This window comes from Triticum urartu, chromosome 5A (assembly GCF_056163025.1).
Source record: "Triticum urartu cultivar PI428250 chromosome 5A, HENAU_Tu73, whole genome shotgun sequence".
In the NCBI taxonomy this organism is placed as follows: domain Eukaryota; kingdom Viridiplantae; phylum Streptophyta; class Magnoliopsida; order Poales; family Poaceae; genus Triticum; species Triticum urartu.
In genome coordinates this window covers 116,418,294-116,562,472 of record NC_141877.1, presented here as the reverse complement: position 1 = coordinate 116,562,472, position 144,179 = coordinate 116,418,294, and positions in this window count along the sequence as shown.

The following is a 144,179-nucleotide window of genomic DNA, read 5'->3' as shown; positions in this document are numbered from 1 at the left end:
TTAAGAAATGACAGCTTAGGTTTCTCTAAACCATAGTTCATACGGTGTCATCTCATCGGAATTACGTGGTGCCCTATTTAAAGCGAATGTGGTTGTCTCTAATGCCTAACCCATAAACTATTATGGTAATTCGATAAGAGACATCATGGTATGCATCATATCCAATAGGGTGCAGTTATGATGTTCAGGCACACCATCACACTATGGTGTTCCAGGCTGTATTAGTTGTGAAATAGTTTCCACAATGTCTTAATTCTGTGCCAAACTCGTAATTCAGATATTTATCTCTATGATCATATCATAGATATTTTATCCTCTTGTCACGACGATCTTTCAACTTCACCCTGAAATTACTTGAACCTTTCAATAATTCAGACTCGTGATTCATCAAGTAAATATACTCAACATCTACTCAAATCATCTGTGAAGTAAGAACATAACGATATCCACTACATGCCTCAGCACTCATTGGACTGCACACATCAAAATGTATTTCTTCCAACAAGTTGCTTTCTAGTTCCATTTTACTGAAAAACGAGGCTTTCAGTCATCTTGCCGATGTGGTATAATTTGCATGTCTCAAGTGATTCAAAATCAAGTGAGTCCAAACGGTCCATTTGCATGGAGTTTCTTCATGCATATACACCAATAGACATGGTTCGCATGTCTCAAACTTTTCAAAACGAGTGAGCCCAAAGATCCATCAACATGGAGCTTCTTCATGCGTTTTATAACGATATGACTTAAGTGGCAGTGCCACAAGTAGGTGGTACTATCATTACTATCTTTTGGCATGAACATGTGTATCACTACGATCGAGATTCAATAAACTATTCATTTTAGGTGTAAGACCATTGAAGGTATTATTCAAATAAACAGAGTAACCATTATTCTCCTTAAATGAATAACCGTATTGCGATAGACATAATCCAATCATGTCTATGCTCAACGCAAACACCAATCTCGATGGTAGAGGGAGCTTGCGATGCTTGATCATATCAACATTGGAAACACTTCCAACACATATCGTCAGGTCACCTTTAGCTAGTCTCCGTTTTATTCCGTAGCTTTTATTTCGAGTTACTAACACTTAGCAACCGAACCGGTATCTAATACCCTGGTGCTACTAGGAGTACTAGTAAAGTAGACATTAACATAATGTATATCCAATATACTTCTATCGACCTTGCCAGCCTTCTAATCTACCAAGTATCTAGGGTAATTCTGCTCCAGTGGTTGTTCCCTTTATTACAGAAGCACTTAGTCTCGGGTTTGGGTTCAACCTTGGGTTTCTTCACTAGAGCAGCAGCTGAATTGCCATTTTATGAAGTATCCCTTCGTGCCCTTGCCCTTCTTGAAACTAGTGGTTTCACCAACCATCAACAATTGATGCTCCTTCTTGATTTCTACTTTTGTGGTGTCAAACATCACGAACATCTCAAGGATCATCATACATGTCCCCGATATATTATAGTTCATCACGAAGCTCTAGCAGCTTGGTGGTAATGACTTCGGAGAAACATCACTATCTTATCTGGAAGATCAACTCCCACTTGATTCAAATGATTGTTGTACTCAGACAATCCGAGCACAAGCTCAACAATTGAGCTTTTCTCCTTAGTTTGCAGGTTAAGAAAATCGTCGGAGGTCTTATACCTCTTGACGTGGGCACGAGCCTGAAATTCCAATTTCAGCCCTCAAAACATCTCATATGTTTCGTGACGTTTCAAAAACGTCTTTGGTGCCTCAACTCTAAACCGTTTAACTGAACTATCATGTAGTTATCAAAACGTGTATGTCAGATGTTCGCAACATCCACACACAATGTTCGAGGTTTAGCACACTGAGCGGTGCATTAAGGACATAAGCCTTCTAAGAAGCAATGAGGACAATCCTCAGTTTACGGACCTAGTCCGCATAATTGCTACTATCAACTTTCAACTAATTTGTCTCTAGGAACATATCTAAACAGTAGAACTGAAACGCGAGCTACAACATAATTTGCAAAATCCTTTTTGACTATGTTCAGGATAATTAAGTTCATCTTATGAACTCCCACTCAGATAGACATCCCTCTAGCCATCTAAGTGATTACATGATCCGAGTCAACTAGGCCGTGTCCGATCATCACGTGAGACGGACTAGTCATCATCGGTGAACATCTTCATGTTGATCGTATCTACCATACGACTCATGCTTGACCTTTCGGTCTCTTGTGTTCCGAGGCCATGTCTTTCCATGCTAGGCTCGTCAAGTTAACCCTAAGTGTTTTGCATGTGTAAAACTGTCTTACACCCGTTGTATGTGAACGTAAGGATCTATCACACCCGATCATCACGGCGTGCTTCGAAACGACAAACTGTAGCAACGGTGCGCAGTTAGGGGAGAACACTTCTTGAAATTTTAATGAGGGATCATCTTATTTACTACCGTCGTTCTAAGAAAATAAGATGTATAAACATGATAAACATCACATGTAATCAAATAATTGTGACATGATATGGCCAATATCATATAGCACCTTTGATCTCCATCTTGGGGCTCCATGATCATCTTGTCACCGGCATGACACCATGATCTCCATCATCATGATCTCCATCATCGTGTCTCCATGAAGTTGTCATACTCATCGACATGCAAGTCGTGATTCCCTTGACAAGAACATGATCAATCTCATACATCACATATATCATTCATCACATCCTTTTGGCCATATCACATCACATAGCATACCCTGCAAAAACAAGTTAGACGTCCTCTAATTGTTGTTTGCATGTTTTACGTGGCTGCTATGGGTTTCTAGCAAGAACGTTTCTTACCTACGCAAAACCACAACGTGATATGCCAATTGCTATTTACCCTTCATAAGGACCCTTTTCATCGAATCCGATCCGACTAAAATGGGAGAGACAGACACCCGCCAGCCACCTTATGCAACTACTGCATATTTGTCGGTGGAACCGGTCTCACGTAAGAGTACGTGTAAGGTTGGTCCGGGCCGCTTCATCCCACGATGCCGCCGAATCAAGATAAGACTAGGAACGGCAAACATATTGAACAAAATCAACGCCCACAACTACTTTGTGTTCTACTCGTGCATAGTAACTACACATAGACCTAGCTCATGATGCCACTGTTGGGGAACGTAGCAGAAATTCAAAATTTTCCTACGTATCACCAAGATCGATCTATGGAGAGACTAGCAACGAGGGGAAGGAGAGTGCATCTACATACCCTTGTAGATAGCTAAGCAGAAGCGTTCAAGTGAACGGGGTTGATGGAGTCGTACTCGTCGTGATTCAGATCACCGATGATCCTAGTGCCGAACGGACGGCACCTCCGCGTTCAACACACGTACAGCCCGATGACGTCTCCCATGCCTTGATCCAGCAAGGAGAGAGGGAGAGGTTGAGGAAGAATCCATCCAGCAGCAGCACAACGGCGTGGTGGTGGTGGAGGAGCGTGGCAATCCTGCAGGGCTTCGCCAAGCACCACGGGAGAGGAGAAGGACTTAGGAGAGAGGGAGGGGCTGCACCAAAGGCATAAGGGGTGTGTATTAAGAGGCCCTCCTACCCTCACTATATATAGGGAGCCCAGGGGGGTTGCGCCAGCCCTAGGAGATCCAATCTCCTAGGGGGCGGCGGCCAGGGGAGGTTTCTCTCCCCCCCAAGGCACCTAGGAGGTGCCTTCCCTCCTTGGGACTCCTCCTTAGGGTTCCCCCTTCACCCTAGGCGCATGGGCCTTAAGGGAAGTGGCGCCCAGCCCACTTTGGGCTGGATCCCTTCCCACTTCAGCCCATGGGACCCTCCGGGATAGGTGGCCCCACCCGGTGGGCCCCCGGGACCCTTCCGGTGGTCCCGGTACAATACCGATGACCCCCAAACTTGTCCCGATGGCCGAAATAGGACTTCCTATATATATATCTTTACCTCCGAACCATTCCGGAACTCCTCGTAACGTCCGGGATCTCATCCGGGACTCTGAACAACATTCGTTAAGCACATACAAGCTTCCTTTATAACCCTAGCGTCATCGAACCTTAAGTGTGTAGACCCTACGGGTTCGGGAGACATGCAGACATGACCGAGACGTTCTCCGGTCAATAACCAACAGCGGGATCTGGATACCCATGTTGGCTCCCACATGTTCCACGATGATCTCATCGGATGAACCACGATGTCAAGGACTTAATCAATCCCGTATACAATTCCCTTTGTCTAGCGGTATTGTACTTGCCTGAGATTCGATCGTCGGTATCCTTATACCTTGTTCAATCTCGTTACCGGAAAGTCTCTTTACTCGTTCCGTAACACATCATCCCATGATCAACTCCTTGGTCACATTGCGCATATGATGATGTCCTACCGAGTGGGCCCAGAGATACCTCTCCGTTAACACGGAGTGACAAATCCCAGTCTCGATTCGTGCCAACCCAACAGACACTTTTGGAGATACCTGTAGTGCACCTTTATAGTCACCCAGTTACGTTGTGACGTTTGATACACCCAAAGCATTCCTACGGTATCTGGGAGTTGCACAATCTCATGGTCTAAGGAAATGATACTTGACATTAGAAAAGCTTTAGCATACGAACTACACGATCTTTGTGCTAGGCTTAGGATTGGGTCTTGTCCATCACATCGTTCTCCTAATGATGTGATCCCGTTATCAACGACATCCAATGTCCATGGTCAGGAAACCGTAACCATCTATTGATCAACGAGCTAGTCAACTAGAGGCTTACTAGGGGCATGGTGTTGTCTATGTATCCACACATGTATCTGAGATTCCTATCAATACAATTATAGCATGGATAATAAACGATTATCATGAACAAGGAAATATAATAACAACCAATTTATTATTGCCTCTAGGGCATATTTCCAACAGAATCGACCACGGAGGGCTTCTACATCAACACCATAGCCTATCCGATGAAGCGTGACTAGTTTACCACAGACCTTCGGGTCCATAGTTATTAGATAGATGGCTTCTTCTGTCTCTTTGATTCTCAATACAAAGTTCTCCTTGATGTTCTTCGAGATCTATTCGATGTAATACTCTTTTGCGATGTGTTTGCCAAGATCTGATGAATTGTGGGTTTATGAACAAGATTATCTATGAATATTATTTGGTTCTTCTCTGAATTCTTATATGCATGATTTGATATCTTTGCAAGTCTCTTCAAATTATCAGTTTAGTTTGGCCTACTAGATTGATCTTTCTTGCAATGGGAGAAGTGCTAAGCTTTGGGTTCAATCTTGCGGTGTCCTTTCCCAGTGACAGTAGGGGCAGCAAGGCACATATTGTATTGTTGCCATCGAGGATAAAAAGATGGGGTTTATATCATATTGTTTGAGTTTATCCCTCTACATCATGTCATCTTGCTTACGGCGTTACTCTGTTCTTATGAACTTAATATTCTAGATGCATGCTGGATAGCGGTAGATGTGTGGAGTAATAGTAGTAGATGCAGAATCGTTTCGATCTACTTGACACGGACGTGATGCCTATATTCATGATCATTGCCTTAGATATTCTCATAACTATGCGTTTTTCTATCAATTGCTCGGCAGTAATTTGTTCACCCACCGTAATACATGCTATCTTGAGAGAAGCCACTAGTCAAACCTATGGCCCCGGGGTCTCTTTCTTATTATATTGCATCTATTTTATTTAGATCGCATCTCATTTACTATTATGCAACCTTTACTTTCCAATCTATAAAACAAAATACCAAAAATATTACTTTATTATGTTTATCAGATCTCACTTTTGCGAGTGACTGTGAAGGGATTGACAACCCCTTTATCACGTTGGTTGCAAGGTTCTTGATTCTTTGTGCAGGTACTAGGTGACTTGTGCATTGTCTCCTACTGGATTGATACCTTTGTGCTCAAAAACTGAGGGAAATACTTATGCTACTTTGCTACATCACCCTTTCCTCTTCAAGGGAAAACCAACACATGCTCAAGAGGTAGCATAGTGCTTGAAATTTGTGTTCCAGGAAACTCATCAAGAGCCATTTCGGGCCTCAAAACCAAAAATATCAATTAATCTTTAACTTGTTCACATCACATTCCAAAGTGTATAGTATAATTAAGTGCAAACCTGCTTACACCTAGTAGTACGTATCAAACCAGTACGTGTTCCCACTATGCAGGTTTTAGTACTAGTGCTAGTACTATGTTATAGAAAGGGGAACTAGTACCTAGCCGAAAATCACTCTACCTCTTCCTCCTCATAAGTCTTTCTTGTTCGTCTGTCCTTGCCATGGACGGTGTGCAGAGCTCTAGGTCGAGAACTACTCGTCAGAAGGGAGCGGCAACCAAGGCCACGGAAAAAAGAGGGCTCGCCGCCTGGCAGAGACCTCGAAAGATCTTTCACATGCAGGCGAGGGCTCTTAGGAGCGCCCTAGCTGGAGTCGTTATCCCTCGACGACATGCCCGACCAGCTCAATAAGCAAGAGGAGTTCATTGACGGCTTGGTGGAGCTGCTCAAGGAGAGACTCGGCGACATGCCCGCTGAGCTCAATGAGCCGGGGGAGTTGACCGCTGGCTTGGTGATGCTGCTAAAGAAGAGCATTGCCTCGGATAAGTAGGCAACTGGTGAAATCCTGCAACTTCAGGAGGACAAGGCGAAGCTCCACCACGAGCTCGACCCACTTAAGGAGGAGAATGCCGGCTGAAAGAATCTGCATGAGAAGAGTAGTTCCTCGATGAAGATGCTGCAGGCCCTCGTCATGGAACAGAAGGAGGAGTTGGCAAAGCTCCGCATCTAGCACCCGACTGCTGTCAAGGTACGTAATCCGGCCATGGAACAGATGATGAATGCTCGCGACAAGAAATCCCATGTCATGGACAGAATGAAGAAGATGGCGGAGGAGATGCGCGAGGAGATGGAGGTCGTGGAGGCGATGAAGAAGGAGTTGCGGCTCCACGGCTAGCAACCCTTCAAGTAGTAGATAGCAGTGCCCTAGACTTGTGTGTGCATCTTCCTTCTTTTTGGGGTGGGGGGGGGGGGTAATCTTCCTTCTTCTTTTGCTCATGTGTTTCTTCTTTTGCTTCAGGTGTTTCTCCCATGTGTCACGTTCTCTGCAAGGCATGAATAGAACAATGCTAACGATGAGCGACGCCGTGGGATTGATGACTAGCAAATTAGATCATTTTTTATCGCCATATTGCACTAGGTTGTCGTGTTTCATGCTCCTCCTTTGTAGTAGTACTCTAGTGGAAAACTTGATTATACCGCATGGTTCTTTGCTCCTCCTCAGGCCATCAGCAAAATTTATACGAGCAGTCAAATAACAAGGCCCCTGAGGGAGTCCTGGATTAAGGGGTCCTCGGGCATCCGACCTGTGTCACATGGGCTGGACTAATGGGCTATGAAGATACAAGACAGAAGACTCTCTCCCATGTCCGGATGGGACTCTTCTTGGTGTGGATGGCAAGCCTGGTGTTCGTATATGAAGATTCCTTTCTCTATAACTGACTTTGTACACCCTAGCCCCCTCCGGTGTCTATATAAACCGGAGGGTTTAGTCCATAGAGGCAATCATAATCTGACAGGCTAGACTTCTTGGGTTTAGCTATTACGATCTCGTGGTAGATCAACTCTTGTAACCCTCATACTCATCAATCTCAATCAAGCAGGACGTAGGGTATTACCTCCATCGAGAGGGCCCGAACCTGGGTAAAACTTTTTGTCCCCTGTCTCTTGTTACTATCAACCTTAGATGCACAGTTTGGGACCCCCTATCCGAGATCCGCCGGTTTTAACACCGAAATTGGTGCTTTCATTGAGAGTTCCACTCTGTCGCCGCCAAAAGGTTCGATGGCTCCATGCATCATCTACAATGATACTGCCCTAGGGGAGGTTTTCTCCCCGGCCAGATCTTCATATTCGGCGGCTTCGCACTGCGGGCCAACTCGCTTGGCCATCTGGAGCAGATCGACAGCTACGCCCCGGGTCACCAAATTAGTTTTGGGAACTTGGATTATGTTGCCGATATCCGAGGAGACTTGATCTTCCAAGTATTCACGACCCCAACCTCCACTCTGGCCTTAGAGCCGGAGTGCCTCGCCAGGACCGAAGAAGGGATTTCTAAACCCACCAGACTATCTGTGGCCACTAGGCCCAGTACGGGAGAGCCGACAACCATCACCAAGGCGGACTCTTCCCCGAATGCTGGCTCCGAACCCTCGGAGTCAGCATCGTGTGAGCTCGGCTAAGGAATTCCATTCCCGCCATACTCCATGGATTCTTTTCTTCCTCGACAAACCTCGCCTTTAAGTGAGGCTCTGGACTTGATGCGATCCCTCATGATTACGGAGGAGCAACGTCCGAACTATGCCTAGCCCGGACTAGGGGCTGAGAGCGGGGAATTTTATGTCCCACGCACCACCCACTTCACCGCCACAGTAGAGGACTTAACTGACATGCTCGATTACGGCTCCGAAGACATCGACGGCATGGACGAAGATGTCGGAGAGGAGCAAGCCGAAAACCTGGCGTTCACCGGACGCTGGACGGCCTCCTCTTCATATGACGTGTACATGGTGGATACACCCAAGGAGGGTGAGGGAGTCCTGGACTAAGGGGTCCTCGGGCGTCCGGCCTGTTATCTATTGGCCGGACTAATGCGCTGTGAAGACATGAAGGCCGAAGACTGCATCGTGTCCGGATTGGACCCTACTTGGTGTGGAAGGCAAACTTGGCGACCGAAGATTCCTTCTTATGTAACCGACTCCATGTAAACCCTAGATCCCTTCGGTGTCTATATAAACCGAAGGGGATAGTTTGGAAAGGACATCACATATACTCATTATCATACCTACATAGGCTAGACTTCTAGGGTTTAGCCATTACGATCTCGTGGTAGATCCACTCTTGTAACATTCATATTCATCAATATCAATCAAGCAGGACATAGTGTTTTACCTCCATAGAGAAGGCCCGAACCTAGGCAAACATTTGTCCCCCGTCTCCTATTGTCGGATTTCGGGTTCCGCCAGACCCTTGAGGTTCGAACACTGGGGTGCGTGTGGAGATTTTGCCTCCTACCTACCTGCACCCCTCCGCCTCGCTAAGATCTAAGCTGTGGAAAGAACAACACGAATGACACAGGGTTTATACTGGTTCGGGCCACCGTTGTGGTGTAATACCCTACTCCAGTGTGTGGTGTGGTGGATTGCCTCTTGGGCTGATGATGATGAACAATACAAGGAAGAACAGCCTCGCGAGGGTCTACTCTTGGCTGGGGCGATGAACTGCTGGGAGGAGTTCAGTCACCCTTCTCTCTCTCTCTCTCTGTCTGATTCTCTGATCTCCACTCCTCTCTCTCTCTCCGATTGTTTTTCCTCTCTTTCTTTCTTCTCTACCTTTCTTCTCTACCTTTCTTCTGGGGGTGGCTAGTCCTATTTATAGAGGCCCTGGTCCTCTTCCCAAATATCGAGCGGGAAGGGAGCCAACAATGGCAGGCTAATTTGAAGGGGGACAGCTAGTACCAGTTATCCTGACAAAAGTAGTCTTCGCCTGCACAAAGCTCTTGTGGTGACACCATCTTGGGCTCCACGATGACCTCCGTCTTGCAGTCCTCCTGGTCTTGGTCTTGTTGCACCGAAATGGCAACCTTCACCTGATGCCTCGGTACTCCGCGGCTGCGCTTGCTCCCTTTGCACCAAAGAGGAAAGGAGGACGCTGCACGGGCTGGCACCCGCCTGGCGCCTTTGGTCGTCATGGCTTGCGTCACGGGCACCTCGTGAGGTACCCCGCCTTGATATCTCCGCCTCCTCGCGAGCAAGCCTGATGAGGCCGTGCCTGAGGAAGCTCCGCGTCGTCCGCCCCGTGAGGCTTGGCCCCTCGCGAGGGTCTTGGGTCTGTGTTGGTGAAGATGGGCCATGCTGGCCCCCCCTTTGAGCCACGCCGCAGGCCGCTGGCAGGCAAGTCTAGGGACCCCAGTTCCCAGAACGCTGACAGTAGCCCCCGGGCCCGAGGCGCGCCCGGACTTGGCCGTGCAGGGAGGCAGAAGGGCAAGAGCGAAGCGCCGCGGGCCCTAACAGCCTACGGCCTTGGGCGCCGCGTGGCGGTTGATTGGACGTGGGCGTCTCCACTTCCCCATGGCGCCTCGGCAACTGCACGGATTGGACAAGTCCCTGCATGCAAAGCGGGTCATGATTACCTGCGATCATGGGGGTCGACGGTTGGCCTTCGCCGGCCATAAGTACGGAACGGCGCGCGCCCTTCCAGTTCATCCCCCCTTGCTTCTCCTTCTTCCCGGTCCTTGCTCCGTCTTGCTGCGATGGCTCCGATCCGCCAGTTCTTGACGGCAGAGAAGGGAAAGGCTCCCCGAGAGGAACCTGACCCGCTCCCGCCGAAGAATCGGCTCGTCCTCCGTGGCCCGGACGAGGGGGCCCATCAGGTGGTGCCGAGGCCTTGGTGCGTGCGTGCACCGCCAGGGTTCCCGCTTCCCTTGTATGCCCACATCAAGGGCCCTGAAGGAGCTGATGCTGATCGCCATGGGCGGCGCCGCCGTCGGCGCCGACGGGTCACGAAGGTGTGGGTCGTCCCCCCTGGGGTCCATACCGAGGGCTACTCCCGAGAGCTAGTGCTCCACATCGCCATGCCTCCTCAGTCTTGGGTTCGCCTTCCTCCCTTCTTCGCCTCCATCGTCCCACAGGGAGAGCCCCTGGACCTTTGGCTGCAGCACGCCGGCTGCAGCACCCTCGCGGCCGAGGCAGAGGTCGCGGTCGTTACCCGGGGCGAGGTCTTCATGACTCGAGGCTGGAGCAAAATCGCCCGGATTTGCAGGACAAGAGGCGCCTTCGCGATTCACTTGGAGTACGACGGTGCTTCGGTGATGTTCTTCAAGGTCTTCGATGCGAACGGGCGCCGGCTGGAGTGCTGCCCCGGGAGAGGTGGCCGGGACCCTGCTGCGGCGAGGACTGGGCCCGCCCACCGCTCCCTTGGCGGCCCCTCAGGCGGTGGAGGTGTCGGATGTTCCAGCGACTCCGGCGAGCTCTTCGTGACTCCAGAGACGAGCGACGACAGCTACGAGCCCCCGAGCTGGCGCCGCTCCTGGAGCAGGGCGGGCTCGTCAGGCCGCCGCCGACTCTGATCTGGATGGGGTTGGCGCCGGTGCTTGACGGCCCACTGTTGATGAATGCGTCTTCTGCAGGGGCGCGCGTAGTTAGCGTCCCTTTAGGATCTGTTCCCTGCGAGGAATCAAAGACGCGTCCCGTGGGGGCTTGTAAGGTGCCTGTGATCCTGTTTTGTTAATACAATCCTTGTCGTAGAACTATGCGAGTTGCTCATTCCGTCTTAGCTCAGTCCTCCCTTTCGAACCTCACGAGGGCTTGGTACTCTGCGCCGACAGGTCCCAGTCCCAAGGCGGCTTCAGCCGTCGCTGGTATGCCAGGTCGCGATGCCGTGGTCAAGGCCAGGAGGTGAGCGACCCGGGGTCCGGTAAGAGCCCCTGAGTCGCGATGCTCAAGAGGTCCCATTTGGCGCTCAAGCAGCCATTGTTCGGTGAGAAAGGAGAGCGGCGTCGCTAACACGGGATTGCATTAGGTGCGGGGATGGTGCCACGGTAGCTGGTGCTTCCGGGTGGTGACTTATCTCGAGAATCAGGGGTCGCTCTCTGGTGTGTCACCGGGTCCGTGCATCGGTAGGCGCGAGGTTGCTCGGCGAGGTCCTCGCGTGTCCCTCCCCCCTCGCCTTTGCTCCCCTTTCTGCTCTACGTCCTCGGGTCCCGGCCCTCGAGCGAGTCTCAGCCATCGCTGGTATGCTAGGTCGCGATGCCGTGGACAAGGCCAGAGGGTGAGGGCTGGAGAGCCAGTAGGAGCCCTGAGTCGCGATGCTCAGGCACCCCCCTTTAACAAGCAAGCGGTTCGCGCGGGTGAGAGCGAAGGAGACACCACAAGGGCCTCTCCTGACGCAGCTCCTTCTGGAGATCCTGTAGACCCATCATAGAAAAAACGAGGGATTGCCGTGACAATTGACAGTCAGCCGTTGGTTGCTTCCGAGGGGTACGAGGCACTGAAGGCTTGACGAGGTGGCGCCATGCGGGGCTGCCGCGGCCAGAGCTCAGCCATTCAGGTTTTTCGGTGTTGCAGGGATGGACCCATGCGCAAGCGTCGTGCCGTTTGAGAGCAGTTCCGTCAGTTGGCGTCAGTTGAGCGGGCAGCTAGGTCAAACACATTAGCCGCGAAGGAGTGGATTCATTCAAATAGATGCTGGGAAGGCGGACGTCACTGGGTCTGGCCCGAGCGACTTGGGGATCATGCAGCCCGAGGGGCGCCCCCAACAAGGTAAGCTAACAACATGAAATAAAAGGGGTACATGCCGCATGGACGGACCCACGCGGCCTGGGAATAATGCAGTGTAACACCCCGGATATAACTTACCCAATATGTACTCCAACTCTTGCCGTTTCCGGCTTTAAGTTATTTTATTTTCTCGGGTTCGGGTTTTTGTCTCCGTGTGTTGTTATCGTTGTCATGCATCTCATATCATGTCATCATGTGCATTGCATTTGCATACGTGTTCGTCTCATGCATTCGAGCATTTTCCCCGTTGTCCGTTTTGCATTCCGGCGCTTCGTTCTCCTCCTGTGGTCATTTCTACCTTTCTTTCGTGTGTGGGGATTAATCATTTCCGGACTTGCCAAGCAGCCTTGGTTTACTACTGGTAGACCGCCTGTCAAGTTTCGTGTCATTTGGACTTCGTTTGATGCTCCAACGGTTAACCGAGGGACCAAAAAGGCCTCGTGTGTGTTGCAGCCCAACACCCCTCTAAGTTGGCCAAAACCCATAAAAACCTACTCCATCATCTAGAGCGTTCGATCACGATCGCGTGGCCGAAAACCGCACCTCATTTGGACTCTCCTAGCTCCCTCTATGTCTATATAAAGCCCCCCTCCGATTTCTTCTTCTTCTTCCCCCTGAAACCCTAGATTCGCCACCTCGCGCGCGCCGGACACAAGTTGCACCGACGGACGTGTCCGCCCGCCGTCTCCGCCGCCAAGTGGCAGCCGCCAATTGGCCCCGCGCCTCAGCCCCACTTCGTCGCCGCCGCCTGCCCGTGAGGCCCGGGACGGGCCCTCCCGGCCCACGCGCGCCCCGCACCTCCCCCGAGCCGCAGCGCCCCGCCCGCCGCCTCCTTCTACAACTCCGGCGGCCGAGCCGCCGCGCCGCACCGCGCTCCTCGCCGGCGGCCACCGCGCTCCTTGCCGGCCCGCCCGCGCCTCCTCTGCCGCGCCTCCCCCGCCGCCACTCCGGCTCCCCGCCGGCCGGATCCAGCGAGATCCGGCCGAGGAGCGACTCACCGCCTCCTCCATGCTGAACTCCGACGACTCCGAGATCCGTCCGGCGAACTTCATTTTGCGTGCTCCCAGATCTGGATTCGGTTGCTACAGTAAACCCTAGGTTGCCTCCTCTTTTTTTCCCAAGTCTGCAGTCCAAGTGCTCCTGTTCGTCATGCTACAACTCCTCATCCGTAACTCCGTTTTTGGCATATAGCATATCAAAATGTTCATCTCAGAGAGTATATCATTTCATTCCACTACATTATTTTCATATGAGTTCATCTTGATGCCCGAAATGCTGTTAGAAGAGGGCTACTTGAGATACTTGTCAGATCTGCTACTCCATTTAGATATTTGTCATTTTTGCCATGATTATTGTGTGCATGTTATGCCCATGAGCTCTACATATGTTTTGTTAAGGGTTTTGCCATCTTTCCAGAGGTGAACCCATGTATTTTTGTGATGTGTATGGTGACTAGCACAAGCTTGCAAAGTGAGGCACTTGGTAATGCTGATTTCAGGCACTTACCATTTCCACTAAGTCCTTGACCTGTTTATCTCATATGGCCATATGTTCATGTTGTTTCCTAGTGATCCGTGCCTCTTTTGGGGATGGTCAGTAAGGATGTTTTGTTAATCCTGTAGTGCTCTATCCATCCATGTCTTTGTTTGCAATTATGGAGCAACCTAGCTTGAGTCAATCGAGCTCAACTTTTGCTACTTCGTGAATCTGGGCAGATTGTCTACTTGTTAGCAATTTTGCCGGGGATGTTGTAGTTGATCCGTGTATGCTATGCTATTGTTCTTGCCATGTCTAGCTTGAATTTTGTATATTCTTGATGGATGTATGCTTAGTTGGTCATGACTTGCTCGGTGGTGAGTGCATCGAGCTCGTAAACATGCCTACTTGATATCTTTTTTCAGCTTGCTCCAGTTTTCGCTAAGTCTGAGAACTGATTATGTTTTTGCCATGTTCACATGCTTGCAATTGTATTTTCTGATCCCTTTTGGCTCAAGGTCACTAAGGGACTTTTGTTAATCTCTTTGAGTAACTCCATTCCATGCTTTACTTTTCCATGTCCATGTCTTGTAGAATGTAGTTTTGTTGCTCCGAAGTGTGCTACCTGATCTGAAATTTCAAACAAGTGTTAATTTCACTAAGTCTGAGATCTGTTTACCATATGTATTGTTGCCATGCTTGTTTGAACCTGTTAATGGATGAATTGGCCGTAGCTCAGTGCTAGACTTTTGTTAAGCATCATGAATGCATCCCTGCCATGTATTTTGTTGTCATGTTTGGGTGCTGTAGCATGTTCATCTCATTGCATTTAGATGGCTACTTGCTGTAAATCGCAGACCGTGGTCATATTTGAATCGCTTGCCATTTCCAAACCGTAACTCCGATTCCGGTGTTCTTTATATCGTTTTCAAGCAATTTCATCTCATCTTTCCAGTGGAACACTTGGATTCCCAAGTTGAGGCCAGGTTCATGCATCCATTGTCAAATCTTGCATATGCATCCCGCATCGCATCCCGCATAGTATACCATCCTTGCATCATATTGTTTGATCCTTGCACGTGGTTGATTGTTTCCTTTGTTGCTTGTTTGTCTTGTTTGGGTAGAGCCGGGAGACGAGTTCACTAACGAGGAGCCCATTGAGTTTGCTTTCGAGGATCCAGCCAACTCTGACAACTTTGCAGGCAAGATGATCATACCCTCAAAATCACTACTATCTTTGCTATGCTAGATTGCTCGCTCTTTTGCTATGACAATGCTACGATGCCTACCACTTGCTTTCAAGCCTCCCAAATTTCCATGTCGAACCTCTAACCCACCATGTCCTAGCAAACCGTTGATTGGCTATGTTACCGCTTTGCTTAGCCCCTCTTATAGCATTGCTAGTTGCAGGTGAAGATTGGAGACCGTTCCTTGTTGGAACTTTTATTTACTTGTTGGGATATCATTATATTATCTTGTTATCTTAATGCATCTATATACTGGGTAAAGGGTGGAAGGCTCGGCCTCTCGCCTAGTGTTTTGTTCCACTCTTGCCGCCCTAGTTTCCGTCATATCGGTGTTATGTACCCGGATTTTGCGTTCCTTACGCAGTTGGGTTATAATGGGAACCCCTTGATAGTTTCGCCTTGATTAAAGCTTTTCCAGCAATGCCCAACCTTGGTCTTACCATTTGCCACCTAGCCTCTTTTTCCCTTGGGTTTCCAGAGCCCGAGGGTCATCTTATTTTAAACCCCCCCGGGCCAGTGCTCCTCTGAGTGTTGGTCCAACCGAGCGATGTCCGGGGCTACCAGGGGCAAATCTGGGCTGGCCTACCCGACATCTGGCTCCTCTGAGTGTGCCCTGACAACGAGATATGTGCAGCTCCTATCGAGATTTGTCGGCACATTCGGGCGGTGTTGCTGGTCTTGTTTTAACCTGTCGAAGTGTCTTGAAGAACCGAGGTACCGAGCCTGATCGGAACGTCTCGGGAGGAGGTCTATTCCTTCGTTGACCGTGAGAGCTTGTCATGGGCTAAGTTGGGACTCCCCTGCAGGGATTTGAACTTTCAAAAGCCGTGCCCACGATTATGGGCAGATGGGAATTTGTTAATGTCCGGTTGTAGATAACTTGAACCTTAATTTAATTAAAATGAATCAACTGAGTGTGTTAGCGTGATGGCCTCTTCTCGGTGGAGTCCGGGAAGTGGACACGGTGTTGGAGTAATGCTTGCGCAGGTTGCTCTCTACTTTCTCGCTCGCGCTTTGCCTCCTCTTCTCGCTCTCTTTTGCGAACAGGATAGCCACCATTTTTGCTAGTCGCTTGCTGCAGCTCCAGATATACTTTTACCTTGCCTTACCTATAAGCTTAAATAGTCTTGATCGCGAGGGTGCGAGATTGCTGAGTCCATGTGGCTCACAGATTACTATTACACCAGATGCAGGGCCTGCTGACTCTTCTCCAAGTGACGCGCTCGAGCTCAATTGGGAGTTCGACGAAGACTCTCAACGATACTATGTTTCCTTTCCTGATGATCTGTAGTGGTGCTCAGTTGGGGGTGATCGGGACCGTAGTCGGGCCGTGAGTGTTTGGATGATGTAATGTTATTTACGTACCAATATTGACGTGACGAGTGTAAGCCAACTATGTTATCTCCCCTTTTATTATCTATATTACATGGGATGTTGTGAAGATTGCCTAACTTGCGACATATGCCTTCAATGCGATTATGCCTCTAAGTCGTGCCTCGACACGTGGGAGTTATAGTCGCATCGAGGGTGTTACAAGTTGGTATCAGAGCCTTCCCCGACCTTATGAGCCCCATTGCTTGATCGTTATTAGCAGCCGAGTTGTGTCTAGAAAAATGTTTTGAGTCATTTAGGAATTATATATCGGAGATTTTAGGAATTCTTTTTACTTCCCAGTCTCCTCATCGCTCTGGTAAGGCATCCTGACGTAGAGTTTTGACTCTTCCCTTCTCAAATTTCACTAAAAAAATTTTAGGATCACGCGGGTATCTTGGAATCGTTCCGATGGTTTTATGATGAGAACATTGTCTTGGTGCCTCCTGTCAGGGGTTTTGTGGAAGTGTCCCGGGGAGTTGAGCTCTGAGGTGTTGTCATCATAATTTTATCGTTGCAGTTCTGGAATACCTGATTCTAGTACGCCGACATCGAAAATCTGTTTTATGCAGTTCATTGGTGAGATAACCTCGACGCCACCCAGTACTGGGGTGGTAGTTCGGGAGTATCGCCATAACTTGTATAACGGATGCTTTTCGAAGGTTGATGTAGATGGTTTCCGAAGTTTTTCTCGGTTATGTGTTGAAGGATGGATACAGCTGGATGTAGGATTTGCTAGATTTGGGTGAGATATTATGCTTCCCTTGTATCCCCAACACCTGATTGCATAACCGGAAAGGTTCGGGAGTTTCATAGGTGGGAATTCTTGTAGCTCTAGTTCTTCTTCCACCGATATTTGGATTGAGATTGGGATTTCTTACCGGGTATTCAAGAGGAATGCATTCGTTCATTTTGTTCAGATGTGAAGACTATATGTTGCAATTTTCATTCCGTTGGATTCGGCTTCATTTTATCTGTTTATGTGCTAACGGTGGTCAACCTCTTCAGGATGGCTCCTCCAACACGCACAACTCCGAATCCTGATCCGCCACCACCTCCACCTCCTCCGGAGGCATGGCAAGCTGTGATGGCTGCAACCAATGCAAACACATAGTTGATCATGCAAATTCTTCAAGAGCGCAATCAAGGCAACCAAGGGAACCAAGGCAACAATCAGAATCACTTTGCTACACTCAACCAGTTCCTTGCTAACGGGCCAAAGACTTTCAGCAATTGTGTTGAGGCAACCGATGCTGACGATTGGCTTGTGGATCTGTGCAAGCATTTCGAGTGCAGTAACGTCAGGCCTGAGGACTTCGTCAAGTTTGCTTCCTTCCAACTCAAAGATCAAGCTACAGAATGGTTCCAACAGTACAAGGATTCTAGAAGTGGACGTGTAATTACCTGGGATGAATTCCGTCAAGATTTCAGAGCTCACCATATTCCTCAGAGCGTGGTTGACAGCAAGCGTGAGGAATTCCGCAACCTGAAGCAAGGCTCTTTGTCTGTCTATGACTACAACAAGTTGTTTCAGAAGCTCGCCCGCTTTGCCAAGCAGGACGTCCCTGATGAGAAGAGCATGATATACCATTTCAGGGGTGGTATCAGAGAAGAAATTCAGCTAGCTCTTGTTCTCTTTGAGCCCTTGAGGTACGATGAGTTCTACAACATGGCATTGAAGCAAGAGGCCGCTCAACTGAGGTGTGGTGCTTCCAAGAAGTGAGTCAGAGATGTTACTCCTTCTTCCTCTACTCAAGTGGCCAAGCAGCAGAAGTATTGGCTTCCTCCTCCTATGTTCCGTCAGCCGTATTAGCAGAAGAGCAAAGGTGGCAGTTGATCTTCCCACCCACCCAACCCTGGCTTTCAGAACAAGACTTCGTCTCAAGCTCCAAGATCAAGTGCTCCGTACCACCGTCCGCTTTCAGAGGTCACGTGCAACAAGTGCCAACAGAAGGGTCACTATGCCAACAAGTGTTTCAACCAGAGGCGTCTTCCTCCTCCTCCTCCTGTCAGATCAGCAAGTACAGCTGTGGTCAAGCATAACCCCAAGTCCGCCAAGGTCCACTTGATGAACGCAGCTCAGGCAGAGGATTCATCAGATGTCATTATGGGTAACCTTCCTGTTAACGATATTCCTGCAAAAGTTCTTTTTTACACGGGTGCATCGCATTGTTTCATCTCGAGACCATTTGTTTCTAAGCATGAGTTGCCTTTACAAGATTTGCCTAGACAGTTATCTGTTGTTTCTCCTGGTAAATTCATGAATGCAAGCGCTATGGCCACGGATGTTACTATCACGTTGGGCGATTACAAGTTTCTCTCTTCTCCAGTGGTTCTTGGTAACTCGGATATTGATCTTATTCTCGGAATGGATTGGCTTTCTAAGCACAAGGCTCAGCTTGATTGTGCAGCCAGGCAGATTCAATTGACTCCTTCGTCTGAGGATGTAATTGTCTTTGCCGCTCGTGATGATACCATCCGTCTGTTTTCTCTCAATGAGAAGGGTGAACTGGATGCTATCTCGCAAATTCCAGTCGTTTGAGAATATCAAGACGTCTTTCCAGAAGAGCTTCCAGGAATGCCTCCGCACCGGCCAGTTGAAGTCGTCATTGATCTTGAGCCCGGTACGGAACCTGTGTGCAAGCATCCTTACAAGCTCGGACCTGAAGAGTTGAAGGAGCTGAAGAAGCAACTCGATATTCAAGAGAGAATGGGTCTCATCCGGCCTAGTTCTTCTCCGTGGGGTCGTGGTGTTCTTTTTGTGAAGAAGAAGGATGGAACGGACCGATTTTGTGTTGATTACCGTCCATTGAACAAGAAGACCATCAAGAACAAATACCCACTTCCCAACATCAACGAGATGTTCGAACAACTCAAAGGAGCCCAAGTATTCTCCAAGCTTGATCTCCGTATGGGTTATCATTAGATTCGTATCCGTGAGCAAGATATTCCCAATACGACTTTTAGGACAAGCTATGGTTCATACGAATACACTGTCATGTCTTTTGGCCTCGTCAACGCTCCTCCGACATTCTCTCGCATGATGAACTTCATCTTAAATGCCTACACCAATGACTTCGTTTTGGTCTATCTCGACGACATTCTGGTTTTCTCGAAGAACAAGGAAGATCATGCAAAGCACTTGCGTTTGGTGCTCGATAAGCTGAGGGAACACCAGTTCTATGCCAAGTTCTCCAAGTGCGAATTTTGGCTTGATGAGGTTCTTTATCTTGGTCATATCATCTCTGCCAAGGGCATTGCGGTGAATCCTGAGAAGGTGTCTGCAATTGTGAATTGGGAACCTCCTCAGAACGTGAAGCAACTCCATAGCTTCCTCGGTCTCGCAAGCTACTGTCGAAGATTCGTTGAAAACTTTTCCAAGATCGTGAAGCCCCTCCCAAATCTTCTCCAGAAGCACGTCAAGTACGTTTGGTCTCCGGAGTGTGACATTGCTTTCAACACTTTGAAAGAGAAATTGATCACTGCTCCAGTTCTGACTCCGCCTGATGAATCCAAGCCGTACGAGGTCTTTTGTGATGCCTCTCTCCAAGGTCTTGGCGCAGTATTGATGCAATAGAAGAAAGTTGTTGCTTATACCTCTCGCCAGTTGAAGCCCAATGAGAAGAACTACCCCACTCATGATCTCGAGTTGGCGGCAGTTGTGCATGCTCTTTTGACTTGGAGACATCTCTTATTGGGAAGAAAAGTGGACATTTTCACTGATCACAAGAGTCTCAAGTACATCTTCACTCAGCCTAATCTCAACCTCAGGCAAATTCGATGGGTCGAAATGATACAAGAGTATAATCCGAGTATCGAGTATACTCCAGGCAAGGCCAATGTGATTGCTGACGCATTGAGCAGAAAGGCTTATTGCAACAGTCTGATTCTCAAGTCTTATCAACCCGAGCTTTGTGAAGCTTTCCGCAAACTTAATCTACAAGTTGTTCCTCAAGGTTTCCTCGCCAACCTTCAAGTATCTCCTACCTTGGAAGACCAGATTCGCCAAGCCCAGCTTCTTGATGCTATGGTGAAAAAGTGAAGATTGGGATTGCCAAGAGTCAACCCAAGTACAAGTGCTACCGCCTTGATGACAAGGACACTCTCTTCTTCGAGGATCGTATTTTTGTGCCCAAAGGTGAACTTCGTAAAGTGATCATGAACGAGGCTCACAATTCTCTCCTCTCCATCCACCCTGGGATTACGAAGATGTATCAGGACCTCAAGCAGGCTTATTGGTGGACTCGAATGAAGCGCGAGATTGCTAAATTCGTGAATGAATGTGATGTCTGCAGAAGAGTGAAGGCAGAACACCAAAGGCCAGCGGGTCTCCTCCAACCTCTTGCCATTCCAGAATGGAAGTTTGACCACATTGAAATGGACTTTTTGACTGGGTTTCCAAAGTCCAAGCGTGGCAATGATGCTATATTCATTGTCATAGACAAACTCACTAAAGTGGCTCACTTTCTGCCTATCAAAGAGTCGATCACTGCAGCTCAATTGGCGGAACTCTATACCTATTGAATTGTCTCTCTGCACGGTATTCCACAAGTGATCTCTTCAGACCGTGGCAGCATCTTTACCTCCAAGTTTTGGGATTCTTTTCAGAAGGCCATGGGCACCAACATCCGCTTCAGTACAGCTTTCCATCCTCCAACTAGCGGTCAAGTCGAGCGTGTCAACCAGATTCTTGAAGATATGCTCAGGGCTTGTGTGATCTCCTTTGGCTTGAAGTGGGAGGATTGTCTTCCTTATACTAAATTCTCCTACAACAACAGTTTTCAAATAAGTTCGGGCAAAGCGCCATTTGAAATTCTGTATGGTAGGAGGTGCCGCACCCCTCTCAACTGGTCTGAAACCGGTGAACGTCAGCTTTTGGGTAATGACTTAATCACAGAGGCAGAGGAAATGTGCAAAGTCATTCGAGATAACCTCAAAACAGCCCAATCCCGCCAGAAGAGCTACTATGATAGTAAGCACCGTGATTTGGCTTTCGAGATCGGAGATCATGTTTACCTCCGCGTCTCTCCTATGAAAGGTACTCGTCGCTTCGGTATCAAAGGGAAGCTTGCCCCCAGATACGTGGAACCTTTCAAGATTGCCAGCAAGAGAGGCGACCTCGCCTATCAACTCGAGCTTCCTTCAAACTTTGCAAATGTGCACGACGTGTTCCATGTCTCTCAGCTCCACAAGTGCTTCAAGACCCCTGACCGCACCGTCAACTTCGAAGACATTGATCTCCAAGAAGACCTCTCTTATCGTGAGCACCCCGTGGCTATTCTTGAAGAGACTGAACGCAAGACTCGCAATAAGTCAATCAGATTCCTCAAAGTCAAGTGGTCACACCATTCCGACCGTGAAGCCACCTAGGAACGCGAGGATCACCTCCGTTCTGAGTACCCGGCGTTTTTCCAGTCCTAGATCTCGGGACAAGATCCTTTCGTAGTGGTGGAGTGTTGTAACACCTCGGATGTAATTTACCTTATATGTATCCCAACTCTTGCCATTTCCGGCGCTAAGTTATTTTATTTTCCTCGGGTTCGGGTTTTGTCTCCGTGTGTTGTTGCCTTATCATGCATCTCATATCATGTCATACTGTGTATTGCATTCGCATACGTGTTCGTCTCATGCAACCGAGCTTTTTCCCCATTGTCCGTTTTGCATTCCGGTGCTCCTATCTCCTCCGGTGCCCCTTTCTACCTCTTTTCATGTGTGGGGGTTAAACATTGCCGGATTGGACCGAGACTTGCCAAGCGGCCTTGGTTTACTACCGGTAGACCGCCTGTCAAGTTGCGTGCCATTTGGACTTCGTTTGATACTCCAACGGTTAACCGAGGGACCGAGAAGGCCTCATTTGTGTTGCATCCCAACACCCTTCCAATTTGGCCCAAAACCCACCAAATACCCTTCCATCATCTAGAGCGTTCGATCACGATCGCGTGGCCGAAAACCGCACTCCGTTTGGAGCTTCCTAGCTCCCTCTACCCCTATATATAGATCCCCACATTCCAAATCCCGGGCGAAACCCTAGAAAATCTGCTCACGCCGCCGCCGGACAACGTCCGCTCCGTCCGGACACTTCGTCGCGACCAACCGGGCACCGCAGGTGTTCGCCGCCGCCTCGCTCCCACCTCCGGCCCGCTCGGTCCACCTCCAGCCCCCGAGGGCCCGCGCGCGGCGTCGCATGCCTCCGTCGTGCCCGCGCAAGAGGAGCCGCGCCCCGCGCCGGCCTGCCGCATCTCCGGCGCCGCCGCCCATCTCTGGCGAGGGTCGCCGCCTCCAGCGCCGCCGCACTACCCGCCGCCTCTAGCGCCGCCGCACCATCCGCCGCCGGCAAGCCGCGCCACCACCGGCCTCCTCCGACGACCGCCGTCGCCTCGCCGTCCTCCTCGGCGCGCCTCGGCCCGGGTGCTTCTTCTTCTTCTCTGGCGAGCTCCGGCGATGTCGGCGACGAACCTCGTTTCCCGTGCAGCTACAGTACCCGCCAGATCTGGATCTGGATCGGTTGACTTTCATCCCCAAATCCTAAATATTTTGCATACGTTGGCATGCTATAACTCCGCATCCGTAGCTCCGATTTACGCGTGTAACATATCAAAATGTTCGCCTCAGAGAGTACATCGTTTTGTCTCATTGCATCATTTTAATTTGAGCTCATCTTGATGCCCGAAATGCTGTTGGAAGAGGGCTATGTGATAAAATTGCCAGATCTGTTTCTTCAAATAGATATTTGTCATTTTTGCCGTGATTAATGTGTGCATGATATGCTCCTGAGCTCTACATGAGTTTTGTTATATGCCATGCCATCTTTACAGAGGTGCTTACCATGTATTTTTGTGATATGTGTGGTGACTAGCACAAGCTTGCAAAGTAGTGCAGTCGGTACTGCTGATTTCAGGGACTTAGAATTTCTCTAAGACCTTGTCCTGATTTTTTCATTATGCCATATGTTCATGTTGTTTCCTAGTGATCCGTGCCTCTTTCGAGGATGATCAATAAGGATGATTTGTTAACATTGTGGTGCTCTAACCATCCATGTCTTTGTTTGCATTTATGGAGCACCCTAGGTTGAGTTAATCTCTTATTGGGAAGAAAAGTGGACATTTTCACTGATCACAAGAGTCTCAAGTACATCTTCACTCAGCCTAATCTCAACCTCAGGCAAACTCGATGGGTCGAAATGATACAAGAGTATAATCCGAGTATCGAGTATACTCCAGGCAAGGCCAATGTGATTGCTGACGCATTGAGAAAAAAGGCTTATTGCAACAGTCTGATTCTCAAGCCTTATCAACCCGAGCTTTGTGAAGCTTTCCACAAACTTAATCTGCAAGTTGTTCCTCAAGGTTTCCTCGCCAACCTTCAAGTCTCTCCTACCTTGGAAGACTAGATTCGCCAAGCCCAGCTTCTTGATGCTATGGTGAAAAAGTGAAGATTGGGATTGCCAAGAGTCAACCCAAGTACAAGTGCTACCGCCTTGATGACAAGGACACTCTCTTCTTCGAGGATCGTATTGTTGTGCCCAAAGGTGAACTTTGTAAAGTGATCATGAACGAGGCTCACAATTCTCTCCTCTCCATCCACCCTGGGATTACGAAGATGTATCAGGACCTCAAGCAGGCTTATTGGTGGACTCGAATGAAGCGCGAGATTGCTAAATTCGTGAATGAATGTGATGTCTGCAGAAGAGTGAAGGCAGAACACCAAAGGCCAGCGGGTCTCCTCCAACCTCTTGCCATTCCAGAATGGAAGTTTGACCACATTGAAATGGACTTTTTGACTGGGTTTCCAAAGTCCAAGCGTGGCAATGATGCTATATTCATTGTCATAGACAAACTCACTAAAGTGGCTCACTTTCTGCCTATCAAAGAGTCGATCACTGCAGCTCAATTGGCGGAACTCTATACCTATTGAATTGTCTCTCTGCACGGTATTCCACAAGTGATCTCTTCAGACCGTGGCAGCATCTTTACCTCCAAGTTTTGGGATTCTTTTCAGAAGGCCATGGGCACCAACATCCGCTTCAGTACAGCTTTCCATCCTCCAACTAGCGGTCAAGTCGAGCGTGTCAACCAGATTCTTGAAGATATGCTCAGGGCTTGTGTGATCTCCTTTGGCTTGAAGTGGGAGGATTGTCTTCCTTATACTAAATTCTCCTACAACAACAGTTTTCAAATAAGTTCGGGCAAAGCGCCATTTGAAATTCTGTATGGTAGGAGGTGCCGCACCCCTCTCAACTGGTCTGAAACCGGTGAACGTCAGCTTTTGGGTAATGACTTAATCACAGAGGCAGAGGAAATGTGCAAAGTCATTCGAGATAACCTCAAAACAGCCCAATCCCGCCAGAAGAGCTACTATGATAGTAAGCACCGTGATTTGGCTTTCGAGATCGGAGATCATGTTTACCTCCGCGTCTCTCCTATGAAAGGTACTCGTCGCTTCGGTATCAAAGGGAAGCTTGCCCCCAGATACGTGGAACCTTTCAAGATTGCCAGCAAGAGAGGCGACCTCGCCTATCAACTCGAGCTTCCTTCAAACTTTGCAAATGTGCACGACGTGTTCCATGTCTCTCAGCTCCACAAGTGCTTCAAGACCCCTGACCGCACCGTCAACTTCGAAGACATTGATCTCCAAGAAGACCTCTCTTATCGTGAGCACCCCGTGGCTATTCTTGAAGAGACTGAACGCAAGACTCGCAATAAGTCAATCAGATTCCTCAAAGTCAAGTGGTCACACCATTCCGACCGTGAAGCCACCTAGGAACGCGAGGATCACCTCCGTTCTGAGTACCCGGCGTTTTTCCAGTCCTAGATCTCGGGACAAGATCCTTTCGTAGTGGTGGAGTGTTGTAACACCTCGGATGTAATTTACCTTATATGTATCCCAACTCTTGCCATTTCCGGCGCTAAGTTATTTTATTTTCCTCGGGTTCGGGTTTTGTCTCCGTGTGTTGTTGCCTTATCATGCATCTCATATCATGTCATACTGTGTATTGCATTCGCATACGTGTTCGTCTCATGCAACCGAGCTTTTTCCCCATTGTCCGTTTTGCATTCCGGTGCTCCTATCTCCTCCGGTGCCCCTTTCTACCTCTTTTCATGTGTGGGGGTTAAACATTGCCGGATTGGACCGAGACTTGCCAAGCGGCCTTGGTTTACTACCGGTAGACCGCCTGTCAAGTTGCGTGCCATTTGGACTTCGTTTGATACTCCAACGGTTAACCGAGGGACCGAGAAGGCCTCATTTGTGTTGCATCCCAACACCCTTCCAATTTGGCCCAAAACCCACCAAATACCCTTCCATCATCTAGAGCGTTCGATCACGATCGCGTGGCCGAAAACCGCACTCCGTTTGGAGCTTCCTAGCTCCCTCTACCCCTATATATAGATCCCCACATTCCAAATCCCGGGCGAAACCCTAGAAAATCTGCTCACGCCGCCGCCGGACAACGTCCGCTCCGTCCGGACACTTCGTCGCGACCAACCGGGCACCGCAGGTGTTCGCCGCCGCCTCGCTCCCACCTCCGGCCCGCTCGGTCCACCTCCAGCCCCCGAGGGCCCGCGCGCGGCGTCGCATGCCTCCATCGTGCCCGCGCAAGAGGAGCCGCGCCCCGCGCCGGCCTGCCGCATCTCCGGCGCCGCCGCCCATCTCTGGCGAGGGTCGCCGCCTCCAGCGCCGCCGCACTACCCGCCGCCTCTAGCGCCGCCGCACCATCCGCCGCCGGCAAGCCGCGCCACCACCGGCCTCCTCCGACGACCGCCGTCGCCTCGCCGTCCTCCTCGGCGCGCCTCGGCCCGGGTGCTTCTTCTTCTTCTCTGGCGAGCTCCGGCGATGTCGGCGACGAACCTCGTTTCCCGTGCAGCTACAGTACCCGCCAGATCTGGATCTGGATCGGTTGACTTTCATCCCCAAATCCTAAATATTTTGCATACGTTGGCATGCTATAACTCCGCATCCGTAGCTCCGATTTACGCGTGTAACATATCAAAATGTTCGCCTCAGAGAGTACATCGTTTTGTCTCATTGCATCATTTTAATTTGAGCTCATCTTGATGCCCGAAATGCTGTTGGAAGAGGGCTATGTGATAAAATTGCCAGATCTGTTTCTTCAAATAGATATTTGTCATTTTTGCCGTGATTAATGTGTGCATGATATGCTCCTGAGCTCTACATGAGTTTTGTTATATGCCATGCCATCTTTACAGAGGTGCTTACCATGTATTTTTGTGATATGTGTGGTGACTAGCACAAGCTTGCAAAGTAGTGCAGTCGGTACTGCTGATTTCAGGGACTTAGAATTTCTCTAAGACCTTGTCCTGATTTTTTCATTATGCCATATGTTCATGTTGTTTCCTAGTGATCCGTGCCTCTTTCGAGGATGATCAATAAGGATGATTTGTTAACATTGTGGTGCTCTAACCATCCATGTCTTTGTTTGCATTTATGGAGCACCCTAGGTTGAGTTAATCTCTTATTGGGAAGAAAAGTGGACATTTTCACTGATCACAAGAGTCTCAAGTACATCTTCACTCAGCCTAATCTCAACCTCAGGCAAACTCGATGGGTCGAAATGATACAAGAGTATAATCCGAGTATCGAGTATACTCCAGGCAAGGCCAATGTGATTGCTGACGCATTGAGAAAAAAGGCTTATTGCAACAGTCTGATTCTCAAGCCTTATCAACCCGAGCTTTGTGAAGCTTTCCACAAACTTAATCTGCAAGTTGTTCCTCAAGGTTTCCTCGCCAACCTTCAAGTCTCTCCTACCTTGGAAGACTAGATTCGCCAAGCCCAGCTTCTTGATGCTATGGTGAAAAAGTGAAGATTGGGATTGCCAAGAGTCAACCCAAGTACAAGTGCTACCGCCTTGATGACAAGGACACTCTCTTCTTCGAGGATCGTATTGTTGTGCCCAAAGGTGAACTTTGTAAAGTGATCATGAACGAGGCTCACAATTCTCTCCTCTCCATCCACCCTGGGATTACGAAGATGTATCAGGACCTCAAGCAGGCTTATTGGTGGACTCGAATGAAGCGCGAGATTGCTAAATTCGTGAATGAATGTGATGTCTGCAGAAGAGTGAAGGCAGAACACCAAAGGCCAGCGGGTCTCCTCCAACCTCTTGCCATTCTAGAATGGAAGTTTGACCACATTGAAATGGACTTCGTGACTGGGTTTCCAAAGTCCAAGCGTGGCAATGATGCTATATTCATTGTCATCGACAAACTCACTAAAGTGGCTCACTTTCTGCCTATCAAAGAGTCGATCACTGCAGCTCAATTGGCGGAACTCTATACCTATTGAATTGTCTCTCTGCACGGTATTCCACAAGTGATCTCTTCAGACCGTGGCAGCATCTTTACCTCCAAGTTTTGGGATTCTTTTCAGAAGGCCATGGGCACCAACATCCGCTTCAGTACAGCTTTCCATCCTCCAACTAGCGGTCAAGTCGAGCGTGTCAACCAGATTCTTGAAGATATGCTCAGGGCTTGTGTGATCTCCTTTGGCTTGAAGTGGGAGGATTGTCTTGCTTATACTAAATTCTCCTACAACAACAGTTTTCAAGCAAGTTCGGGAAAGCGCCATTTGAAATTCTGTATGGCAGGAAGTGCCGCACCCCTCTCAACTGGTCTGAAACCGGTGAACGTCAGCTTTTGGGTAATGACTTAATCACAGAGGCAGAGGAAATGTGCAAAGTCATTCGAGATAACCTCAAAATAGCCCAATCCCGCCAGAAGAGCTACTATGATAGTAAGGACCATGATTTGGCTTTCGAGATCGGATATCATGTTTACCTCCGCGTCTCTCCTATGAAAGGTACTCATCGCTTCGGTATCAAAGGGAAGCTTGCCCCCAGATACGTGGAACCTTTCAAGATTGTCAGCAAGAGAGGCGACCTCGCCTATCAACTCGAGCTTCCTTCAAACTTTGCAAATGTGCACGACGTGTTCCATGTCTCTCAGCTCCACAAGTGCTTCAAGACCCCTGACCGCACCGTCAACTTCGAAGACATTGATCTCCAAGAAGACCTCTCTTATCGTGAGCACCCCGTGGCTATTCTTGAAGAGACTGAACGCAAGACTCGCAATAAGTCAATCAGATTCCTCAAAGTCAAGTGGTCACACCATTCCGACCGTGAAGCCACCTAGGAACGCGAGGATCACCTCCGTTCTGAGTACCCGGCGTTTTTCCAGTCCTAGATCTCGGGACAAGATCCTTTCGTAGTGGTGGAGTGTTGTAACACCTCGGATGTAATTTACCTTATATGTATCCCAACTCTTGCCGTTTCCGGCGCTAAGTTATTTTATTTTCCTCGGGTTCGGGTTTTTTTCTCCGTGTGTTGTTGCCTTATCATGCATCTCATATCATGTCATACTGTGTATTGCATTCACATACGTGTTCGTCTCATGCAACCGAGCTTTTTCCCCATTGTCCGTTTTGCATTCCGGCGCTCCTATCTCCTCCGGTGCCCCTTTCTACCTCTTTTCGTGTGTGGGGGTTAAACATTGCCGGATTGGACCGAGACTTGCCAAGCGGCCTTGGTTTACTACCGGTAGACCGCCTGTCAAGTTGCGTGCCATTTGGACTTCGTTTGATACTCCAACGGTTAACCGAGGGACCGAGAAGGCCTCATTTGTGTTGCAGCCCAACACCCTTCCAATTTGGCCCAAAACCCACCATATACCCTTCCATCATCTAGAGCGTTCGATCACGATCGCGTGGCCGAAAACCGCACTCCATTTGGAGCTTCCTAGCTCCCTCTACCCCTATATATAGATCCCCACATTCCAAATCCCGAGCGAAACCCTAGAAAATCTGCTCACGCCGCCGCCGGACAACGTCCGCTCCGTCCGGACACTTCGTCGCGACCAACCGGGCACCACCAGGTGTTCGCCGCCGCCTCGCTCCCACCTCCGGCCCGCTCGGTCCACCTCCAGCCCCCGAGGGCCCGCGCGCGGCGTCGCATGCCTCCGTCGTGCCCGCGCAAGAGGAGCCGCGCCCCGCGCCGGCCTGCCGCATCTCCGGCGCCGCCGCCCATCTCTGGCGAGGGCCGCCGCCTCCAGCGCCGCCGCACTACCCGCCGCCTCTAGCGCCGCCGCACCATCCGCCGCCGGCAAGCCGCGCCACCACCGGCCTCCTCCGACGACCGCCGTCGCCTCGCCGTCCTCCTCGGCGCGCCTCGGCCCGGGTGCTTCTTCATCTTCTCCGGCGAGCTCCGGCGATGTCGGCGACAAACCTCGTTTCCCGTGCAGCTACAGTACCCGCCAGATCTGGATCTGGATCGGTTGACTTTCATCCCCAAATCCTAAATATTTTGCATACTTTGGCATGCTATAACTCCGCATCCGTAACTCCGATTTACGCGTGTAACATATCAAAATGTTCGCCTCAAAGAGTACATCGTTTTTTCTCATTGCATCATTTTCATTTGAGCTCATCTTGATGCCCGAAATGCTGTTGGAAGAGGGCTATGTGATAAAATTGCCAGATCTGTTTCTTCAAATAGATATTTGTCATTTTTGCCGTGATTAATGTGTGCATGATATGCTCCTGAGCTCTACATGAGTTTTGTTATATGCCATGCCATCTTTACAGAGGTGCTTACCATGTATTTTTGTGATATGTGTGGTGACTAGCACAAGCTTGCAAAGTAGTGCAGTCAGTAATGCTGATTTCAGGGACTTAGAATTTCTCTAAGACCTTGTCCTGATTTGTTCATTATGCCATATGTTCATGTTGTTTCCTAGTGATCCGTGCCTCTTTTGAGGATGATCAATAAGGATGATTTGTTAACATTGTGGTGCTCTAACCATCCATGTCTTTGTTTGCATTTATGGAGCACCCTAGGTTGAGTTAATCTAGCTCTACTTTTGCTATTTCGTAAATCCTGGCAGATTGTTGTCTTGTTAGCGATTTTGCCGAGGATGTTGCTATTGATCCGTCCATGCTATATTGTTGTTCTTGCCTTGTCTAGCTTCTACGCCATGTATTCTTGATGGGTGTATGCTTATTTTGTCATGCCATGCTCTATAGTGAGTGCATCGAGCTCGTAAACATGCCTACTCGTTAACTGTTTTGCATGCTCCAGTTTTTCACTAAGTCTGAGATCTGTTTATGTTTTTGCCATGTTCACATGCTTGCAATTGTATTTTCTGATCCCTTCTGGTTCAAGGTCAATAAGGGACCTTTTTTAAGTGCTTTTAGTAGCTTCATGTCAAGCCTTGCTTTGCCATGTTAAGTTCCTATAGCATGTAGTTTTCATGCTCTAAAGTGTGCTACCTGATGTTAAATTCCAGACTTGTGTTAATTTCAAAGTCTGAAACCTGTTATCATTTGCACATGTGCCATGCTTGTTTAAACCTGTTAATGGATGAATTGGCCGTAGCTCAGTGTTCATCTTTTGTCAAGCATCATGAGTGGATCCCTGACATGTATTTTTTTGTCATGTTTGAGTGCTGTAGCATATTTATCTTGATGCTTTTAGATGGCTACTTGCTGATTATCGCAGACCGGTGCCATATTTGTTTTGCTAGCCATTTCCAGACCGGTGCCATGTCTCTCAGCTTCGAAAGTGCTTCAAGACTCCTGACTACACCGTCAACTTCGAGGACATTGAGCTCCAAGAAGATCTCTCCTATCGTGAGCACCCCGTTGCTATTCTCGAAGAGACTGAATGCAAGACTCGCAACAAGTCAATAAAATTCCTCAAAGTCAAGTGGTCACACCATTCCGAACGTGAAGCTACCTGGGAACGCGAGGATCACCTCTGTCGGGGGTATACCCCGCGGCGTAAACCGGCCAGAAGCATAACCCGGCCGGACTTGGCGGTTTACTTGAGACCCGGCTAAGACTTGATGACTCACTGGCGACCCGTTTGGGCCTGGCAGTTTACGGTTCATTGGTAATCCGGCAGGCAGGTCAGAAGAACGACAAGACCCGGTGGCCCAACAGGCGGTTCATGAAGGCCGGTTCATACTATGGTGGGCCGGTTTAAGGAGAAAGGCATGACGAATATTTACCTTACAAGGATTTAAGACCAGGACTTGTATCCAGTTCGTATTAGAGATAGACTAGTCCTAATCCTAATAGGACTCCACATGTAAACCGCCCCTTCAACATATATAAGGAGGGGCAGGGCTCCCCAAAGAGGAGAGAAAAGGAAGAAACAATCTTAGGGCTAGACACAAAGAGGAGAGCCGGTTTACAGTGACTCCCTCGTGATCATAATGAGACCTAGCCTCAAACAGCATGTAGGGCTATTACCGGATGATGTTTCCCGGGGCCCGAAGCTATCTAAATCCTTGTCTTGCGTGTTGCGTCTCTCGATTCCGATCAACCCCTTCAAGCTACCGCATAGATGCGTTGGCCTCGCGACTAAGTCCTGACACTAAGGACATCTGCCATGACAATTCCACGACAGTTGGTGCCTACCGTGGGGCCTGCGCACGGTGGTGTTGAGTTTTTGAAGGGATATCTCTCAGGGATCGAGAAGCTCACGATTGATTAGATGAAAATGAGTCGGCATGGAACGATCGCGTCTGCCGCCGGACGACCATGGACATAGCCAGCAAATTTATTGTCGGGAAATCAGAATTATGGTAAAACTTTGGACCGACAAGTACGAGATTGTGATTAAGAGATTTTTGGGTTACGTGCTATGTGACCGCCGCACGTACCATGGAGATCCACCGAGTCCGAGTCCAAAGAAATTTCCACTACGTCGCTACAAGTCCCAAGGAAATTCCACAGCAGCAAGGGCAAGCAAAATTGAAAGCGTTTTTGTCGCTGTTACTTTTTACGGGAAGACAAGTTGAACCATCGGACCAGAAGGAAGTACTAGTCAAAGCTGATTCCATCTCAAACCAATCGGCCACGGGCTGATGTCATCGGCCGCCCGTGCAACTGTTCCAAGCCAAGCTGCTGCTCCACGCCACGTGATCTGCTGAGACACCATCTTACTACTGTCGGTACAAGCAACTAAAGGACCAAGCTCACAAAAAAAATCCCTTTGTTGTGGCCGCTGTTCTACATGTGAAGGGCAACCATTGAAAGGTCAACCCGATCCATTGAGCACTTAAGTGATGTCCACGTGAAGGCTCAAGTTTGATTTTGGACTAAAGAAAAAGTGGGAAACAACCCACGATTCGGAAGCGGATTCCGTCTTTGAACCGCTGTTGCTCCGCCGGTCGTCCGCCTCTACGTGGCTTCAACCGCCGTTGCCGAGTGGCCGCTGGGGCCAGAACCCGGAAGATGACCTGGAGGAGACGGGTGTCTTCTCCTGCCTGTGCGTTCCCAAATCGCGATGGAAACCCGTTGTCTCTACATGCGGGCCTCGCTGCCGCCTTTGCTGCATAGCCGCAGCCTGCCAAAGTCGCTGGCGATGGAGGCCGTTCCGTAGGCAAAGAACAATTAACAAAGGGTCCGCACTAGGCACTCCATAATATTACGAGGTGCTATCCTTCTTACATATTTTATTTGCATAAATAATGTTTCTCCAAGAACAATTACTCTGGTCTTTGCTATTTTTGGACAGGACCATTATTTGTTACAAAGGTGTCGCAAAAGGGCGCGCTAAGATTATTGCAATAGGGTTGGTCCGTGCCATGCTGCTGGATGGCTACATGGGTAAGTCGCCGTCCCCCGCTTCATCAGCGTCGGGGCCAACTCGTCCGTCCGCACCGGCTTACCACGCCACGGCCAACTCGCCCATTCGCACCGGCTTAAAACGCCGCGGCCGGTTCATCCGGTTGCTCCTGCGGGCGACTTATCCGTGGTTGATTTTTCACAGCGGCGGATAAATTCCGGCCTAACGTATCACCTTGTCGGGACCACGCCTGCGATTAACTCACCCGCCCGTGCCGGTTTACGACAGCGGTGCCGATCTTCCCCGTCCGCACCGGTTTACAATGCCACGACCGATTCATCTATCCGAGCTGCCTCTGATGTTGCGATCGCTTTTGTCATCCGTCTCTCGCGGCCTGGTCTACATCAACATACCGGGCCGCATCTGTCTGCATGAGCTATTTATTGGTTATGAGCAAGTCACAGCTTGGCTAGCCCGATTTTCTTTCAAATTGGAGACAAATTATCATCAAACCGCCATTTGCACTGGATGGTTCAAGGGGCGGGCGCACAAGTCGCCGCCACTACAGTTTTGATTAACTTCAAATCGCTAGTTGGAAGAAACCATTGGCCGAGTTGCTGACACGGCTCATATGGTATCATTTACAACCCGCCGCAGTCACCTCAACCTTCTATGGATTCACATCGTGCTATCAATGCCAATGATATACAAGTTATGCCAGTTTATATCACGGTCAAATATGGAGAGCCTCAAGCCAACTCCTCGAGTCACCTTTGAGACTCGGGGGCTACGATGACATGACTCAGCGAATATTGCCAGTTTCAGCAAATTAAAAAAACCCCAGGACGATGGAGGGAAGGATAACCCGGTCCCGGAGGCTACTGTTATATTGATGAAAGTTTAAAGGCCGTCAGAAAATTTCCGGTTTAGAAAGTATATGATAGTTACAAAATCCCGGCTCAATGAAGAAGATACGGGTCATCAGAAAGGATTCCGGTTTAAAATCCGGCTCAAGGGAAGTCAGTCTGACTGAAGCTCTCAAATATCTGGTGTACAGTCCGGCTCAAGGGAAATCTGTTCTCCCCAAAAGCTCTGAAGCACTCAAATCCAGTTTAACAATGTCCGGTTCAAAAAGGAATTAACTTCTCGCAAGTTCGGGTTTAAAGGCCGTCAGAAAATTTTCCGGCTGAAAATGAAGATTCCGGTTTAAAATCCGGTTCAAGGGAAAGATGTCTCCCACAAAGCTTTGAAGCTCTCAATATCCGGTTCAAGATCCTGGTTCAAGAAGAATTTATCTCTTGCAAAAAGTTAAAAATTGCCAAAGAGGACCTGCTGCCATGATCCGCGGTTCAAACATGGGTATCCCGCCTTACTGGCTTGACATATTATTGATCACATGTGGGATTATGCTTCATAAAGCGGGGTCTCTGTTCTTTTACATCATGTGAGGTTACACGGAGTTGCTCTAAAACGGCCTCTGCTTTACCCCTTGAGTTTGCTTTGCTAAAAGCATCGTGTTATATCACTTGGAGGATTGGTCTTGTCCGAACCAATACCATGCCTCTTGATAGGCGAAAGCCACCAGATCACTTGGGGACTTGGTCATGTCTGAACCAGTCATGCCTCTTGATCGGCCTAAGGCCACATAATCACTTGGGGGCTTGGTCGAACCCGAACCATGACCACGCCATTTGGTCGGCATAAATGCCACAAGAATCACTTGGGGACCTGGCTAACTAGAACCATAGTTACACCTAACGGGAGCTTGGTCGTGTTTGGCCATGGTTACGCCATTTGATCAGCTTAAATAAATCTTTTTTGGCAAACGTTTTTGTCATTACTTTTGCTTCATACTTTTCTTTGAAGGGGTTTTTTTGTTTTTTATTGTGTTCTTTAAACCGACAAAGTTTTTTAACCAATCAATTGACGGAACACAGTTCACGTCAATCCGGAGACTATTTGCCCGGTTTGATCCTTGTTGTTAACATCCTCTTGTGGAGTAACACGGTGTTTATCACAACCCGGCACGGTTTTATCATAAACCGGCATAATATGGAAGGAGTTATCAGTACTCGAGATTTGGGTTATCACCCTTCCTAAAAAAGAAGTTGGGAAACCAACGATGTGATTCAATGTCACAGGTATGATATGTTTCATATTCGATTATTCTAAAATGCAGCCTTGGTTATAAACCCAGGTTATATGTTGGGCATTATGACCCGTCCGGCGGTAAACCGCCAGGACACTTTAAACTTGTTGTATGCAGAAACAGGTTGAATAAAGCTTGATTATAAATCATCGGTGTTTATTAAACCGGTAGTATTATCCGGTGTTTGTTAAACCGGCCTGGTTTTTGGACTATAAAGTCGCCAGTATATATATATATATATATATATATATATATATATATATATATATATATATATATATATTTGGATTGCACCGTCGGAGTTATGCGCTTATAAATCATTGGATTATATTATCTTGAATAGCCAACATGGCTGGATTTTTATGGTTATTAATAACCGGTATTATTGAGTTTTCAAAGTCGCTTTAGCGCAACGGTTATTATTTTATCAAAGGATATGATTTATTCTACAATGGAAGGAATAGTCCCGAGTTGCTGCAGGCTCACGACCCGGCACTTGGGGGCTACATAATTCAAATTGAGGTTACATGCAAGTCTCATGTCACTGCAAGCATGCACCATGACACTTGGGGGCTAATGCAAAGTCATTTTTACTAGTCTTATTGAAGACCCGACTCATCATATTATAATGAGCCGGCCCTTGGTGGCTACCAATTGCTCCAGTCAACAATTCAAGTATATAACAAAGTCCCGGTTCAGTATTATTTTACTAAGCCGGCCCTTGGGGGCTACACGTTGCTGTTCAAAGTTTACAAGATTATATTTACAAAGTCCCTGCTCATTATTTGCATAATAACCCCGCCCTTGGGGGCTACACTGGTTGAAGTTTTTATGAGCATCAAGCAATTACAAGTCCCAGGTTGCTGCAAACATGACAACCCGGCACTTGGGGGCTACATATATGGAGTATTCAGTTTATATAATTGAGATGAACAAACCGGATTTCCTCAAGGTTGAAACACTTATTGGAGCAAGTCTTAAGTTATCACTATGTTCTCCTCTTAAGACTTGGGGGCTACAGGTATTATGCATATAAAGGAGGAACATCTTCTTTTTATCAGTTTTGAGCAAATCAGGAAGATCAATTACATGACCCGGTGTCTGCAACAATCATAACCCAGCATCATCAACAATCATAAACCGGAATTATCAGTTTTTATAAACCGGCAGTTTTAGCAATGATAAACCGGCAAGTTCTACATCTTCAAACCGGATGGATATCAGATAAGTATTTCAAGACCAAAATTTCTTAAGCCGGCGTTTTTTGAAGCCGACTCAAGTGGATTATTCTTCAAAATATTTTTCTATGAGAAACCAACATCAGCAATTTAAAGTATGAAGCTGATTATTGATCTGGATTTCTTAGAAGAAGGGAATGACAAGGACTAAAGGATGATCAGGTGCCGGTCCACAAGAATTCTTAACCCGGAGCACAACCTGTCAAATTTGTTCTTGTGTTTATTTTACAGGATCAGTTTAATATGGATAAATCCAAATTAAACTGGGGGCTAATGTGGGGGGTATACCCCACGGCGTAAACCGGCCGGAAGCATAACCCGGCCGGACTTGGCGGTTTACTTGAGACCCGGCTAAGACTTGATGACTCACTGGCGACCCGTTTGGGCCTGGCGGTTTATGGTTCATTGGTAATCCGGCAGGCGGGTCAGAAGAACGACAAGACCCGGTGACCCAATAGGCGGTTCATGAAGGCCGGTTCATTCTATGGTGGGCCGGTTTAAGGAGAAAGGCATGACGAATATTTATCTTACAAGGAGTTAAGACCAGGACTGGTATCCGGTTCATATTAGAGATAGACTAGTCCTAATCCTAATAGGATTCCACATGTAAACCGCCCCTTCAACATATATAAGGAGGGGCAGGGCTCCGCAAAGAGGAGAGAAAAAGAAGAAACAATCTTAGGGCTAGACACAAAGAGGAGAGCCAGTTTACGGCGACTCCGTCGTGATGATAATGAGACCTAGCCTCAAACAGCATGTAGGGCTATTACCGGATGATGTTTCCCGGGGCCCGAAGCTGTCTAAAACCTTGTCTTGCGTGTTGCGTCTCTCGATTCCGATAAACCCCTTCAAGCTACCGCATAGATGCGTTGGCCTCGCGACTAAGTCCTGACACTAAGGACATCTGCCATGACAATTCCACGACAACCTCCGTTCTGAATTCCCGGCGTTCTTTCAGTCCTAGATCTCGGGACGAGATCCTTTCGTTGTGGTGGAGTGTTGTAACAGCCCGGATGTAACTTACCCAATATGTACTCCAACTCTTGCCGTTTCCGGCTTTAAGTTATTTTATTTTCTCGGGTTCGGGTTTTTGTCTCCGTGTGTTGTTATCGTTGTCATGCATCTCATATCAAGTCATTATGTGCATTGCATTTGTATACGTGTTCATCTCATGCATTCGAGCATATTCCCCGTTGTCCGTTTTGCATTCTGGCGCTTCGTTCTCCTCCGGTGGTCATTTCTACCTTTCTTTCGTGTGTGGGGATTAAACATTTCCGGATTGGACCGAGACTTGCCAAGCGGCCTTGGTTTACTACCGGTAGACCGCCTGTCAAGTTTCATGTCATTTGGACTTCGTTTGATGCTCCAACGGTTAAGCGAGGGACCGAAAAGGCCTCGTGTGTGTTGCAGCCCAACACCCCTCCAAGTTGGCCCAAAACCCACCAAAACGTGCTCCATCATCTAGAGCGTTCGATCATGATCACGTGGCCGAAAACCGCACCCCATTTGGACTCTCCTAGCTCCCTCTATGTCTATATAAACCCCCCCTCCGATTTCTTCTTCTTCTTGTTCCCCCCGAAACCCTAGATCCGCCACCTCGCGCGCGCCGGACACAAGTTGCACCGACGGACGTGTCCGCCCGCCGTGTCCGCCGCCACATGGCAGACGCCGATTCGCCCCGCGCCTCAGCCCCACTTCGTTGCCGCCGCCCGCTCGTGAGGCCCGGGACGGGCCCTCCCGGCCCACGGGCGCCCCGCACCTCCCCTGAGCCGCGGCGCCCCGCCCGTCGCCTCCTTCTACAACTCCGGCGGCCGAGCCGCCGCGCCGCACCGCGCTCCTCGACGGCGGCCGCCGCGCTCCTTGCCGGCCGGCTCGCGCCTCATCTGCCGCGCCTCCCCCGCCGCCACTCCGGCTCCCCGCCGGCCGGATCCGGCGAGATCCGGCCCGGGAGCGCCTCACCGCCTCCTCCACGCCGAACTCCGGCGACTCCGAGATCCGTCCGGCGAACTTCGTTTTGCGTGCGCCTAGATCTGGATTCGGTTGCTACAGTAAACCCTTGGTTGCCTCCTCTTTTTTTCCAAAGTCTGCAGTCCAAGTGCTCCTGTTCATCATGCTATAACTCCTCATCCGTAACTCCGTTTTTGGCATATAGCATATCAAAATGTTCATCTCAGAGAGTACATCATTTCATTCCATTGCATTATTTTCATTTGAGTTCATCTTCATGCCCGAAATGCTGTTAGAAGAGGGCTACTTGAGATAATTGTCAGATCTGCTACTCCATTTAGATATTTGTCATTTTTGCCATGATTATTGTGTGCATGTTATGCCCATAAGCTCTACATATGTTTTGTTAAGGGTTTTTCCATCTTTCCAGAGGTGCAACCCATGTATTTTTGTGATGTGTGTGGTGACTAGCACAAGTTTGCAAAGTGAGGCACTTGGTAATGCTGATTTCAGGGACTTAGCATTTCCACCAAGTCCTTGACCTGTTTATCTCATATGGCCATATGTTCATGTTGTTTCCTAGTGATCTGTGCCTCTTTTGAAGATGGTCAGTAAGGATCTTTTGTTAATCTTGTAGTGCTCTATCCATCCATGTATTTGTTTGCAATTATGGATCACCCTAGCTTGAGTCGTGAATCTGGGCAGATTGTCTACTTGTTAGCAATTTTGCCGGGGATGTTGTAGTTGATCCGTGCATGCTATGCTATTGTTCTTGCCATGTCTAGTTTGCATTTTGTGTATTCTTGATGGATGTATGCTTAGTTGGTCATGACTTGCTCGGTGGTGAGTGCATCGAGCTCGTAAACATGCCTACTTGATATCTGTTTTCAGCTTGCTCCAGTTTTCACTAAGTCTGAGAACTGATTATGTTTTTGCCATGTTCACATGCTTGCAATTGTATTTTCTAATCCCTTTTGGCTCAAGGTCACTAAGGGAATTTTGTTAAGCTCTTTGAGTAGCTCCATGCCATGCTTTACTTTGCCATGTTCAGGTCCTGTAGCATGTAGTTTTGTTGCTCCGAAGTGTGCTACCTGGTCTGAAATTTCAGACAAGTGTTAATTTCACTAAGTCTGAGATCTGTTTACCATATGTATTTTTGCCATGCTTGTTTGAACCTGTTAATGAATGAATTGGCCGTAGCTCAGTGCTAGACTTTTGTTAAGCATCATGAATGCATCCCTGCCATATATATTTTTGTCATGTTTGGGTGCTGTAGCATGTTCATCTCATTGCATTTAGATGGCTACTTGCTGTAAATCGCAAACCGTGGTCATATTTGAATCACTTGCCATTTCCAAACCGTAACTCCGATTCCGGCGTTCTCTATATCGTTTTCAAGCGATTTCATATTATCTTTCCAGTGGCACACTTGGATTCCCAAGTTGAGGCTAGTTTCATGCATCCCTTGTCAAATCTTGCATATGCATCCCGCATCGCATCCCGCATAGCATACCATCCTTGCATCATATTGTTTGATCCTTGCACGTGGTTGATTGTTTCCTTTGTTGCTTGTTTGTCTTGTTTGGGTAGAGCCGGGAGACGAGTTCGCTAACGAGGAGCCCGTTGAGTTTGCTTTCGAGGATCCAGCCAACTTTGACAACTTTGCAGGCAAGATGATCATACCCTCGAAATCACTACTATCTTCGCTATGCTAGATTGCTCGCTCTTTTGCTATGCCAATGCTACGATGCCTACCACTTGCTTTCAAGCCTCCCAAATTGCCATGTCGAACCTCTAACCCATCATGTCCTAGCAAAGCATTGATTGGCTATGTTACCACTTTGCTCAGCCCCTCTTATAACGTTGCTAGTGGCAGGTGAAGATTGGAGACCGTTCCTTGTTGGAACTTTTATTTACTTGTTGGGATATCATTATATTATCTTGTTATCTTAATGCATCTATATACTGGGTAAATGGTGGAAGGCTCGGCCTCTCGCCTAGTGTTTTGTTCCACTCTTGCCGCCCTAGTTTCCGTCATATCGGTGTTATGTTCCCGGATTTTGCGTTCCTTACGCGGTTGGGTTATAATGGGAACCCCTTGATAGTTTTGCCTTGATTAAAGCTTTTCCAGCAATGCCCAACCTTGGTCTTACCATTTGCCACCTAGCCTCTTTTTCCCTTGGGTTTCCGGAGCCCGAGGGTCATCTTATTTTAAACCCCCCCCCCCCCCCCCCCGGGGCCAGTGCTCCTCTGAGTGTTGGTCCAACCGAGCGATGTCCGGGGCTACCAGGGGCAACTCTGGGCTGGCCTACCCGACGTCTGGCTCATCTGAGTGTGCCCTGAGAACAAGATATGTGCAGCTCCTATCGGGATTTGTCAGCACATTCAGGCGGTGTTGCTGGTCTTGTTTTAACCTGTCGAAGTGTCTTGAAGAACCGAGGTACCGAGCCTGATCGGAACGTCTCGGGAGGAGGTCTATTCCTTCGTTGACCTTGAGAGCTTGTCATGGCTAAGTTGGGACTCCCCTGCAGGGATTTGAACTTTCAAAAGCCGTTCCCGCTGTTATGGGTAGATGGGAATTTGTTATTGTCCGGTTGTAGATAACTTGAACCTTAATTTAATTAAAATGAATCAACTGAGTGTGTTACCGTGATGGCCTCTTCTCGGCGGAGTCCGGGAAGTGGACACGGTGTTGGAGTAATGCTTGCGTAGGTTGCTCTCTAGTTTCTCGCTCGCACTTTGCCTCCTCTTCTCGCTCTCTTTTGCGAACAGGATAGCCACCATTTTTGCTAGTCGCTTGCTGCAGCTCCACATATACTTTTACCTTGCCTTACCTATAAGCTTAAATAGTCTTGATCATGAGGGTGCGAGATTGCTGAGTCCCTGTCGCTCATAGATTACTATTACACTAGATGTAGGGCCTACTGATTCCGCTCCAAGTGACGCGCTCGAGCTCAAGTGGGAGTTCGATGAAGACTCTCAACGATACTATGTTTGCTTTCCTGATGATCAGTAGTGGTGCTCAGTTGGGGGTGATCGGGACCGTGTCGCTTGTTGGGTTATCTTTTATTTTGGCGCCGTAGTCGGGCCATGAGTGTTTGGATGATGTAATGTTATTTATGTACCTTGATTGACATGGCGAGTGTAAGACAACTATGTTATCTCCCCTTTTATTATCTATATTACATGGGATGTTGTGAAGATTGCCTAACTTGCGACATATGCCTTCAATGTGATTATGCCTCTAAGTCGTGCCTCGACACGTTGGAGTTATAGTCGCATCGAGGGTGTTACATGCAGCCCTGGGGGGGCGCTCCCAGCTAGAAGTGAAACTTGAAAGATGTCACCTGATGACGTTGAGGACGAAGGGGTGTTGGTGTAGCAGTCTCGGTGGGCTGCGGAAGCCGATCCTCACGAGCCCCCAGGCCCAGGGGCCTCGGGAGACTCCGGAGGCGCTGGTGGCTCTCTGCGGACCATCTCCATCTCCGCCAGGGTTGCGGAACGCCTGGCCTCTTGTGCCTCCATGGTGCCCCTCGTGAGGCGCTGGTGCGTGATAGCCGCATTCGGCAAGCCGTAAGGCATGCAAACGTAGCTGTGGGGTGGACCTCCGTAGCGCCCCACTCGCGAGGGCCAGAGGCGCTCCAGAGAGGCGACTCGGTTGAGCCCTGGTATGTCGATGCAGATGCGCAGCCCACCATCCTCGCCTGGATGGGGAGCCACTGCTGGTAGACGGCGGCCGCCTTTCATGACCCTTGACTCCTGTAGCACCTGAATGGCCTTGCTGATGAACTCCTGAGGGTCTGGCTCTCCTTGCCTTACTCCTTCTTGAGGGAAACGTGCCTCAAAACATGCCTCCATGTGGTGCCCAAGCGCCTCCCTCATGACCCTAGCCAGGTCAGTGGCCCTCCAGGGGAGAGCCCCCGAGCCCTGCCGGAGGAGGGCGCCGGGCGCGCTTTCCTATGCGACGGAAGGAGGTTCCCCCTGGGCAGGCACGGGCCCAGAGGGGCCTGCCTCCCGAGGGGCCGGGTCGGACAATGTGTTCTTGTTCTTGGGGGCGGTCTCGGGAAGCCTCCTGCTTCCGCGATCCGGGTCTTCCAGTGACGCGGCCTGAAAGGCTCGTTCCAGGGAACACACGCGTCCTTATCTTCACAGGGCACCGTGATGACTCTGCCACTTCCTGGCATCTTGAGGACGTTGTAGCCGTGGTGAGTTACGGCCATGAGCTTGGCCAGCGCCGGGTACCCAACGATGGCATTTTAAGGCAGGCGAATGTGAGCGACGTTCAAGTCGATGAGCTCGGTGTGGTAGTTGTCGCGTGCCCCGAAGGTGACAGGGAGGCGGACCTACCCAATCAGGACCGTGGAGCCGTCGGTGATTCCGGAGAAGGGCTTGGTTGGCTGAAGCTGGCTGTAGGGCACTTGGAGATTGTTGAATGTTTCCATGGACAGGACATTGAGCCCTGCCCCACCATCGATGAGGGTCTTGGTGACCACCACGTTGCTGATGATTGGGGAACAAAGCATCGGGACGACTCCGACTGTAGCCGCACACTTGAGCCGATCTGTTGAGCTGAACGTGATGGTGCACGCTGACCACCTGAGAGGGCGCGTGGCTTCAAGCCTGGGGAGGACTGCATTCACGTCGCGGGCGAACTACTTGAAGATGCGTTGAGAGGCTGGGGCCTGAGCCCCACCCAGGATGCAGGCGATCACGCGCGGCTCCTGGAAGCCCCCAGCCCCCTCGTCTTGGTGGCGGTCCTCATTTCTCCTTGGCTGCGGCGGCAGCGGAGGGAGGCATGCGTTGCCATGCGGGCAATCCTCGCGAGGCTAATACCTCCAGTCTTCCTCACGAGGTGGGTCTTGCCAGCGATCCTCGCGAGGTTGATCGCCCCACCCTTGGCACGGGCCACGGTCTTCCCAGCGCCCTGCGTTCCTTCCTCCTCCTCGACCGTAGCCCTGGTCACCGCGGTCGGGGCGACGGCCGATCCTTCCTTCTCGCACGGCTCGGAGCTCTTGACATTCGTTGGTGTTGTGGGTGTGGAGGTCGTGGTATACACAGTACCGGCTACCCTTGGAAGGTTCGGGCTGATCTCTTCCCCGCTTGGTGTCTGGTTCTGCTGCGAGCACGGCAGCCCCCTTGCGCTTCACACCCTTGGCCTTGGGCTTCTTCTCTTCTGGGTCTGCGGCAGGCAGCTCGAGGAGGGAGAGACGCCCTTCCTCAGCCCTGGCGCACTTGGTCGCCAAGTTGAACAGCTCCAAGGAAGTGCACATGTCTTCATGCATCGCCAGCTCCTCCTTCATCTTGACATCGCGCATGCCGTCGGAGAAGGCTGAGATGATGGCCTCCTCGGTCACCTTGGGAATCTTGAGGCGTGCGTTGTTGAAGCGCTGGATGTACTTCTGCAGGGTCTCCCCGGGTTGTTGCTTGATGCGGCGCATGTCGCTCACGGCGGGTGGCCGGTCGCGAGTACCTTGGAAGTTGGCGATGAAGCGGGTGCGCATCTCGTCCCAGGAGGAGATCGTGCCCGGAGACAGGTTCAGGAGCCAGGTGCGGGCCCCGTCCTTGAGCACCATGGGAAACCAGTTCGCCTTGACCTTCTCGTCTCCGTTGGCAGCTTCGATGCCCAGCTCGTAGAGCTGGAGGAACTCCGTAGGGTCAGCCGTGCTGTCGTAACGAGGAGGCAGGTCCGGCTTGAACTTGCCGGGCCATGCGACGCTGCGTAGCTCGGTGGTGAAGGCGTGGCAGCCTGCCGTGGCCACGGGAGGCCTTGGGTGACGGAGAGCTTGGTCTTTCATGTCCCCACGCGCTGCAGCTGGGTCTTGACGTGCGGGAGCAGGAGCATGGTCGCGACGTGCTGGAGCAGGGAGCGCCCGGGCAGCTTCTTGAGGGCGAGGGACTTCTTGGCAGCTCTGCTCTTGCCGCGCTGGCACCTGACGGAGCGGGTTCCGCCCAGGGGCCACGCGCCTTGGATCCATGGCGCCTTCTTGTGGAGGAGGCGGCCGGGGCGCCACCGGAGCTTCGTCGCCCGCGCGGGGCGGGGTGCGGTGCAGTGGAGCAGACGGCGCAGGAGAGCCCCCTGCGGCACAGACGAGCTCGGTGACGTGGTCGAGCCATTCTTCGTAGACGTCGTCGACAGGTCGGTAGCGCGGGAGGTCGTTTGCCGCGATGAGCGCAGCTCGAGCCTCCATGGGTGCGCGGAGCACGCGGGACGAAGAACCAGCTGTGGTGAGCAAGGGAGTAGCGGTGCGGCCGTCTTGCCGCACGGACGGATGCTGAGACGATGCTTGCTGCTCGTCCCCCGCCGGGCCAGTGGCGGCGTTGACGGCAGGTGACGGGGAATGGCGAGGACGCCCGCCAACAGGAGCCGTCTGGGCGACGCGGGAAGCGAGAGCGGCCCGGCGCTCGGCGCGGGCCCGACGAGCGTCAGACATGGGCGCGATGGTCGGAGGAGAACGGGGCGGTGGAAGACGAATTCCGGCGCACCCCCTACCTGGCGCGCCAACTGTCAGATTTCGGGTTACGGCAGACCCTTGAGGTTCGAACACTGGGGTGCACGCGGAGATTTTGCCTCCTACCTACCTGCACCCCTCCGTCTCGCTAAGATCTAAGCTGTGGAAAGAACAACACGAATGACACAGGGTTTATACTGGTTCGGGCCACCGTTGTGGTGTAATACCCTACTCCAGTGTGTGGTGTGGTGGATTGCCTCTTGGGCCGATGATGATGAACAATACAAGGAAGAACAGCCTCGCGAGGGTCTGCTCTTGGCTGGGGCGATGAACTGCTGGGAGGAGTTCAGTCACCCTTCTCTCTCTCTCTCTCTCTCTGATTCTCTGATCTCCACTACTCTCTCTCTCCGATTGTTTTTCCTCTCTTTCTTTCTTCTCTACCTTTTTTCTCTACCTTTCTTCTCTACCTTTCTTCTGGGGGTGGCTAGTCCTATTTATAGAGGCCCTGGTCCTCTTCCCAAATATAGAGTGGGAAGGGAGCCAACAATGGCGGGCTAATTTGAAGGGGGACAGCTAGTACCAGTTATCCTGACAAGAGTAGTCTTCGCCTGCACAAAGCTCTGGTGGTGACGCCGTCTTGGGCTCCACGATGACCTCCGTCTTGCAGTCCTCCTGGTCTTGGTCTTGTTGCACCGAAATGGCAACCTTTGCCTGATGCCTCGGTACTCCGCGGCTGCGCTTGCTCCCTTTGCACCAAAGAGGAAAGGAGGACGATGCGTGGTCTGGCACCCGCCTCGCGCCTTTGGTCGTCATGGCTTGCGTCACGGGCACCTCGTGAGGTACCCCGCCTTGATATCTCCGCCTCCTCGCGAGCCAGCCTGATGAGGACGTGCCTGAGGAATCTCCGCGTCATCCGCCCCGCGAGGCTTGGCCCCTCGCGAGGGTCTTGGGTCTGTGTTGCTGAAGATGGGCCGTGATGGGCCCCCCTTTGAGCCACGCCGCAGGCCGCAGGCAGGCAAGTGTGGGGACCCCCGTTCCTAGAACGCCGACACCTATTACCATCGACCCTAGGTGCACAGTTCGGGACCCCCTACCCGAGATCCGTCGGTTTTGACACAGACATTGGTGCTTTCATTGAGAGTTCCACCGTGTCGTCAAGAAAAGGTTCGATGGCCCCCTCAATCGTTAATAATGACGCCGCCCGAGGAGGAACCTTCCTCCCCAGACAGATCCTCGTATTCGGCGGCTTTGTACTGCGGGCCAACTCGCTTGGCCATCTGGAGCAGATCGACAGCTACGCCCCTGGCCATCAGGTCGGATTCGGAAGCTTGAACCACGCCGCGGATGTCCATGGAGACTTCATCTTTGAGGGACTTGAGCCCGCGGCGATCGCTCCCCCTCATCCCGATGAACGTGACTTAAACCTGTCATCGGATCACACCCAAGAGATGGTTCCTACGGTTGCAACGACCTTAGAGCCGAAGCAGATCGAGCCATCCGAGGCCTCAGAGTCCGCGGCGTTGGAGCCGCACATGGACTTGAAGCCATGCAATATTCGCCTTAATGGAACTTCGGACTCGTCTCCGGCTATACGTTCCGGTCTGTGTACGCCGGCGGACACCGAGCTGGATTGGTTATCGATCTTCAAGTTCAGCGCCGCTGACGTTTTCCAGCACTCGCCTTTGGGTGACATGCTAAAATCTTTAAAGAATCTGTCCTTGGATAAGGACTCCTAGTCGAACTATGTCCGGTTCGAGCTAGATACGGATGATGATGAATTTTGCTTCCCACCCGCCACCCACTTCATAGCCACCGTCGATGACTTAACCGACGTGCTTGACTATGGCTCCGAAGACATCGACGCCATGGACAACGATGCCGACAAGGAGCAAGGCCAAGACCCACCATTCACTGGACCTTGGATGGCTACCTCTTCGTACGACGTGTACATGGTTGATACACCTAAAGGATCTAGCGACGACAAAGAAGAGCTGGATGCGAACAAAACCACTAAGACACAGTCCAAGTGCCGGCGGCCCAAATGCCGCCCTAAGCCCCGTCGCTCAAAGGACGGCAACACTGGCAGCGGAGAAAATAGTACTTCAGGCGACACCGAAAACAGTGAAGACCCCACCAGGGCTACATCCAAACAGGAACACGACAGCAGGCAAGACAACACTGACGAACATGCCATAGAAGATGACCCGAAGGATAATAGTTACCGTCCACCCTCGAAGAAGGAGACAAGCCTGGGAAATGAAGACTTCATCGTGCCTGAGGATCCTCTCGAGCAGGAGTGCTTTAAGCTTCAGCTCATAGCCACTGCAAAGAGCCTGAAAAAGAAACAACAACAGCATAAAGCTGAACAAGACCTGCTCGTCGACAGATGGACTGACGTCCTGACAGCCGAGGAATACGGCCTCAACCGCCTAGCCAAGAGCTACCCGAAATGCAGACTACTACCTCAATTCGATGAGGAGGCGCCGGAGCATATATCTCCCTCGCGTAATGCGGATCGACCACCACATGGTCGGGACAGGGCGGCGGAACGGCCAACCCGCGGTCGAGATAAAGCGGCAACTCAAGACGAATAGCAGACCACCCACCACCCCATCAGAATAGGGACGGAAGAGTCTGGGGCCATACGTACGACCTCCGACAGACCCTGGATAGTAGAGCAGGACACACAAGATTGATCTATGGATCACGAGGACGTGCCTCGAGGAGAGACGACAACTACATATTCGGACGTGACAAACCTAACCATGCTCGAGCCGAATGCCACAGAAGGACTCCTTCAGAGCTCCGCCATGATGCGGCCGGATATAGAGGCGCTGCACACCCGCTCTGCTTCACAGATGAAGTACTAGATCATGAATTCCCCGAGGGGTTCAAGCCCGTCAATATCGAATCATACGACGGCACACCCGATCCTGCAGTATGGATTGAGGATTTCATTCTCCACATCTACATGACCCGAGGAGACCGTCTCAACGCCATCAAATACCTCCCATTAAAACTCAAAGGACCAGCTCGACACTGGTTAAATAGCCCGCCTGAGAACTAAATCGGCAGCTGGGAGAACTTGGACGAGGCTTTCCTCGACAACTTCCAAGGAACTTATGTCCGGCCATCAGATGCCGATGACCTAAGCCACATAGTCCAACAACCCGGAGAATCGGCCAAAAAATTCTGGACTAGGTTCATAACCAAAAAGAACCAGATCATCGACTGTTCGGACGCCGAGGCCCTAGCAGCCTTCAAACATAGCATTCGGGATGAATGGCTAGCACGCTATCTCGGACAAGAAAAGACGAAGTCAATGGCAGCCCTTACGGCACTCATGACCCGCTTTTGCGCAGGCGAGGACACCTGACTAGCTCGTAGCAAAAACACAGCCAGCGAGGCAGGCCCTATAGAGGCCAAGAACAGCACCAACAAGCTCCGGCACAATAGACACAAACGCACAAGCAATGGTGACAACACCGAAGACACCACAGCCAACGCTGTATTCAGTGGCTCCAAGTCCGACCAACGGAAGAAACCCTACAAAAGAAACAACGAAGGACCTTCCAGCCTGGACCGCATACTCGACCGCCCGTGCCAAATTCACGGCACCCCGGATAAACAAGCCAATCACACCAACAGGGATTGTTGGGTCTTCAAGCAGGCTGGCAAGTTAAATGCCGAAAACAAAGAAAAGGGATAACAAAGCGAGGATGAGGATGAAGAGCCCCGGAAGCCGAACACCGGGGGATAGAAGAAATCCCCCCAGTCAAAACGGTGAACATGATATACGCCACGCACATCCCCAGAAAGGAGCGCAAACGAGCACTCAGGGACGTCTACGTAGTAGAGCCAGTCGCCCCAAAGTTCAATCCATGGTCATCATTTCCGTTCACCTTCGATCGACGAGATCATCGGACTAGTATCCGCCATGGCGGTTCGGCCGCACTAGTACTGGACCCAATCATTAACGGATTCCACCTAACACGAGTCCTGATGGATGGCGGAAGCAGCCTCAACCTCCTGTATCAGCATACAGTACGGAAGACGGGCATTAATCCCTCGTGAATCAAACCAACAAAGACTACCTTTAAAGGAGTCATACCAGGTGTAGAGGCCTGCTATACGGGCTCAATCACGCTGGAGGTCGTCTTCGGTTCTCCGGACAACTTCCGAAGCGAAGAGTTAATCTTCGATATCGTCCCCTTCCGCAGCGGCTACCACGCACTGCTCGGACGAACTGTGTTTGCGGGATTTAACGTAGTGCCACACTATGCTTATCTCAAGCTCAAGATGTCCGGTCCACGTGGCGTCATAACAGTCAATGGCAATACGGAACGCTCCCTCCGAACAGAGGAGCAGACCGCCGCCCTAGCAGCTGAAGCACAGAGCGGCCTTCTCAAGCAGCATTATAACCCAGCTGCCGAGCCCCCAGACACCATCACCCGGGTCCGGACTACACTACAAAAGGACAGCGCGGCTCGTCAAGAGCTCGATTAGCAATTTGTCCTCCGTCCCAACCCCAACAAGGTAGTGGCATTCGTACCACGCGTACACAATTACACACTCAAAATTCCATGGACATCAACGGAGGCACGAGATAACCCGGGTCTACAATCCGGCCAGACCGATCCCGGACACACATACTTTTACTTCTTTTTCTTGTTTCAGGCACCCTTTTCCGCGGGCCTGATGTCAAGTCCTTTAGAAGGACTAAAATACAACGGAGGGAGGCAACACAGGTGTGTAGGGTAACCTTTATACGTTTTTCTTGACGGTATTCATACTTATTTCTCAGGACCCGCACGCTGCACCCTATTAATGCCGGCATGTTAAATGGCCGAATACTTCTCGCACCATCTATACAAGATACACCTTGACGTATCCATCCAGTTACAATAAAATGGTTTGTGGCCCAGTTCCCGTGGTTTCTGCTTCTTCCTTCGTTTTTTATTTCCGATTTGCTTATTTGCTGCATCGACACTCTTTTACATTTAATATTCGCCAGGTGTTACCTGTCGCCCCACAAAACGGCAGCACAGTCCGAACACCTTTTATATATGTTCGGCACCCCGAATTTAGCATTATATGCATTGGCTCCGAATGATGTCTTTGGTCAATAGTTAGGTTGCCCGGCTCCTGTGCTTGCTACCCTACGTTCCACTCCATCAGCTAGGGTAGTAAAGGGAGAACTAATGCGATTGTGCCCTGGCTTTGACCAGACAAGCACCTCAGTAGAGAAAGCCGAAAACTGACTGTCATGATGTGGCAAGAGCCTGTTAGCAACTCGAGGGTCACAAATCATTGGAGATTTTTTCCGCATTACGCGAGAGATCGGAACTTCCCGATCATATGCTGACAGTACTCTGGATTAAACTAGGGGTTGCGCCCATGCTTTATTATAAAACTCATATGGCTAAGTGAGGGCGTTAAAGCAATAAAATCTCATTGCCTTGTTCGTTGCGCTAAACAACTCCTTCAAGGACCATGTAATTGGATCAAGATTGTTTAGATTCCATCCCGAACATCTATGTACTATATACGTGAGGGAAGAAGCTGATGACTGGCCAACCCTCAGATTACACACAACACGGCCGTACAGGAGGAAACAATTCAAAGCATAATAAAATTACTTCACAAAAACTGGCTTTGTTCCCATAATACAAGACAAAGGCAACATGAATACATTTATTCAAATACAATGTCTTGCGAACATTGCGCCGCTACAAGTCGAGACCCTTCTACAACATCCCTGAAATATCACTCGGGTGTGCGGTGCTCCTTGCCCTCCGGCAGCCCGCTGGTGACTTCAACAGCGTTCAACTACACCCACCACATCTTGGAGCGAGCGAAGGCCATATGGGCACCTTCAATACAGATGGAGTGCTTGATAACGTCCAGTCCAGGACAGGCATCCACCATCCGCCTCACGAGTCCGAAGTAGCTACTAGGCATAGCTTCGGCTGGCCATAGCCGGATTATCACATCCTTAATGGCTAGTTCGGCCACCGTATGCAGGTCCACCAGCTGTTTCAGCTGATCGGTAAAGGACGCGGGATGCTCTGGTGCCGCATACTGTGACCAGAAGAGCCTCTCCGGATAACCCCCTCCTTCGGATCGATAGAACTCCACGGCATCTGATACACCGCGTGGAAAATCCGCAAAAGCCCCTCGGGAACTCCGAACCCGGATTAGTAAAAGGTACTACTTCTCTACATACTTGCTTTGCATCTTAAATGCCTTACCCGCTGTGATCTTCTTGGCCTCCTGGATCTCCTAGAGGGTGGCCTGGGCCGCATTCCATGCCTTCTCTGCGCTCTGACAAGCCTTGGTGAGTTCGGTCCCTCGAACCGACGCATCATGCTCCAAGGCCTCAAATTTTTTCACCCCATCTTGGAGCTCCTGGTGGACTTATTTGTCCCGGGCATTTAGCTTCTTACGGGCGGCTTGCTGCTGGACAGCCTGCTCCTCGGCCTCGCCCAAGGCCTTCCTCAGGGCCTCGACTGCGGTCACGGATTCTGCACATATCACAATACCGCTGTCAATATACAGCGTTTATCCCTTCCCGAACATATAGCAAGTTGTTCCTCACCTTGCTTCTCCTAGAGCTGAACCTTAACCTCGTCGAGCTCGCTCTCGGTCCGCTCCAGCCTCCGCTTTAGCTCAGAGACCTCGGTAGCATGCGAGGTCACAGCCAACAGGGATGCCTGCTTATAAATACATATTCAATCAGCCTCTTATAATTAAGGATTGATCCCCTGTTCGGTCCTCCTCGCCGAACACTGGACAACGTCTCAGGGGCTACGGTCTATACGGGGTTTTTCTCTTTCTTACCTCGAAACCTATTAATAGGCTGCTGCAGGCCTCATTCAGTCTGCTCTTGGCGGAATGAACCTTCTCAATCACCGCAAGCATAAGGATATGGTGCTCGTCGAAGACGGAGGCGCTTCGTAGCGCCTCCATCAGGTCATCTGGCGCTCCTGGATGGACAGGAGCCACCGGTGGAGGCAACGCACCCCCTCCTTCAAAGAGGGTTGCTCGCCAGATTCTGGAGCCACATGGGTCTCCGGAATCGTATTTGGCTGAGGGCCAAACTGGATACGTCCCTCTTTGCCAGTCTCCATGGGGATTGACTCCCCCATGTCTCCGGCAGTGGAGGTCTCGCCTTATGGCGCATCCCGGACAATGTCCTGGCTCCTCCCTTCGGAGCAGTCCTCCGGGATAACACTTCAGTGTCATCCCTGGCCCCGGGGGAGTAAGTAGGCGGTGGCGACATGCTCGCCATCTTCGACGGAGCCAACGAACCTCCAGATGAGGATCGCTGGATAAGGTCACAGGCCGGACTACAATAGTATGGACTAACCATGTTAGAATAATAAAAATAAAGGGCTAGTTGTGCGCATAAATAAGTCATGTCACTTACGATGCGGCATGGGGCCCGGTATGGGGGCGGCACTCTGGACTACTATCGACGTCCCACTCGGTGTCAACCGCTGGGGCGCCCTTACTCTTTTTGGGTGCTCGCGCTTCCAGATGTGTCGAGGCCACCCTCTTTTTCTTCTTCTCCTCGGGAGGAGGGTTGTTTTCCTCACCCCCTCCTCTTCCTCATCATTGTCCTCAGGCATAGAGGAATGGGCCTCGCCGTCTTCGGACGCCGCGTCCGAAGTACCCTTGCGACAGGGGCCGCTCCTGGCCCCCTTGGCTTTCTTCCTATCCTTTTTCTCTGGCGTCGTATATGGCGCCGGCACCAGCATCTTCGCCAGGCGCGGGATGATTGGTTCTTCGGGCAACAGAGCTGGACACTGGATCCGCTTCGCCCTCTTGATACGTCCATTTTGCATCATGCTTTTATATCAATATTTATTGCACGATGGGCTATTATTACACATTATGTCACAATACTTATGCCTATTCTCTCTTATTTTACAAGGTTTACATAAAGAGGGAGAATGCCGGTAGCTGGGATTCTGGCTGGAAAAGGAGCAAATATTAGAGACCTATTCTGCAACACTCCAAAAGTCTTGAAACTTCACGGATGATGTTTTCCAAATATATAAAAAACATTGAGCGGAAGAACTTCACCAGGGGGGCCACACCCTGCCCATGAGGGTGGGGGGGGGCGCCCTACCCCCCTGGGCGCGCCCCCCTATCTCGTGGGCCCCCTGGTGGCCCTCCGGTGACCATCTTCTGCTATATGGACTCTTTCGATGGAAAAATAATCATAAGCCATCTCCTCGGACGAAACTCCGCCGCCACAAGGCGGAACCTTGGCGGATCCAATATAGGGCTCCGACAGAGCTGTTCTGCCGGGGAAACTTCCCTCCGGGAGGGGGAAGTCATCGCCATCGTCATCACCAATGCTCCTCTCATCGGGAGAGGGCAATCTCCATCAACATCTTCACCAGCACCATCTCCTCTCAAAACCCTAGTTCATCTCTTGTATCCAATTCTTGTCTCCAAGTCTGGGATTGGTACTAGTAGGTTGCTAGTAGTGTTAATTACTCCTTGTAGTTGATGCTAGTTGGTTTATTTGGTGGAAGATCGTATGTCCAGATCCTATATGCACACTAATACCCCTTTCATTATGAACATGAATATGCTTTGTGAGTAGTTAAGTTTGTTCCTGAGGACATGGAAGAAGTCTTGCTATTAGTTGTCATGTGAATTTGGTATTCGTTCGATATTTTGATGAGATGTATGCTGTCTCTCCTCTAGTGGTGTTATGTGAACGTCGACTACATGACACTTCACCATTATTTGGGCCTAGAGGAAGGCATTGGGAAGTAATAAGTAGATTATGGTTTGCTAGAGTGACAGAAGCTTAAACCCTAGTTTATGCGTTGCTTCGTAAGGGGCTGATTTGGATCCATATGTTTCATGCTATGGTTAGGTTTACCTTAATACTTTTGTTGTAATTGCGTATGCTTGCAATAGAGGTTATTCATAAGTGGGATGCTTGTCCAAGTAAGTGCAGCACCCAAGCACCGGTCCACTCACATACCAAATTATCAAAGTACCGAACGCGAATCATATGAGCGTGATGAAAACTAGCTTGACGATATTCCCATGTGTCCTCGGGAGCGCTTTACATCATACAAGAAGTTTGTCCAGGCTTGTACTTTGCTAGAAAAGGATTGGGTCACCTTGCTGCACTTTATTTACTTTTGTTACTTGTTGCTCGTTACAAATTATCCTATCACAAAACTATCTGTTACCACTTATTTCAGAACTTGCAGAGAATACCTTGCTGGAAACCAGTTATCATTTCCTTCTGCTCCTCGTTGGGTTCGACACTCTTACTCATCGAAAGGACTACGATAGATCCCCTATACTTGTGGGTCATCAAGACTCTTTTCTGGCGCCGTTGCTGGGGAGTGAAGCGCCTTTGGTAGGTGGAATTTGGTAAGGAAAAATTTATATAGTGTGCTGAAATTTACTGTCACTTGTTACTATGGAAAGTAATCCTCTGAGGGGCTTGTTCGGGGTATCTTCATCCCGACCAGTAGAGCAAAGAGTTGCTCCACAACCTACTGAACCTACTGAAAATGAAAATGCTTCCTTTGAAATTCCTTTGGGTATGGTAGAAAAACTGCTAGCTAATCCTTTTTTAGGAGATGGAACAAAACATCCTGATGAGCATCTAATATATGTGGATGAAGTTTGTGGATTCTTTAAGCTTGCAGGTGTACCCGGAGATGTTGTTAAGAAGAAGGTCTTCCCTTTATCTTTGAGGGGAGATGCATCGACATGGTATAGGCTATATGATGATATGGAGTCTTGGAACTACAAACGATTGAAATTGGAATTTCATCAAAAGTTTTATCCTATGCATCTTGTTCATCGTGATCGCAATTATATATATAATTTTTGGCCTCGCCAAGGAGAAAGCATCGCTCAAGCTTGGGGAGGCTTAAATCAATGTTATATTCATGCCCCAATCATGAGCTATCAAGAGAAATGATTATTCAAAAATTTGATGCTCGGCTTTCTGGTAACAATCGCACCATGCTTGATACTTCTTGTGCTGGCTCTTTTATGATGAAGACTATTGAATTCAAATGGGATTTATTGGAAAGAATTAAACGCAACTCCGAAGATTGGGACCTCGACAATGGTAAGGAGTCAGGTATGACACCTAGTTTTGATTGTGTTAAATCTTTTATGGATATCGATATTTTCCAAAAAATTTGGCACTAAATATGGACTTGACTCTGAGATAGTAGCTTCTTTCTGTGAATCTTTTGCTCCTTATGTTGATCTCCCCAAGGAGAAGTGGTTTAAATATCATCCTCCCATAGAAGTAAAAGTAGCTGCACCTATTAAAGTTGAAGAAAAGACTATTACTTATAATGATCCTATTGTTCCTACTTCTTATGTTGAGAAACCACCTTTCCCTGTTAGGATAAAGGATCATGCTAAAGCTTCAACTGTGGTTAGTAAAAGCAATATTAAAACATATACACCTCCTGAGAAAGTTAAAGTTGAACCTAATATTCCTATTGTTAAAGATCTCTTGTCTGATAATATAGATGGGCATGTTATTTATTTCTGTAATGAAACTGCTAGAATTGCTAAACCCCGTGATACAGATAAACCTAGACCTGTGGTAGGCATGCCTGTTATTTCTGTTAAAATAGGAGATCATTGTTATCATGGCTTATGTGATATGGGTGCTAGTGCTAGTGCAATACCTATTGACTTATACAAAGAAATTATGCATGACAGTGCACCCGCTGAGTTAGAAGATGTTGATGTCACAATTAAACTTGCTAATAGAGATACTATTTCACCAATGGGAATTGTTAGAGATGTTGAAGTCTTGTGTGGGAAAACTAAATATCCTGTTGATTTTCTTATTCTTGGTTCCCCACAAGATAGTTTTTGTCCCATTATATTTGGTAGACCCTTCTTAAATACTGTTAAGGCTACCATAGATTGCAAAAGGGATGCTGTTACTATCGGTTTAGATGATATGACTCATGAACTTAATATTTCTAAATTTAGTAGACAACACCGTGAAGAGGAATTACCTAGTAAGGATGAAATTATTGGTCTTGCTTCTATTGCCGTATCTCCTAGTGATCCTTTAGAACAATATTTGCTAGACCTTGAAAATGGTATGTTTATGAATGAAAGAAGGGAATTAGATGAAGTATTCTTTAAACAGGAACCTATTCTGAAAAACAATTTACCTATTGAAATCCTAGGGGATCCTCCTCCACCCAAGGGTGATCCCGTGTTTGAGCTTAAACCGTTACCTGATACTCTTAAATATGCTTATCTTGATGAGAAAAAGATATACCCTGTTATTATTAGTGCTAACCTTTCAGAACATGAAGAAGAGAGATTATTAAAAACTCTGAAGAAGCACCGTGCTGCTATTGGGTATACTCTTGATGATCTTAAGGGCATTAGTCCCACTCTATGTCAACATAAAATTAATTTGGAAGAAGATGCTAAACCAGTTCGTGATCATCAACGCCATATGAATCCTAAAATGAAAGAAGTGATAAGAAAGGAGATACTAAAGCTCCTTGAGGCAGGTATAATTTATCCCATTGCTGATAGTAAGTGGGTAAGTCCTGTCCATTGTGTCCCTAAGAAGGGAGGTATTACTGTTGTTCCTAATGATAAAGATGAATTGATTCCTCAAAGAATTATTACTGGTTATATGATGGTAATTGATTTCCGCAAATTAAATAAGGATACTCAAAAAGATCATTACCCCTTACCTTTTATCTATCAAATGCTAGAAAGATTATCCAAACATACACATTTTTGCTTTCTAGATGGTTATTCTGGTTTCTCTCAAATACTTGTGTCAGCCAAAGATCAATCAAGACTACTTTTACATGCCCTTTTGGTACTTTTGCTTATAGGCGTATGCCTTTTGGTTTATGTAATGCACCTGCTACCTTTGAAAGATGCATGATGGCTATATTCTTTGACTTTTGTGAAAAGATTTGTGAGGTTTTCATGGACGACTTTTCCGTCTATGGATCTTCTTTTGATGATTGCTTGAGCAAGAAACTAATCTTGTCTTGAATTGGGAAAAGTGCCACTTTATGGTTAATGAAGGTATTGTCTTGGGGCATAAAGTTTCTGAAAGAGGTATTGAAGTTGATAAAGCCAAGGTTGATGCTATTGAAAATATGCCATGTCCCAAGGACATCAAAGGTATAAGAAGTTTCCTTGGTCATGCCGGTTTCTATAGGAGGTTCACTAAGGACTTCTCAAAAATCTCTCGGCCTCTGACTAATTTATCACAAAAATATATACCATTTGTTTTTGATGATGATTGTGTAGAAGCATTTGAAATACTTAAGAAAGCATTGATCTCTGCACCTATTGTTCAGCCACCTGATTGGAATTTACCCTTTGAAATTATGTTCGATGCTAGTGATTATGATGTAGGTGTTGTTCTAGGACAAAGAGTTGATAAGAAACTAAATGTTATTCAATATGCTAGCAAAACTCTAGACAATGCTCAAAGAAATTATGCTACTACTGAAAAAGAATTCTTAGCAGTTGTAATTGCTTGTGATAAGTTTAGACCTTATATTGTTGATTCTAAGGTAACTATTCACACTGATCATGCTGCTATTAAATATCTTATGGAAAAGAAAGATGCTAAACCTAGACTTATTAGATGGGTTCTCTTGATACAAGAATTTGATTTACATATTGTTGATAGAAAAGGAGCTGAGAACCCCGTTGCAGACAACTTGTCTAGGTTAGAAAATGTGCTTGATGAACCACTACCTATTGATGATAGCTTTCCTGATGAGCAATTAAATGTCATAAATACTTCTCATACTGCTCCATGGTATGCTGATTATGCTAATTACATTGTTGCTAAGTTTATACCACCTAGTTTCGCATACCAGCAAAAGAAAAAGTTCTTTTATGATTTGAGGCATTACTTTTGGGATGACCCACATCTTTATAAAGGAGTAGATGGTGTTATTAGACGTTGTGTACCTGAGCATGAACAGGAACAGATCCTACGCAAGTGTCACTCTGAAGCTTATGGAGGACACCATGCTGGAGATCGTACTGCACATATGTTACTGCAATCTAGTTTTTATCGGCCTACTCTCTTCAAGGATGCCCGTAAGTTTGTCTTATCTTGTGATGAATGTCAAAGCATTGGTAATATTAGTAGACGTCAAGAAATTCCTATGGATTATTCACTTGTTATTGAACCATTTGATGTTTGGGGCTTTGACTATATGGGACCTTTTCCTTCCTCTAATGGTTACATGCATATATTAGTTGCTGTTGATTACATTAATAAGTGGGTAGAAGCTATTCCAACTTGTAGTGCTGATCATAACACTTCTATTAAAATGCTTAAAGAAGTTATCTTTCCAAGGTTTGGAGTCCCTAGATATTTAATGACTGATGGTGGTTCACATTTTATTCATGGTACTTTCCGTTAAATGCTTGCTACATATGATGTTACTCATAGAATTGCATCTCCTTATCACCCTCAGTCTAGTGGTCAAGTAGAATTGAGTAATAGAGAACTCAAATTAATTTTGCAAAAGACTGTCAATAGGTCTAGAAAGAATTGGTCCAAGAAACTTGATGATGCATTATGGGCCTATAGAACTGCATATAAAAATCCTATGGGTATGTCTCCGTACAAAATGGTCTATGGAAAAGCATGTCACTTACCTGTTGAACTAGAACACAAGGCTTATTGGGCTATTAAAGAACTTAATTATGATTTTAAACTTGCCGGTGAGAAGAGGTTATTTGATATTAGCTCACTTGATGAATGGAGAACCCAAGCCTACGAAAATGCCAAGTTGTTTAAAGAAATAGTTAAAAGATGGCATGACAAAAGAATACAAACGCATGAGTTTAATGTAGGTGATTATGTATTGCTATACAACTCTCGTTTACGATTTTTTGCAGGAAAACTTCTCTCTAAATGGGAAGGCCCTTACGTTATCGAGGATGTCTATCATTCTGGTGCCATAAAAATCAACAACTTCGAAGGCACAAATCCGAAGGTGGTGAACGGTCAAAGAATCAAACACTATATCTCAGGTAATCCCATAAATGTTGAAACCAATGTTATTGAAACCGTAACCCTGGAGTACATAAAGGACACTTTCTGGAACATTTCAGACTCTGAAAAGGAATAGGTATGTGGTACGGTAAGTAAACCGACTCCAAAACAGTTTTTAAGGCAATATTTCTCCGTTTTGGAATATTTAGAAAAATAGAAAAATAAGCAGCAGTCCGGAAAGGACACGAGGGCCCCACGAGGGTGGAGGGCGCGCCCTACACCCCTGGGCGCACCCCCTACCTCATGTGCTCTCCGAACTCAGTTTTCTTACAGGACACGTATTTTGGTCGGTAAAAATTCATTATATAACCTCCCGGGGGTTTTAACTCCTGTATCACGCAAAAATCTCCTGTCTTTGTTTCAAGCTATTTTCTGTCAGGGTTCTCAAGGCCAGGCACTATGTCGTCTCTCTCCTCCATCAACCATGAGGGCAATGATGCTTGGCTAATGAAGATAGAGCTGAAGAGAGAAGAACCTATGGAGATCAACAAGGATGAAGGGATCAAGAAGGCCATGGAGGACCAAGTTCCAGCAACAGAGGACACCCTTCAACTGGATCACAATCTTCTTACCCCAACAGAAATCGAAGCTTTCAAGATGATTGAGTTGGCTCATATACAAAATAAGTATCTCACACGTGAAAATATTTTGTTGAAGGAGCATATCATCGCACTCAAGGGCATTATCCGCAAGCTAGAAGACCTCCTACGCTCGATGTGAGACTATCCATCATCAACAACTCCATCTTCTTCACCAACAAAGAAGAATTGAGTATCTGGTATGGGCACTCCACTTGGCAACTGCCAAGCTTGGGGGAGTGCCCCGGTATCATATCACCATCACTTTTATCTTTACCGTTTTTCTTAGTTCGGTCCTTTTGGTAATATCTCGATCTAGTAGAATAAAAGTTCTTAGTATGATCTAGTTGTGAGTTTTGCTTTATTATCCTTCTATGTAATCGAGTCCGTGAGCTATATAATAAAGATTAGTGTTGAGTCAAGGGATTGATTATTTTTTCCATGATCCCAAGTGAATAAAAGAAAAGAGAAAGAAATAAAAAGAAACAAAGAGATCATGTGACTCTTATGGAGAGTAATGAGCTCACATAGAAAGAGTATGACGAATAAAAGTTATTGAGGGTTGACAAACATAGTTTTGGTCATCGTTGCAATTAATAGGAAGTAATAAAGAAAGAGAGGTCTTCACATATAAATATACTATCTTGGACATCTTTTATGATTGTGAGCACTCATTAAAATATGACATGCTAAAGAGTTGACATTGGACAAGGAAGACAACGTAATGGGTTATGTTTTCTTACATCTGAGATAAATCATATTGTCTTGGATCCTCCAACATGCTGAGGTTGCCTTTCCCCCCTCATGCTAGCCAAATTCATTGCACCAAGTAGAAATACTACTTGTGCTTCCAAATACCCTTAAACCAGTTTTGGCATGAGAGTCCACCATACCTACCTATGGATTGAGTAAGATCCATCAAATAAGTTGTCATCGGTGCAAGCAATAAAAATTGCTCTCTAAATATGTATGATTGATTGGTGTGGAAGAAATAAGCTTGATACGATCGTGTGATATGGAAGTAATAAAAGCGACAGACTGCATAATAAAGGTCCATATCACAAGTGGCAATATAAAGAGGCGTTCTTTCACATTAGGATTTTGTGCATCCAACCATAAAAGCGCTTGAAAACCTCTGCTTCCCTCTGCGAAGGGCCTATCTTTTACTTTTATCTCCTATACTCCAAAAGAGTCATGGTGATCTTCACCCTTCCTTTTTACATTTTGTCATTTGGCAAGCACAATATGTTGGAAAGATCCTAGTATATATGGCTAATTGGATGTGGGTTTTCATGAACTATTACTGTTGACATTACCCTTGAGGTAAAACGTTGGGAGGCAAAAACTATAAGCCCCTATCTTTCTCTGTTTCTGAATAAAACTCCATACCCACAAGTATTGCGTGAGTGTCAGCAATTGTGAAATATTATATGATAGTTGAGTATGTGGACTTGCTGAAAAGCTCTTATACATTGAATCTTTCCTATGTTATGATAAATTACAATTGCATCAATGACTGAGATTATAGTTTGTTAGTTCTCAATGAAGTTTATGATTCATACTTGATATTGTGATTGAATTATTACTCTAGCATAAGATAACATGTGACAAGAATTATATAAGTTGCTGCTCTAAGAATGATCATGACGCCCTCATGTCCGTATTTTATTTTTATCAAGACCTTCATCTCTAAACATGTGGACATATTTTTCGATTTTGGCTTTTCGCTTGAGGACAAGCGAGTTCTAAGCTTGGGGGAGTTGATACGTCCATTTTGCATCAATCTTTTATATCAATATTTATTGCATTATGGGATGTTATTACACATTATGTCACAATACTTATGCCTATTCTCTCTTATTTTACAAGGTTTACATAAAGAGGGAGAATGCCGGCAGCTGGGATTCTGGCTGGAAAAGGAGCTAATATTAGAGACCTATTCTGCACAGCTCCAAAAGTCCTAAAACTTCACAGATGATGTTTTCCAAATATATAAAAAACATTGAGCTCATGAACTTCACCAGGGGGCCACACCCTGCCCACGAGGGTGGGGGCGCGCCCTACCCCCTGGGCGAGCCCCCTACCTCGTGGGCCCCCTGGTGGCCCTCCGGTGACCATCTTCTGCTATACGGACTCTTTCGATGGAAAGATAATCATAAGCCATCTCCTCAGACGAAACTCCACCGCCACGAGGCGGAACCTTGGCGGATCCAATCCAGGGCTCCGGCAGAGCTGTTTTGCTGGGGAAACTTCCCTCCGGGAGGGGGAAATCATCGCCATCGTCATCACCAATGCTCCTCTCATCGGGAGAGGGCAATCTCCATCAACATCTTCACCAACACCATCTCCTCTCAAAACCCTAGTTCATCTCTTGTATCCAATTCCTGTCTCCAAGTCCGGGATTGGTACTAGTAGGTTGCTAGTAGTGTTAATTACTCCTTGTAGTTGATGCTAGTTGGTTTATTTGGTGGAAGATCATATGTTCAGATCCTATATGCACATTAATACCCCTCTGATTATGAACATGAATATGCTTTGTGAGTAGTTAAGTTTGTTCATGAGGACATGGGAGAAGTCTTGCTATTAGTAGTCATGTGAATTTGGTATTCGTTCGATATTTTGATGAGATGTATGTTTTCTCTCCTCTAGTGGTGTTATGTGAACGTCGACTACATGACACTTCACCATTATTTGGGCCTAGAGGAAGGCATTGGGAAGTAATAAGTAGATGATGGGTTGCTAGAGTGACAGAAGCTTATACCCTAGTTTATGCGTTGCTTCGTAAGGGGCTGATTTGGATCCATATGTTTCATGCTATGGTTAGGTTTACCTTAATACTTTTGTTGTATTTGCGGATGCTTGCAATAGAGGTTAATCATAAGTGGGATGCTTGTCCAAGTAAGGGCAGCACCCAAGCACCGGTCCACCCACATACCAAATTATCAAAGTACCGAACGCGAATCATATGAGTATGATGAAAACTAGCTTGACGATATTCCCATGTGTCCTCGGGAGCGCTTTACATCATATAAGAAGTTTGTCCAGGCTTGTCCTTTGCTACAAAAGGATTGGGCCACCTTGCTGCACTTTATTTACTTTTGTAACTTGTTGCTCGTTACAAATTATCCTATCACAAAACTATCTGTTACCACTTATTTCAGTACTTGCAGAGAATACCTTGCTGGAAACCGGTTATCATTTCCTTCTACTCCTCGTTGGGTTCGACACTCTTACTTATCGAAAGGACTATGATAGATCCCCTATACTTGTGGGTCATCACCTCTCCACCCGGTCCCGAGGAGGCAATACTAAAATCTCAGACATCATCCTCGAAACATTTAAGTTTGGAGTACATCAAAAGTAACATACCTCGTTGGCAGGGCGGTTACAGTTGTGACCATGGTCTGAGTCCGTGGCCAGTGGCCTCTCGTTGCCCTTAAAGAGCAGCTTCCAGGCCCCTTCGTGAGAAGTGTCGAAGAGCCTTTTCAGGGTCTGGTGCTTCTTCGGATTGAATTCCCATAAAGGGTGGTTGCGGCGCTGGGACGGAAGAATCCGACGGATTAGCATCACCTGGATAACATCGACGAGCTTGATGTCCTTGGTCAGCATACTTTGAACGCGCGTCTACAGCGCTATCAGCTTGTCAGGTGCACACCAGTTCGGACTCTTCTCGACCCAGGAGGTGAGTCACATGGGAGCGGTGGAGCAGAATTCAGCAGCGGCGGCCCAGGTGGTGCCGCAAGGTTCTGTAATATAGAACCACTGCTTTTGCCATTCCTTTACTGTCTCAACAAAGGTGCCATTGGGCCATGAGACGTTGGATAGCTTGCTCACCATGGCCCCTCCGCACTCCGCGTGCTGTCCCTCCACCACCTTCGACTTCACGTTGAAGACTTTGAGCCACAACTCGAAGTGGGGATCGACGCGGAGGAAGGCCTCGCACACGATGATGAACACCGAGATGTTGAGGAAGGAATTCGGGGACAGATCATGGAAATATATCCCGTAGTAATACATCAGCCCACAGACGAAAGGGTAGAGTGGAAACCCTAGCCCGCAGAAGAAATGGGGAATGAATACCACCCTCTCTGTGGGCTCCGGTGTGGGGACAGCTTGTCCCTCGGCTGGCAGACGATGGGCGATCTCCTTCACCAAATATCTGGCCACCTGGAGCTTAGTAATGTCCTCCTCCTTGACGGAAGAGACCATCCACTTGCCCTGACCACCAGATCCGGACATGGTTGCTTGAGTGGAAAGGAGATGAGAGCTTGGGCGTTGGAGCTTGAGATCGGAAAGACGGAGGCAGAGAGAGGGCGTGAGGAGAGGAAGAGGGAATCCTTATCCCCTTATAAAGGCAGTAAATATTAAACACCTCCTCACTCGCCTTAGGATTCGCCTGTTCCCTAGGACTATATAAATGGAACGGTTGAGTTACCCATGCCCGCATTGATGAGAATCCCGCAATAAGGGGACATGATCTCTTTTTTGACAAGACATGCCGGTAGCAACCACGCCTCGTAGCGTGGATTGGCTGAAGAAAGATGGTTCAAAATTATAACCGGACAAACGTGATGTCGTGTTGGGAAAAAGCTGTCAATAGATTAGATTCGTGCAAATATTATATTCTCTCTACAGTTGTGTGTGTGACACGTCCGGATACCATCATTGCATCCGAAGACTATCTTGGAGTTCGGACAAAGGGGAACCCGCCTTGCAATTCCGAAGATAATCTGCATGCCGTACTCCACGTCATTGAAGCCAGGTTCAGGGGCTACTGAGGGAGTCCTGGACTAAGGGGTCCTCGGGCGTCCGGTCTGTTATCTATGGGCCGGACTAATGGGCTGTGAAGACATGAAGGCCGAAGACTGTACCGTGTCCGGATTGGACTCTACTTGGCGTGGAAGGCAAGCTTGGCGACCAAAGATTCCTTCTTATGTAACCGACTCCATGTAAACCCTAGATCCCTTCGGTGTCTATATAAACCGAAGGGGATAGTCCGGAAAGGACATCACATATACTCATTATCATACCTACATAGGCTAGACTTCTAGGGTTTAGCCATTACGATCTCGTGGTAGATCCACTCTTGTAACATTCATATTCATCAATATCAATCAAGCAGGACGTAGGGTTTTACCTCCATAGAGAGGGCCCAAACCTGGGTAAACATTGTGTCCCCCGTCTCCTGTTACCATCGATCCTAGGCGCACAGTTCAGGACCCCCTACCCGAGATTCGCTAGTTTTGACACCGACAGAGGGTGACAGCGATAATGAGAAAAATCCAGTAGAGGATAAACCTCCCGAGATACAACCAAAGCACCGACGGTTCCTCTCTAAATCACGCAGCAGCAAAGACAGCAATACCAGCACGAGAGACAACAACACTTCGAATGATGCCAAGGACCAAGAAAACCTCGTCCAGAAAAACTCTGAACAAGATGATCGGGAGATGGGCAAGTTAGCCCTGATGAACAGGCTGCAAACGAAGACTCGGAGGATAATAATTATATTCCACCCTCTGAGGATGAGGTGAGCCTCGGTGATGAAGACTTTATTGTTCCTGAGGAACCTCTCAAGCAGGAGCGCTTTAAGCAACGACTAATAGCCACTGCAAGAAGCCTGAAAAAGAAGCAGCAATAGCTTCAAGCTGATCCAGATCAGCTCAACAATAGATGGACTAATGTCCTGGCAGCAGAGGAATATGGCCTCGAGTGCCAAACCAAAAGTTACCCGAAGCGTAAACTGCTACCTCAATTCAATGACGAGGCACTTGAGCCCATACCATCAGCGTGTAATACGGATGACCGACCACCACGTGGCCGGGACAAAGCGGCAACTCAAGCTGAACACCAGCCCGTCCTACCTCACCGTAAAGGCAGAGATAAAACAACTCGGGGATACACGTACGACCTGCAGCAGGACCTGAAGAATAAAGCAGGTCCGACTAGATCGATCTACGGATCGCAGGGGCGTGCCCCGACGCGCGACGACGGCTATCAAGCCAAACATGGTAAGTACAATCACGTCCGGGACGATAACCGCAGATGGACTCCATCCGGAGTAGGTCACAATCTGGCCCGATATAGAGGTGCCGCACACCCCTCTGCTTCGCTGATGAAGTAATGGAACATGAATTCCCAGAAGGGTTCAAACCCGTGAATATCGAATCATACGATGGAACCACAGATCCCGCGGTATGGATTGAAGACTTTATTCTCCATATTCATATGGTCCGCGGTGATGATCTTCATGCCATCAAATACCTCCTCCTAAAACTCAAGGGACTAGCCCGGCACTGGCTGAATAGCCTGCCTGAAAACTCTATTGACAGCTGGGAAGACCTAGAAGACGCCTTCCGCGACAACTTCCAAGGTACATACGTCAGACCTCCGGATGCCGATGACTTAAGTCACATAGTCCAACAGCCCGGAGAGTCAGCGAGGAAATTTTGGTCTAGCTTCTTAACTAAAAAGAACCAGATCATCGACTGTCCGGATGCCGAAGCCCTAGCGGCCTTCAAACACAGCATCCGCGATGAATGGCTCGCCCGACACCTTGGCCAAGAAAAGCCGAGTCCATAGCGGCCATCACGGCACTCATGACCCACTTTTGCGTGGGCGAAGATAGCTGGCTAGCCCGCAACAATAACAATGCAAACGAACCTGGCACCTCTGTAGCTAGAAATAGCAACGGCAAGCCCCAACGCAATAGGCACAAGCGTCGAAACAATGGTGACAATACTGATGACACAACGGCCAACGCCGGATTCAGTGTCTCCAAGTCCGATCAGCGGAAGAAGCCATATAAAAGGAATAATCAGGGCCCTTCCAGCCTGGACCGCATACTTGATCGTCTATGTCAGATCCATGGCACCCCTGACAAACCAGGTAATCATACCCATTGGAGTTGTTGGGTCTTCAAACAGGCCGACAAGTTAAATGTCGAAGACAAGGAGAAGGGGTCGCAAAGCGAGAATGAGGACGAGGAGCCCCGTCCACCGAACACAAGGGGACAGAAGAAGTTTCCCCCTTAGGTCAAAATGGTGAACATGATATATGCTACCCATATCCCCAAGAGGGAGCGCAAGTGCGCGCTCAGGGATGTCTATGCAATAGAGCCAGTTGCCCCAAAATTCAACCCATGGTCGTCCTTCCCGATCACCTTTGATCGCAGGGACCATCCGACCAGTATCTGTCATGGCTTTTCAGCCGCACTGGTCCTCGACCCAATAATTGATGGATTCCACCTCACACGAGTCCTCATGAATGGTGGCAGCATCCTCAACCTACTCTATCAAGATACAGTGCGCAAAATGGGCATCGATCCATCAAGGATCAAGCCCACCAAAACTACCTTTGAAGGAGTTATACCAGGTGTAGAGGCCCATTGCTTGGGCTCAATCACATTGGAGGTCGCCTTTGGATCTCCGGACAACTTCCGAAGCGAAGAGTTAATCTTCAATATCGTCCCCTTCCGCAGCGGTTATCACACACTGCTCGGACGAACCGCGTTTCCTCGATTCAATGCGGTGCCGCACTATGCTTATCTCAATCTCAAGATGCCAGGACCAGGCGGTGTCATAACAGTCAATGGAAACACGGAGCGCTCCCTCCGTACCAAGGAACACACCATGGCCCTGGCAGCAGAAGTACAAAGCGGCCTTTTAAGGCAGAACTTTAATTCAGCGGCCAAGCTCCCGGACAGTGTCAAACGAGTCCGGATTACTCCGTAGCATGACAGTTCGGCTCGTCAGGAGTTAGACTAGCCATTCGACCTCCGTCTCAACCCCGACCAAGTGGCGGCATACGTACTGCGCGTACATAACTACGCACTAAAAATACCATGGGCAGAGACGGAGGCATAACCAGACTGTGGTCCACAATACGGCTCGACCTTCCTGGGACACACATACTTTTGATTTTCTTTTTATCCTTTTTAGGTTCCTTTTCCACAGGCCCCTGTCGACAGCCTGATAATCGGTCCTTTCGAAGGACGGATATACCAAGCTGGCAAGTAGCACAGATGTATGGGGGAATCTCGAGATGTCCTTCTTAACGATCATTCTACCTGTTCTTAGGACCCGTACGCAGCTCCCCCTTGGTCTTGGCATGTTAAATAGCCACTGTTGATTATCGCACTATTTGTACAAATATGCTTTGACGCATTAATCAAAATTATAATGGAAACAGTTTGCGGCCCAACTTATGTGGCACTAGCTTACTACTTCATTTTTATTTCGCTATTCTTATTGATTGCATCCGTACACTTTGGTACGCTGTAGTTCACCAGGGTCTTTATTGTGCTCCATACTACGGCAACAAGTTTGAACACTCTTACAATATAGTTTGGCCCCCGAATTTAGCATTATATGCATCGGCTCTGAATCATGTCTTTGGTCAATAGTTGGGTTACCTGGCTCATGTGCTTCCTACCTTACATTCCGCTCTATCGGCTAGGGTAGTAAAGGGAGAACTACTGCGACTGTGCCCTGGTTTATCCAATTGAGCACCTTGGTAGAGAAAGCCAAAACCGACTGTCATGATGCGGCGTGAGCCGGTCAGCTCTTTGGAGGTTAAAAATCTTTTGTGATTTTTTCTGCGTTACGCGATGAATCGGCCTTCATCCGATCAGGCACTTACAACACCCTAGTCTGGATTAAATGCTAACTAGGGGATGCACCTACATTTTTATTGTCAAACTACTATGGCTAAGTGAGGGTGATAAAGCCACATAGTCTGATTGCCTGGTTCGTTGCGCTCAACACCTCCTTCAAGGACCAAATTCTTGGATCATGAGTGTTTAGATTCCATCCTGAACACCCCCGTACTACCTACGTGGGGGCTGAAGCCGATGACTGGCCAACTCTCAGATTTACTAAAAATGGCCGCACAGGAGGAAAACTTTTAAATAAGAAACAAAGCATTATATTACATAACGGCTTTGTTTCATCATACAAGACAAGATAACATGAATGTATTCGTTCGAAGATAATGTCTTTTGAACACTACCCCTCTACAATGCGGGACCCCTAGAGGACATCATCAAAATATCGCTCCGGCGTGCGGTGCTCCTTGCCAGCAGGCGGACCCTCGGTCGCAAGCTTGGCGGCATCCATCTTCGCCCACTGCACCTTGACATGGGCGAAGGCCATCCGCGCACCCTCGATGTAGACTGACCGCTTGATGATGTCAAGACGGGGGCTGGCATTGACCAGCCGCTTCATGAGACCGAAGTAGCTGTTGGGTATGACTTCGGGAGGCCATAGCCGGATTATTAAATCCTTCATGGCTAGATCGGCCACCCTATGCAGTTCGACCAGCTGTTTTAGCTGATCGCTAAAGGCCACAGGATGTTCTGACACAAGGTATTGTGACCAGAACAACTTCTCCATCGAGCTCCCCTCTTCGGCTCGGAAGAACTCCGCAGCATCGGCAACACTGCACGGCGGATCCGCAAACGCCCCTGGAGAACTCCAAATCCTGGTCAGTAAGACGAACCTTTTCTTCACATACTTGCTCTACAAAATAAAGGCCTTACCCGCCGCGATTTTTCTGGCCTCCTGGATTTCCAGGAGGGCACCTTGGGCTTCAACCCGGGCATCATGCACGCTCTAGCAAGCCTTGGTGAGTTCGATCTCTTGGTCCACAATATTGCGCTCCAAGAATTCGCATTTCTTCACGGCATCCTGGAGCTCCTGCTGGACCTATCATCCTGGAGCTCCTGCTGGACCTCACCAATAGGCCGTGTGTGTCGTGGGCAAACGCTTGCTAGTATTCAACCGTTTGGGATTGATGAGTTCATCACCGACGGGTTCCCTAGTGTGGTCCGTGTTCATCTGATCATCATCTACTTCTTGTGCTAGCTCGATGTTCCTTCTATGCTAAGTTTCCATTAATTGATGGCGTTTTATGAACATGCCACCGTTTCCTGCCATTTCCTCATCTGTTTCCCGCCACCCAACGATATTGCTCATAGGCGGCGCGCGACGCAGGGAGGCGACAAGCGCAGCCTGTAGCACATCCACCTTCTCCAAGCATGCCAACCCACCAAAGCGTCGTTTCTGCCATCAACCTCGTTGATGAGGAAAATGAGCAGGCGCCACATCCCGTCGAGACCGAGGCGCTACCCGGCAATGCGATGGACAACGTCGTGATGCGCGTCATCGCCAGGGTTGAGCAGACCTTTGGTGCATGGCGCTTGAGCGTCATGGATCAAGATAGGCATGTCAGCGCAGACAGGCTGCAGCTCGCCGCACTACATGATCGATGGCGCGCCGCACTACATAATATCATCACATATTGTTGGAAATATGCCCTAGAGGCAAAAATAAAATGATTATTATATTTCCTTGTTCATGATAATTGTCTATTATTCATGCTATAATTGTATTGTCCGGAAATCGTAATACATGTGTGAATACATAGACCATAATGTGTCCCTAGTGAGCCTCTAGTTGACTAGCTCGTTGATCAACAGATAGTCATGGTTTCCTGGCTATGGACATGGGGATGTCATTGATAACGGGATCACATCATTAGGAGAATGATGTGATGGACAAGACCCAAACCTAAGCATAGCACAAAGATCGTGTAGTTCGTTTGCTGTAGCTTTTCTGGATGTCAACTATCATTTCCTTAGACCATGAGATTGTGCAACTCCCGGATACTGTAGGAGTGCCTTGGGTGTGCCAAACGTCACAACGTAACTGGGTGACTATAAAGGTACATTACAGGTATCTCCGAAAGTGTCTGTTGGGTTGGCATGAATCAAGACTGGGATTTGTCACTCCGTATGACGGAGAGGTATCTCTGGGCCCACTCGGTAATTCATCATCATAATGAGCTCAATGTGATCAAGTGGTTGATCACGGGATCATGCATTATGGTACGAGTAAAGTGACTTGCCGGTAACGAGACTGAACAAGGTATTGGGATACCGACGATCGAGTCTCGGGCAAGTAACGTACCGATTGACAAAGGGAATTGAGTACGGGGTTGATTTGGTCGTCGACATCGTGGTTCACCCGATGAGATCATCAAGGAGCATGTGGGAGCCAACATGGGTATCCAGATCCCGCTATTGGTTATTGACCAGAGAGTCGTCACGGTCATGTCTTCTTGTCTCCCGAACCCGTAGGGTCTACACACTTAAGGTTCGGTGACGCTAGGGTTGTATAGATATGAGTATGCAGTAATCCGAAAGTTGTTCGGAGTCCCGGATGAGATACTGGACGTCACGACGAGTTCCGGAATAATCCGGAGGTAAAGAATTATCTATGGGAAGTTGTCATACGGTCACCGAAAAGGTTCGGGGGCATATCGGTATTGTACCGGGGCCACCGGAGGGGTTCCGGGGGTCCACCGGGAGGGGCCACCTCTCCCGGAGGGCCTTATGGGCTATATGAGGAAGGGATCTAACCCAAAGTGGGCTGGGGCGCCACTCCCCCTAGGGCCCATGCGCCTAGGGTTGGGGGAAACCCTAAGGGGGGCGCCCCCTTGCTTGGGGGGCAAGCCCCCCTCCCCTTGGCCGCCGCCCCCCTCTAGATCTCATCTAGAGGGGGCCGGCCCCCTTCCCCCTTCCCCTATAAATAGAGGGGTGAGGGGAGGGCTGCAGGGTACATCCAAGGCGCAGCCCCTCCCCTCCCCAACACATCTCCTCCTCCGTCACGAGCTTGGCGAAGCCCTGCCGGAGTACTGCTGCACCACCACCACGCCGTCGTGCTGCTGCTGGAGCCATCTTCCTCAACCTCTCCTTCCCCCTTGCTGGATCAAGAAGGAGGAGACGTCACGCTGACCGTACGTGTGTTGAACGCGGAGGTGCCATCCGTTTGGCGCTAGGATCTCCGGTGATTTGGATCACATCAAGTACGACTTCCTCATCCCCGTTCTTTGAACGCTTCCGCGCGTGATCTACAAAGGTATGTAGATGCAATCCGATCACTCGTTGCTAGATGAACTCATAGATGGATCTTGGTGAAACCGTAGGAAATTTTTTGTTTTCTGCAACGTTCCCCAACACATATATGTGATGATACTTAACTAATAGGCACAATGCATAAAATCAAAAACGAACAATACTAAAACGAACAATCCCTCCTAGGGCCACTATTCCGGCAGCCCCTCTCCAGCAGCTCCCTTGTGCACGGCATCTTCCCAGTGCGGAGGCAGTACTCCGCCTCCTCCGCCTCGCAGCGCTTGACGTACTGATCTGCCTCTTGATGGCGGACGTGCGCGGCCGATCTTGCCATTTTGTTGGGCGCCCACCGGAGCTCCTCGTCGGTGGCACTCTGGAGCTTATCGGCCCACCTCCATGCAGCGACGAGGGGCCCAATGCCTATGACCGTCCTTGCGAAGTACCTGTCTTCGTACACCTCCTCAGCACGACGTCGCGCCCTCCCCCAAAGCTCCGCCGCCTCCTTTTTCCAAGCGGCATCACGGGATTCACAGGCCGCCTGGTACCTGCCTTCCTCCTCCGCCATCTCCTTCTTGAATGCCACTTGCCTGGCTTTCTCAACCAGTGACAGCGACTTCCACAGACAAAGATTGTACTGGCCCCAAAACCAATCCAAAGTTGGGGGGTCCGGCGCAACCTCGTCAGGCGATGCGTAGGGGTCCTCGTTACTGCTAAAACGAGTGAGCGTCCTTGGGGGCGGCGACTCCTCGTCGGTGCATGGGCAGACCGAAAGTGCCATGGCAGAGATTTGAGAGACAGAGAGAGGGTGAGCGAGGGGAGGATGTAGATGAGAATGCAGGTGGGACGACGTGAGCAAGATAGTATTTATTGTCGGCCGGAATCTAGATCGACGGGGACAGTACACACGCCGGTCGCCGAAATTTATGAGTACTGTAGTTTGAATTACACACGATTCCCACAGCAAAATCCGTGTGTGAACATAATAGCTGACGGTTTCCAATACAGAACCGTGTCTAATTAATGATCCCTGTCACTCACCTATACCAAACCTCGAGCCGTGAGATAGAGTGCCAATTGTGTGGGGGCCGGTTGTCTTGCCAGATATTTACATTTTCTTTTTTGCGCACCAGATATTTACATCATCCGATAAATTTTTAACTCGCACACAAGTACACAAAAATATGATTTTTCAAACCATTATGGTTAGGCGTTGCATGTAGATGTAGTTCAAATTTTAATTACGGTCATTAAATGGTCAGAAAATCACTTAAATGTCTTTAAAAGGTCAAATGACCCCTGGAATTTTCCAAAATTTCACATGACAGTTGTATTAGTGCATGTTAAACCTAGAAAAAAAATTGAAGGCCATAAGAGGAAGCTATCTCCCGTTCGTCATCAAACATGCATTGTTCCCTCTCGGAACCACGAACCTTATAGTGAGTTGCTCTGGTTTGTGAGGGGTGTGTGTCCAAACTTTCGTCAAATAGGCCAATTTTTTTACCACATCATCTTGGTGGCATGACATTAAATCAAGCAAGGTTTCATGTTTTTCTGATCATTTTTTAATTTTTTGGAATTAAAATGCCATGGCACTCCATGCATGTGCCCATGCCTTGAGACCAATATGTTTGAAAATTCCTTCTAATTTACTGCACATGGAATTAATTCGCACACAAGTACACAAAAATATGATTTTTCAAACTGTTTTGATTAGGTATTCCACGTAGATGTAGTTCAAATTTGAATTACGGTCATTAAATGGTTAGAAAATCACTTAAATGTCTTTGAAAGGTCAAATGACCCCTGAAATTTTCCAAATTTTCACATGACAGTTGTCTTAGTGCACGGTAAACATAGAAACAATTTGAAGGCCGTAAGAGGGAAGCTATCTCCCGTTCGTCATCAAACACGCATTGTTCCCTCTCGGAACCACGAACCTTCTAGTGAGTTCCTCTGGTTTGTGAGGGGTGTGTGTCCAAACTTTTGACAAACAGGCCAATTTTTTACCACATCATCTTGGTGGAATGACATTAAATCAAGCAAGGATTCCTATTTTTCAGATCATTTTTTATTTTTTTGGAATTAAAATGCCATGGCACTCCATGCATGTGCCCATGCCTTGAGACCAATATGTTTGAAAATTCCTTCTAATTTACTACACATGGAATTAACTCGCACATAAGTACACAAAATATGTTTTTTCAAACCATTTTGGTTAGGCGTTGCATGTAGATGTAGTTCAAATTTGAATTACGGTCATTAAATGGTTATAAAATCATTTAAATGTCTTTAAAAGGTCAAATGACCCCTGAAAATTTCCAAATTTTCACATGACAGTTGTATTAGTGCACGTTAAACGTAGAAAAAAAATTGAAAGCCGTAAGAGGAAGCTATCTCCCGTTTGTCATCAAACATGCATTGTTCCCTCTCGGAACCACGAACCTTCTAGTGAGTTGCTCTGGTTTGTGAGGGGTGTGTGTCCAAACTTTCGTCAAACATGCCAATTTCTTTACCACATCATCTTGGTGGAATGACATTAAATCAAGCAAGGTTTCATGTTTCTCTGATCATTTTTTAATTTTCTGGAATTAAATTGCCATGGCACTCCATGCATGGCCCATGCCTTGAGACCAATATGTTTGAAAATTCCTTCCAATTTACTGCACATGGAATTAACTCACACACAAGTACACAAAAATATGATTTTTCAAACCGTTTTCGTTAGGCGTTGCATGTAGATGTAGTTCAAATTTGAATTACGGTCACTAAATGGTTAGAAAATCACTTAAATGTCTTTAAAAGGTCAAATGACCCCTAAAATTTTCCAAATTTTCACATGATAGTTGTATTAGTGCACGTTAAACATAGAAAAAAAATTGAAAGCCATCAGAGGAAGCTATCTCCCATTTGTCATCAAACATGCATTGTTCCCTCTCGGAACCACGAACCTTCTAGTGAGTTGCTCCGGTTTGTCAAGGGTGTGTGTCGAAACTTCCGTAAAACAAGACAATTTGTTTACCACATCATCTTGGTGACATGACATTACATCAACCAAGGTTTCATGTTTTTTTGATCATTTTTTTATTTTTTGGAAAAATAAATGCCATGTCACTCCATGCATAAGTATTGATGTGTCCATGTCGTGAGACCAAATATTTGAAAATTCCTTCTAATTTAATCCACCTGGAATTAACTCACACACAAGTACACAGATGTGATTTTTCAAACCGTTTTGGTTAGGCATTGCATCTAGATGTAGTTCAAATTTGAATTACGATCATTAAATGGTTAGAAAATCAATTTACTGTCTTTAAAAAGTCAAATAACCCCTAGAATTTTCCAAAATTTCACATTACAGTTGTAGTAGTGCACGTTAGACGTGGAAAAAAAATTCAAGGCCAAAAGAAGAAGCTATCTCCCGTTCATCATCAAACATGCACTGTTCCCTCTCAGAACCACGAACCTTCTAGTGAGTTGCTCCGGTTTGTGAGGGTGTTTATCCAACCTTTCATCAAACATGCCAATTTCTTTACCACATCATCTTGGTGGCATGACATTACATCAACCAAGGTTTCATGTTTTTCTGATCATTTTTTTTATTTTTTGGAATTAAAATGCCATGTCACTCCATGCATACATATGCATGTGTCCATGTCTTGAGACAAATATGTTTGAAAATTCCTTCTAGTTTACTACAAATGGAATTAACTCACACACAAGTACACGAATATGATTTTTCAAACCATTTGCATGTAGATTTAGTTCAAATTTGAATTACGGTCATTAAATAACTAGAAAATCAGTTAAATGTCTTTAAAAGGTCAAATGACCCCTAGAATTTCCAAAAATTTCACATTACAGTTGTAGTAGTGCATGTTAGACGTAGAAAAAAATTGAAAGCCGTAAGAGGAAGCTATCTCCCATTTGTCATCAAACATGCATTGTTCCCCCTCGGAACCACGAAACTTCTAATTAGTTGCTCCGGTTCGTGAGGGGTGTGTGTCCAAACTTTTGTCAAACAGGCCAATTTTTTACCACATCATCTTGGTGGCATGACATTAAATCAAGCAAGGTTTCATGTTTTTCTAATCATTTTTTAATTTTTTGGAATTAAAATGGCATGGCACTCCATGCATGTGCCCATGCCTTGATACCAATATGTTTGAAAATTCGTTCTAATTTACTGCACATGGTATTAATTCGCACACAAGTACACGAAAATATGATTTTTCAAACCATTTTGTTTAGGCGTTGCATGTAGATGTAGTTTAAATTTGAATTACGGTCATTAAATGGTCAGAAAATCACTTAATTGTCTTTAAAAGGTCAAATGACCCCTGAAATTTTCCAAATTTTCACATGATAGTTGTATAGTTCATGTTAAACATAGAAAAAAATTTGAAGGCCGTAAGAGGAAGCCACCTCCCATTCATCATCAAACATGCATTGTTCCCTCTTGGAACCACGAACCTTCTAGTGAGTTGCTCCGGTTTGTGAGGGGTGTGTCCAAACTTTTGTCAAACATGCCAATTTCTTCACCACATCATCTTGGTGGCATGACATTACATCAACCAAGGTTTCATGTTTTTCTGATCATTTTTTAATTTTTTGGAATTAAATTGCCATGTCACTCCATGCATACGTATGCATGTGTTCATGTTGTGAGACCAATATGTTTGAAAATTCCTTCTAATTTACTGCACATGGAATTAACTCACACACAAGTACACAGATATGATTTTTCAAACCATTTTGGTTAGGCGTTGCATGTAGATGTAGTTCAAATTTGAATTACGGTCATTAAATGGATAGAAAATCACTTAAATGTCTTTAAAAGGTCAAATGACCCTAGAATTTTTAAAAATTTCACATTACAGTTGTAGTAGTGCATGTTAGACATAGAAAAAAATTCAAGGTCGTAAGAGGAAGCTATCTACCGTTCGTCATCAAACATGCATTGTTCCCTCTCGAAACCATGAACCTTCTAGTAAGTAGGTCCGGTTTGTGAGGGTTGTGTGTCCAAACTTTCGTAAAATAGGCCAATTTTTTACCACATCATCTTGGTGGCATGACATTAAATGAAGCAAGGTTTCATGTTTTTCTGATCATTTTTTTATTTTTTGGAATTTAAATGCCATGGCACTCCATGCATGTGCCCATGCCTTGAGACTAATATATTTGAAAATTCTTTCTAATTTACTGCACATGGAATTTGTCGGCGTTCTGGGAATGGGGGTCCCTAGACTTGCCTGCCTGTGGGCCGCGGCGTGGCTCAACCAGTGGCCCTGTACGGCCCATCTTCACCAGCAAACACTCAAGACCCTCGCGAGGGGCCAAGCCTCGTGAGGCCCGACGACACAAGAGCTCCTCGGGGGCAGCTTCACCAGGCAGGCTCGCGAGGGGCGGAGAGATCAAGGAAAGGGAAACCTCGCGAGGTCCCTGTGATGCAAGCCATGACGACCGGAGCCAGGTGGGCGCTAGGCGCATGCCAGTGTGTAGTGTCCTCAATTCCTCTTTGGTGCTAAAGAGGCAAGCGCAGGCGAGGAGTCCCGAGGCATCATGCAAAGGTTACCATATCGGTGCAACGAGACCAAGACCAGCAGAACGGCAGGAAGGAGGCCACCGTGGAGCCCAAGACGGTGTCACCACCAGAGCCTTTGGCAGGAGAAGACCACCTTTAGTGAGGATAACTTGTACTTGTTGTCTCCTTTCGAATTTGGCCATTGTGGGATGCCTTCCCGCTCAATATTTGGGGAGAGGACCAGGGCCTCTATAAATAGGACTAGCCACCACCATAGGACGAGGGAGAACATCCTCAACCACTCAAGGTCACCAAGCACAAGAACACATCTCCTCATGAGGCTGTTCTTCCCTTGTAACTATTCATCGTCAGCCCAAGAGGCAATCCACCACACCATACTGGAGTAGGATATTACACCACATCGGTGGCCCGAACCAGTATAAATCTTGTGTCCTCTTGTTCTTTGGGTTCGTCGAACTAGGCCATGAGATCATGATGTGCGTGAGCTAGAGAGAGGGGGGGAGATCTTCGTGCTCACCCCAGTGTTCGAACCTCAAGGGTTTTGCCGGAACCCGAAATCCGATAGAATTAACTCGCACACAAGTACACAAAAATATGATTTTTAAAACCGTTATGGTTAGGCATTGCATGTAGATGTAGTTCAAATTTTAATTACGGTCATTAAATGGTTAGAAAATCACTTAAATGTCTTTAAAAGGTCAAATGACCCCTGAAATTTTCCAAAATTTCACATGACATTTGTATTAGTGCATGTTAAACCTAGAAAAAAATTGAAGGCCGTAAGAGGAAGCTATCTCCCGTTCGTCATCAAACATGCATTGTTCCCTCTCGGAACCACGAACCTTATAGTGAGTTGCTCTGGTTTGTGAGGGGTGTGTGTCCAAACTTTCGTCAAATAGGCCAATTTTTTACCACATCATCTTGGTGGCATGACATTAAATCAAGCAAGGTTTCATGTTTTTCTGATCATTTTTTAATTTTTTGGAATTAAAATGCCATGGCACTCCATGCATGTGCCCATGCCTTGAGACCAATATGTTTGAAAATTCCTTCTAATTTACTGCACATGGAATTAATTCGCACACAAGTACACAAAAATATGATTTTTCAAACTGTTTTGATTAGGTATTCCACGTAGATGTAGTTCAAATTTGAATTACGGTCATTAAATGGTTAGAAAATCACTTAAATGTCTTTGAAAGGTCAAATGACCCCTGAAATTTTCCAAATTTTCACATGACAGTTGTCTTAGTGCATGGTAAACATAGAAACAATTTGAAGGCCGTAAGAGGGAAGCTATCTCCCGTTCGTCATCAAACACGCATTGTTCCCTCTCGGAACCACAAACCTTCTAGTGAGTTCCTCTGGTTTGTGAGGGGTGTGTGTCCAAACTTTTGACAAACAGGCCAATTTTTTACCACATCATCTTGGTGGAATGACATTAAATCAAGCAAGGATTCCTATTTTTCAGATCATTTATTATTTGTTTGGAATTAAAATGCCATGGCACTCCATGCATGTGCCCATGCCTTGAGACCAATATGTTTGAAAATTCCTTCTAATTTACTGCACATGGAATTAACTCGCACATAAGTACACAAAATATGTTTTTTCAAACCATTTTGGTTAGGCGTTGCATGTAGATGTAGTTCAAATTTGAATTACGATCATTAAATGGTTATAAAATCATTTAAATGTCTTTAAAAGGTCAAATGACCCCTGAAATTTTCCAAATTTTCACATGAAAGTTGTATTAAACATAGAATTAACTCGCACACAACTACACAAAAATATGATTTTTCAAACCGTTATGGTTAGGCGTTGCATGTAGATGTAGTTCAAATTTGAATTACGGTCATAAAATGGTTAGAAAATCACTTAAATGTCTTTAAAAGGTCAAATGACCCCTAAAATTTTCCAAATTTTCACATGACAGTTGTACTAGTGCACATTAAACGTAGGAATTTTTTTTAAGGCCATAAGCGGAAGCTATCTCCCGTTCGTCATTAAACTTGCATTTTTCCCTCTCGGAACCACGAACCTTCTAGTCAGTTGCTCCTGTTTGTGAGGGGTGTGTGTCCAAACTTTCGCAAACATGACAATTTCTTTACCACATCATCTTGGTGGCATAACATTACATCAACCAAGGTTTCATGTTTTTCTGATTATTTTTTATTTTTTGGAATTAAAATTCCATGTCACTCCATGCACACGTATGCATGTGTCCATGTCGTGAGACCAATATGTTTGAAAATTCCTTCTAATTTACTACACATGGAATTAACTCGCACACAAGTACACATATATGATTTTTCAAACCGTTTTGGTTAGTCGTTGCATGTAGATGTAGTTCAAATTTGAATTACGGTCATTAAATGGTTAGAAAATCACTTAAATGTTTTTAAAATGTCAAATGACCCCTAGAATTTTCCAAAATTTCACATTAAAGTTGTAGTAGTGCACGTTAGACGTAGAAAAAATTGAAGGCCGTAAGAGTAAGCTATCTCCCGTTCGTCATCAAACATGCATTGTTCCCTCTCGGAACCACGAGCCTTCTAGTGAATTGCTCCGGTTTTTGAGGGAGATGTCCAAACTTTCGTCAAACATGCCAATTTCTTTACCACATCATCTTGGTGGCATGACATTACATCAACCAAGGTTTCATGTGTTTCTGATTTTTTTTGGCATTAAAATGCCATGTCACTTCTTGCATACGTATGCATGTGTTCATGTCGTGAGACAAATATGTTTGAAAATTCATTCTAGTTTACTGCACATGGAATTAACTCACAATAAGTACACAAATATGATTTTTCAAACTGTTTTGGTTAGGCATTGCATGTAGATGTAGTTAAAATTTGAATTACGGTCATTAAATGGATAGAAACTCACTTAAATGTCTTTAAAAGGGAAATTGACCCTTAGAATTTTCTAAAATTTCACATTACAGTTGTAGTAGTGCATGTTAGACATAGAAAAAAATTGAAGGCTGTTAGAGGAAGCTATCTCCCGTTCGTCATCAAACATGCATTGTTCCCTCTCGGAACCACGAGCCTTCTAGTGAGTTTCTCCGGCTTGTGGGGGGTGTGTGTCCAAATTTAGTCAAACATGCCAATTTTTTTACCATATCATCCTAGTGGCATGACATTATATCAACCAAGGTTTCATGTGTTTCTGATTTTTTTGGAATTAAAATGCCATGTCACTCCAAGCTTAATTGTGTCATAGCCGTTAGACCAATATGTTTGAAAATTCCTTCCAATTTACTGCACATGGAATTAAATTGCACACAAGTACACGAAATATGAGATTCCAAACCGTTATGGTTAGCTGTTGCTTGTACATGTTCAAATTTGAATTACGGTCATTAAATGGCTAGAAAATCACTTAAATGTCTTAAAAGGTCAAATGACCCCTGAAATTTTCCAAAATTTGACATGACAGTTGTATTAGTACTAGAAATTTTTTCGTTCATTTAAAACACCATCCGTTGCCACTTTGCTCCAAATTTGTCTTTCACAGCTAATAAAAAATATCTACAACATCACACATAGTTGTTTTCTAGGAACCGTTTGTGATGATAATATCTGGGTCTATTTAAGTCTCCCTCCTTAAGCTTCGCCGACTCGTCTGCTCCAGTGCCGTCAACCCCCGAATCCACGAATCATGATCCCCATTCCTGCACCTCCTTGCAAAGATGACACCGTGGAAACGCTTCGTGAAGGCCCGTATGATGGCCGCGTTCCCCCCGAGCTTCGCCGCCTGCGCCGATAGCGCGACCGCCTACACCAAGAGTGCTGCCGCATCCGCATTGAGCGCGGCCGCTTCCGCCGAGAGGGCGTCTGCGGCAGCCGACAGGGCAGCTGCAGCAGCCAAGATGGCTGCAAATGCTGCTGCGACGACGGCTACAAACACCGAGAGCGCTCGAGCTGCCATCCGTGCCGCCGATGTCGCCCTGGCCCGGGTCGAGGCCATCCACGCCAAAATCGAGGATGCACACGCCAAGATATTCCAGGCCACCTCACACTCCAGCATGCAGCCCACGTGTGAAAAGGCGGCGGTAGCCATGGAGCACCTGCTTCCTCATGAGGTTGCCGAGCGGGAGCTGGAGACGTAGGAGGCTGCGGAGATCGAGGAGCGTCGGGAGTAGGAGTTGCACATGGCCGAGGTCGAGGTAGAGAAGAGTCTGTCCGTCGAGGAATTGGTGGTGGTGTACCAACATGAGCTTTGGTGCAGACACTACTACGAGTACTACAACCTTGAGGGCGGCGCCGAGGATGAGGACGCGGTCGACTTTAGCATGGGGGACGCGGAGTTCACCAACGGCGGCATGTCACTAGGACAAGTCATCGATGTCTCATCTCACACCGGCGATCCATAGACCAGCGCGGTGGTGGATTTGTTAAAATTATGCATACTTAGGCAATGTTTTTAATGCTGGTCTTTTGTTAGAGCAATGTTTGGGTCAACTGGCTCTGTTTAATTACTAAAATTGCTCGATTCAGTAAGTGTGGTCTATCTATTGTATGCTCTTTTGTGTAACCAAATTAGCAAGCGATGTTAAATCATGCAATGACGTACTCGGGCAAATTTCCACCAAAATTTGGATTATCAAACTCATCCCATGCAAGTAAAGCAGAAGAATCATTTGCGATGCACACAATCATTCAGAGTGAATGGTCCGGCGGCACTGCACGCAAAGTTTCCCTCCACATTTCCAAAATTTTGTCCTACCGCCAAAATATCTACCCCCGCCCCCCTTCCCCACCCCCTTTTCTCCCTGACCACAAGTCACATTTCCCCTGTTTCCTCCTTCCTTCCTTCCTTGCTAGGCTATAGCCGCTTCCTCGCTCTCGCCATCTCGCATCCTACCGTCGAGGTCGCCATGGTCTTCTTCAAAGACCTCTCCAGCGGTTCCTCCTCCGGCGACGACTCCTTCACCACCCGGGTATGCCTATCTTCTCTCTCTCGGGTTATGACTTGGAATGAAGGATTTTTACCCGGCGGTCCATTTGAGTCATTTCCTCCTCTTGTAGCTCCCTAGGACCATCAGTGGCAACGAATGGAGCGGGGTGGCTGAAGATCTATCTGCTCATTGTCACCATCAATCTCCACGCGTGAAGCTAGTTGCTTTTGATTCTGTGGACAGTGGGAGGAAGTTTCTAGCATGTGAAGAGAAGGTTAGACCCTCTTTCTTTGTTATAAATCATTTGTTAGATGTGATTCAGACATTGTAACGGTCCCAACCCATTCATACCACACCTAAGACAGTGTCACAGTTTGTACCAAGTATCTTAAATTGTTTCCATATCATTAGCGGTGCCATTGGAAAATTATTTGGCACCGCTTCAGTAGTTTGTGCAGCCAACTTTGGTCCACACATCTCAGCAGCCAAGCAGTAGAATACTAAATCTTTATGGCACAAAGGAACTGGGCATCGGAGCAACTACGTGCTCCGGAATCCGGGTCCCTGATTTTTTTTCTGCCGCTTCGGCTCGCTAGTGCAGGGCAACGGTGCGAGATGTAGCAACAGTTGTCTTTACCCCAGTTTTGGCATACATAGTGGATGGCCCTAGTGCTATTAGTTCTATGTTACTAAATTTGCGCATGTACACACCTGTTAGTATCAATTTGCTGTCATCCAAACACTGTCGCTATGCTGTTGCAGTTATATTTACCTTCCTCATAAAATGATCAATTTGTTATTTATTGTACATGAGTAATAACTTGTAGCGTCATTGTAGTTAATTATAGCTTCAGATGTTCCAGAATTTGGTTGTTGTCTCAGTACCAATTATTTCATTTGCACATTGATATTTTTTAGAAGATATGTCATAATTAACATGTTTCTTCAGTTTTTGAAAATAAGCATTGGCGATTTGCTATGTTGCAATAAACCAAGTTCCCCTACAATTGTTACTCATCTAGTTTTAAATATTATAGGATGAACGGAAGTGTTCTTACTTGAAGTGGGTTGATTAAGAGTGGCCATAGTCTTCGAAGATGTGCCTAGCGAAGCTCTGGAGCATGAATGAGGAAGAGAACAGACATAGGCTTAGAGAAACTATTGTCAACGCTGAAGAATATTTGAAGATGCGGGATAAGAAGTTGAAGATGGAGAATAAGCTCAGATTTTTTAAATCAGACTTTGCTAAGATGGTGTTGGCGGAGGAGGAGGCACTTTCCTAGTTGGCCCGTGCAAAATAGGTTCTTACTTAACTAAAGGCAGAGGTGGATAACACGAGCCTGGATGATCTCGATTAGGGAAATGAATATATTGTTCTTATGAAGTTGAACAAGCTATATGTTGTACTGTGTTGTTTTCATGTAGCTACCGTACTGTGATGTTATAATATATTTATGTGCCTGATATGAAATTGGCAAACAACTGTTCGATATGAAATGTGAATTTGCGTAATACTAGAATTATTAGTTGTAAACTAATAAACCCGCTAAATGTGTCATGGACCTTTGCAAACGGTTCTAGCAGTAAAAGCGCTTGCGATGGATAGCCCAATGCCACATAGTTTTCTTCATCAAATTGTGTGTGATATAGTTGATAAAAGCAAACAGTTAACCAAGGCAGACCATGTGTGATAGTTACACCTTTCACACACGAGCCTACACATAAAACTGTGTGGGATGTATATACGAACGGAAATGTTTTCCCTGGATTTACTGTGTGGGATGTACATAAGAACGGAAATGTATTCCTTGGATTGACTGTGTGTGATATACATACAAACGGAAATGTTTTTCTGGGATTCACCATGTGGGATGTACATACCTATGGAAATGATTTTCTCGGATTACTGTGTGGGATGTACATACCTACGGAAATGATTGGGTTTCGATGCCTCGCCCGATCGCACACGACCCCTGCCTGTGTCCGAGGAGGGCCTATCCCCGACAATTTCTGGGTTGTGTGGGAAGGACCCCCCTATCGCCAACACTCACTTGGCGACAGTTCCAAATCTCGTCGTGGAAAGGGGTTAAAAACTGTTTGTATAGCACCGACGCATACCAGTGATGGCAAGAAAAATCGATCTAGTCGGCCTGACAAAACCAAAGATCCATAGAAGAAATATGACGCTATAAGCAATCATGCATATAAGATATCAAAAGAAGACTCAAATAACTTTCATGGACAAAATATATCTGATCATAACCTCAAAGTTCATCGGATCCAAACAAACACACCGCAAAAAGTGTTACATCAAATAGATCTCCAAGAGACCATTGTATTGAGAATCAAAAGAGAGAGAGAGAGGAAGCCATCTAGCTACTAACTACGGACCCGAAGGTCTACAATGAACTACACACGCATCATCGGAGATGCACCAATGAGGATGATGAACCCCTCTGTGATGGTGTCTAGATTGGACCTATGGTTTCTGGAACTTGCGGCGGCTGGAATTGTGTTTCGTCAACTCCCCTAGGGTTTTTGGATTTTCTGGGTATTCATAGAGCTAAGAGGTGGTGTGGGAGGCCAACAAGGTGGGCATAATCCACCAGGGCACGCTTGGGCCCCCAGGCGCACCCAGATGGGTTGTGCCCCCCTCGGGGCACCCCTTTGGTACTTATTTGGCCCATCTCGTGTCTTCTGGTCCAGAAAAAATCTCCAAAAAATTTCACTGCATTTGGACTCTGTTTGGTATTGATTTTCTACAAAGTAAAAAACAAGCAAAAAACAACAACTAGCACTGGGCACTGTGTCAATAGGTTAGTCCCCAAAAATGATAAAAAGTTGCTATAAAAAGATTGTAAAACATCCCAGAATGATAATATAAGAGCATGGAACAATCAAAAATTATAGATACGCTGGAGACATATCATATGCGAACGTAGATTCTATCACACCCGATCATCACGTGGTGCTTTGAAATGATGAACTTTCGCAACGGTGCACACTTGGGAGAACATAATTTTATCTTGAAATTTTAGTGAGGGGTCACCTTATAATGCTACCATCGTCATAAGTAGAATAAGATGCATAAAAGGATTAACATCACATGCAAATCATAAGTGACATGATATGACCATCAACTTGTGCTTTTGATCTCCATCTCCAAAGCACCAGCATGATCTCCATCGTCATCGGCATGACACCATGATCTCCATCATCGTGCCGCCATCGGGGTTGTCACGCCAACCATGCTAATACTACTATTTCTACCGCTTAGCGATAAAGTAAGGCATTACATAACATTTAACGATTGACACACAGGTCATACAATATTTAAAGACAACCCTATGGCTCCTGCAGGTTGTCATATGCATTGACATGCAAGTCGATATAAACTATTACAAACATGATCATCTCATACATCGAATATATTTCATCATATCTTTGGCCATATCATATCACAACATACCCTACAAAAACAAGTTAGACGTCCTCTAATTGTTGTTGCATGTTTTACGTGGCTGCTATGGGTATCTAGCAAGAACAATTCTTACCCATGCAAAGCCACAACGGTGATATGCAAGTTGCTATTTAACCTTCTACAAGGACCACCTTTGTTGAATCCGATTCAACTAAGGTGCGAGAGACAAACACCCGCCAGCCATCTTTATGCAACAAGTTGCAGGTCTGTCGATGGAACCGGTCTCATGTACGTGGACATGCAAAGTTGGTCCGAGCCGCTTCATCCCACAATACTGCTGAATCAAGAAAAGACCAAGGAAGGAAGCAATCTGAATATCAATGCCCAAAAACTCCTTTGTGTTCTACTCGTGATGTCATCAATGCATAGACCTAGCTCATGACGCCACTGTTGGGGAACGTTGCATAGGAAACAAAAAAATTCCTACGCTCGCCAAGATCAATATAGGAGATGAAAATCTACGAGAGGAGAGATTGCATATGCATACCCTTGTATATTGCTAAGAGGAATCATTAAGAAACACGGTTGATGTAGTCGAACGTCTTCACGATCCAATCACGGTCCGTCCCACGAACTCCCGATCAAGTGTCGAACGGACGGCACCTCCACGTTCAACACACGTGCGGCTCGATGAAGTCTCCTCCTTGATCCAGTAAGAGAGGGAGGATAAGTAGATGAGATCTCAACCAGCATGATGGCATGGTGGAGATGGTGGTGGAGCAGTCCTAGCAGGGCTTCACCAAGCGCTACCGTAGATGCGATCTGAGGATAAAAGGGAGTAATGGGAGAGGTAGGGCTGTCTCCAGGGCATGGGAATTGGTGTGCCCAGCCACCATGCCCCTCCCCACTATATATATGGGTGTGGGAGGACTGGGGGCACAGCCCTAACCCCTCCTCCAAGGAGGGGAGGCGTCCAATGGGGAGGAGTGCCCTCCAAGTCAAGTGGAGGGACCTTCCCCTTAGGGTTTCCCTTCCCCTAGGCGTATGGGCCTCTTTAGGGCTGGTGCCCCTGGTCCAATAAGGCCAGGGCGCCCCCCTACAGCCCATGCCACCCTTAGGAACATGGTGGGACCCTTTGTGGATTTCCGGACCCCTCTGGAATGATCCGGAACCTTCTAGAAGCTTCCCGGTACAATTACCAGTAAAAACCCATTTTTATGGTAGCCAAAATATGACTTCTCGTATATAAGTCTTCACCTCGGATCATTCTGAAGCTCCTCGTGACATCCATGATCTTATCCGAGACTCCGAACAACATTTGGTCACCAACATGAATATCCCAATACTACTCTAGCGTCAACGAACATTAAGCGTGCGGACCCCACGGGTTCGAGAATCATGTGGACATGACCGAGACACCTCTCCAGTCAATAACCAATAGCGGGACCTAGATGCCCATATTGTTTCCCACATATTCCAAGAAGATCTTTATCAGTCGAACCACGATGCCAAGGATTCAATCATTCCCCTATGCAGTTCGCTTTGTCTAGCGGTATGTTACTTGCCCAAGATTTCATCGTCGGTATCTCCATACCTAGTTCAATCTCCTTACCAATAAGTCTCTTTACTCATTCCGTAATACAAGATTCCGGGACTAACTCCTTAGTCAGATTGTTTGCAAGCTTATTGTGATGTTGTATTATCGAGAGGGCCCAGAGATACCTCTCCGTCATACGGAGTGACAAATCCCAGTATCGATCCATGCCAACCCAACATACACTTAGATTCTTGTGGGTTCGACACTCCATACTTATCCCTTCCATCTTTGGAAATTGCGATGATGATTCCTTGCACATGGGGATTATCAAGCTCTTTTCTGGCATCGTTGCCGTGGAGCAAATGTGTGGGGTTGATATTCTCGTGTGTGCTTGTTTGCTTTCTTCACTAAGTAGATTTTGTTTTTGTTTTCTTTAGTTATGGGTAAAACAAACAAAAAAATTAAAGGAATGCAAAATACAAAAAAAATACTTGCCTCTTATGCCTAAAAACATTTTCAAAAAGGAGAAGTGATTGGAAGGTTATGCATTGGAGAAGTGAGGGTCGACCTTGAACACTTGTGTTTATGCTCATGGAAACAATGTAGAATTTTTCATGGAAGTTTCTCAAAAGTAATTATCCCCTTATATATATATATCCATTGTATTATAAAAATAATGCACCAAGATTTGGCTTTAGGATGATTAGATTGCTTGTTTGCTTTTTGCGATGCAAAAACAAAAACTTTTGTTATAGTAATTAAATTTACGTTTTTTACTGGAGCGTGATAAAATATTAAAAAATTTACACAATAATTATATACAATTTCTTTATTTCTTCCTAATTTTTCAGAATTTTTGGAGTTACGAAAGTATACAAAATTTCCAGATTGCTAAAGACTGTCCTGTTTTTGAAAGATTCTGTTTTCTATGTGTTGTTCGCTTATTTTGATGAATCTATGGTTTCTCTCGGGGGGTATGAACCATGGTGAAGCTGGTATACAGTTTATATAACGCTAATATAGAATTGGAATGAGTTTACAACAGTACCTAAAAGTAGTGATTTGTTTTATTACACTAACAGATCTCACAAGGTTTTTTGTTAAATTGTGTGTGGATAAAGTGTTTGAAGATCGAGGAGTATTCGATATGAGAAGAATAAGGAGAGGCAAGAGTCCAAGCTTGGGTATGCCCAATGCACCCCAAGTAAATATTTCAAGGATACTTCAGCATCTAAGCTTGGGGATGCCCCGGTTGGCATCCCATCTTTCTTCTTCAACAATTATCGATATACCTCGGTTTTTGTTTTGTTCACATGATTTGCGTCTTTTGTTTTTATTTTTCTTTTCTTCTCCTTTATGCATAATGCTAGTATGAGATATTCCTTCATTGATTTATAGAATGCTTCATGTGCTTCACTTAAATCTTTTGAGTATGGCTTTATAGAATGCTCTTTGTGCTTCACTTAAATCTTTTGAGTATGGCTTTATATAATGCATCATGTGCTTCACTTATATATTTTGAGCTTGGATATTGCTCAATCTATATTAATTGTAGAATGCTCTATGAACTTCACTTATATCTTTTAGAGTATGAATAAAACTATCATCAGAACTGGGCTTGGAAGATTATCATTAAAATACCATGCCTAGCTAAAAAGGCATTAAATAAAAGCACTTGTTAGGAGACAACCAAACATTTACCCATACTGTTTTTGTGTATCCTCATGATTATGCTACCGTAGTAATCATGTTTTATAGCTTTTGTTTCAATAAAGTGTCAAGTAAAGCCTTTCGCGCTTGTTCCCAGGATTTTATAAAATCACATAAGCGTGATTTTGATCTAAATTTTTGAACACAAGATTGATATACAAATTACCTACGTTGTCTTAATTTTTCAGAATTTTTGGAGTAGCATAAGTATGGTTGTTGTTCAGATCATTACACATTGTTCTATTTCTTACAGATTATGTTTTCAATGCATAGTTTCCTTGTTTTCTTGTTTCTATGGCTTATATTGCTCAATATAAATTGTAGAAATGATATGGTACAGTAGGCATTGTGTGAGAACAATTATGAATCTTATCTTGACAGTACCAAAGTGAATGATTTGCCTTTATCATACTAACCCATCTCACAAAATTCCGTTAAGTTTTGTGTGATTGAAGTTTTCAAGTTTTGGGTAGATGTCGATATGAGGAGAATAAGGAGTGTAAAAAGCCTAAGCTTGGGGATGCCCAAGGCACCCCAAGGTAATATTCAAGGAAGACTCAAGCGCCTAAGCTTGGGGATGCCCCGGAAGGCATCCCCTCTTTCGTCTTCAAAACTATCGGTATACCTTACTCGGAGCTATATTTTTATTCGTCACATGATACATGTTTTCCTTGGAGCGTATTTTCATTTTACTTACTGTTTGAATAAAATCATTGGATCTGAAATCGTGAATGAGAGAGAGAGTCCTCCCATGGCTATTTAACTATTTGACTACTCATTGATCTCCACTTATATCATTCTGGAGTAGTTTTGTCATTTACTCTCATGCTTCACTTATATCCTATGAGTAAATGGTTGAATGAATTGAATATCACAAATCTGAAATTATATATGTTTCTTATGCTTATTCCATGGGCAGGGACGGTCCTGAGATTTTAGGGGCCCGGGGCAGAAACAAAACTTGGGGCCCCTTAACGTAAACATTATGCCTCCATGTCTATCATTATATGCATCATGAATTTAATTTTCATATTCTATAAATTTAGTATTATAGATATTGATATTTTTAATATAAATATGGTCAAACTTTACAAAGTTTGACTTCAGACAAATCTTAAATGCGGAGTAAAAAGGACCAGAGGAGGTACTTTTGCTAAATGTCAACTCGTCGATTGATTTTTCTAGATAGAAAGGCGAGGTGGCACCCCGGCGAGACCCTCGGTATCAGGCGGGGAGTCGAAGGTTGATAGTTGCGGGTGTCATGGGGTCGCCGATGCTAGAGAAGGGATCACTAGAGTGATGGTTGCAGAGGTGACGTCCCGACGATGGAGGAAGTCGCTCGGGCAGGAGGACGCGGCAGTGTAACACCGATCCAGGGTAGTGGTGGACGGTGGTTCGGCCATTACGAGCGGAGAAATCTCACTTGGCGGGATGGCAGAAAGATCGACTCATGCCAAAAAAAGAGGTAGTTGAATAATAACAGGCCAAAAAGATTGCATCAAAGGTTGAACAATGCAAGCCATGTATCATGTATTAGCAAAACAAGTATAGAGAATGATAATATGGTATACCTCCGTGATTGCATGATTGGAGGCTGGGCCCGGCAATGATAGTATGACACCTAGAGAGTCTGTATGACACTGAACAAAAAACACACATCAATTACAGCACGAATATGCATCTAAGGAACAACAATATGATATACCTTGGTGATGTGCGTCAATGTGTGGGGCTACCCATACAAGGTCTAGAGACGGATAACAAACAAACGGCGTGATGGCCCCAACAATTGAAGTTGGCGGCCGCGGCGAACTAGATTAAGAATAAAATTAGCAGGAGGCGGCAGTACGGCGAAGGCGGCCTGGGGTTGCGAATTGCTGCGTGATTGGAATAGAAAGGGGTGAGGTCTCGCCGGATCGACGCCCTCCTATTTTTTACGTGAAGTAAGGAATCGGCCGCATTTTTCTGGAGAAACGAAACGATCACTGGGGAACGCCCTGCGCTTGCGCAGCATGAAGCCCATCCATTGATATTTTTTTCTGACCGATGGCAGAACCATAGGCCTAAGCCTAACTATATGCCTGGTCAGGGCCCCCTCAAGATTGGGCGCCCCGGGGCGGCCGCCCCCTGCCCCCCCCTTCCGGTCCGACCCTGCCCATGGGGAGTAATGACTTCACATATAAGAAGTACATGTGGTAAAATTTATTGAAAGTTAGGAAACACAACATTGGTCACTTGAACAATTCATGAAAGAATATTGAAGGAAGAGAGATTTCACATATAAATATACTATCCTGGACATCTTCTATGATTGTTGGCCCCATTAATTATTTTCAAACTTGAGCAAATTAGTTGAAGTTGGACAAGGAAGACAATGTAATGAGTTATGTTTGGGTATATTTGTAAAGAAGTTATATTATTGAATCCTCCAACATGTGGTGCTTGCTTAGGATTTTTTGCTAGCCAAAAATTTGTACTAAGTAGAGATACTACTTGTGCATCCAAAAACCCTTAAACCCCATTTCTTTCCACGAGTGTCCACCATATCTACTTATGGATTGAATAAGATCCTTCAAGCAAGTTGTCATCGGTGCAAAAGGCAATAAAACTTGCTCCTAAATATGTATGATCTTTTATTGTAAGGGAAAATAAGCGTTGTACAAACTTGTGATGGTAAAGAAATAAAAGCGAAGGACTGCATAATAAAGGTTGCTATCACAAAGTGCAATACAACGTGACGTTCCTTTGCATTAAGGATTTGCACATCCAAAATTAAAAAGCGCATGACAACCTCTGCTTCCCCTCTGCGTAGGGCCTATCTTTTACTTTCATGCATTTACTTTTATGCAAGAGTCAATAGTATTCCTTCTTAGTTCAACCTCAATTATTCTTTAGTTGGCAAGCATCATGTGGTGGGGAAAGATCCAAGCATATATGTCCGTTCAAATATATGTGATCATGAATTATTATCTATATGATAAATAAGTTGGGAGGCGAAACATTAAGCCCCTATCTTTCTCTGTGTTCGACGGATGCTATTTGTTCTAAAAATATGCTTTGAGTGTTAGCAATCATGGAAGACTGTATGATAGTTGAGTATGTGGAATTTGCTAAATCAAAGCTCTTTCATATACCCTTCCTGAAAATAACATGAATTGCAATTGTTTGGTGACTGAAAGCATAGTTTGTTAGTTTTCAAGAAACTTTATGGCCTACACTTTAACATGTGAATAGCTTGTTACTTGATCATGAGAAGTTTTATGAGATGAGCTACCGTTTATGATATATATAATGATGCTAGAAAAAATGTTTGGAACTATCATTGATCAAATTTATGCACCATGCTAGCATTCACACTTCATAAATTATTTCTTTTATCATTTACCTACTCGAGAACGAGCAGGACTTAAGCTTGCAAATGCTGATACATCTCCAACGTATCTATAATTTATGAAGTATTCATGCCTTTACAACAATTTTACATGGTTTTGGTATGATTTTATTACAACTAACCCGGAGTAACATTTTTTTCAGCAGAACTACCGTGGTGTCATTTTTTGTGCAGAAATAAAATTCTCGAAATGGGCTGAAAATTTACAGTGATTTTTTTGTGGATCAAAAGAGACCCCCAAAGCACCGGAGCTGGGCCAGGTAGTGACTGAGGTGGCCACAAGGCGTCAGGGCGCGCCCTGGGGGGTAGGGCGCGCCCCTGTGGCTTGTGGGCCCCTCGGGCACGCCCTTGACGTGAGATCGACGCCAAAAATTATTATAAATCCCCAAACCTCCAAAAAGAACCCTATACGAGAAGTTCCACCGCTGCAAGCCTCTGTAGCCATGAAAAACCAATCTATGACCTCTGTGGCACCCTGTCGGAGGGTGCCATCATCACCGGAGGCCGTGGGGGAGGAAGCTAGAAGGGCCCATCATCACCATGGAGGCCAAGGACCAGAGGGAGAACCTCTTCCCATCTAGGGGGGAGGCCATGGAGGAGGAATCACAAGGGGGAGACTCTCTCCCACCTCTCTCGGTGGCGCCGTAGTTCCGCTGGAGGAACCATCGCCGTGGTGATCGTCTTCATCAACATCACCATCTTCATCACCTTCCTCACCTCTTTTAGGCGGCCCACTCTCCCGCACCCCACCGTAATCCCCTACTTGAACATGGTGCTTTATGCCACATATTATGATCCAATGATGTGTTGCCATCCTATGATGTTTTGAGTAGATTTCTTTTGTCTTATGGGTTGATTGATGATCAAGATTGGTTTGAGTTGTATATTTTATTTTGGTGTTGTCCTATGGTGCCTTCCGTGCCACACACACATGAAGGATTCCCGCTGTCGGTTGTTGCAGTACGTTCATGATTCACTTATAGTGGGTTGCTAGAGTGACAAAAGCTTAAACTCAAGTAAGGAGGTTGTTGCGTATGTGATAAAGGGGACTTGATACTTTAATGTTATGGTTGGGTTTTACCTTAATGGTCTTTAGTAGTTGTAGATGCTTGCTAGAATTCCAACCATAAGTGCATATGACCCAAGTAGAGAAAGTATGTTAGCTTATGCGTCTCCCTCATATAAAATTGCAATAATGATTACTGATCTTGTTAACAATTGCCTAGGATAATTGCGCACACCGATCCATCACTATTCCACACTCGCTATTTATAATATATAGTAACATATTCTAACTTTATGTTAACAACACCTATTTTTATATTTTAGTTCTCCGATATCATGCAAAGCTATCCTCTTCATACCCACAACATAGTATTATTTCTCATTTCTAGATGAAAGCAAACACTCGGTGTACGTATAGTAGTATCGGTGGCAGAAAGGACTTGAGAGAATATTGATCTTACCTTTAGATCCTTATGGGTTCGACACTCCATACTTATCACTTCCATCTTCGGAAATTGCTGCGATGATTCCTTGCACTTGGGGATTATCAGCCGCCCACAGCAAGCCCAACTCATCATCGTCATCCTAGTCACTAGAGGTGAGGATTTCGTTGATCTCTGGCCTTTGCTGGCAGAGGAAGCGCTGGTTGGCCTACACCGCGGCCTCTGTCTGGATGGGCTCTAGGATGACCACCTGCTCCGCCGCCTCCTCCGCTTGGGCCACCTTGAACTCTGCCATGACGAAACCCGTAGCCTAGTCTGGATCTCCTCGAGTAGCTAGAGGCGCCGCTCCGATGTGATCATAGCATAGGTGGTTGATGTCGCTTGAAGCTACGTCAGTATTACCCTAAATAGGAAGGGATGATGCAGCACGGCGGCGGTAGGTATTTACCTCAGATATGAAACCAAGGTTATCGAACCAGTAGGAGAACCAAGAAACACAATGTAAAAAACCCCTGCACACAGATAAAAAATCCTCACAACCTGACGTGTTAAAGGGGTTGTCAATCCCTTCCGGGGTACGGTGCCTCAAGATAGGCAAACAAACGTGAGGTAAATTTGTAGTAGATTGATAGAACGAACACCAAACAAATAAATAAGAATAAATTGCAGCAAAGTATTTTTGGGTTTTTGGTTTAGTAGATCTGAAAATAAACACAAAGGAAAATAGATCGCAAAGGCAAATAATATGAGAAAGAGACCCGGGGGCCGTAGGTTTCACTAGTGGCTTCTCTCGAGAAAAATAGCAAACGGTGGGTGAACAAATTACTGTTGGGAAATTGATAGAACTTCAAAAACTCATATCGATATCCACACAATGATCATTACATAGGCATCATGTCCAATATTAGTAGACCGACTCCTGCCTGCATCTACTACTATTACTCCACACATCGACCGCTATCCAGCATGCATCTAGTGTATTAAGTTCATGGAGAAACGGAGTAATGCAATAAGAACGATGACATGATGTAGACAAGATATATCTATGTAGAGATAGACCCCATCGTTTTATCCTTAGTAGCAACAATACATATGTGTCGGTTCCCGTTCCCTCATTGGGATCAAGCACCGTAAGGATCGAACCCACTACAAAGCACCTCTTCCCATTGCAAGATAAATAGATCAAGTTGGCCACACAAAACCCAAATATCAGAGAAGAAATACGAGGCTATAAGAGATCATGCATAAAAGATATCAAAGAAACTCAAATACTTTCATGGATATAAAAAGATAGATCTAATCATAAACTCAAAGTTCATCGATCCCAACAAACACACCGCAAAAGAGTTACATCATATGGATCTCCAAGAGACCATTTTATTGAGAATCAAGAGAGAGAGAGAGAGGAAGCCATCCAGCTACTAACTACGGACCCGAAGGTCTACAAAGAACTACCGACGCATCATCGGAGAGGCACCAATGGAGGTGGTGAACCCCATCCGAGATGGTGTCTAGATTGGATCTGGTGGTTCTGGACTCTGTGGCGGCAGGATGAATATTTCGTCGAATCCCCTAGGGTTCTGGAAATATTGGGGTGTTTATAGAGCAAAGAGGCGGCCCGAGGGGCACCCGAGGTCGGAACAACTCACCAGGGCGTGCATGGGCCTCCTGGCGCGCCCTAGTGGGTTGTGCCTCCCTCAGGGCACCCCCAGGCGCCAGGGCCCGTTGTGTTCCTTTTGGCCAATACAAATTCTTTGTAAAGTTTCATGGCATTTGTACTCCGTTTGATATTGATTTTCTACAATGTAAAAAACATGGAAAAAACAGTTACTGGCACTTGGCACTATGTCAATGGGTCAGTACCAAAAAATGATACAAAATGACTATAAAATGATTATAAAGCATCCAAGATTGATAATATAACAACATGGAACAATCAAAAATTATAGATACGTTGGAGACACGTATCAGCATCCCCAAACTTAACTCCTACCCGTCCTCGAGTAGGGAAGTGATAAAAACAAATTTTTTGATGTGGAATGCTGCCTAACATGTCATATCATATTTCTTTTCTTTATAGCATGGACATTTGGACTTTTATATTGTTCAAAGCAATAGTCTAGTTTTGACATGATAATTTAAATACTCAAGCATATCAACAAGCAACCATGTCTTTCAAAATATCAACGCTAAAATAAGTTATCCCTAGCCCGTCATGCTCAACCATTGATCCATTCATGAAACACACTCGCATATTAGCTATGTCCAATACTCAAGTACGATCATATTGCCTCCTAGTTGGTGCTTTTATAAGAGAAGATGGAGGCTCAAATTTAAAATAAAAATTACATAAAGTAAAAGAAAGGCCCTTCGCAGAGGGAGGTAGGGATTTGTAGAGGTGCCAGAGCTCAAAGCAGAATACTTAGAGATAAAAACATTTTGGGAGGTGTATCCATCCCACCAACGAAGACGACTTAGAGTTCCCAATACATTCATGCATAGATATGTCATAGGTGGTTCCCAAACAGAAAATAAAGTTTATTCCTTTTTCCACCATACTTTCACTTTCCATGGCTAACTGTATCCACGGGTGCCCTCCATACCAACACTTTCCAAGGAATTTATTATTCTACAACATAAAGTAAATTCATTTTGCATTTCGGGACTGGGCATCCATAATACCTTTGCCCTACTTTCGTGCAATGACAACTGAATAAACACTCATCTTGAGAATAACACATCTAGCATGGAAAATATTAGCCACCCCTCATCGCTCCGCGAGCGAAACAAACACACAAAAGAGAAGTTTATTTTTGAAAATTAGAGATGGCACATGCAATTTTTCTTAGAACGGCAAAAGAATACCGCATATAGGTAGATATAGTGGACTCATGTGGCAAAATTGGGTTAAAGGTTTTTGGTTGCACAAGTAGTGATCATACTTAGTGCAAAATGAAGGCTAGCAAAAGATTGGGAAGCGACCAACCAAGAAATGAATAATCTCATAAGCGAGCATTAAGCATAACTAACACTGAATAATGCACCACAAGTAGGATATAATTTCATTGCATAACTATTGACTTTCGTGCTTGCGTAGGGAATCACAAACCTTAACACCAATATTCTTACTAAAGCATAATTACTCATCAAGATGACTCACATATCACATCATCATATCTCAAAACTATTACTAAGAATCAAGTTTATTTTGTCCAATGATCTTCATGAAAGTTTTTATTATATCCTTCTTGGATATCTATCACTTTGGGACTAATTTTCTTGTGTTGCTTTTGACAAGCTCAAACAAATATAAGTGAAGATCATGAGCATAATATTTCTTTCTCTCATTTAAGTGAAGCAAGAGAGAATTTCTTGAAAACTTAACTAACTCCCAAAAAAATCTAAGTGAAGCAAGAGAGAATTTCTTCAAAAATACTAAGCACGCCGTGCTCAAAAAGATATAAGTGAAGCACTAGAGCATGTCCATAGCTCATAAAAAATTTAAGTGAAGCATAGAGAGCAATTCTAACAAGTCATGACATAATTTTGGCTCTCTCTCAAATACGTGTGTCCAGGAAGGAATCAATACTAAAAACACAAGATAAAAAAATACTCATATCATACAAGACGCTCCAAGCAAAACACATAGTATGTGACGAATAAAAATATAGTTTCGAGTAAAATACCGATGGTCGTTAGAAGAAAGGGGGGATGCCACTCGGGGGCATCCCGAAGCTTAGTTGGTTGCTCATTTTTGGATAATAGCTTGGGATGCGGGGGCATGCCCAAGCTTAGGCTCTTCTACTCCTTATTCCTTCATCCATCGTAAGATAACCCAAAATTTGAAAACTTCAATCACACAAAACTCAACAAAACCTTTGTAAGATCCGTTAGTATAAGAATAATAAATCACTACTATAAGTGATGTATCAAACCAATTCATATTTTGTTCTTACATTATATCTAATGTATTCCAACTTTTCTATGGCAAAAACTCATCAAAGAAAACCATAGAGCGATCAAAATAAGCACACAACACAAAGAAAACAGAATCTGTCAAAACAGAACAGTCTGTAGCAATCTGACTATTTCGAATACTTCTATAACTCCAAAACATCTGAAAATATAGGAAGGTCTAAGAAATTTGTATATTGATCTACTGAAAATTGAATGGGTATTTTATCGCTCTCTGGTAAAAAATGATAATTATTTTCACGAGCATAAAAGTTTCTGTTTTTTCTGCAAGATCAAACAACTATCAGCCAAGAAGATCCTAAAGGATTTACTTGGCACAAACACTAATTAAAACTTAAAAAACACAATCATAACAGTAGCATAATTGTGCTAACACTCAAGAATAGGAAGCAAAAATCAAAAATGAATTTTATTCATTGGGTTGCCTCCCAACAAGCGCTATAGTTTTACGCCCTTAGCTACGCATAAAGCAAGGATCTAAGTTTTGTCATCTTTGTCCAACTCTTCAATCAAACACTTAGAATCCTTACCATAAAGATTTTCAACAACAACACTTCTAGGAGTAAATCCAAAGATTTCATTATTGCAAAAGGGATCACTTATTACTTCAACAAAATCTGGGTGAATACCAATCACCTTAAGATCTTCTTTATTACTATTACTAGAGGTTGCACCCTTGTTCTTGGAAGCTCTACCAGTTTTTACAGGAGTTTTTTTAATAGTTTTAGCAGAAGCGAAAGCAGTGCTTACATTACTAAAAAATTCTTCTAATTTATCAATCTGAGAAGGGCTTTCTTCTATTCTTTCATGAATTATGGTACACTTTTCCCTTAGCAACTTAATAATATCTCCCGCTTTTGACCCCATATTGCTGGCAAAATTATGTATCTTTTTATCTATAATTCCCATATGATGTTCGGTGAGCATTTTCTTTTCCATAGCATCTAGTCTTTCCATAACATGCTCAAGAGTCAAAGTTGTTTCATTAATCATGAGGGGTGGTGAGCCCACTAGATTTCCCATGGCATTAAAAGCATCAAGAGAAGGACACATTAAGAAATTTCCACCGGTAATCATATCAAGGACGAATCTATACCAACGGGTGATGACAACATAAAAACAACAAAGAAGAACAATGGTGGATTGCTTACGGGTAGATCTATTATGAGCATTGCAAATCCTATACCAAGCATCTTTTAAATTTTCTCCTCCCCTTTGTTTAAAGTTGAGAAAATCGTTCTCGGGAGTGCACGAAATATAGTAAGAACTATCCATAATGATAATAACGGCATACAATGTTGCACTCAAAAACAGATCCGGCAAGAAAACAGCGAACGAAAAAGAGAGGCGAATAAAACGGTAAATTTTTGTGAAGTGGGGGAGAGGGAAATGAGAGGCAAATGGAAAATGATGTAAATTGCAAGGAGACGAGATTTGTCATTAGGAACCTGGTATATTTTGAAGATCCTCCCCAGCAACAGCGCCAGAAATTCCTTTTGATGTCGCTTGAAGCTACGTCGGTATTTCCCTAAAGAGGAAGGGATGATGCAGCACAACGGCGGTAGGTATTTCCCTCAGATATGAAACCAAGGTTATCGAACCAGTAGGAGAACCAAGCAACACAACGTAAACAGCCCCTGCACACAGATAACAAATCCTTGCAACGTGACGTGTTAAAGGGGTTGTCAATCCCTTCCGGGGTACGGCGCCTCAAGATAGGCAAACGGACGTGAGGTAAATTTGTAATAGATTGATAGATCGAATGCCAAACAAATAAATAAGAATAAATTGCAGAAAAGTATTTTTGGGTTTTTGGTTTAGTAGATCTGAAAATAAACGTAAAGGAAAATAGATTGCAAAGGCATATAATATGAGAAAGAGATCCGGGGGCCGTAGGTTTCACTAGTGGCTTCTCTCGAGAAAAATAGCAAACGGTGGGCGAACAAATTACTGTTGGGAAATTGATAGAACTTCAAAAACTCATGACGATATCCACGCAATGATCATTACATAAGCATCACGTCCAATATTAGTATACCGACTCCTGCCTGCATCTAATACTATTACTCCACACATCGACCGCTATCCAACATGCATCTAGTGTATTAAGTTCATGGAGAAATGGAGTAATGCAATAAGAATGATGACATGATGTAGACAAGATATATCTATGTAGAGATAGACCCCATCGTTTTATCCTTAGTAGCAATAATACATACGTGTCGGTTCCCGTTCCCTCATTGGGATCAAGCACCGTAAGATCGAACCCACTACAAAGCACCTCTTCCCATTGCAATATAAATAGATCAAGTTGGCCACACAAAATCCAAATATCAGAGAAGAAATATGAGGCTATAAGAGATCATGCATAAAAGAGATCAAAGAAACTCAAATACTTTCATGGATATAAAAATATAGATCTGATCATAAACTCAAAGTTCATCGCTCCCAACAAACACACCGCAAAAGAGTTACATCATATGGATCTCCAAGAGACCATTTTATTGAGAATCAAGAGATAGAGAGAGAGAGGAAGCCATCTAGCTACTAATTACGGACCCGAAGGTTTACAAAGAACTACCCACGCATCATCGGAGAGGCACCAATGGAGGTGGTGAACCCCATCCGAGATGGTGTCTAGATTGGATCTGGTGGTTCTGGACTCTGTGGTGGCAGGATGAATATTTCGTCGACTCCCCTAGGGTTCTGGAAATATTGGGGTATTTATAGAGCAAAGAGGCCGTCCAGGGGCACCCGAGGTGGGCACAACCCACCAGGGCGCACTTGGGCCTCCTAGCGCGCCCTGGTGGGTTGTGCCTCCCTCGGGGCACCCCTAGGCGCAGCCAGGGCCCGTTGTGTTCCTTTTGGCCAATAAAAATTATCCGTAAAGTTTCGTGGCATTTGTACTCTGTTTGATATTGATTTTCTGCAATGTTAAAAACATGGAAAAAACAGCAACTTGCACCTGGCACTATGTCAATAGGTCAGTACCAAAAAATGATATAAAATGTCTATAAAATGATTATAAAACATCCATGATTGATATTATAACATCATGGAACAATCATAATTATAGATACGTTGGAGACACGTATCAACATCCCCAAACTTAACTCCTACCCGTCCTTGAGTAGGGAAGTGATAAAAACAATAATTTTGATGTGGAATGCTGCCTAACATGTCATATCATATTTCTTTTCTTTATAGCATGGACATTTGGACTTTTATATTATTCAAAGGAATAGTCTAGTTTTGACATGATAATTTAAATACTCAACCATTGATCCCTAGCCCGTCATGCTCAACCATTGATCCATTCATGAAACACACTCGCATATTAGCTATGTCCAATACTCAAGTACGATCATATTGCCTCCTAGTTGGTGCTTTTATAAGAGAAGATGGAGGCTCAAATTCAAAATAAAAATTGCATAAAGTAAAAGAAAGGCCCTTCGCAAAGGGAAGTAGGGATTTGTAGAGGTGCCAGAGATCAAAGCATAATACATGGAGATAAAAACATTTTGGGAGATGTACCCATCCCACCAATGAAAACGACTTAGAGTTCCCAATACTTTCATGCATAGATATATTATAGGCGGTTCCCAAACAGAAAATAAAGGTTATTCCTTTTTCCACCATACTTTCACTTTCCATGGCTAACTGTATCCACAGGTGCCCTCCATACCAACACTTTCCAAGGAATTTATTATTTGACAACATAAAGTATATTCATTTTTGCATTTCGGGACTGGGCATCCCTAATACCTTTGCCTTACTCTCATGCAATGACAAGTGAATAAACACTCATCTTGAGAATAACACATCTAGCATGGAAAATATTAGCCACCCCTCACCGCTCCGCGAGCAAAAGAAACAGACAAGAGAGAAGTTTATTTTTGAAAATTAGAGATGACACATGCAAATTTGCTTAAAACGGCAATAGAATACCGCATATAGGTAGATATAGTGGACTCATGTGGCAAAACTGGGTTAAAGGTTTTTGGATGCACAACTACTGATCATACTTAGTGCAAAATGAAGGCTAGCAGAAGATTGGGAAGCGACCAACCAAGAAACGAATAATCTCATAAGCGAGCATTAAGCATAACTAACACCGAATAATGCACCATAAGTAGGATATAATTTCATTGCATAACTATTGACTTTCGTGATTCCGTAGGGAATCACAAACCTTAACACCAATATTCTTACTAAAGCATAATTACTCATCAAGATGACTCACATATCACATCATCATATCTCAAAACTATTACTAAGAATCAAGTTTATTTTGTCCAATGATCTTCATGAAAGTTTTTATTGTATCCTTCTTGGATATCTATCACTTTGGGACTAATTTTCCTGTGTTGCTTTTGACAAGCTCAAACAAATATAAGTGAAGATCATGAGCATAATATTTCTTTCTCTCAAATTAATTTAAGTGAAGCAAGAGAGAATTTCTTGAAAACTTTACTAACTCTCAAATAAATCTAACTGAAGCAAGAGAGAATTTCTTCAAAAATACTAAGCACACCGTGCTCAAAAATATATAAGTGAAGCACTAGAGCAAGTCCATAGCTCATAAAAAAATTGAAGTGAAGCATAGAGAGCAATTCTAACAAGTCATGACATAATTTAGGCTCTCTCAAATAGGTGTGTCCAGCATGGAATCAAGACTAAAAACACAAGATAAAAAATACTCATATCATACAAGACGCTCCAAGCAAAATACATAGTATGTGACGAATAAAAATATAGTTTCGAGTAAAATACCGATGGTCGTTGGAATAAAGGGGGGATGCCACACGGGGGCATCCCGAAGCTTAGTTGGTTGCTCATTTTTTGGATAATAGTTTGGGATGCCGGGGCATCCCCAAGCTTAGGCTCTTCTACTCCTTATTCCTTCATCCATCATAAGATAACCCAAAATTTGAAAACTTCAATCACGCAAAACTCAACAAAACCTTCGTAAGATCCGTTAGTATAAGAATGATAAATCACTACTATAAGTGATGTATCAAACCAATTCATATTTTGTTCTTACATTATATCTACTGTATTCCAAATTTTCTATGGCAAAAACTCATCAAAGAAAACCATAGAGCCATCAAAATAAGCACACAACACAAAGAAAACGGAATATGTCAAAACAGAAAAGTCTATAGCAATCTGACTCTTTCGAATACTTCTGTAACTCCAAAACTTCTAAAAAATTAGGAAAACCTGAGAAATTTGTATGTTGATCACTGAAAATTGAATGTGTATTTTATCGCTCTCTAGTAAAAAACAATGATTATTTTCGCGAGCACAAAAGTTTCTGTTTTTTCAGCAAGATCAAACAACTATCACCCAAGAAGATCATAAAGGCTTTACTTGGCACAAACACTAATTAAAACATAAAAACACAATCATAACAGTTGCATAAGTGTTCTAACACTCAAGAATAGGAAGCAAAAAGAAAAAAATAATTTTATTCATTGGATTGCCTCCCAACAAGTGCTATAGTTTTACACCCTTAGCTACGCATAAAGCAAGGATCTAAGTTCTGTAATCTTTGTCCAACTCTTCAATCAAAGACTTAGAATCCTTCAAAGATTTACCATAAAGATTTTCAACAACAACACTTCTAGGAATAAATCCAAAGATGTCATTCTTGCAGAAGGGATCTCTTATTACTTCAACAAAATCCGGGTGAATACCAATCACCTTAAGATCTTCTTTATTACTATTACTAGAGGTTGCACCGTTGTTCTTGGAAGCTCTACCACTTTTTACAGGAGTTTTTTGAGAGTTTTAGAGGAAGCGAAAGCTGTGCTTAGATTACTAAAACTTTCTTCTAATTCATCAATCTGAGAAGGGCTTTCTTCTATTCTTTCATCAATTATGGTACCCTTTTCCCTTAATAACTTAAGAATATCTCCCGCTTTTGACCCCATATTTGTGGCAAAATTATGTATCTTTTTATCTATAATTCCCATATGATCTTCGGTGAGCATTTTCTTTTCCATAGCGTCTAGTCTTTCCATAACATGCTCACAAGTCAAAGTTGTTTCATTAATCATGAGGGGTGGTGTGCCCACTAGATTTCTCATGGCATTAAAAGCAACAAGAGAAGGACACGTCAAGAAATTTCCACCAGTAATCATATCAAGGACGAATCTATACCAAGGGGTGATGCCAACATAAAAACAACAAAGAAGAACAATGGTGTTTTTCTTATGGGTAGATCTATTATGAGCATTGCAAATCCTATACCAAGCATCTTTTAAATTTTCTCCTGCCCTTTGTTTAAAGTTGAGAACCTTGTTCTCAGGAGTGCAAGCAATAGAGGAAGAACTATCCATAATGATAATGACGGCATACAAGATTGCACTCAAAAACAGATCCAACAAGAAAACTGTGAACGGAAAAGAGAGGCGAATAAAACGGTAATTTTTTGTGAAGTGGGGGAGAGTAAAACGAGAGGAAAATGGAAAATAATGTAAATTGCAAGGAGATGAGATTTGTGATTAGGAACCTGGTAAATTTTGAAGATCCTCCCCGGCAACAGCGCCAGAAATTCCTTTTGATGTCGCTTGAAGCTACGTCGGTATTTCCCTAAAGAGGAATGGATGATGCAGCACAGCGGCGGTATGTATTTCCCTTAGATATGAAGCCAAGGTTATCGAACCAGTAGGAGAACCAAGAAACACAACGTAAATCGCCCCAACACACAGATAACAAATCCTCGCAACCCGACGTATTAAAGGGGTTCTCAATCCCTTCCGGGGTACGGCGCCTCAAGATAGGCAAATGGACATGAGGTAAATTTGTAGTAGATTGATAGATCGAATGCCAAACATATAAATAAGAATAAATTGCAGAAAAATAATTTTGGGTTTTTGGTTTAGTAGATCTGAAAATAAACGCAAAGGAAAATAGATCGCAAAGGCAAATAATATGAGAAAGAGACGCAAGGGCGTAGGTTTCACTAGTGGCTTCTCTCGAGAAAAATAGCGAACGGTGGGTGAACAAATTACTGTTGGGCAATTGATAGAACTTCAAATACTCATGATGATATCCACGCAATGATCATTACATAGGCATCACGTCCAAGATTAGGACACCGACTCCGGCCTGCATCTACTACTATTACTCCACACATGGACCGCTATCCAACATGCATCTAGTGTATTAAGTTCACGGCGAAATGGAGTAATGGAATAAGAACGATGACGTGATGTAGACAAGATCTATCTATGTAGAGATAGGCCCCATCGTTTTATCCTTAGTAGCAACGATACATACGTGTCGGTTCCCTTTCTATCACTGGGATCAAGCACCGTAAGATCGAACCCACTACAAAGCACCTCTTCCCATTGCAAGATAAATAGATCAAGTTGGCTAAACAAAACCCAAATTTCGGAGAATATATACGAGGCTATAAGAGATCATGCATAATAGAGATCAAAGAAACTCAAAGGCTTTCATGGATATAAAAAGATAAATCTGATCATAAACTCAAAGTTCATCGATGCCAACAAACACACCGCAAAAGAGTTACATCATATGGATCTCCAAGAGACCATTGTATTGAGAATCAAGAGAGAGAGAGAGAGGAAGCCATCTAGCTACTAACTACGGACCCGAAGGTCTACAAACAACTACTCACGCATCATCGTACATGCACCAATGGAGGTGGTGAACCCCATCCGAGATGGTGTCTAGATTGGATCTGGTGGTTCTGGACTCTGCGGCGGCTGGATGAATATTACGTCGACTCCCCTAGGGTTCTGGAAATATTGGGGTATTTATAGAGCAAAGAGGCGGTCTAGGGGGCACCCAAGGTGGGCACAACCCACCAGGCATCTCTGGGCCTCCTGGCGCGCCCTGGTGGGTTGTGCCTCCCTCGGGGCACGCCCAGGCATAGCCAGGGCCCATTGTGTTCCTTTTGGTCCATAAAAATTCCCCGTAAAGTTTCATGGAATTTGGAATCTATTTAATATTGATTTTCTGTGATGTAAAAAACATGGAAAAAACAACAACTGGCACTTGGCAATATGTCAATAGGTTAGTACCAAAAAATGATATAAAATGACTATAAAATGATTATAAAACATCCAAGATTGGTAATAGAATAGCATGGAACAATCAGAAAATATAGATACATTGGAGACGTATCAGTGGTCATTCTGCTGGGCCATGGCCGTCGGCAGACGACGAGTGAAGAGGGAGGGAAGTGGATGCGGCTCGGGCTGGCGGCGCGGAGAGCAATGATCTGGCTTATATAGACAAACTTTGGCCCTCAAGCGCCACATGATGTTCACATCCCCCAGAGGAGACCCCGTTGGACCGTTGGATTTTCGAGTTTTTTCATATAGGAGCCCAATATTGGTCTAATGTGATGGATGGGCCCAGCGCCTGGGTCACCCCGTATCTGCTACATATTTGAACTGGTTACGAGGGATGTCGGTCAATCCAAACGCTTGTGGTTTGTTTGAGTGACCAGGTGGGTCACCTTTTTTTAACGAGTAGTGAACGATCCGTTCGACCGGGGCATTTGGGCCGGTTTGAGGTGCGCGGCCCTTTATGGCTGTGGCTCACTCCAAATGCTAGTTTTTTAAGAAATAAACACTAGTAGTACAATTGGTGCAAACCCACTGTCCTTCCATTTCCTGTTTATAGTTCTCTCGGTCTTGCGGCCGTACTCCCGTGTTTTTTCAAATAAACCGTTAAATTTATTAATTAGAAATAACAATTACATTGTCAATAAGAAAAGTTACAATTTCATCCAAGGGCTCCTCAAAACTGTCCCTTGTCGTAGAAAATTTCGCTAACCTAGCCAGTTCATGAGCCACCATATTTGCTTCCATATTACAATGTTCAAACCTAGTAAGAGGAAAATCACAAGCCAAAAAATAGCAATCATCAAAGAATGTCGCTGCCACTCCCGCCGATTGTCCTCCATTCTTCATTGTGTTGATGACTTCCATATTATTGAAGTTAATAACAAGATGATTGCATCCCACCCTCTGTGCAAGGAGTAATCCAAAACTTAGGGCAACACTATGCTACTTCTTGAGCTTGCATTGGTTTTTCCCTTGAAGAGGAAAGGGTGATGCAGCAAAGTAGAGATAAGTATTTCCCTTAGTTTGAGAACCAAGGTATCAATCCAGTAGGAGGTACATGCAAGTATCCAATCTATGCACTTGCACAAACAATCAAACACTTGCACCCAACGCGATAAATGTGGCACCCCGGCTCAGAGCGACCAGTTTACCCTGCATTACCAGCTTAGAGACCATGTCTTCTGGCAACACACCACATCTTGGTACAGAAAAACAACCGCTTTATTGATGCTAGCATATCATAGTTTATATTACAACAGATGTCGAGGCCGAGCAGCACGCACGTTGCGGCTGAACAATATGTACATTATTTAGTGAACATAAAGGGGCCTCGATCATAACAACTACGCGGCAGCGGAACAACGTCGTAGCGGGAACTCCATAGCACAGGGACATCGATGTGGACACGATCTAGACTCAAGCAGCGCTCCTTTCCAACGCGACTTTCCTGAAATCTGGCATGACACGCCAGGTCAGTACATTGAATGTACTTGCAAGCTCACAACAGACATAATCATAATGACAAAAAATATCATGATATTTAACCAATTATTAATGCAATAATGTTCCAACATGATGTGCTCATGCTCTTGGAATAAACATCCCTCGGGACCGACTTACCAACCGTGATCGTTCTCGGATCACAAACAAACCACCATTGTGGTCTTGAACAGAGTAACTCGTGATCCTTACGGCGATCACCACCAAACCACCATCGTGGTCTTGTTTAGAGTAACTCGTGACCCTTACGGCTATCACAACCACGACCCATATTGGGCCTTGAACATCTCGATGGCCTTCCCTCCATCATCATCAGTGCAAAGTTCATAACTTAGTGTGCAAGTTTATTAAACGTTGACTCATGGTGGGACCTACTACGAGGCGTCCGTAACCATGGACTCGGCTATCGATAGATTATACACTCTGTAGAGGTAGCACACTGTACCCACACCACGGAACCCATGGCCTCGCACTCCCATTCGGGTGGACCAAGGGCATTCCCACAAAATCCTTCCATTGGCATGACACTCTCTCGGCCACTCCGACCCAATCCCCAACGGGCTAGTCCTAGGTGGCCCCGTGTCTACCAAAGACACACCGACCACCATCGTGGCCAAAACAATCCCACTCGGGGACTCGGTACCATAATCTCAACAACGGGCACACAAGGTTATGCCTGCTTACCGGGCCAGGGTAAGCATGCCCATAACCTTCCCTAGTTGGAGGCACCGACTAGAGGCCTGTCAATGGACCGAATCAATGCCTTCCCACAAGGCAAATGTGGTTGCACTGGGAAAATCTCGATTCAGCAGCACCATGACCCAGTCAACGATATATTCAAGTTGAGTTATACTCAGGTTCAGCTTAAAATGAAAATGACCGGTGTCATAGCATGCCATGAAATGCAATACTACACATGCATCACATGTTAACGAAAATGACTGATGTCAACCATATTCACACTAGGCATAAGCATCAACAACTTATATTACTTTCCAGATCAGGGTAACTCTCATTTTAACAATATATTTTGCAGCAAGTATTATCATATTCTCATGCAAGAAAACAACTTCGATTTATTTCTCATAGCAAAGATTTTACTATCACCACAAGAAAATCCTATTTTCCTTGCCAACCAAGTTAGGTTCAAACATTCTGTATATTAGGTAAAAATGGCTGAAGAAGCACTTAACAGGATATTTTCTAGCAAATTTAACTATTTTATTTATGCAAGAAAATAACTTTAAGCAATTATTCATACGCATAACAAATCATTGTATCATGACCACAATTAGTTCTTAGCTACTTTACCAACTAAACTAGTTTCAAGGTTTTGTAAATCAAGTATAATACCAACACACACTTAACAGAGTATAAATAACATAAAATTTATTTAAATGCATGGATTAATCATTTCATTCATGTAAGAAAATCATCAATATTGAAATGGCACCATGAAAATGTTGTTGTGGCTTGCCTTAGTGCAAATGAGGTTCACAAGCCTTCTGGTGATCCTCAAGACAAGCCTCACCCTCTGAAAATAATTTTAAACACAAGAAGAAATTATCAAGAACTCTTCTGAAAATTACCAGAAATTCTAGACAGCTCAGAAAAACCTCATTTTTGGTGAGCTGCTAGATTTCTTTGCAAAGAACATAATGCATAAAGAACCAATTCATTTGGACTTATGGTTGAAAAGTTAGTGCTGTTTGAAGCTCTCTGGAATTGGATCGAATTTGAATTTAAATAAACAGACTAGGGGGTGACGTCGAAGGCGTAAAGCCTCAGGGCGCCACCACTCGTACCGCTTCGCGCGCGTACAGAGTGGCTGACTAGCGGGCCCCGCTAGTCAGGTGAGAAGGAGGGGAGAAGGAAACAGAGGAGGGTCGCGGCTTCGCTGGAGCTCTCGCCGGAGATGAGGGCTCCTTGGACAAAATCAGAGGGAGGGATCGAGAGAGGGGGTTGAGGCGCACCTGCCTGTACCCATAGCGTAGCTAGGGGTGGTCGGAAGGCGTCGAAATCGACCTCGCAAGCAGAGGCAGAGGGAGGTGGTCGCTGGAGATGAGGAAGACGGCGACCAGAGGCAACTTCATGGGCTCCAGAGGGACGGGGTGGCTTCACTGGAGAGAGGCAGAGGCCCTGGAAGGATCACCCTGGCCTGGGAGGGGCTAGAGCTACTGCGGCGACCAGAGGGGATTGCCGGCGAGCTCGAGCTCGAGGGCGACGGCCCGCGGCCTGCCCGGCCGGGCTACGGTTTCCTACGCGCTTGTGGGGTGTGTGGGAGTGGTGGATGGTGCTCGAGGAGGCTGGGGGCGGCTCCATTTATAGGCAAGCGGAGAGGGGGTTTCGGGCTCCGCCAGTGGACACCTGTCCATGGCGCCCGGCGACGAGCGGCGTCAGTGAGAGGGGGAGAAGGCAACGCAGCTCACGCGGCAACTGTGGGTGAGCGGGGACAAGCACATGAACGAGGTGAAGGCGACGAGCACAGTGCGCACCGCACTGTTGGGTTGGCCGGACCGTGCCTGTGCTCGCTGCGGCGAGCTCTAGCGTCGGCAAGTGCCAGGGGGAGTTAATGGCGTTGAGACAATGATGGTGGCGAGGTTTGGCACGCTTAGGCAGGCGGGGAAGTGAGCACGCGATCAACAGAGGCTCGGGCGCTTTGCAGAGCGCGTCGGCTGCATGCCAGCACGCCTGGATGAACGCGGTCACCGCGTGAACTCTGACCTCATGCCGAACTAAGCCCAAACTCCATGTCTGGCATGTTGTTCATGGTAGTTTTGAATGTTACCATGCTTTGGTTTGGCTCCAGATACAGTAGAGAAAATTTTACACGCCAGGTAAGTTTCTATTCAGTAACTTTGAGGTGTTACTGAGGTCAAATGGCTGGGAGTTGGGGGCTGTGTTTTGGAGGCTAGCCATCATCTACTAAGGTGATGATGCACAAGAAAATTCAGGCACGGAGGAGCAAGTAAAATGGTAGTTGCTGTAGAAACCACCATTTCTGTCCAGAACAGCAAATATTTTCTGTAGCAAAAATATTCCAAAAAGTGATGAAATATTTTTGCTCAGGAAGGTTCCCTAGGGTTCAAAGAATATTTGGGAATTTTCTTAGATTTTGTGGGCAAAAAATGAGGGTTGCTTTGGAGCTCGTTGAACTAGCTAGGGTTTTAGAGAAGAAAAATGAATATTTTTCATTTAACAAAAATATTCCCAAGATTATTTTGAGATGGATTAGAAGGGGAATGATGCACTTGGGTGAAAGCCAAGGGTACCCAAGTGTTTAAGTCCATACGAAAATATTCAAAAACCCCAACTTTCAAAATAAAACCAAATGAAAATCAGGCAAATAAGAGAGGGCAAAAATTAGGCTGTCACAATAAAGGGTTGTCAATCCCTTCACGTTCACTTGCAAGGATGAGATATGATGGTGATAGATACAAAAGACTAATAAAAAGGAAAATAAAGTAAAAACAAATAAATTGCAGCAAAGTATTTTTGGGTTTTTTGGTTTATAGATCTGAAAATATATGATGGAAAATAGACCTGGGGCCATAGGTTGCACTAGAGGCTTCTCTCTTGAAAGAAAACATACGGTGGGTAAACAAATTACCATTGAGAAATTGATAGAAAAGCGCAAAGTTATGACGATATCCAAGGTAATGATAATGAATATAGGAATCATGTCTGTGTCAAGTAGACCGACTCCTGCTGCATCTACTACTATTACTCCACACATCGACCGCTATCCAGCATGCATCTAGAGTATTAAGTTCATAAGAACGGAGTAACGCCTTAAGTAAGATGACATGATGTAGAGGGATAAAATGAAGCAATATGATGAAAACCCCATCTTTTTATCCTTGATGGCAACAATACAATACATGCCTCGCTACCCCTTCTGTCACTAGGTGAGGACACCGCAAGATTAAACCCAAAACTAAGTACCTCTCCCATTGCAAGAAGAACCAATCTAGTTGGCCAAACCAAACCGATAATTCGAAGCGAAATATAAAGATATCAAATGATGCATATAAGAATTCAGAAAAGACTCAAATAATATTCATAGATAATCTAATCATAAATCCACAATTCATCAGATCTCGACAAACACACCACAAAAGAATATTACAGTGGATAGAACTCCAAGAACATCGAGGAGAACATGGTATTGAAGATCACAGAGAGAGAAGAAGCCATCCGTAGGTCTGTGGTAAACTACTCACGCTTCATCGAAGGGCAATAGAGTTGATGTAGATGCCCTACATGATTGAATCCCCCTCCGACAGGGTGCCGGAAAAGTTCCCAAGATGGGATCTCACGGGAACATAGGCTTGCGGCGGCGGAAAAGTATTTTGGTGGATCCTTCTGGTCGTTTGGGAATATTTGAGAATTTACAGAACCAAAATTAGGGTTGGAGGAGTCTTGGGGGGCCACAATCTAGGGGCGCGCCCTGAGGGCTTCTCGAGTCCTGAGGACTCTTTTGACCCCCTCTCCAAGCTCCATGAATGTCCTCTAGTCCAAGAAAAATTATTGCAGAAGTTTTATTCCGTTTGGACTCCATTTGATTTTCCTTCTCTGTAAAACTCAAAAACAAGGAAAAAAACAGAAATTGGCATTGAGCTCTAGTTGATAGGTTAGTCCCAAAAATAATATAAAATAGCATATTAATGCATATAAAACATCCAAAACAAATAATATAATAGGATGGGACAATAAAAAATTATAGATACATTGGAGACGTATCACACTTCTGTTGTCAAAACATCTGCACACCAATCAATTTTCCAGTTTCCGCCAACAATGAATCTTCCTTTGTCATCTGTCAGAACAGCCCCAGTCATGTCTTTAAGCAAATCGTGATCAAAAGAAGCATCGACATTCAATTTAACAAATCCCATAGTAGGTCTGGTCCATCCACTTGTTTTACTAGATGCATTATGGGAGTGGGCATTAACATATAGAGTTTGTTCTTGTGGCATGAATCCCAATGTAAGTTTGGCATGCATTTTGAAATGTTTATTCATGAACTAGCTTACATCTATCCCACCAAAGATACTAAGTTATTATAGCGATCAGTTCACGTACATTCTGGTTGCCCAAAATAGATAGTTCTTGATCTGGCATACGAAATAAAAATTCAAGTATTGCTTATCCCGCACAATCAATAGCACATGCCTTTTTAATCACCCCATACATCCCCAATTTAATCCAAACCTCGTTTGCCTTTTGACAAAGGAATACATGTTTCGTATCTTCTAGCCCATTTGAGCATGAGGGGCAGATGGGCGAGACCTTCATGTGTCTATTGGCAAGTGTAACACGACACGGGAGGGTTCCATGCAAAGTACGCCAAATTATTTTTTACCTTTGCTGGGCAGGACAATTTCCAAATCTTACACCAAATATGATTGACATTGATTCTACCCATACCATTTGTATATTGCACTTTCCTTCCATGTTGTTGGTTCCATTCCTCCAAGTAAGCACATCGAACAGTGAACAAACCATATTATGCATTGGGAGGGGATCGTGAGGACTCTTTGAGCATCAATTGGCCACAGAGTTTGTCGCACCAAATCTTCGTCCCAACAATTCATGACTGGATCAATAAGATATCTTTGATAGAAGGTGTCCTCTTCTAAGAGTGATAATTTTCCTATTTGCGCTATGTGGAATCCATGCATCTCTCTAGATGTCAATATTTTTCCCATTTCCAACTCGCCAGATATAGCCGTTTCCTAGAGAATTTACACCCGCCATAATGCTTTGCCAAGTAAAAGACGAACCCTTTTTTAAACTTGCACTCGTCAAATCACCATCGGGAAAATACTTAGCTCTCAAAATAGTGGCACATAACGAGTCAGGTTTATCAATAAGACGCCTTGCTTGTTTAGCTAACGAAGCCAGAATGAAATAGTGGATATCTCAAAATCCCATTGTCGGTGTCAAAACTGGAAGATCTTGGGTAGGGGTGCCCAAGCTGTGAGTCTAAGGATCAATGGTAACAGGGAACAGTAGAGACGCGATGTTTAGCCAAGTTCGGGCCCTCTTAAAGGAGGTAAAACCCTATGTCCTGCTTGATTGTATTCGACGAGTATACGGGTTACAAGAGTTGATCTACCTCGAGACCGCAATGGCTAAACCCTAGCTGTCTAGCCTATGATTATTTTGATAGCCTCTACGGACTAAACCCCACTGTTTATATACATCGGAGGGGCCTAGGGTTGTACAGAGTCGGTGCATAGAAGAAGGAAATAATACATCCGGACACCAAACTTGTCGTCCACGCATATGGGAGTCCCACCCGGATACAGGGGATAGTCTTCTGTTTTATCTTCATGGCCCATCAGCCCAGCCCATATCGAATAGGCCGGCCACCTGAGGACCCCCAAAGCTAGGACTCCCTCAGTAACCCTCAAACTTGCCTCAATGACGATTTAGTATCCGGTTTATGTCTACGGCTTTGCAAGGTGGGTTCTTTGCCATACTCCGGATTGATGACAGTCCGGCTTTGACCTCCATGTTCTGCCTTTATGATTCCTTCCTGCTGTCGCCTCGATTTCCACGCATCGAACGGATGTGAACAGACCATAATTTTTACAAATAACCCCCTTACCATGCGCGGGCGGCATCTATATAAGGAGGTTAGATCCCCCAAGTTCCATCCCACGTCGCGCAAACAACATTGGAGCAATCCACGAAAACTTCAAAGCATGGTGAGCGCTCCTAGCTCTTCCTCGCTCCCACATGGCCCTCAAGAGGGTGATTGGCGGAGTTGCTTAGTGTCTCACCTCCAGCTGAATCGGCTTCAGATGCAAGGGTATCTTCCTCTCGCAGATCTAGTCCCCGTGCGAGTGGGATTGGCCTCGATGGGCAATGATATGTTAGCAGAGAACTTCCCAAACCCCAACAAGGAGGAGAGGGTGTGATTCATCTCGTTTCTCCTACGAGGCTTAGGATTTTCGATCCACCCCTTTCTCAGAGGTCTATTGGAATTCTACGGGATCCAACTGCACAACCTCACGCCAGGTTCTATCCTGCACATCTCGGGTTTCGTTGCTCTTTGCGAACTATTCTTAGGCTGCGAGGCTCATCTTGAACTATGGAGAAAGTTCTTTTGCCTTGGCCCTCCTCATCGAGGGGGTTCCATATTTGAACTGGGTGGTGCCGAAGTATGGCGCATAGCCGGATCAGGTTACCCTATCGGAACTCCCAATGAGGTATCCCAAGAAGTCTTCGGAATGGTTTTATATTGAAGACGTTCCCCTTCCGAACCCAGTTCAGCATGGACTCCCCGCATTTTCTAGTGCTGCTTTGAAGAAATGCCTTAATTGGCGCCCCCAGAGTCCCAAGGAAGAAGAGAGTGCGGAAGTGAAGAGGCTGGTCAGCAAGGTCAGATTACTTGCTCATTCCGAGCTCTCAATAATTGAAGTCATGGCCATTGCGATAAAGCGATGTATCTAGCCCCTCCAGTGCAAAGTGACCCCTTTATGGTGTTACAATGGAGGGGACGACGCATCTCGTTATAGGCGTAAGGGCCCGGATACTCCTGCCGAACCGACCATCATCCTGGCCGATCTTTATAAGGGGGAGAAAGAAGACTTCATCCGTTCAAATTGCTGGGAAGGTTTTTCCATGTATAACCCATTGAATGGGTAAGTTTTTGATTATCAGCACCGTTCTACCTTGTTGTCGAGGTATGCTAATAAAATTGTTCCCATTGTCTTAAAGCAGTCATGGAGGAAGGTGGTCGAGAATAATCATCCCCCCCCGAACAGCCAGAGGATTATGCTCGTAATGAAGACACCGACTTCTGTGAGGATCCGGATATATTCATAGAGTTTGATGATGGAGTCTTTTACCAAGCGAGCCTCGATGGCTCAGAAATGGCTATTACAGCCGAGTAGCCCCGCCTTTTCCCCTTCTCCATTGTAAGTATTCGGAAAGCTTCCTCAAAAAAAAGTAGCCCCTACTTGCCTCTCACCCATCACACTGAATTGTGTTTCATAGGATCAGCACTCGATGAGCCGCACTCCACTGAGAGCAGCCTCTAGGAAGGCATCATCTACGCCGGGCAAGTGTTCAAAACAAAAGGAAATCGGGAGTGCTGTGAAGCCCCCTCCTTCTTCAAAGAGGTATGTCCTTTGACATGTGCCTAGGCATGATATCAGATAGTTATATTTCTACCCCATCTTATTTCGGGAGGAGCACACGGCAGACCGTGGCCAAACGCCCTGCCAGCCGAGTACCAGCTAATCCGGCTCCAGGCTCATCAACCAGGGCGAGAGCTAATACAGGAGCAGTGCCGGATCAACCCCCTCAAGAAGACTCGGATGACCTAACCATCACAAATTCCGAGGTGGAGAGCGTGATGAATCATCGAGGCTAAAGGAGGCTATGCGCGCTCCAGCCTTTTCTGAGAAGGAATTTACTGCCCTCGGCTCAGTGGATGCATATATCCGAGCCGCCCGAGATGGACCTGCTGGAGTTACTCAACTGTTTTCAAAGGATATGCAGGTAATGGTTTATGCAAATTTAATAGATATATGCCAGTAGCCCCCGAGACTTGAAGCGGTTAGGCCAACCGATTTAAGGATCGTTATGACCGCAGGCTCTTAGAGAGAAGAACAATGCGTTGTCCCAGGAGCTAAAGACGAGCCAGACAAAGCTGAATGCCGTCACCACAGAGCTCGAAGAAATGAAAAAATCCACAATGACCATTTATCAAAAGAACAAAATCGAGGAGGAAAAAGATAAACAAGCCGAAGAGATAAAGAGCTTAAAAGCTCGGTTATCGGACGCACAAAAAGAGAATAAGAAGTTGAAAGGTGTCATATTCGGTATGACCTTTTGAACCATCCAAGGGACTCATAGCATCTCCTAATTCGGATCGTTATAATGCTTTTGTTGTAGGTCTGTTAACCGGGCAACCTGAAGAAGAAGTATCCGGGTTCCAAGGCAACGTGCTAAAGGAGCTATCTGTGGTGCATGAACGGGCCGAAGAGCCATGAGGAGTATGGTCAATGCCTTATGGCCATCCGATTGAAGGAAATATGCCCTAGAGGCAATAATAAAGTTGTTATTTATATTTCCTTATATCATGATAAATTTTTATTATTCATGCTAGAATTGTATTAACCAGAAACTTGGTACATGTGTGAATACATAGACAAACAGAGTGTCCCTAGTATGCCTCTACTTAAGTAGCTCGTTAATCAAATATGGTTAAGTTTCCTAACCATAGACATGTGTTGTCATTTGATGAACGGGATCACATCATTAGAGACTGATGTGATAGACAAGACCCATCTGTTAGCTTAGCATAATGATCGTTTAGTTTTATTGCTATTGCTTTCTTCATGACTTATACATGTTCCTCTGACTATGAGATTATGCAACTCAGGAATACCTGCGGAACATCTTGTGTGCTATCAAACGTCACAACGTAACTGGGTGATTATAAAGATGCTCTACAGGTGTCTCCGATGGTGTTTGTTGAGTTGGCATAGATCGAGATTAGGATTTGTCACTCTGTGTAACGGAGAGGTATCTCTGGGCCCTCTTGGTAATGCACATCACTATGACCCTTGCAAGCAATGTTACTAATGAGTTAGTTGCGGGATGATGCATTATGGAACGAGTAAAGAGACTTGCTGGTAACAAGATTGAACTAGGTATGAGGATACCGACGATTGAATCTCGGGCAAGTAACATACCGATGACAAAGGGAATAATGTACGTTGTTATGCGGTTTGACTGATAAAGATCTTCGTAGAATATGTAGGAACCAATATGAGCATCCATGTTCTGCTATTGGTTATTGACCGGAGATGTGTCTCGGTCATGTCTACATAGTTCTCGAACGCGCAGGGTCCGCACGCTTAACGTTAGATGATGATTTGTATTATGAGTTATGTGATTTGATGAATCAAAGTCTGTTCGGAGTCCCGGATGAGATAACGGACGTGACGAGGAGTCTCGAAACGGTCGAGACGTACAGATTGATATATTTGAAGGTTATGTTTGGACATCGGAATGGCTTCGGAAAGATTCGGACATTTTCTGGAGTACTGGTGGGTTACCAGAACCCCCGGGGGTTAATGGGCCTTCGTGGGCCCTAGTGGAGAGAGGAGGCAGCGGCCAGGTGGAGGCGCCCCCAAGCCCAAACCGAATTGCACTAGGGTTGGGGGGCGACGGCCCCCTTTCCTTCTTCTCCTCCACCTCTTTCCCCTTCCCCCCTTCTCCGAAAAGGAAAGGAGGGGGCCGAATAATACTTGGACCGGGAGTCCAAGTAGGACTCCCCCCTTGGCGCGCCCTCCCTTGGGCCGGCCTCCTCTCCTCCCCCCGCCCCCTTTATATATGTGGGAGGGGGGCACCCAAAAGACACACCAAGTCTTCTCTTAGCTGTGTGCGGTGCCCCCCTCCACAGTAACACACCTCGGTCATATCGTTGTAGTGCTTAGGCGAAGCCCTGTGTCGGTAACTTCATCATCACCGGCAACACGCCATCGTGCTAACGAAACTCTCCCTCGTCCTCAACTCGATCAAGAGCTCGAGGGACGTCATCGAGTTGAACGTGTGCTGAACACGGAGGTGCCGTACGTTCGGTGCTTGGATCGGTTGAATCGCAAAGACGTTCAACTACATCAACCGCGTTACTAAACGCTTCCGCTTTCGGTCTACGAGGGTACGTGGACACACTCTACCCTCTCATTGTTATGCATCACCTAGATAGATCTTGCATGATCGTAGGATTTTTTTTTGAAATACTGCGTTCCCCAACAGTGGCAAGCGAGCCAGGTCTATGCGTAGATGTTATATGCACGAGTAGAACACAATGAGTTGTGGGCGATAATAGTCATACTGCTTACCAGCAACGTCTTAGGTTGATTCGGCGGTATTGTTGGATGAAGCTGTCCGGACCGACATTACATGACCGCGTTCATGAGACTGGTTCTATCGACGTGCTTTGCACACAGGTGGTTGGCGGGTGTCTATTTCTCCAACTTTAGTTGAATCGAGTTTGACTATGCCCGGTCCTTGTTGAAGGTTAAAACAGCACACTTGACAAAAAATCGTTGTGGTTTTGATGTGTAGGTAAGAATGATTCTTGCTAGAAGCCCGTAGCAGCCACGTAAAACTTGCAACAACAAAGAAGAGGTTGTCTAACTTGTTTTTGCAGGGCATGATGTGCTATGATATGGTCAAGACGTGATGAGATATAAATTGTTTTATGAGATGATCATGTTTTGTAAAATTTATCGGCAACTGGAAGGAGCCTTATGGTTGTCCCTTTATTGTATGAAATGCAATCACCATGTAATTGATTTACTTTATGGCTAAGCGGTAGCAATAGTCATAGAAGCAATAGTTGGCGAGACGACAACGATGCTACGATGGAGATCGAGGTGTCAAGCCGGTGGCGATGGTGACCATGACAGTGTTTTGGAGGTGGAGATCAAAGGCACAAGATGATGATGGCCATATCATATCACTTATTTTGATTGCATGTGATGTTTATCCTTTATGCATCTTATTTTTCTTAGTACGATAGTAGCATTATAAGATGTTCCCTCACTAAATTTCAAGGTATAAATGTTCTCCTTGAGTATGCACCGTTGCTACAGGTCGTCGTGCCGAGACACCACATGATGATCGGGTGTGATAAGCTCTACATTCACATACAATGGGTGCAAGCCAGTTTTGCATGTGCAAAATACTCGGGTTAAACTTGAAGAGCCTAGCATATGCAGATATGGCCTCAGAACACTGAGACCGAAAGGTCGAACGTGAATCATATAGTAGATATGATCAACATAGTGATGTTCACCATTGAAAACTACTCCACCTCACATGATGATCGGACATGGTTTAGTTGATATGGATCACGTGATCATTTAGATGACCAGAGGGATGTCTATCTAAGTGGGAGTTCTTAAGTAATATGATTAAATAGAACTTTAATTTATCATGAACTTAGTACCTGATAGTATTTTTGCATGTCTATGTTGTTGTAGATCAAAGGCCCGTGCTATCACTCCCTTGAATTTTAATGCGTTCCTAGAGAAAGTTAAGTTGAAAGATGATGGTAGCAACTACACGGACTGGGTCCATACCTTGAGGATTATTCTCATTGCTGCATAGAAGAATTACGTCCCCGAAGCACCGCTAGGTGTAAAACCCGCTGGAGGAGCAACTCCAAATGTTATTAACGTCTGGCAGAGCAAAGCCGATGACTACTCGATAGTTCAGTGTGCCATGCTGTACGACTTAGAATCGGGACTTCAATGACGTTTTGAATTCCATGAAGCATATGAGATGTTCTAGGAGTTGAAGTTAATATTTCAAGCAAATGCCCGAATTGAGAGATATGAAGTCTCCAATAAGTTCTATAGTTGCAAGATGGAGGAGAATAGTTCTGTCAGTAAACATATACTCAGAATGTCTGGGTACCACAACCACTTGACTCAACTGGGATTTAATCTTCATGATGATAGTGTCATTGACAAAGTTCTTCAATCACTGCCACCAAGCTACAAAAGCCTCGTGATGAACTATAATATGCAAGGGATGGATAAGACAGTTCCCGAGCTCTTCGCAATGCTAAAGGCTGCGGAGGTAGAAATCAAGAAGGGGCATCAAGTGTTGATGGTTAACAAGACTACCAGTTTGAAGAAAAGGGGCAAAGGGAAGAAGGGGAACTTCAAGAAGAATGGAAAACAAGTTGCTGCTCAAGTGAAGAAGCCCAAGTCTGGACCTAAGCCTGAGACTGAGTGCTTCTACTGCAAAGGGACTGGTCACTGGAAGCGGAACTTCCCCAAGTATTTGGTGGATAAGAAGGATGGCAAAGTGAAAGGTATAATTGATATACATGTTATTGATGTGTACCTTACTAATGCTCATAGTAGCGCTTGGGTATTTGATACCGGTTCTGTTGCTCATATTTGCAACTCGAAACAGGGGCTACGGATTAAACAAAGATTGGCTAAAGACGAGGTGACGATGCACGTGGGAAATGGTTCCAAAGTCGATGTGATCGCCGTCGGCACGCTACCTCTACATCTACCTTCGGGATTAGTTTTAGACCTGAATAATTGTTATTTGGTGCCAGCGTTAGGCATGAACATTATATCTGGATCTTGTTTGATGCAAGACGGTTATTCATTTAAATCAGAGAATAATGGTTGTTCTATTTATATGAGTAATATCTTTTATGGTCATGCACCCTTGATGAGTGGTCTATTTTTGTTGAATCTCGATAGTAGTGATACACATATTCATAATATTGAAGCCAAAAGATACAAGTTTAATAATGATAGTGCAACTTAATTGTGGCACTGCCGTTTAGGTCATATTGGTGTAAAGCGTATGAAGAAACTCCATGCTGATGGGCTTTTGGAATCACTTGATGCTTGCGAACCATGCCTCATGGGCAATATGACTAAGACTTTGTTCTCTGTAACAACGGAGCGAGCAACTGACTTATTGGAAATAATACATACAGATGTATGCGGTCCGATGAGTGTTGAGGCTCGCCGTGGGTATCGTTATTTTCTGACATTCATAGATGATTTGTGAAGATATGGGTATATCTAGTTGATGAAACATAAATCTGAAACATTTGAAAAGTTCAAAGAATTTCAGAGTGGAGTGGAAAATCATCATAACAAGAAAATAATGTTTCTACGATCTGATCGTGGAGGTGAATATTTGATTTATGAGTTTGGTCTTCATTTGAAACAATGTGGAATAGTTTCGCAACTCACGCCACCTGGAACACCATAGCGTAATGGTGTCTGAACATCGTAACTGCACTTTATTAGATATGGTGCGATCTATGATGTCTCTTATTGATTTATCACTATTGTTTTGGGGTTATGCTTTAGAGACTACTGCATTCATGTTAAATAAGGCACCATCTAAATCCGTTGAGACGACACCATATGAACTATGGTTTGGCAAGAAACCCAAGTTGTCATTTCTTAAAGTTTAGGGCTCTGATGCTTATGTGAAAAAAGCTTCAACCTGATAAGCTCGAACCCAAATCGGAGAAATGTTCCTTCATAGGATACACAAAGGAGACAGTTGGGTACACCTTCTATCACAGATCCGAAGGCAAAATATTCGTTGCTAAGAATGGATCCTTTCTAGAAAAAGAGTTTCTCTGAAAAGAAGTGAGTGGGAGGAAAGTAGAACTTGATGAGGTAACTGTACCTTCTCCCTTATTGGAAAGTAGTTCATTACAAAAGTCAGTTCCAGTGATAACTACACCAATCAGTGAGGAAGTTAATGATGACGATCATGAAACTTCTAATCAAGTTACTACCGAACCCCGTAGGTCAATCAGAGTATGATCCGCACCAGAGTGGTATGGTAATCCTATTCTGGAGGTCATGTTACTTGACCATGACGAACCTATGAACTATGAGGAAGCGATGATGAGCCCAGATTCCGCGAAATGGCTTGATGCCATGAAATCTGAGATGGGATCCATGTATGAGAACAAAGTGTGGACTTTGGTTGACTTGCCCGATGATCGGCAAGCCATAGGGAATAAATGGATCTTCAAGAAGAAGACTGACGCTGATGGTAATGTTACTATCTACAAAGCTCGACTTGTTGTGAAAGGTTTTCAACCAGTTCAAGGAGTTGACTATGATGAGACCTTCTCACTCATAGCGATGCTTAAGTCTGTCCGATTGCCGCATTTTATGATTATGGGCTTGATGCCATGAAATCTGAGATGGGATCCATGTATGAGAACAAAGTGTGGACTTTGGTTGACTTGCCCGATCGGCAAGCCATAGAGAATAAATGGATCTTCAAGAAGAAGACTGACGCTAACGGTAATGTTACTATCTACAAAGCTCGACTTGTTGTGAAAGGTTTTCAACAAGTTCAAGGAGTTGACTATGATGAGACCTTCTCACCCATAGCGATGCTTAAGTCTGTCCGAATCATGTTAGCAATTGCCGCATTTTATGATTATGAAATTTGGAAAATGGATGTCAACACTGCATTCCTTAATGGTTATCTTAAAGAAGAGTTGTATATGATGCAACCAGAAGGTTTTGTCGATTCAAAAGGTGCTAACAAAGTGTGCAAGCTCCAGCGATCCATTTATGGACTGGTGCAAGCCTCTTGGAGTTGGAATATACGCTTTGATAGTGTGATCAAAGCATATGGTTTTATACATACTTTTGGAGAAGCCTATATTTACAAGAAAGTGAGTGGGAGCTCTGTAGCATTTCTAATATTATATGTGGATGACATATTGTTGATTGGAAATAATACGTTATTTCTGTATAGCATAAAAGGATACTTGAATAAGCATTTTTCAATGAAAGACCTCGGTGAAGCTACTTACATATTGGGCATCAAGATCTATAGAGATAGATCAAGATGCTTAATTGGACTTTCACAAAGCACATACCTTGATAAAATTTTGAAGAAGTTCAAAATGGATCAGTCGAAGAAAGGGTTCTTTCCTATGTTACAAGGTGTGAAGTTGAGTCAGACTCAATTCCCGACCACTGCAGAAGATAGAGAGAAAATGAAAGCCATTCCCTATGCCTCAGCCATAGGTTCTATCATGTATGCAATGCTGTGTACCAGACCTGATGTGTGCCTTGCTATTAGTTTAGCAGGGAGGTATGAAAGTAATCCAGGAGTGGATCACTGGACAGCAGTCAAGAACATCCTGAAATACCTGAAAAGGACTAAGGATATGGTTCTCGTTTAGGGAGGTGACAAAGAGCTCGTTGTAAATGGTTACATCGAAGCAAGCTTTGACACTGATCTAGATGACTCTAAGTCACAAAACCAGATACGTATTTATATTGAATGGTGGAGCTGTCGATTGGTGCAGTTCCGTGCAGAGCATCGTGGCGGTACCTACGTGTGAAGCGGAGTACATAGCTGCTTCAGAAGCAGCAAATGAAGGAGTTCATATCTGATCTAGGTGTAATACCTAGTGCATCGGGTCCAATGAAAATCTTTTGTGACAATACTGGTGCAATTGCCTTGCCAAAGGAATCCAGATTTCACAAGAGAACCAAGCACATCAAGAGATGCTTCAATTCCATACGCGATCAAGTCAAGGAGGGAGACATAGAGATTTGCAAGATACATACAAATCTGAATGTTACAGACCCATTGACTAAGCCTCTCTCACGAGCAAAACATGATCAGCACCAAGACTCCATGGGTGTTAGAATCATTACTATGTAATCTAGATTATTGACTCTAGTGCAAGTGGGAGACTGGAGGAAATATGCCCTAGAGGCAACAATAAAGTTGTTATTTATATTTCCTTATATCATGATAAATGTTTATTATTCATGCTAGAATTGTATTAACCGGAAACTTGGTACATGTGTGAATACATAGAAAAACATAGTGTCCCTAGTATGCCTCCACTTAACTAGCTCGTTAATCAAAGATGGTTAAGTTTTCTAACCATAGACATGTGTTGTCATTTGATGAACGGGATCACATCATTAGAGAATGATGTGATGGACAAGACCCATCTGTTAGCTTAGCATAATGATCGTTGAGTTTTATTGCTATTACTTTCTTCATGACTTATACATGTTCCTATGACTATGAGATTATGCAACTCCCGAATACCGGAGGAACACCTTGTGTGCTATGAAATGTCACAACGTAACTGGGTGATTATAAAGTTGCTCTACAGGTGTCTCCGCTGGTGTTTGTTGAGTTGGCATAGATCGAGATTAGGATTTGTCACTCCATGTATCGGAGAGGTATCTCTCGACCCTCTCGATAATGCACATCACAATGAGCCTTGCAAGAAGTGTGACTAATGAGTTAGTTGCAGGATGATGCATTACGAAACGAGTAAAGAGACTTGCCGGTAATGATATTGACCTAGCTATGAGGATATCGACGATCGAATCTCGGGCAAGCAACATACCGATGACAAAGGGAATAACGTATGTTCTTATGAAGTTTGACCGATAAAGATATTCGTAGAATATGTAGGAACCAATATGGGCATCTAGGTTCCGCTATTGGTTATTGATCGGAGATGTGTCTCGGTCATGTCTACATAGTTCTCGAACCCGTAGGGTCCGCATGCTTAACGTTCGATGACGATTTGTATTATGAGTTATGTGATTTGATGAACCGAAGTTTGTTTGGAGTCCCGGATGAGATCACATACAAGACGAGGAGTCTCGAAATGGTCGAGCCATAAAGATTGATACATTGGAAGGCTATGTTTGGACACCGGAAAGGTTTTGGAAAGGTTCGGACATCCTCCAGAGTACCGAGAGGTTACCGAAACCCCCCGGGGGTTAATGGGCCCTAGTGGAGAGATGAGGCAGCAGCCGGGTGGAGGCGTGTGCCCCCCCCCAAACCCAAACCAAATTGGACTAGGGTTAGGGGGGCGGCCCCCCTTTCCTTCTTCTCCTCCACCTCTTTTCCCTTCCCCCTTCTCTAGAAAGGAAAGGAGGGGGTGAATCCTACTTGGACCAAGAGTCCAAGTAGGACTTCTCCCCCCTTGGAGCGCCCCCCTTGGCGCCCCCCCTTGGGCCGGCCTCCTCTCCTCCACCCTTTAGATACGTGGGAGGGGCACCCCAAAGACACACCAATTATTCTCTTAGCCGTGTGCGGTGCCCCCCTCCACAGTTACACACCTCGGTCATATCGTTGTAGCGCTTAGGCGAAGCCCTGCGCCGGTAACTTCATCATCACCGTCAACACGCCATCGTGTTGACGAAACTCTCTCTCGTCCTCAACTGGATCAAGAGCTCAAGGGACGTCATCGAGCTGAACGTGTGCTGAACACAGAGGTGCCGTACGTTTGGTGCTTGGATCGGTTGAATCACGAAGATGTTCGACTACATCAACCGCGTTACTAAATGCTTCTGCTTTCGGTCTATGAGGGTACGTGGACACACTCTCCCCTCTCATTGCTATGCATCACCTACATAGACCTTGCGTGAACTACAAAAGAAAGACACATCTGTGACATTTTAGGATGAACGAAAAAAAATCTGTCATACTTATGACACTACTATGATGATAATTGTGACAAAACCCGATATCATCATAGATGTGGTGGGCTCCTACTTCTATGACAAAAAATCATGACAAAAAATGGGCTTTTCGTCCTGGGTGGGCCGGAGACGCAGCTGCATAACATTCTTTGGGCAGTCCATGACGGAGAAAACCATGGTAGAAGCGAGGGCGAGGAAAATATCGGGGGAGTTCTCGGTTACGGTGGGTGGTCGGGGCCGAGCAATGCACGTTTCTCTCATACGTACGCGCGTGTGTGTGTGAGGTGTTGCGCTCTAATTGAACCCGAGCGAGGCGTTGGGCTCTAACTGAACCCGAGCGATTGCACTGCAGGCTACGTGTTACTGAACCCGAGCGATCGATCGATCCCTTGCTGTTAACCGAACCCGAGTGATTCCTTCGGTACTGCTGCTAACTGAAGTCGATCGAACACTGCTGCCTCCTTCCCTTGATGAATAGTGAGCGTTGTTGGGGGGTTTGGATGAACAGTGTCCGGTGGGCGTTGGATGAACAAGACCCCGTGGTAGTAGAGGCCGTTGCCGCTAGATGAACAGTACCCCGATCGATCGAGCAAGTGGATCAATAGGACCCCGTGGAGGGCTGGATGAACAGTAGCCGGTGGAGGGCTGGTTGAACAGTAGCCGGTGGAGGGCTGGATGAACAGTAGCCCATGGAGGGGTGGTTGAACAGGACCCCCGTGGAGAGGGCTGGTTGAACAGTAGCCGGTCCAGGAGCGTGCGGTGGAGGCTGGTTGACCAGTAGCCGGTCAAGGAGCGCACGGTAGAGGCTGGATGAACAGGAGCCCGTGGATGAACAGTCACAGGTGGAGGCTGGAGGAGGTCGACGGTGGATGAACAGTAGCCCGTGGAGGCAGTCAACGGTGGAGATGAACAGTATCCCGTGGAGTCCCGTTTTGCGGTACGCCACACCCCTCCTGATGAACAGGACCCCCATTTCGACCGTAGCGCTCCAACACAAGTCTGTTTCCTCTGTTTTGCGGTACGCCACACCCCTCCCGATCAACAGGACACTGTTTTGACCGTAGGAGGTCTGTTTCCTCGGTTTTGCGGTACGCCAGACCCCTCCCGATGAACAGGATCCCGTTTCCACTGTGGCCGGTTGAACACAAGGCCGTTTCCTCCGTTCTACGGTACACTAGGCCTCGTTTCCATCGGCTGTTCCGTCCAAGCTGGTTGGCTCCCGATGAACAGCACGTGTTCCGTTGCCTCCCGATGAACACGACGCATTCTGTTGCCTCCCCATGAACACGATGACGACGTAGTTTCTCTGTTACGACCCAGCCATGTACACGATCCCTGGCCGTACGTATGCGTGAGTAGGCATTCGAGACCCCGCCTATATGTACATACGTGGCCGTATTTTCTTGCTTGCACCCCGGATGTTGTACGTACGTGTACATGCTACGTGCGCACCTCTACTACGACACATGCGCGCCTCTACTACGACACATGCGCGCCTCTACTACGACACGTTCCCTTCCTTGCACGGCCACGGTTCATCACTGCAGCCTACAGACAGACCGATCGTATGTACGTACACATTCGCGACCAAAATGACAACGCTACGTATGCTTCGACCAGGTGGGTCCCGACTGTCAGGCACTTCCTTGCGTGCAAGGATGTAGCTAGTGGGTCCCAGCAGTTAGGGGGAAACGTTTTTTCACGAAATACGGTGGCCCGTCTGGTGGGTCCCTGCTGTCAGGTGGAGGAATCATTATTTTACGTGTAATAAGGAGGCACTTCCTTGCTGCGGCTGTGGACCCAGCTGTCGGCCTCTCCACGTACAGTACTCTTCCGATGGAAGTTGTTCCTTGACCACATTGACCATGCCGTGCCGAGAGCACCAGGGCGGTGGACGACGACGAGGCCTAGGAAGGGGACGACGCGGAGCCGGGGAAGATGCGGGAGTGGAAGCCCACGCGGAGAGGAGTACGAGGGTTCACTGGTTCGGCTGCAGTGTGAGGCTGCCGTCGCCGCGGGGCCTGGCCAGCAGTGGGAGTGGTAGGGGGCGATGAGGCCTCCGCAGCTACACAGCCGGCCACGAGAGGCAGGAGCAGGCGGCACGACCGGCGCTGCTCTAAGTGGCTGGAGCAAGAAGAGCAGAGGTTGAAGAAGCAATACGGCCGTTGGATGGGCATCGTATGGTCACTGGAGCTAGAATCATTCATATTCACTAAGTTTACAAAACCCTTCGTCCCCGTCATCTTAGTAGGCCCACGAGTCAGCCTCCCACTATGGTGGGTCCCAGCTAGCAGGGGGTATTCATTTTTGTGTGTATTAATGAGGCACTTCCTTGCGTGAGAAGATATAGTTGATGGTCCGACCTGACAGCGGGGGAATGTTTTTTTCGTGAAATACAGAGGCCCTTCCGGTGGAGGAATCATTATTTTGCGCGTAATAAGGAGGCATTTCCTTGCGTGCGGCCATGGACCCAGCTGTCAGCCTCTCATCGTACAGTCCACTTCCGATGCATCTCGTTTGTTGACCATGCTGACCATGCCGCGCCCAGAGCACAAGGGCGGTGGACGACGGCGAGGCCTAGGAAGGGAACGACATGGAGCCAGGGAAAACTCGGCAGTTGTTTCCCACGCGCAGGGGAGTGCGAGGGTTTACTGGTTCATTTGCCGTCGCCCGAGAATAACAACAGGTGTGGGTGAGTAGAGGGTTGGCTAGGCCAGCGATGGGAGAACGATGGGGAAGTGAGCCATGCGCGGCAGCATAGCCAGCCACAGGAGGAGGGAGTAGGCAGTCCTGCCGGCTCTTGTTTGACTGGTTGGAGCGGGAAGAGCAGAGATCGAAGAAGCAAGACGGTCGTTGGATGGACATCCAACAGTCACTACTCTCGTGTGTTTACTAAGTTGACACGGTGTTGCGTGTGCGTCAACCTTATTTTTAGGAAAGCATACACGTCAACATGTAGTAGACGCACAAGTCAGCCTCAAATATGTGGAAAACAACATGCAGCCCATCTGCCATTATTTCTAATAATTTACAGCCCATTTGCCAATTCTTAAGAATTTTTTTGGAGCCTATCTTCTTTTTGTTAGCATTACACCCCATATTGTGGCCACGGTTAAAAATTATACGAAATTTTGCATATTTCGGTGCGGTCATCTGTTTTTCATCCCGAAATATCGAGTCACATTCAAACTATTTTGAAAAATAATTTATATAAATATAAAATCCAAATAATTGTCCAGGCATAAAAATCAATGGAATTTAAAATCTTGTAATTAAAAAAATGAAACTAATTCCCGGTTTGATGTGTTTAGAAAATGTGCAGCCCATTTTTGGGCAAACCGAATGAAACTCTCTCCTCGTCTTGAAAGATTTGCAGCCTAGAAGGGCTGATAAAGCAAGTAGGCCACGTTTGGGTATTTCTTTTAAAAAAATAGAACTTGGCTATCTATTTTCAGCAAGAAAAAAACACAACTGGGCTCTTGATGTGGTAAACATAAATAAAACCCTGGCTAGACGGCCCACAGCCCCCGCACAGCCCTGTTGTTACCCTGATCTATCGCTAAAACTAGTATAAATAACAACTGCTTGTTCCTCAAAAAAACTAAATAACAACTGCGTGACCTACTGGGTCACTGGTGTCAGCTGCTTGTTCTGTAATTCTCTCGTTTACTGACTATGTTGACAATGGCGTGAGCCCCAGATGTCCAACCATTAGGAGGAACTATTTTTTGGGGCTTGTAATAACGAAGCACTTGCTTGCGTACTGCCATGACGCTAGTGGGTCCCTACTGTCATACTCTCCACATACAGTCATTGTCACATCCCTAGTTCTGGTATGCACTAGGCTACCCCTTCATGTGAGCATCATGTTTAAATTCAAATGAAATTTGAATTGAGGAATTTTCAAAAGCCTCAGAAGATCTCAAAAAAATTAACCAACTTTTAAATCTCATCAATGAGTCCAAGAAAATGTTCCTGTTAATCTCTGGAAAAATTGGCAAAGGATAAAATTCAAACCAATATTTCTAGAATCTTAGAAACAATTACTTTGGGCCTTTCAATTAATCCAATAAATATTTGAATTGGATATATATTTGTTATATAATAAATATATGTTCAATAATTCTGGAAATTGTTGTGTAGCTTTGGATAAGTCCATTTAGTTCACACAATTATTTTCATGAATTTTGAAATGGTTTGGTCTTTGAACTGAATCAAAACATATTAGCAAAAATAGAAAAATAGAACAATTAATAAAAGAGAGAGAGAGAGAAGGACTCTCCTGGGCTTCTCACCTGCAGCAGAGCCGGCCAAGCTCCAGATCTGGCCCAGCCCACCAGGGGCTCCCCGGTCTTCTTCCTCCTTTGACAGAAGGACAGAGGCGCGTGGCCACCGCGCGTCGGCCACCTCCTGCTTGCCGCTCCCCCTCGTCGCCCTGGACCTCCCTCGCGACGCCACGCACCCCCTGGACCTCCCTCACTCTCTCTCGTTCTTATCCCCCTCCTCTGCTCTCTCTCGCGCCACACCCGAGCGCGCCCGTCGCCGCCGTTCGCTACCACCCCGGCTACCGGTCACCCCTCGCCCTGCCGATGAGTCCAGAAGCTCCGCCGTGACGCCCTCGCCCTCTCCACCGAGCCACGCTTCGCCGGAGGCCTGCATCGCCGCCATCTGGTCGTCTTCAACCTCGGTACCCGTCGGACGTCGTTCGTCGATTCTCCTCGCTCCGGTCGCCCCCGAGCCCACTGATCTACTCTACGACCTCGCCGTGAGCCCATGCTCCTACTCCCCCTCTCCGTTTTCCCCCTCATGCTCCGTAGCCATCGCCTCCCTGCAACCGAACGCGCCTCCACCCACGCTCGTCTCCGGTGATGCTCCGGTGACCATTTGGTCTTGTGCATGCACCCATCGAACTCACCGCACCACGTAGGTGCCGTAGGTGCTAAGCGCACATCGCCACGGCCACCACAACTGCGTCCCCGCTCGCGCCCGAACTCCGGCACCACAACCGAGCTCGCCGCCGTTGACTCCAGCCACCCTAGGCACGGAGACTACCCCCATCCAACGTGCTATCGTGCTAGCTCTCCGTAGGGCCAAAGGGCGCACCGAACGGTGCACCGTAGGCGAAACGTGAGCCCCTCCAGTGTGCCTCCGCCGCTTTTTTGGTCGCCGCCGGCGTAACTCCGGTGACGCTGACATGGTGCCGTCATTAGTGGCTAATGACGCCACTAACTAACCCCCTCTCTCACTGACTATGGGCCCCACGCCTCAATTAACCCCGGGATTTATTCCCTGTTTAGTTTAGGTTAATATAGCCGGCCCCACATGTCATTTTGACCATGCCACGTCAACGTTGACCCGGACCCACTGGTCAGCCTTTGTCCCTTCGCTATTACACTGACGTGCGGGTCCCACTGGTCAGTTTTGACCTCAACCGTGCCCCGTTGACCTGCTGATGTCATGATGATGTCAGGCTAACGCAGTAATCCTTTTCTGGAATTTAAATAAATCTTAAATGATTTATTTATTTCAGAAAATACCCAAAACTTCTAAAAATCATAGAAATTCAACCGTAACTCCAAATAAGATAAATTATATATGAAAAATGATCAGAAAATTCCAATCTATCCATCTCTACCATTTGCATGAATGTTAGAGCAGCTTATGCCCTCTGTTTAGGACAATTCAATTAAATGGCATTTAAGAAAGCACATATGGAGTTTGAATTTGAACCTACTGTTCAAACCAACTCCATTTAAATTGTTGCTAGTTACATTAGCCCAAATCAACAGCATATTGCCATGTCATGGTCATGCATTATATTTTTGCATCGCATTGATTGTGTTCTTCCTTGTTTGCCGGTAATTGTCCCCTCTCACTAGACGACGTTCCGACGCTATGATCGTTGACACTAATGAAGACCCAATGATATCTTCAGAAGTTCCAGACAAGCAAAACCCCCTTGTTCATTCCGATACAATCCCACTCTCTCGCTCCTGCTCTCTTTTACTGCATTAGGACAACAACGTTTCAACTGTTACATGCTGCGGTAGCTGAACCCCTTTCCTGTGCATGACCTGTCATTGCCACAGTAAATAGATGAAACCCACTAGCATGAGTTGGAGTTGTTTGAGCCCTGATGTGCCTACTCATTCATGTTTATTTGTCATGCCTGCTACTGCTTAGAGTTGAGTCAGGTCCAATTCATCGGGGATGAATTGGAATGTGGTGAACATGTCCTACGGTTGAGAGGTAAGTGTGTGAACACGATTTGGTAAAGGTATCGGTGAGAGGCCATGTAGGAGTACATGGTGGGTTGTCTCATTGAAGCCGTCCTTAGGAACTAAGTTCTGTGTTTGTGATCCATGAACAGCTACTACCACACATTGGAATGCTTAAGTGCCCCTCTCGACTTATTAATCAACCTGATCTCTGTCAAGAGTTGCAACTAGTTTCTGGTGTTTGTAGGTTGTGTTAGTAGTCTACCAAGTGGTACCCGGTATAGGTGGGCTTGGGACAGACTAGGCACCATGGCATGGTGTACCAAGCATAGATCCATCCGTCGAGGTGGGCTTGGGAACCCTGCACACATCATTTGGGGCCGTGAGCGACACCCCGGCCGGATCTCCTTGCAGATGGAACCCGAATAGGCGATAAACCTGGACTAGAGACTTGTTGGTTAGTCAGGTCGTGGCCGACTCCCTCGCCAGGCTTCCTCTTGAAGGTTGCCGAGATACACGACGTGTACATGGTGGTAAGTGGTGAGAGCGTGTGTGAAGAAGTACACCCCTGCAGGGTTTTTCATTATCTATTCGAATAGCCGGATTCCTCGGATATGGAAACTTGGACCCCTTGCATAGTTCATAGACAAGTGAAAGTGGATACTCTAAAACTCGCAAGATAAGCGTGAGTGCTATGGATGGCGTTCTCGCAGGGAGACGGGAGCGGATCCATAATGGTGAATTTGTGGACTCGTGTGCGCCACCTCAAAACAGTTACTTGCAGTCATAGTTCAGGTTAGCCACTGAGTCAAAGCTGGCTTGCTGCAGTTAAACTCCACCACCCCCTTTGTTGATACTCATGCATATGTAGATAGTTCTGATGTAAGTCTTGCTGGGTACATTTGTACTCACGTTTGCTTATTGTATGTTTTGCAGAGAGATTCAGTCTCGCTAGTAGTTCCACATCGACTTCGATGTTTAGCTTGTTACCTCAGCTACGATCTTGTACCCTTGGGAGGGTCTTGTAGATAGTCAGGCTTCTGAGCCTTCTTCATTTGTAGTTGTCTGTACTCAGACAAGTTAAGCTTCCGCATGTGCTTGTTGCTTGTATGCTCTGTATGTTGGGTCATGAGACCCATGTTTGTAATATCTCGCTCCTCGGAGCCTAATGAATAAATACTTGAGTCATAGAGTTATGTTGTGATGCCATATTGTATTTACACATATCGAGCATATTGTGTGTATGATTGAAATTCTTGGTATGTGTGGGATCCGACAACCTAGTTGTTCATCCTTGGTAGCCTCTCTTATGGGGAAATGTAGTCTTGTGCCTCCATGAGCCATAGTAGTCCACTACAGCCCGGTTCACTGTAGTCCTGCTAGCCCAGCACTACTGTTCCGGAACACTTAGACTGGCCGGAATGTGATTCACTTCGTTCATGTGTCTGTCCCTTCGGGGAAATGTCATGCGGTGACATCCGGAGTCCTGTCTAGCCTGCTACAGCCCGGTTTTCCAGAGTCCTATTAGCCCAGTGCTACAGCCCGGATTCGCACGCTGCTAACCGACATGCTCGATGTTGATTCATGTATGCCTATCCCCGTAAGTTAGTGCCACTTTGGGTTCACAACTAGTCATGTTGGCCCGGGTTCTCTGTCATATGGATGCTAGCAACACTACCATATACGTGAGCCAAAAGGCACAAACGGTCCCGGGCCATGGTAAGGTGACACCCATGGGAATACCGTGCATGAGGCTGCAAAGTGATATGAGGTGTTACCGGCTAGATTGATGTGACTTGGAATCGGGGTCCTGACATCTTTGGTATCAGAGCCTGACTGCCTGTAGGATTACCAAGCCAAGCTGTTCGAAGTCATGTCTAGAAATGCTTTAGTTATATAAGGGAATTGATTGTGGATGGGAACGTAAGGCTCTTTTTACTCCTTATCCTCATGACCTTCTGATCTGAGTCATCTTATCTTTTCTACGGGGTTAAGAACTAGGCTTCTCTTCTATCTCTCAGGATGACGTGTTACTAAACTGTAGTTGCCTAGGATTGTTGAGTTCAGGCCTCAGTTCAGTTCCTACTACTTCCATATGTTCATAGCTGGCCTCAGAACCTTGTTATTGCGATGTTGAGTGGTTATGCCACCATTTTTGCAGGATGTCTCAAATCTTTTCGAGCATTTACAGCCGTTATGCTATCCGAGTCATTCGAGGTTTCTAAATAATCTGATGCATTTGCAAATCCTTCCTCCGTTCCCGATGTCCTTTTGGTCAGAATAAGCACACTAGCTAGTGAGTTGAGGTACTCTGTTGCCTCGACATATATGTTGGAGCTATTATTATGACCCTAGGTGTCTTAGACAGTCACCTAGTTATCTAGCAATGCTTTGTATTCCCGGTGTGATGATTCTGGCCATTGTTCTCGAAAGCATCCCGTGATGCCATTTAGTAGTAGGCCTTCTATTTCTGGGTTCTTGAGCCCAAGATTCACTCGATTTACCTCGTGTTGATAGTGTTGCTCGTACCTTTAGGATATTAGTAACCTTTGCGATAGTTCTCGAGGTCCGTGGTATATCATTCTTCCTAATACCATGAACCATCCTTGGCGGAAGTTCGTTGAACCAAAAGATCACAATAAGAGTGCTCTTGACGAGTTCTCCATTCAAATTGTGAATCTGCCAGTCCTTCTTCTTCTGCGTGGGTTATCCGGAAGAAACATGTTGAACTTGGTTCGACATACTAATCTATGCATCCACAACTCAGAAAGTTATATGTTCCTTGAGTTGACCACCTCAGCTGTATTCCGACCCTAATCTATCAATTGATAGTCAGGAATAGTTGTGCATTCGTGTTCATCGATGCCTATTATTCTTTTGGTCCGTCAAGCCATTCTATTCCGGAATGACTAGGAGAAACAAACTCTAGTACCTCGTCCACTTCTAGGATTGGGTCAAAGTAGTTGTATTCCACAGATCAAAATGACAATCTAGTTTGTGTTCTGTTCTACCTTGGCGTATTACCATCTTTATATCAGGAATGTCATGGGAATTGCACCACCTCTTATGAATTCTTGACGCAGTAATACTTCTTGCCATTATTGTTCATTCCTCAGTTCCGTGATATTATAACCGGAATGCCGACAAGTGTACTGTGATGTGAGAAATCAATACTCCTAGCAACTCGGTTGCTTGGTAGTTAATGGACATTAATATCATTCTTAGCGTGTTGGTTATCGAATCACTATTCTAGGATTGATCGCACTACCTTGTCCTTATTTCTGGTGCACTCTTCGATATTTGAGTTAGGATTGAATCCCTTGCTCTTCTGATCATGTCGTCTTGCCTTGAAGAGAAAGATTGTTCTCGAGCTTAGAGACATATCGGTGGTTCGTGATTTTTTGGGTATCTTCACGGAGGAATCACCAGGTCGTCCCCTGACCGATATGTTGAGTTTGTGATCAAGTTAGTTTCCAAATAAACCACTCTTTCTCCAAGAATCTGTGCTGGATACCCCTGAGCTAGTTGGTTAAGCCAAACAACAACTTGGAGAGTTGGAAGATAAAAGCTTGCCTAACTTAGTTCATTTAAAGGGATATCTTGTTCTGTGTGTGTGTGTTGAAGAAAGATGATGTCTTCATCGATTGATCCTCATGATCAATTGTTTGATCTATTGTCTTGTCCAAACTTTGATTTGAGTGTGGGCTATTCTCAAATCAAATCAGAACCAATGATATTCATGATGTTGTCGTACTCGTAGTTGATCCCTCGAGCATACACCATTACATCTTTTGGTCTGACCAATGCTAACACCGTGTTCACTAAATTGCAGAATTCCATCTATATGGAAGCCTTAATGACTTGTTGTTGAGCCCATCAGCAGCATTTTATCTTCTCCATGATTCATGTTGAACATTAAGCCAATGTTGGAAACTTTTGTAAACATTATCTTTGTGCCCCGTTCATGAAGAATATGTTGGATGAAAGAAGAGACTTCCTCTAATTCATGTGCATTTGAAGCAAGTTGCCGCCGTAAATTCGAGAAAGTTTGTTTTGCTTCCTCTGGAATCATCCCAAGCCAGTCATGCATATGTGCGAAGTATTCTGTGGTTTGGAGACTTGCAACCTTCATTCTGTATGTGTCCCTAGCACACCAAGCCACTGACTGATTTGTTCTAGGAGGAGGAGTTAAGTGCTAATCCATGGTAATGCACAAGACTTCATTATTCGCAATGATGGTTCCCAACCAGAACTCGGTAGTGTTTTATTATAAGACTACCATGTGGCCATGCTTGTCCGGGACAGCGTGTTCACATGTTGTAGCAGAACCAGCTCATGCTTTGGAGCTTGCTATCATAGTTCATCTCCCGAGAATCTCGCAATGTCATCTCGTCGATTTGTGTTGCAAACTTCCATTTTCTTCTACACTCGATGAGTCTGGAATATCCTGACACCAACCAGATCTGAATCTCAGGCAGATGTGATGGTTGGGACGTTTCCCAAGAGCTATAATATTGGTCTCTCGGTAACCGGTAAAGTGGATGAGGTGGCCAACACACCCACCCGGAAGACCTATTACTGTAGTATCTTGTTTGAAGAAGTTGGCCACTTCCCCATAAGGATCTCGTAGAATTTATTCCAATAGTAGTTCCTTATGGAATTTTCTGTTCCCGAAGTCCAACCTTTTACTTGATGTCCTAGATACCAACCCATATCAACAAATGGGTTATGCTAGCACATCAAGGAGAACATTAGAAGTGAAGTGCTAAATGTCTCTCGGTCGATCATCCAGATTTTGATCCCTTGGCCTCGCTAAGGTGAAATCTGAGAAAGTGTTATCTTTCTTTGCGTCTGCATCCTCCACCATTATTCATCATGCTAGTATGTTGTGTTGCCAGGATCCTGGACATGGATATTGGTAAAACTTGCTGAATATGGGTATGATCAAGTTCTTGAGAGCATGCGCAATCACTAAGATTTATCGTCGACATTAATTGGGATCTGCTCTCAGTTTCCTCGATTATGCTATAACCTTTCCACTAGTGGAATCTCTCTCTATTCTTGGGTTTCTCCCCAGTTACTAGAATCATTCCCAACATTTGCATTTTGTTTCCAGCTTGCACCCATCATTGTGTCAGTCTGCCATGGGTCCCTTCCATTTCCGATGATAAGCAGAAATCATCCATCGGGTTGTCTTCAACAAGGTAGTCCACATCATCCATTAGAACTCCGCCAAATGATCGATTGTGATTGCCTTAGGCTGGTATAAAGAGTTTCAATGATCTATGTACCAAAAGTAATTCTTTTTTCCACTTAAGGGAATAACTCCATGAGTCACTTTTCCTGAGGTGCCCCATTATGGAATCATGGCAATTTTTCCTTGCTACTTTGAAACCCTCGTCAAATTGTTTCTTCCGTCCCTCGTGATGCATGTTTTGCCTCTCAGCCCCCGGGATGTTTCTATCTCTCATTCCATGAGTTAATCTTGTGATCATTAAGATGATCCTAAGTTTCTCGAACCTCAGGAAGATCGATTCTTCTAAATTCTCCCTTTCTACTTGTTGTCATGTTGGATGTAGTTCTCAAAGCAAGACGTCAAGATCAAGGTGATGCAATGAATCAACATCCTCGAGAAACACATCTGGATCGTGAAGATTGTGTTAGCTTGTGTCCCTCTGTCTTCCTATCTCACAACTTGAATCTCGGGACGAGATTCTTGTTTAGTAGGGGTGAGCTGTCACATCCCTAGTTCTGGTATGCACTAGGCTATCCCTTCATGTGAGCATCATGTTTAAATTCAAATGAAATTTGAATTGAGGAATTTTCAAAAGCCTCAGAAGACCTCAAAAAAATAACCAACTTTTAAATCTCATCAATGAGTCCAAGAAAATGTTCCTGTTAATCTCTGGAAAAATTGGCAAAGGATAAAATTCAAACCAATATTTCTAGAATCTCAGAAACAATTATTTTCGGCCTTTCAATTAATCCAATAAATATTTGAATTGGATATATATTTGTTATATAGTAAATATATGTTCAATAATTCTGGAAATTGTTGTGTAGCTTTGGATACGTCCATTTAGTTCACACAATTATTTTCAAGAATTTTGAAATGTTTTGGTCTTTGAACTGAATCCAAACATATTAGCAAAAATAGAAAAACAGAACAATTAATAAAAGAGAGAGAGAGAGAAGGACTCACCTGGGCTTCTCACCTGCAGCAGAGCCAGCCCAGCTCCAGATCTGGCCCAGCCCACCAGGGGCTCCCCGGTCTTCTTCCTCCTTTGACAGAAGGACAGAGGCGCGTGGCCACCGCGCGCCGGCACGCGCACCGGCATGCGCCCCGGCCACCTCCTGCTTGCCGCTCCCCCTCGTCGCCCTGGACCTCCCTCGCGACGCCACGCACCCCCTGGACCTCCCTCACTCTCTCCCGTGCTTCTCCCCCTCCTCTGCTCTCTCCCGCGCCACACCCGAGCGCGCCCGTCGCCGCCGTTCGCTGCCACCCCGGCCAACGATCACCCCTCGCCCTGCCAATGAGTCCAGAAGCTCCGCCGTGACGCCCTCTCCCTCCCCACCGAGCCATGCTTTGCCGGAGGCCTCCATCGCTGCCATCTGGTCGTCTTCAACCTCGGTACCCGCCGGACGCCGTTCATCGATTCTCCTCGCTCCGGTCGCCCCCGAGCCCACTGATCTTCTCTACGACCTCGCCGTGAGCCCCTGCTCCTGCTCCCCCTCTCCGTTTTCCCCCTCATGCGTCGTAGCCATCGCCTCGTCTGCAACTGAAAGTGCAACTATCCCTAGGTGGTTTTGGTAATTCATAACAACATATAGCTCATTGAGCTAATGCTATTCCAAGATGATTATTTCAGGAAAGCTCAATGATTGGCATGGCATGGATATGAAAGTGGAACCCTCAAAATGCTAAGGACAATGGATTAGCTCAAGCTCAAAAGCTCAAGACTCGTCATCTTATATTTTAGTGATCCAAGATCACATTGAGTCCATAGGAAAAGCCAATACTATTAAGGAGGGACGAGGTGTTGCTTAATGAGCCTCTTGCTTCATGTGCTTAGTGATATGCTCCAAAACCCTCAACTACTTTCCCATATCCACATATGACCAAAACTCTAAGCCAAACTCGGTCCTACCGATTCTTCCTATCCGGCGCCACCGAGTTTCACTTGTCATTAGCCACTGCCAAACCCTAGCAATTCGGTTCTACCGATAAGGATCTAGGTCTCACCGAGATGGGGTTGCAAACTCTCTGTTTCCCTTTCGTAACTTTTCGGTCCCACCGAAAGAGCGAATCGGTCCCACCGAGATTGCAATGTAAACTCAGTGTTTCCCCTTTGTAACTTTTCGGTCTCACCGAGTTCCACTCGGTCCCACCGAAAGAGCAAATCGGTCCCACCGAGTTTGCCTGACCAACTCTCTGGTTAGCTAATTACCAAACTCGGTCTCACCGAGTTTGTGTAATCGGTCTCACCGAGATTACGTTATGCCCAAACCCTAACCGAATCGGTCCTACCGAGTTGCATGTCAGTCCCACCGAAATCACTAACGGTCACTAGGTTTACATTTTCGGTCCGACCGAGTTTATTGATTCGGTCCCACCGAGATTGGAAAACTGTGTAACGGCTGGATTTTGTGTGGAGGCTATATATACCCCTCCACCTCTTTCTCATTCAGTGAGAGAGCTATCAGAACACACACATCATTCCAACTCATATGTTCTGAGAGAGAACCACCTACTCATGTGTTGAGACCAAGACATTCCATTCCTACCATATGAATCTTGATCTCTAGCCTTCCCAAGTTGCTTTCCACTCAAATCTTCTTTCCACCAAATCCAAATCCTATGAGAGAGAGTTGAGTGTTGGGGAGACTATTATTTGAAGCACAAGAGCAAGGAGTTCATTACCTACACACCATTTGTTACTTCTTGGAGAGTGGTGTCTCCTAGATTGGCTAGGTGTCACTTGGGAGCCTCCGTCAAGATTGTGGAGTTGAACCAAGGAGTTTGTAAGGGCAAGGAGATCGCCTACTTCGTGAAGATCTACCGCTAGTGAGGCAAGTCCTTCGTGGGCGATGGCCATGGTGGGATAGACAAGGTTGCTTCTTCGTGGACCCTTTGTGGGTGGTTGCTTCTTCGTGGACCCTTCGTGGACTCGCGCAACCGTTGCCCTTGGGTGGAGCCCTGTGTGGACTCGCGCAACCGTTACCCTTCGTGGGTTGAAGTCTCCATCAACGTGGATGTAGGATAGCACCACCTATCCGAACCACGGGAAAAACATCCGTGTCTCCAATAGCGTTTGAATTCTCCAAACCCTTCCCTTTATATTCTTGCAAGTTGCATGCTTTACTTTCCGCTGCCAATATACTCTTTGCATGCTTGCTTGAATTGTGTGATGATTGCTTGACTTGTTCCAAAATAGCTAAAATCTGCCAAGAACTAAAATTGGGAAAAGGTTAAGTTTTTATTTGGTCAAGTAGTCTAATCGCCCCCCTCTAGACATACTTTCGATCCTACAAGTGGTATCAGAGCCTTGGTCTCCATTTGCTTGATCTCCATAGCTTTTGGTGGTCATAGCCTTGGTTTCACAACCTAGGAGAGTATGGCGTCTAGCGAGGGAAATTATCACCGTAGAGGTCCTTACTTTGATGGTACTAATTTTGCTAGTTGGAAGCATAAAATGAAAATGCATATTCTTGGACATAACCCCACTGTTTGGGCTATTGTGTGTGTTGGTTTGCAAGGTGACTTCTTTGATGGGAGAGAACCAAACCGTGAAGCTACCGCGGATGAGTTGAAGATGTTGCAATACAATTCTCAAGCTTGTGATATTGTCTTCAATGGATTGTGCCCCGAAGAATTCAACAAAATCAGCCGCCTTGATAATGCAAAGGAAATTTGGGACACTTTGATTGATATGCACGAAGGTACCGACTCCGTCAAGGAATCCAAGTTGGATGTGCTTCAAAGCCAACTTGACAAGTTCAAGATGAAGGATGGTGAAGGTGTCGCTGAAATGTACTCTAGGCTTGCTCTCATCACAAATGAGATTGCCGGCTTAGGAAGTGAAGAGATGACCGATAGATTCATCATCAAGAAGATCCTAAGAGCCTTGGATGGAAAATATGATACCGTGTGCACATTGATCCAAATGATGCCCAATTACAAAGATCTCAAGCCAACGGAGGTGATTGGAAGAATTGTTGCTCATGAGATGTCACTTAAGGATAAAGAGGAACTTCACAACAAGTCAAGTGGTGCCTATAAAGCCTCATGTGAAGCCCCTACATCATCAAGTGAGAAACAAGACTTCAATGAAGAATTGAGCTTAATGGTGAAGAACTTCAACAAGTTCTACAAGAGTAGAAGCAAAGATAGAAGCTCCAAATCAAGGTCCTACAATGAAAAAAGATCTTCTAGTCGAGAGCGAAACTGTTACAATTGTGGAAGACCCAGACACTATTCCAATGAGTGTACGGCTCCCTACAAGAGAAGAGAAGATTCTCCAAAAAGAAGAAGCAAAGGATCACCACCAAGAGAGAGAAGGAGTAGAGATGATCTTTATGAACGAAGATACTCACGGAGAAGCAAGGATTCGGAAAGGAAGGAAAAATCATCAAGGAGCTACACAAGACGAAGACATCAAGCTCATGTTGGTGAATGGGTATCCGGCTCCGACTCCGACAGCCACTCCGAGAGAAGTTATCACTCCGACTCTGAAGATACTCAAGATGAAGGTGTTGCCGGTCTAGCACTTGTGTCAACCAACTCCTACGACATATTTGACTCACCAAATGAAGGAATTGGAAGATGCTTCATGACCAAAGGTCCTAAGGTAACACACCCCGAGTATGTTGATTTCAATAGTGATGAAGATGACTTGTTAGGTGATGATTTGATTGGTGACAACTCTAGTGATGGATACTATGATGAAAGACCAATTAATCATGCTAATCAAGATAAAACGAATGACAATGATAAGGAGAAGATTGAGGCTCTAACTAAAGAACAAAAAACTCTTAAGTTAGCTCATGACACTATCTTCGAAGATCATCGAGAACTTTTAAGGGATCATGAGAAGCTACGCTTTGAAAAGCTCAATCTTGAGCAAGAGCATGAGTTCTTAAAGGCAATCAATGATGATCTCCGCAATAAAAGTTCTTCTTACATTGCCAAGCGTTTACTCTTATCCACTTACATGCCTCAAGTCACGTCTAACAAGAAAGATTCTTCCTCTAGTAGTAACAATGATCATGCTAAATCCAATATTGTTGCTTCTAGTAGTTCTCTTGATTCCACTAATGATTCTCTTAGCCAAGTTACACTTGAGCAAGAAAATAGCTTATTGAAGGGAATTATAGAGAAAGGAGTATACAAAAGCCTTGCCGGGAGTAAGCAATTCGAGGAAATTGTGCGCAAGCAAGGAATGCACCGGAAGAATCAAGGTGTTGGTTTTGAACGAAAGTTCAATGCCAATGGAGTTGAATGGGAAGAAGATCAATACCCCAAGACAAAGTTTGTCCCTCAACAAGAGAAGTATACTTCTTTCAAGGGGACACAAGCTCAAGATGATCTTCCACCACAAGACTACGAGCAAAAAGGCAAGGATAAGCTTCAAGAGGAAATTGATGCATTTGAAGAAGCTCCTAAGACCTTAGTCAAGTGGATTCCCAAGACTTCTTCAAGTTCCACTTCATCAAGTACGACTACAACTCCAAGGATTCCCATCAAGATGATGTGGATCCAAAAGAAGAAGAACTAGAGAGTTCTTGAGGGTGACTCCGCCAACATACTTCACTCTTATCATTTTGGCAAGAACAAGTGCAATCAACTTCCACATCTTGCACTAGTTCAAGGAGTCACAAACCCTCTTGTTGGTAAGACAAGGGACAAGGTAACCTAAATTTTTCATGGACATCATCTTGTGTGTGCATCACTCTATGTCTATGGATATCCTTATTTGTTCCTTGTGGGACTAACCCATGTAGGTATTGAAAGTGCAATTCACTCAAATGGATAGCTCCAAGAGATCTACATCAACATTGAGCATCCACATCTTCAATATCTATATGAAGTCATCATCGACAAAACCCAAGATTAGTTCATCCCTCTTAGGGGGGATATCACATCTAGGGGGAGCTTTACTCTAAGACTTGAGCTAAAGCAACTCTAAAGATGTGAACAAAACAGTGCTTTATGTAAAAGTGGTAACCCCACTTGAGCTTAAACGATGAGTATGACCTACGATCAAGTGTTCTCACTTGACTCCTAAGTCAATATACTCATATATAGATGAGCTAGTCATCGCAAATTGCTTGATAGATGCTAGAATTGGTTGTGCATGCTTTGCCACATATTTCATTTGCTATCTTATTGTGTGAGCATGCTGATTGCATACTTTACTCATTCGAGGACATCCACTTGTTGTTTTGATTGTTTGGCTTTATCATCTTTTGCCAAGTGGATGGACAAGAATGCCTAAGAACCTTCTCTAGCTATCTATGCTTTTCTCGTCTCAAACTCTATTCATGCTGCATCACAAAATTTGATCAAGTCAGATTCAAACCACTCTGTGTGAGGAGCGCTCGGAGTCCCCGATTCGTCATAGACTTAAACTTCCAAAACCTCTTTATGAATCTCGGTCTGACTGATACTCCATTTTCGGTCCTACCGAGTTCATTAAGTTGATCTAGGTTTTCGATCTCGGTGCAACCGATTTGAACGTTTCGGTCACACCGAGTTGCAATAACTGCACACAGTTTTGCATCTCGATGCCACCGAGTTGTTCCACTCGGTCACACCGACAGGGTCGGGCTATATATAGTGACGGGCAGAATTTTGAAAATTTCTCCGAAACCTCCTCGCCCGCGCGATAGCCTGCTCTGCCTTCGTGGTCTCCGGATCGTCTTCTCGCCGCCAGCAGCCTCCAGTCGCTGGTCTCCGCCGCCGTCAACGGAATTCTGCCCCGCCGTTGCCGCTGTAGCGAGTCTGCGCCGAACTAGGGTATGGACTCGATCTTTGTGCTATTCTCCACTCCGATTCCTAGCACATTGTGATCATCATGATTCTTGCCACGATTGAAACACTCCTATCCAGTCAAAACACTCGTAGATTAGACTTAATTCGAAAAATTTAGGGTTAGGTTTCCGCCGAAACCATCTCGGACCCACCAAGTTGAAAAACTCGGTCCCACCGATCTGGCTTTTGCCATTGCACAAGTGAAACTCGGTCTGACCGAGAATAACTTATCGATGCGACCGATTTTGGAATTCTGTGAAACCCTAGCATTCTCGGTGCCACCGAACTGTGACTCGGTCTGACCGAGTTCACCAGTTCTGGTGCCAAAACTGCTTCGGTGTCACCGAGTTTGAAAATCGGTAGATCCGAGATGCTTTCTGTAGAAAACTAAAACTAAGTTTTTGAATTAATCTTTTGCAAAAATCTATGCTTTTTGTGATGCTCATCCACTCTATCTCATCCATAATCTACTCACAGGGTCAGCAGTCAGTTTGCAACATGTCTGATCAAAGTGACAGCCAGAACCTCTCAGAGCAGCAAGTGGTCATGAGTGAGGGCACTAGTCCCTCCAGTTCATCTGATGAAGGCAGCAGGAGCACCCCCAGCAATCTGCCTAAGGCTGCCACACGTCAAAGGAAGAAGAGAACGTCTGATTCTGAAGATGAGGACTATGTGCCAGAGGAAGAGGCCACTTCCAAAAGAGTTGAGCCAGCTCAAGGCTCAAAGCCAGGCCTGAAAGTCAAGAGGCCAGCAGGCAGGCAGCCCATGTCAAAGGCTAGAGCCTCAACTGAGAAGCCTGCACCTGCTCCCATTGAGCCCATTGCTGCCGAGGGCAAGAAGAGGAAGGAGAGAGTAAAGAAGACTGTAGCCAAAGTGCTTGGGAGAGCCTCCATCATGGTAGAAGAGGAGGAGGAAGAAGAGGCAGCTGCACCAGCGCCCAAGGCAGCCAAACTTATGGGAGATGCCATAAGGTCAGGAACAGCTGCATCCAAGCCCAAGGAAG